The sequence below is a fragment of the Gavia stellata genome, chromosome 6, assembly GCF_030936135.1.
Source record: "Gavia stellata isolate bGavSte3 chromosome 6, bGavSte3.hap2, whole genome shotgun sequence".
Lineage (NCBI taxonomy): Eukaryota > Metazoa > Chordata > Aves > Gaviiformes > Gaviidae > Gavia > Gavia stellata.
The window spans coordinates 39,170,512-39,314,690 of NC_082599.1; the positions used below are offsets into that span (position 1 = coordinate 39,170,512).

A 144,179-nucleotide genomic window follows, 5' to 3' on the forward strand; every position below is an offset into this window, starting at 1 on the left:
GGAACAAAGATCTTCACAATACACAAGTGGGCATAAGCTTATTTAAGCAGATATTCACAGGTGAAATGAACAGGACTGAAGTGACTGAGCTTCAAGAGCCTCCTGCAATCAACACGGAAGTAAGGAAGCCATCGTCATGAGGTACAGCATGGTCTTGCCCAGGATGCGACCTGTCTTGCAGCATCAGTTATTTAACAACACCCCAGCATCACAGAAAGCTAAAGAGGACCAACACAAAAAACTGACTCCCCTCTTTGGCTGCTTCAGACATACCCTCTAAAGTGAATAAAAGACCCAACGGCAGAAAATTAAATTTGCAGAACCGTTAGAGGACCCAATGAATGCCTAAACAACACTACTGACACACACATAGATTCGGTGGCTAGAGAGAACTACCCCCTCCTCCTCTGTTTACGTAGGTTAAAAAAAACCCCCAAAATGGTGACAAATGCCATTCCTGAACCCCCCAAATATTCACAGGTTGAAGTGAGAGTTATCGCTCAATCAAGTTTTTAATGGTCAACGGCAATGGAAGTACTTCAGAGATTCATTGTGCTCTCCTTCCTCCACTGGAAGAGCAGGCGTAGGCAACGCAAGTCAGAACTCAAAGACGATAGTTAGTGGTACCCACAGCAGATCAAACAAACTCTTGGTAGAAGAGATCAGAAAGGTTCAATTCAGCAAGATCTTACTAGATTCTAAGAAAGATTTTTAACATTTTAAGAAAACTATATAGACAGCTTAACTAACACAATTTGGCAAGGGATAGGAAATAATATGACAGAATAGGACATAAATCCTTAGATTTTGCTTTAAAGCTATTTAAAGCATCTAATATATTCTTTTAACATAAAAGAACACCTGAGACCTCAGTGTCTTAAGCTTTGTGAACTAAGTCAACTCCCAGGTACAATGAGAAGAAAACCTGCACATCTGTCATTTGACAAGGCTCGGAAGTGGGCATTTGTTGTGTTCTGTTGTGAGTCTGAATAGCAAAATTTCTGGTTGCTTCTATTGCAATTTTAATGGAAAAAAAAGAGAATGTAAGGTATTTTTCTCCTCTTTAAGTATTTAGTGACACTAACAATATTAAGGCAGCTTGAAAGGCTCTTTAGGTTCCATATTATTCAACTATGTTTACAGTTACATGGTGAAATACTGCAAGATTCCTTTCCCAACCTTGGCTTGAAAATTGCTAAAACATATCATGGAATGGAGGGAGCTCAATTTATCCTAATGTAAAAATAACACACAGCACCAGGGAAGCATGGATAATTTATATGCTGCTTTATTTGAAGACAAATAACAGTGCTAAAGAGACTGGGATACTGGGTTGGAAAGAGTTGCAAGAAGTCTTCAAGTCCTGCAAGTAGGGACATTTGTCTTCTTCCCCTGTCAGGAATGTTCAGTTCCGAGGTGAGTTGTAGAGACAGGAAAAAGCCCACAACTTGAAAATTTTAGTCACATCTGTAGCTATTTTTCTCCCATGGAAAGGAAACTAAAACACTCTTGCAATTTTCCTGGGCTCTACATGACTGAACAACTGAAAGAAACACCCTTTCTGAGGCTGCCATTTCAGAGAGTTTTTCTCTCAGTAGGTATGTGAGGATACATGGATTAGTCTAGAGACCCGGGTGACAGTTTTCAACATCCAGCCAGGCGCTTCCTTCTCCTGTTTAGCAATAAAACAAAGGGATTTTTGTGATAAAGCTTATAGTTCATTATAAATAGAATAATAGGATTTTTTTTTAAGAATGACCAGTTGTTTTGCCATTTCAAATTAATGCACGGTGGTTCCTTTGCACTTAACATTCTTCAAAACATATGGATATTATAGTGAAAAAGGACTCCAGAAAAATAAAAAAGCCAGTGCTATCAGCTTAACAAAGAGCGAGACCTATGTTCCATCTCTTCACATTTAACATCTCAGGTTTCAGTCTGTAAAGGAGACCCATGTTTTGTAAATGACTATCTTGTCCAATTCAATACAGATTTATTTAAAAAGTGGTTTATCCTAATCTGAAAGAATTCTTCTCCAGCTGTCCCATCAGCTTCTGCAGCATATAAAAGGATTATAAGGAAGCCATCACAAATCATTGAGATATTACTACAAGAGGCAAAAATTACCAGTCAGTCTTGTATTTAAGGATTTATATGAATTTGCTGGACTAACTTCAAGAACTAAAATACATGATATTAAAATGGATTTTGCCAAGTTTACATCCAAACCTACGGAAGTGGTGTTAAAAGTTTAAACTACTTAATAAGAGATTATGAAGGTCCTTCCCTCCAAGTCTGATCCAACCAGGACTGGATTATCAGGAATTACTGTTATCAGAAATCAATACTTTTTAACCAAAAGCACGATGACATTTCTTTTGAGAAGTGGGTATGTACCATGAGCAGAGCCGCAGAGCAGGCAAAGTGGTGGAAGATGAGGAGGGTACTCCTGCCAGCTTCTCCTGCTGCTCCTACAGCTACCGCTGGGGAAGCCCACAGACCTCCCTCACCCGCCCTGTGGTGCACTGAGCCAAAGAGCATGTCCCCCAGTTCTCCAGAACATAAACACATACCCTTTTTATGTAGGTTTCAGTTTTTAAGATGAGAACCTCACTGAGCCAAACATGGAATTAAGTAGTATGGGCTCTCCGGACACATCTAGCACTGTTAAAAATGTTCCATGATTATGCACATGAAAAAAATTCTAACAAATACATGCTAGACAACAGTCTTTTGTACAGTATTCACTGTTGCTTACAATCTTTCTACAGGCTTATCCTTTCACCCAGTTACTGCATGATTAACAGAAAGGTCAGCATAAACTTTTTTTTTTCCAATAAAGAAGTGAGCTGTCAGAACAACACTTGTATTATCTCAAACCAACTGGATTTAATGAACATTCTCTCTCTTTTTTTTGTGAACTAGAATATAAATAGAGTATGTTATTCTGGATTACTACAATAGTTGTTGCCTTTAAATGGATGTAATCTCTGGGCAAGACAGGAAGGTTAATTCCTCTCAAAATCAGAATTATTGGGTTGAAGAATCTGTAAACATTATCTCATGCTCCTTTTTAGTGATCTTCCATACAGCTTACGTTAACAGTTTTGGGATCTTTAGTGCCCTTTGTGTAGATGTTAAAAGGAGCAAAACTTTGAATTTTTAAATATTAAGTTTTTTAACCAAACATTTATTAATTCTTTAGCTTGGTAGAGAATTCAGAATTTTAAACCAGAAAATAGCCTACCAGAAAAAAATGCCACCACAACCAAGATCCAAATTTAAAAAGTGCATATTGCTAGCTCTTATTATTCCAAATATATTTATATGCTTATTTTGTACTTATCTAGGGGTGGGAAGCAATAAAGAGTAATAGGATGAAATACAAAGCAGGAGACACAGAGAGGTCAAAATTTTGTATGAAATTACAAGAAAAATCTTTTTGATTACAGTGGGGTCACTCGGGGCATGGGGGGAAGACAGACTGATTCTTCATTTTAACAACATCAAGCATTTATGCTACCACACTACACTCTAAAAGTAACAGCTTAGCCTAGGAGGTTGATACTAACGTGGCATTTTCTCCTGCAGAACATTTATCCTGAGAACTGAAAAACCCATAAAACATCCCAGAAGTCAGAGTACACAGGAAGCTGAGCAGAGCTGGTTGTTCTCATTCCTGAAGTCCATTCAATTTTTTTTTTTCAAGATAAAAAGGGTTTGTTTTATTCTAATATACTGCTTCAGGGGTCCAGCCAAGGCTCACTGCTCTCTCTTGCTGAAAATCCAAGAGATTGTTTGGATGAAGGTTGTAACAATAACTGTGCCCTATTCATCTGTACAAAAAGAGGAGGATTTGTTTTAGAAAGATGGAAGTTCCAATATAATTTTCTGGAAATGAACAGGCCTCCACTGAGGTATAAACACCTTTTTTTTTTTTTTTTTTTTTTTTTTTTTTAATACCACCTCCCCCAGCCACAGACAGCATTATTTGTTCTACAGAAACAAGGAACCTTCTGTTCCTTGACCTCTCATTAAGAACGTAGCCTCTGACCACAGTAGCATGTTCTTTAAACAAATCATGTTCCATTTTTGGAATAAGACCATATTCTAGTAATAGTCCCAATTATCACTTACAAGGCACAATTACTGTCCTACCCATACTGCCAGGTAGTAATGGAGAGGTTTTTTGGTTTTGTTTTGTTTTTTAAATAGGAACAATCAAATACACGCAAATTACAATCTACAGGCTCACTGAATAATTTCTAATTATGAGATACACAAATCACGTAACTCTGAATTCCTAAATGGAATTAACAATTTATAATAAAAAAGAGACAGATCTTTAGCTCTAAGAAGTTCACAAAACTAAACTGAAAAATAACGCCATTTTATGCGGCAAAAATTTTTCTTCTTCAATAGGTGAGCAGTAATGAAAAAGAAGCACAATTTCTGATTGATATAAGGAAACAAAGGTGTTCAACAGCCCTGTTGTCTTCATTTGCTTGTATTCCATAGCCAACTTCCATAAGTTTTAAACCAATGCCTTCTGAGCTTTTTCTCCTCTGTCAGCCAGGCACACAGTGGATATGAGTAGCTCTCAGTCTCTACTGCCCTGCTAATTTTTCAAAGAAGATGGGAGCGTCCCCTCCTGTAAACTGCCCTATGGCTACAGACACCACATTCTGAGGTAAAATGCCATCTTGAAATCAAGCAGAAATTAGCACAGATAATAAAGGCCTATTAATATAATCTTCTCACAGTTCCTTTGAAGCAACAAAACCAGGACAGTTTCATTAAAAGAAATATGCAATTGTTACCTTTTAAATAACAGGTATGCTACTTGGCATTCTGATTCAGATTTTCCAAAAGCCTATGAGGAAAAATGGGTCTGTGCTCCTTCAACCTTTGTATTTAAATAGATGCAGTGAATCTCAAGACAAGCCACTATGGATCTTTTAAGCGCTGCCTGCGTGCTCAGCTGAGGCACATACGTCACTCCCACAGAGCCCTACAGTTCGGAAGATTCAGAGGGAAGAAAACACAGAAATCACAGTCTCCCTGAAGTCATCTAATTCTGCTCACAGACAAATATACTGCATGTATAAACAATGAACACAGACACAAATGGTTAAGAAAGTAATACTTAAAAGGAAACCTGAAGGAATAATGAAGTAATTTAACATTTAAAATTATTTAAATAGCTCACCTTCACTTTAGAATTAAAATGCTGGCAAAGCCTTTGTGAAGTAAATTTTAGAAATTCTAACAGTTCAACAAAAGAGACTTTGTCATTAATGCTTAGTAGATACAAATAAATTATTCATTAGTAGAACTCACATTTGGGTTTTATTATACTCCATAAAATATACAGGAATCTTGAAGTACTGAAAGAGTGCAGGTAAATACAGTATTCAAGCAGTCACTATTTCTATGTACATGCTCATTAATTCTTCAAAAACCCCACAAAATTATCAAATAGATCAAAATATTGTCCCGTGTTTCCATACTATGTTCAGAAAACCAGCTGATAATTTACAGTATCATAAAGATTTCCAGTTTCACAATACAAAAAGGATAAAAAGGAAATTGGAATCAGTTTGTAGTAATTTATTTGTACTTTACCAGGACATGCAAGGATTCCTTGCATGTACATAAACAAATTCACTTGAAAAGTAACAGTTATAGTTAAAGCAGAGCCAAATAAAGTAAATATTCATATTTAACAGACAAAACTTTAGCTTACTAATGTCAGTTTTTCATTCTTCAGGCAATGAAAACCCCCACAGCAGTTTGTTATAAATTAAAAAAAAAAATCTTCGGGCAAGTCTGAACTACATTACAGGGACCTGTTTCTGCTGTTTATTTTCTAAATGGAGCACAACAAAGATACACAGCTTTTCCCACAGACCAGACACAGTACTTTTTTTTTCTAATAGGGAAATATACTTTTAAATTCACCTCCCCCCCTTGTAACTCCAGGGTTTAAAAAAACCATGATAGGGATATACAATTTTAATCTTACATACAAATTTATGATGTAAGGAAGTGGACAAATTGTCAAAAAGAACTCTCAGTCACAACAGGGTTATCAATACATTTCATTTTTTATGCAGTTTCATAGTTTCCAAGTTACTTGTGTATTTTTTAAATTAAAAAAATCTCAATTCAAAACCCAAAAGTTAAAAAATCTAAAACTGTGCAACAATTACTGTTTCCCTCCCACATCTCCCACCCCTTCCCTTGTTTATTACACTGTACATTTTTCACCCTGACTTCACCTTGTTAGCTGGTTTAATTTTAGTATTATAAAAGTATGACAAGCTCATTTTCATTTCTCCTAAAAGAAAAAGAAAACAAAACTTAAAAGTACATCTGCTTTCTTTCATGGTACATTTAATAGTGTCGGAAGGCTTTCAGATGATTAAAAAAAAAAATAAATCAACATTTAAAACCAAATCTAAGCTTCTTTTCCAGAAGTAATTAAGGTTTGGTTAGAACAACTTCTCAAACAACCTATTCCAGTTTTCACAAAAAGGTATTTCATTAAAAAAATCTTTTAAGTTATTTGGTCCTTTGGCAATTTGCAGCACAAACAATGCCTACTGTACCAAACTCATTTATTGCCTTCAAAATGGTTTTAGTTTTATTGATATTTAAATCTAGCATCCTTTGTGTTGTACAATAGCGTTGTTCATTTACATCAAGTAGGGTGCCCAGTCTACAGAAATTACTCCCGGCACCAGAAACAGAATGGTAGAATACAGTTAAACAAAACAGTTTTAACATTCTTTTTTTTTTTTTTGCCATGGATTCCAAGTACTTATTCAAGAATTTATGCTTCTTCTGCAAAATATGCTCTTAAAAATCCTCCTAGAGTCTCAGATTTTTTTATATGCAACCACAATAAAAAACATCTTCTCAAATGTCTGTCCTCTTTTTGTATTCAAACACTGACAGCTTTTTTTCAAAAGCACATGTCTGACCTTCCAGCGTGAGGGTTCACTCTTCAGACCTACAAAATGTAGCTGCTAATAGGTCTCAGAATCTGAGTCATTGAGTTCATCTTCTTCTGTATATGGGTAGCCATCTTCCCGGCCAATGTTGTTGAAAGTACAGTATGAGCTATGGTCACTCCTCACGATTGGCAAGGAATCGAAGGTGACAGTTTTTGAGGTGTTGGTGTAATGATTAATGGCATTGAATGTAAGGGAAGGTAATGTGCTGCTCGATGAAACAGGCATCATTGTGGCCAGAATGAGAGCTAGGCAATCAGCCACATCCTTATTGGGTGCACAGGCCAAAGCTGGTGTGTAACCTGGAAAGTCAAAAAACCCAAAACCTTAATTTAAAATAAAAGACAGTGTAAAAATTTCTCCAAGATCATGTCATCTTTCAGCTGCAAAGCTTGTTAATAATGCTTAGTTCTGCACTGTTTAAAAAACCCCCAAACCACAAACATAGAATTAAATGCATTATCAATTAGTATTTTTTAACTTTCAGTTACAAAAACAACCCAGAAGTTCGTGGGCTTTGGAACAGAGATGTAATTGTTTTGTTAAGCACAGTCGACACTCTAGGCCAGCGAGAAAAGCCTGGATTTGAAAATGGTGAGGAAGTCACCTGGCTGAGGAGAAACAACTAATGGCAGCCAACAGTGATGGGTGAAGGCATTCACTAGAGAGCTACTGCAGAAACTACAGCCCAACATGCTAAATATCCAGAAGCTTCCATATAGATGTTCACCACAGACAGTTATTTTAATAAGACTGTCCTGTCTCAATAATAAGCTAGCTAAAGCATTAGGGCCAGTTAATTGAAAAGTCAGAGCATACAATTTCAATCAACCTGTACTTTATTACAATATACAGTAATATAAACTATACAGCCTATGTTTAACTTTTACTTGAGGGATATCAATTAGGAAATCCACAGAAGTCTGAGGGAATGCCAGCTGGATTAGTAGGCTAGGGCTTGCAGAGAGAAACTACACCTCTTGGTTGCCCAACTGGTCTGGCCAAACTCCTCCTGCTAGGCAGCGCTACTGCGACAACCCCCAAATGCAGGAGGTCTCCGGCTGTGGAATGATTTGCAGTCAGGTCATGTAGCTGTGAAATCTCTTCTGGGTAACTGTGGCTCTAATAATCCTCCAACACTTCAGCTTTTGCAGCTTCCCCCTTCCCTATGTACTTGCCTCTAACTCACTGAATGTCAAGAAAAACGCTTCAAATTCTCCTCAGTGGAGATCCACATATTGCTCCCGTCTCAGGCTTTAGGCTTAATCATTCAGCAAGGCACCTGGTCTCAAGGTGTATCTACAACACCGAGGCACTGTAACTGGTGTTGACAATAGCAGCTCTAGAAGCATGGCAGTCACATACATGCAACCACAGATAACAGCTAATTCTGCCGCCAAGACCAAAGTAAGTTCCCTCTACCTGGGTCCACACAGAAGTGGGTGGCCAGATCACCTTGTAGCACCCTTGCAGTATCTCTCACTGCATGCGATAGATATGCCCACAATGAGCTGAACAGGAAGACTCATGTTCAGGTACATTTGGCAGTCTGAAGTCCTGCACTACCCCCAGTCTACAACTTAAATGTGTACAACACCAGGTAAAAAGCACACAAGTAATTTTAAATAATAGATGCCTTTAAAGCAAACCACATGATGGATTTCTATCCAGACCTTAGGAAGGCAGGGAAAATGAGGTGATGCCCATTCTACCAGCAAGTGCTTCAGCTACTAAGGAATCATCTTTATTGTATACAAGTAGATCCAGGTCAAGCATTAGGATAGAGCTCAGGAGTAGTTACCATGTTGTACAATTGCACAGAAGTTTTAAAGAAGTAGGCACATTATGGAAAATAATTTTATCTAGAAATTAAGAAAACAGCAAGCAGGGGACAGACAATCTTGCAGTTGAGCTATTACTTGATCAGGACAGACCTTGTGCTTGATGTTTGGAACAGAGTAAGACAACAGTCCCTGCCCAAAGGAGCAGACAGTCCAAGGAAACACACAGATAATTCAGGCACAAAACACACCAGCTGACCATGCGATAGGGCCATACAGAAGTGCAGCGCAGCAGATGTTTTCATTGTTAGTAAGGTATCACAGCACTTAAACAGCTCAGAGTTAACAGTGACAGTCTGCAGAAGATACATTTTGAGTGGACTCAGAAGCAAGGGCCAGAGCTTGCGACACTCGGATTGAGACTGCACTTCAGGCACGTCAGGCAGAACAGAAGGCTCAGCATTGATACTCAAATGCACACAATTTAGTATGTACAGTTGCTGGAGATTGTATGAAGGTAAGATGACACACGACACACAAAGTAAGTTTATTCAAGCTGGCCATGCTCAACACCATTTCTTTTGCTAACATGATTTGATAAAAGCTCAAAGAAGAAAAACGAGTAGTCTCCAGCTACCTTTGAGCATCCCAGTTCATCATAAAAACATTAAAGGCCAACGTAAAGATTAAACAGATTACTAGCTTCTTTTAAGAGCTCTCTAAAAACAATATTTATATGAATATTCGATTGTAGATCTTAAGCTTCTGGCTTTTATAAGTAGGAATGAAATATCGCAGTTTTATTCTTGCCTTAGCAAAATGAAGTAACTGCTTGCACCATGGAAGACTGACATCTGCGTCCTCCACCAAATATTTATGTCTATATAATTTTAAAATTATAAGAACAAGTTATATTTTTATGTTCCTTAAACAACTGCAAACTGATCATTCATATGTGAGGGCAACAATAGGTATAAATACTTTAAATGTTCTTTTAATAAGATGTTGGTAAAGGTACCAACTCCACTGAAATACTTTTACTCAGTTCTCATCTAATGTTCCCCAGAATCTGTACTTGTATTTGCATAAGCTTTCACAGGACAATAAAAAAAAAAAAAATCACTATCTTCATTTATAGACAGGGCAACAGAAGCAGAGTGAGGTGAAGCAGCTTCCTCGCACAACAGAAAACAGAGCCTAAGGGGTGGACATGGACTTGAAGACCAGGGCTCCCCCTGCCCAAACACAGAGCTGCTCCCTTCCCTGGGATTTGAAAGTTTCCATGAAGGTGCCCACAGAAAAATCAGAGGGTTATTAACGTGGTCAGTGCAAAGACAGTCTCAAGATAAACTGAATGAAGTCTTGCACTTGGGAAAAAGAATAAAGGAATCTGAGGCATGAGTCATCTTGTAAGCATTTACAAAAAAATTCCTTCCAGAAAACTGGAGGTCTCCAGTATAAACTAGAATACAAGTAAAGGAAGGCTTGGAAAAGAACTAGACAAAAAAAATATCCCATCCCCCCCTCCTTTTTATTTTTTTAAAGGCTTGAAAGGCCAATGATCACTGTAATGATGAATCTAGAAAACAAGAGACACCTCCATGCTATGTCAGTCTCCCGAGTTAGAGAATGCCTACTCTCACTGCTCTGGTGCACATTAATAAAACCAAGACAAGACAGACCGTACCAGGAAATTTAGCTAGCCTAGTTAAATAGCAGGGGAAAAACCCAAAACAAAAAAAACTTGAAAAGTTGGTTGAGTGACCAAAAATAAAACTTCAGCTGGCGTCAAATGAAAGAAAAAGCTAGTAATTTCTGTTAGGACAGGTAAACTTGCAAAAACAATGTAAAATTCAACAGAATTTTTGTAGATGCCGGTGATGGCAAAGTTTCCTCAAGACAGGTGTGGAAATACGGGAAAAGAACTGAAAGATTTGAGTGAGAACTGATACATAACTGAGCATGAACCCTCAACATGATTACTTTTGGGAAGTATGCCGGACAGTTAATTTGCTGTTTCAGTTGCATTTAATCTTTTGAGAACCAGGAGGATTAAATTTTTTTCCAAAGTCATTAGCTCTTAAACACCTCAAAAAGTGATCTCACCACATTAGGAGATGCTCTATAACAAAAGCAGTATGACTTCAAATCTAGAGCTTTAAATATCTTCTAGATTATTTATAAACTGAAATGCAGAGAATTGGAGTGATGTTAAGTTTTTTCAAAGCTCATGTGTTTCAATAATTTTCTGTAGCCCAGATATAGCAGCAGAGGACCATTAAGGAGTTTTATACAGATACAAGTAGAGACTGCTTGTAAAAAAGGGTCAATGCAGCCTTTACAGAAAGCGACAACTTCAGAGACAAAAAGGGGGATCACCGCTCCATACCAGCTGAGGTTCTCCTGATTACATGTTCCATATATGAAGACACACTTCCATGTAGAACACTAAAACTTACTTCCAATTTAATCTAATTCTATCTGAAATGCCAAGCTTGCATGGCAGATCAGTGAAATTATCTAAGCTATGCTAAAGTAAGAGAATGTCAGTGTTAGGTGCTGGAATATTTTGCATCACATTTCTTCAGTCCGCTTTGCTAAACAGATAGCTTTCACCCCCCAAAATTCATGAATCGTACTCTTGTAAGACTTTCTAATTAAAAAAATAAAAAAAAGAAAAGTTTCTCCTATATTTTTACTTTATTAGAATTAAATAAATGTATGTAATTTTTTTTTCTTTAGAAACACTTACACTCTAGCAGTAGATGCTAAAATCAAAGACAAATAGACCTAAAGCAGAACCTGGCTATCACTACTGCCACCTTTTCCATTTAATATAAAAGGTACACTATGGAAATAAAGAAAACTTTTGCAACCGGTTTAGCAAGCCTGCTAACATACTAATACTTCTAAGAATTAAGAAAAAATTACAGTGACAGGTGAAATAGATCGATAAATCCCACAAAAAATTCCCTTGCTCTCTCACAACTCGAAGTACTCATCACTTCACACATACTGTACTTTAAGCTGGCACATTCATCCAACAGAAAAAGAATTCATTATGAATATTCTCAAGGCTGCTTAAAATTTTATAAACAAAGCAATTGCTATTAGAAAGAAAGTTAAGAACCACAGTGAGGAACTAGATTAGGTAGCACTCAGAGTTACTTTAAAATTTAAAATATGAGCAGAATTAAAAAGAAGTTTAACATGTTTCAGTTAGATCCCCAGGCTGCCCAGAGAACTGTGACTTCTATACACACAACTGTTTCCTCTGTTACGTCAAAGATCCACCCTAACAAGGGACTGGCTGGCTGCACATGAAAAGCCCACAAAAATATGAGTAACATCTCCAGTTAGCATACTTGTGATGAGAAACAAAAATCAAAAAGGTATGTTTTCCAATCTTTTCATTTTAGGGAGTTTCATTTAGCAGTGACCCTGTACCCTATTTTAGGCAAGGAATGATCTTTAAATCACAGATGTCACTTTAAGCAGTGTAATTTGAGAAACACACAGAGAAAGTCACAGAAAACATTAAGAGACAAAAACCATTCCAAACTGAAAATATAATTAGAACTGTTAATTAGGCACATTGCTTCTGGGGAAAAAAAAAAAAAGGACAAACCACCAAAAGAAACTCAAAAAAACAAGAAGCAAAAAACCAAAAACCCAAAAGAACTCACCCCCTCCCCACCCCAAACTCCAGCTACTGCTTTCATTTAAGACACATTGGGTATGGCACAAGAGCAAGAGCTCTTAGGCTATTAAAAGCACAGCTGTGGAGGACCACAGATGTCTTACATGAAAATATGCAAATAAAAAGTCAGTAGATCTAATTTTCTTTTGTCCTTACAAGGTATAGGATTTATTCTCTGTGATAAAGCAGTTACTTTTTCTTACTTCTATGTGCTAAAAAACTCTGAAGAGCCACAAGCTTGAGACCAGTAACTGAGATCTGTAATTCATACTTGCTTTTAAAAACTAACACCAATATACCTACCATGACAAAATAGATGGCAATTCAATCCAGCTTCTTAACAGCTGACAGTTATATTTTACTTTGAGCATTAGATTTTTTTTTTTTTTACTGTCTCCAGTATGCCAGAGCTAGTGTATTCATTATAAAACTACAAATGCAAACCAAACATTTCTCTGCCGTGACCTGCATCGTTCTGAAAGTTTTCACTTCCCTTACATTGGTGCTGCTTTGCTAAAATGATCCATCACCAACACAACACATTTTTTTCCATGGGGGAACCTACTGTGAGGCTTATATGAAACTCCCAAAGGGTTATTGCTTTTCAGTGAGCTGAGTTTATAACCACAGTTCCTTATGGGGAAACAAAGTTAAATTTATTCTTACCATTTTCATCTACAGCAAGTACACTTGCTCCCTTCCCTAAAAGCTCTTGAACTACAACCGTTAGTCCGTTCCGAGCAGCAACATGCAGAGGTCTGTGAAGACAAGCAAACTGGTATATAAACCTTAGAACAAGATATTAAGTAAGATAGGTAGCTTGCATCTAGGTAAAAGATTATTGAAGTATTTATACTGGTATGTTATGTACACATTATATAAACATTGTAGATGTAATAAGATGGGAAAACCAGCAAATCTCTTTTCTTATTGCAAAGAAACCGTACAATAACAATTGTGCGCTTTCTTTCTTCTTTTTATGGCACCACACAGTGAGGAAGTAGCTGCTAGAAGAGACCTGGCTGCTTATGAACTTTATCACATTAAAAATTTAGAAACATCTGGTACGTTACTGATAAATCCTTCACTGAACTGCTGTAACAGATATCATCCCATCTGAGAGTTACTCCATGTCACTGGCAGTAATCATTAGAATAGTAACAGCAGAATGGTAGTCATTTTATTGCATGTAAATGCTTATAAGAGATGCAGAAGCATTTCATCAATCTGCCTCTTAGAAACCACTATATTCCACTGTGACTAGAAATGAAAAAATTTTACAGTATAATGCATGAAGCAGGAAAAACAGATTAGTTTTCAAAACCTCAAACTATTAACCATAACCTTGTTTTGCGGTGACTTGATCTATCAAGGGAAGTGTAGCTTTACCTCAAATATTTTAATTATATCTTTTTCAAATACAACAGTTTTTCAAAATTGCTTCCCACTGGCTTAAATAAAACCCTACCACCACTCAGCAAGAAACAGAATAATCAGCTTACTTCCCTTCTGCTTTATATTGCTCTTAATTAGTTCTGAGATTCTTAAAATTGTTTGAATTAACTGTGAACTATATTTTGATTTGGAAACAAGTGCCTTACTTAGAGACCAGAAATACAAAAGATACAATCAGGAGAAGCTATATCTATGGTGCTTATATTAAAGTATTAAAATTCAAGAACTACTGCACACCATAGATATACTGAAAAATGTACTGTAATTAAAATAATGGCCAACAATTGTAATGCTTATCTTGGCACAAAGTAGGACATTGTTTATTATGAAAGCTGTTTAAAAAGTCAGTTTAGTTATTAGAAAACATTTGCTAAACCAGTAATATTTGAAACAACTGTTAAAATCTTGAAATTTATAAAAACATTTCATGGAAGTGAGAATATGTACCTATTTTTCCCCATGACATGTCTTGATCAGACTATATGAGCCAAGGCATGTGGGTGGAATTAGATGAGCCTGTGGTAGCATACTTTTCCACTGCTGTTCCCATCTCATTTTTGCTTTTCCTCCTCCCAAGATATCACCCCCTTCAAGCCAGAAATGGGGCAATGAATCCCTTTCCCGCTTTCTGGTTATTTCATGCTGTCTGAGGTGCACCATGGTGAGCAGCAAGAGCAGAGGAAGAAGTCTTACTATCTTAACTCCTTAGTTCCAGTAGATCTCTGAGAATAGTTGGAAGAACTGTAAGGAGTTTGAACATGACAGATTCCAGAAGGGACGTAAGGCCAAAGAAATACATAAGCTGCTTACAAGTTCCAGTGTTTTTTTTTCCTAACTGGTCTGTGATAGCATTATTCAAGCAGTCTAACAATTCACGTACGTAACTCAGCTACATACCAGGTGTCAAATATTGCCTATAACACAAATACATTCTTTAAAAGGAAATAAATGCAGAAGAGTAATTTTAATAGCCCATCCTGACATATATTCCCCAATATGACATACCACTACATTTTTAAGTTTTCCTTATGATTGGGCTAACAAAATAGGCTTAATTCTACTTGAAAGAAGACCTTCAGGAAGCATTAGGCATACTATATTCTCCATAATATTTAACAGAAAATAGTCTTTCATCCTAGTAGCAATAGGTATCTTTTCCTAACAAAGCATGCTGAAGAACAAAAGCATACTTCAGCTAGATTTTTTATTAGCTAGCTTTGAAGACCATGTCTTAGTTTACCCCCAATGAGTTAACTGAAGTGAATGTTAATTGAAAAATTAGATAACTTATAAAACAGAAAAATATTGTTTACAGGTAATCTCAGTGGATTGCAGTAATTCCACACAAGATTCCTTGAATCACAATACTGTAAGATTTATTTATCATCTCTTTCACTCAGCTAAAACTAGAACTTTAAGTATGAAGAAAATACGATTTCACTTCAAGTCGGTTAAACTCCTGGTACCTGTTAAGCAATTAAATAAAAATTCAACCAATTTGGAAAAAAATTCTGAAAAATATTCCTCTTTATGAGCAAGATACTGGTTTTAGCAGAAACACACCAAAAACTCATCTGTAAAACACACTCACTGCCGATACGTACGTTTGCAAGGCTGCATTCGTGGCATTGATGAGGTTTCTATCCGTAATCTTCTCCAGTATTAACAAGGCACTAGTTTCATGACCCTTAATACAGAACAAACATCTGTCACATAAAAAATACTCTTCAAAAATTGTTTAAAATGCCTTTTCAAAGTAACAAGTTAAAATTTGCAAACAGTGCTTGATAACACAAAGCTCAGCACCAGTAAGTCAGACTATGCACACACCTTGCTGCAAGCCAAATGGAGTGCTGTGTTCTTAGAACTGTCTTGCAAAGTCAGATCAGCCTTAGCACTGCTAACCAGCACCTCTGGGGAAATAAAGGTTTGTATTAACTAAAAGTGTATTCCTTAAAAGTCTTAATGGCTTACATTTGTGCAAAATGAAAACATAATTTTGACAAAATATATCCACCTTAATGTTAACTATAAGGCAACTTTACCCATAGTAAGATTAACAAACTTAACAGCAGAAATATATAAAGCTTGCTCTTTACCAACTGTATTTGTCTGTCCATTTTCTGCAGCCATCATTAAAGGTGTTTTCCCAGAAGAATCTACAGCATTTACTTGAGCATTGTGACTGAGCAGAAGCTGTAGACACTCAACGTGATCTGTAAAAGCTGCTGCATGAAGAGGAGTTCTACAACAGATCAAAAGACAATGGCCATGTTCAGCCGTGCTTTCTACTTTATTCAAAGGGACATGCTGAGTGTGATCCTGTGGATATGAAAGGCTGGGCAGTCCCTCCCACTGATCCTTTGAAATCAGTATTGCTGGAGTTATGAATGCTGCCTTTAGAAAGTCACCTTCAAGTTTCAAATAATTCCCTCTATGTAAGTTATAATAAAGATACAATTTGATGCCGAAAAAATAAAATACGCATAAAATACTATCCATGAAGTGACACAATTTAAAACATGCTTAAACTTCTCTATATAATAAAAAGTCAATTCAAGTTTCCCAGATTATAACAGGATTTTTAAAAAATCTAGAATTTATTTCTAGCACAGAATAATAAAAAAGCGATTTTTCAAAGAATAAAAACAGGGGAAGGGGGAATTAATGTAAGTAGCAAATACAAAACCCCAAATGATTGTAGAATTTAGCAGAGCCACTCTAACTCCTACATTACAAACATTCTTCCACTGTGCATTTACATTCTTACCTTCCTTTTGAATCTGTTGAATTTACAATACCAGCACCTAGTGTATCAATTAACATTTCTGCAGCACCTTCATTGTCATTTATCCTACAAGGAATTAAACAGGCTGTTATTTACAGAATGATAAATCTTTTGTTAAATACAGCAATGAAATCTATGAAGAATAATTTTGCATTTCCTTACACAGCACAATGCAACGGACTGAAAGAATTTCCTTCCATTTTCTGGAAAACTTCCTGTTCCAGGAGGAGCTCTACACAACTGTCATGACCTAAATCAAATGTAAAAGTTAGGTATTAAAAAAGGGAAATGGTCTATTTATGGATTACAACAAAAAATATGTATCCAAATTACATTAAGCAATATTTCACTTGAAAGTTTCAATGACACACTAGTTCTATTTGATACGGCTATGTTTAGGAACTAAGACATTTTTAGAATCCTGAAAATCAAACCAACATTTTACACTGTAAACTTTGTGAAATTTAGAAGGGATCTCATGCTGTGTGAAGAACTTCCAGAACACTTATTTGGTTCTTTACGCCTCCATGTTTCAAACTTTTCTGTACATTCACCACTCAGTCTACATGAAAAAGTCTCTACCATTTGAGGGTTATTTTTGTTCCACTGTCTTGCTAAACCCAAAGAGAAACAAAGTCGATAGTCATAACAGAAGTTTAACAAGAACATGTTCAACCTATCATACTATTATTTTCAAAATTTTATAGGCTGCTGCTGTACAGGTAGCTAACAACTGTAACTACCTGTTTTATCTTTGATGCATTTATGCAGAGAACCTTAGTTCAACATTCGCTGTTGTCTGAAGATTTGTATTTTCACAAGTCCTGTCAAATTTTCATTCTACAAATCAAGCATATTTCAGTTCTGTTTTATTCAGACACTGCGGTCACTCTGAAAATGGACCAAGCTTTAAGAGTTTGATTTTATGAATGTGATAAAGAAATGTTATTCTAGTTCAAATTACCAGTGTATTACGTAGTTGCTTCAGCTGTGAAGACAGTCTAGTTAGTTATTCACTTAAAAATAATTGGTAAAGTGAAGCTCTAAACCCTAACTTCTTGATCATTCTCTATCACATGACACAGAGGTGAAATAAATGAGAACCTCTACTATGTTGGAAAGGAACACACAGAACAAAATCTTTAGCAAAGGGGCTGAATGAGTTTCCTATCTTTTAAGGCCTCCCTCACCCCCAAATCCAAGAAAGTATCAGTCAAGAAAAAAAAATTCTTATTGAATCACTTTTATATACTTTAGCTTCTTGTGCCTATCAAGGTGGATTTGAAGGAATTTAAAAAAGATTTAATCTGAAACCATTCCTCTCAAGACTCCCTGTGAAGGTTATTTTTTTGGGATGTGTGGCACATTTGTATTCACAGGTACTATGCTGAATTTCTTGAAAGACTCCTTGAGGCATAAAACTAAGAAGGCAGTTTATAACAAAAATGTAGTACAAAAATAAACACCAGATATTACGTATTGGATGTTAATGCATTCCCCCCTCAAGATATCATGTTCATCATATTGTCACATTGACTAATACAAACTGAAAGAGGACAGACTTTATATTGTGCTTTTATAAGTAGTAATAACTTCTATCTCAATATCAACAAATACATTTAGACACGTATTTTAACCTTAATGTATTTTACCGTTATAGCAGGCCCAATGCAGTGATGTATAGCCATGATTGTCTGCTATTGCAGGTACTGCATCCACAGATGTAGCTGACTGCAGGAGAGCTCCTAGAACACCTATATGTCCACAAGCAGCTGACAAGTGTATAGGGGTTCGCCCCCTACAGTCTCGTAATAAGGACTTTGCACCATGTTGAAGCAATGCTTCCACACATTCCTCATGCCCAGTAACTGCCTGTGAGAGAGACACAAGAAATAGCAAGTTTGCAAATACATACCTTGGCTTATATAGATGAATAACTAAAGCAAGCAAACTTCAGGCAATTTCATACATTTTTAAGTAATAACAAAATAAGCACAGCTGTTATTTTTATTCCTGGAAACAGCCACTGTGTTGGAAAAATAGCAATGTATTATCATATTGATGACAGAATAATTTCTTGGAATAACACTGAATGAACTGCTAATCTCTAGGGCTCATTCAATTGTCTTATCTGGCAGAGATTATAAAATAAAATTTGGCATATGGCACGCATCACACTTTTCCTCCCATTAACACTACCCCCATCCCATAAAAAGCTGTACTCTGGGACCTCTCCAGTCAACACTTCACAGCAAGATTAAGAGACTCTGGAAGCCCAGAAGAATTCTAAGGGTACGGAGCAAACAGGCAAAAGTGTGCCTTTTGAAAGCAACTCAAAACACAATTAAAAACTAAGAATGGCAAGATGACAATAGTGAGAAATTCATTAACACTACATATTAAGTCCGTATTTGAAATCAGTATGTATAAAACTGGAAAGGACAGAAAAGGAATATTCTCTTACCCCTCTATGTAATGCTGTCCTTCCCCACTTATCTTTGGCATCTACATTTGCTCCTTTGTTAAGGAGTGAATAAACGCAGTCGGTGTGCCCATTGAGAACTGACAACATCAGAGGAGTCCTAAGCAGAGTGAAATAAAGTGTAATCTACATGGAAATTTAACAGACTAGCACTCAGCTGAAATACAACTACTACTACCCTTCTGGACAACACTTAAAATTTACATCATCAATGATATTCTCTAGCACTACCTTCACTCTGAGAATGCCATTCATATTTCCTTTTTAGATACAAGAAAACAAATTAATATCCCCTAATTCAGAAGTCCTGATTAAGTTACTGAAATCCATTTTTTCAGCATCTGGGCAATAAGACACATTTTCGTTTCCTCCCAACTGAACAAGAACGCTTTTCACCGCCAACATTATCTTTATTGCAAAATACACAGTCTCATGTGTCCTAGTTCAAACATTATCTCCCTTTAAAGTAACAAATTAAAAACGACCAATGTAAAATACTTAGTTTTTCCTTTTATAAAATACAGCAGCTTGTGAAGAACAGAATGTACATCATTTAAACTCACTGTCCATTTCCATCTTGAATGTCCACTGCATTCTGTGGTTCTGCATTTCCTATCAATAGCCGCAAACATTCTGAGTGACCATTTGTAGCTGTAAAACATCATAAAAATATGAGTTTTGCATCAATTGCCTTTGAGTATACAGCTCAAACAGAACGGTAACCTGCTCAGACTAAATCCTATTAGCTTGAGAACCCACTGTACAGCTTTATTATTGTTACAACTTAAATTAAAAACAAAAATTATGAACAGTAGCAAATTATTTCAGGAATTAGGTATTCTCAACTGTATAGTATTAAAAGTAATAGATTCCAACTGTCAGTTGCCAACAGGTATTTGTTTTTTTACATATAAATGAGGTTGCACACATTAACTATAGTTTGAATATATGCTTATACAACATCCACAAGAAGGAATAATTAAATGTAGCGATTACCATAACTTTTGCTTGTTTTAAGGCACAGGTAAAGACATACCTAGCCAATCATATACAGACTTTCTTAGCAAGTGTAGCATGTGCACAGTTATGAAACAACAATTGAAATCACATTTAGAAAGAGGGGAAGGAAATGTAATGCATAGAAGTAATTAACCAAGCAGTTTAAAATAAGGAAAAAAGAAAAGAAACAAAAAATAGAGAAATCACATTTAAATGCATCTCATGAAAGAGAAATGATTGCTTGTTGGAGCGGAAATTATTTCTGACATGCAGCTGCTGTATTCAGTCCACATAAGAACAGTGACAATTCATGCTTCCCTAGCAGGCAGAAATGCTAACAGAAATTAGGAGAAGCTAAATCAAATAGAAGAATACCGTTTGTGCTCATGGACAACAAATTAAGTGGTAGGAATGATGATGTTTTGTACATAATGCTCTTTTTACCACAACATTTCTGTAACAGCATAACCATAAATGTCAATTTAAATAAGCCTATTTTCAAAGGGAGGAAAAAACCAAGAATCTAGTATCAATGCTAGACTTTGAGAAAGGTAGGTTTATAGAAGTTTTCTAGGAAAGGCAGCGAGAAAATATTGCAAAGGATTGTTGTGATTTTGAAAACACTCAGGAGTCATTTAAATCCTTGGAAAAAACCCAAAGTACAGTTTTCATGTCTCTTATCAAACTGACGAAATTCTCCAAGACTCCAGTCATTTTTAGAATTATTTTACTGCCAAGACAGGCAACACAACTCATGCATCTAAATTTGGGCCTACGCTTTGGGCTGCGTGAAAGACAAGGAGAGAAACAGGAACATGGCATTGACACTTGTCAGCACAGCTAGCCTAGCTAGTTGAATGGACAAGGACCCTTCCAGAGAGCAGCGTGAAACAGCACTCCTCGAGCCAAAATTATTTATTGGGTTGATACCGGTTTCTACTCGCAACTGCTTTGTTACACCTTTCTCTGCATAGCATATACCTTAAAAGTCATCATCTATTCCTAAACGCTGTTTCTTAGAACATTAATAATAGAGACTTCTAAACATGAAGATGATCCCCTTCAAAAGCCAAAATTTTAGAGGTTAGCAGTTAGCACATACCTGCAGCATGTATTGGGGTCCTCTTTACAACATAATCTTTCACCAAGATTGATGCTCCCTGATTAATGAGCACATCTACACATTCCACGTGTCCCTTAAAGGCAGCAAGATCCAATGGTGTCCTTCCATTATTATTCCTCACATCAAGGTCCAGCAGCGACTGTACCAGCACTTCCAGAGCTTGATGGTGGCCATGATAGGCCTACAAGAATAAGAAAAGTGTTTAGTCTACCCGTGCTTCACATTTTTCCCTTTCTTACCAGGATTACATAAATGAAACTGTGAAGATAGTATTTTTGTTTTAACATGTGGACAAGCTACTGATGCAGCATGTAAGTAGTTACAATTATTATGATCAATTTAAAAAACCCACAATTTCAAACAAAAAGGTTGGTGGGTTTTTTCCATTTTATCCTTTCAACTCAGCAACTGAAACTACTTTCAGAAAATCGTCTGTCTCCAATTTGTATAATTACCAGTATTTTGAAAACAGCATGTTTCCTTGCTTCATGTTATAGTTATATCACCCTCAGATTCGTTCAATTGAGGAACATATGCAAACTCAACTAATTCCTATTAGTTTTTTTAATACAATATTTAAAAAAGAAGAAGCCAGTAAAATTTGTAAGTAAAAAGAATACAGTACAAATAGCTACAGTTAACATGACTGGTAAAACAGAAGGGACTTAGGGGATGAAACAGTTAAGAGATCAGAATGGATATATGTGGATAAAAAAATAGCACAGAGAATACTCTGTAGGTGTGTGTCAAGACAAAGTGTCAAGTTAGCAATAAAGTAAGTTTCAAGTGAAATGCAAAAATTACCCTGTATAGCCCATTCAGGAATATTACGTACGTATTTTTGCATTTCATTTATTGTTATTGACCTTTTTAAAAAAAAATCCCAAATGAATAACCCTATGTCAACAACCGTTTGCAATTAGATGAGCTATCATCGCTAAGAATGAAATACTTACAGCTAGATGCAGTGGACTTATAGGTGCTCTGTTGTCTGAATCATTCAGCATGTCAGTACCTGATGTTTCCATTAGCTTAGCAGAGAGAGAAAGTCAGAGTGAGTGCAAAAACCCCTCACCATAACAAACATTCAGCAATAATTGCTAGTTTCCAGTGTACACAGATTGAAAAATAAAGGAAGAAAAATCAGAAGAGTAACATAGGATTACAGTTTCCTTAGGAATTCTAGATCTCCTTCAACCTTTAAAAGAGTTTGAATTGCAATGACTGCAACACCTCCTCCATATTCATCTCCCAAGCACAGTTGTTTACTTTTGCATAACAATGCAATAATGACATCAGAAACGAATCTAAAATTATTCTTTTTCCTGAAGCAGCCATATGAAATAATATAGATGAAATGCATTCAAAGGGAAGACAAGGACAGACCCAAACAAACAAGGTAAGCATTCAGAGTAGGTGAAAAGTCAGCAGGAAAACAATACAAGCCAGAAGGCAGGACTGATTTCTCAGAACAGAACAAAATTTCCCGAAGAAATTGACCCAAAAAATGCACAAGCATTACAAAATAGGAATAAAATATCTACGTGTGTACATTTCTATTTGTTACTTTCACATGTGTTTTAAAGTTTTAATTCTGGGTCTTTTTCAAGACCATATTTAATGTAGTACACTAGAAGAATTAAAACATTCGAAGTGTTTGAAGAACACCAAATACATTCAGATCACTAAGTTTTCATTATCACACTTTTATAACATGGTCATATGACTCTTAAGTAAAAAAAAGGCTTAAAATTAATTTTCTATTTTAAAATTCTGAATTGCGATTAAATCTGAATTGCAATTGAAATTAAATAATACATCTATGCATTGAAGAAATGGTTGAATAAGTCTAAAAATAAGCAGTATTTTTAAAATTACGTGTTCCCTTTTGCTGTACAGTAGTACTTTAACAGTGAGAAATAATACACTTACAACATCTAGAGGTGTTTCGCTTGCAATCTGCAATTAAAAAATTCAGAATTCATGTTTGAATACATTTGAATATAAAAGTATAATTTGTATAAAAATACTAGGTTGTATAACACAGAGAAAATAAAATTAGCATAACAAATAACATACACATTTTTGCAAAGGGATTAATGAAAAACTACCCGAGGCTTTAATATCTAAAATTCTATTATACGGGCATTAGTAACTGTAACTACAGGAACTATTTTAAAAGGCACCCTTACTTCACAGGTTTTTCCTACATTTTAGTTTGCTCCTTCAGATGATATTTTTGAAATTTCTTAACACTTCTCAGTGGGATAACTTGTGGTTATTTTATTTCAGCCATCAGGAAAAAGCTTAGCAGTGTAAGTTAAGAAACAAAAACAAAACTAATATCCCACATCCTCAACCAGTTAACTCTTCATCTCCGAATGTGTTATCTTTTTATGCCAGTATCTACCATCTTAGCTCCTCACCTTGCCCCTATTTTAAGAGTACCAAGGGCTTAAATATTTTTCCTCACAGGGGCTGAAAAACACTATCAACCTAGCTTACAGATGAAGAACCAAGGTGGAGGAATCCCCTAGCCTCTGCATCATACTCTGTAAGAGCAGCTGTTACAGCTTTCATCTATGATGTATTTTCTTACCAATTCAAGACATAAGCGATGACCATAAGCAGCTGAATAATGAACTGCATTGTATCCTTGTTTGTCTCGGATCCCCGGATTGGCATCATTTCTTAGCAAGTATTCCAGGCACCTATTTAAATTGACATATGCAACCATATATCTAAATGTTGAATTTCAACTTCACACTAAGTGATAAATTGTTCCAATTCAATTGGAAAATAGAATACAACACACAGGAACACTGATTTAACGTACAATATCGGCTAGGACTAGAGGACACCTAATTCATTACACCAAGTGTTAGGGTCAATCACAAAGCTTCCAAAATTTGAAAGACTCCTTCTCTGCAGATATCCTGCATCCTCCGAATTATCTGACTTGGTTAAAACTAGTATTTCATGGCTATTTTTCTCCTAGCTAATACAACTGCAGTTACCTTTGTTAATACAAATGATTACTATTTTTGTATGTTTTTTCTGTATCAGTACATTCTTCTGTATTTAATACAGAAGGAAGAGAACCAATAGCTGAGTTCTTCATGGTCTGTATCCAAGAGTCTCAGACACACGCTTCCACTACCAGACACTAATTTATTGATTTTTTTAATACAGTAAACACACTTAGTTATTGGCATACTTGTATCCTATCACTCCTTACACAAAGTTATAAGGCAGAACATGATCAGTACAGTTTCAACCAGACACTCAGCCAAGAGGATGAAAAATAGGGTATTAAAGTCAGCGCCCTCTCCCTGTTTTTCTAAGAGACTCCATGCGTGCACGCACACTAAAAGATTCCAACCATACAATTATGAATCAGTAGGGTTAATGTGGTCTACCATTTCAGCAATATTTTGCAAAGCCTACAAATAATGACAATGAGAACTCTGAAGCAGTAACCACCAGAGAACAAAGAGGTAAATTGATCTAGACTGAACTACGTGACACATAACAATCTCAGTTTCAAGAGCTTCAGGACAACAGGATAAAGACTGGTAAGAAACGAAAAGCCCCAGAGTAACATCAGGTTATTTTGCAAATGTATTCATGAGACTATAATAAGAGCCCCCAAACGTCCATATAGACACTGAGCAAGATCAAGGTTGTCCAGAGCCTCTAAAATTCTGAATTAATAAAATAGGAAAGGAGGAGAGATTTTAGATTTCTTATTGACAGCTTAAGATGATTCTGGACTTAGTTTGTCTCAGTTTGCTTGAACAGTTACGATTATGAAGGTCTCCTCATGTTCTACCTTAAGCAGAACCTTCAGGATCTGAGAAAGTGCACATACCATTTTGCCTGATAACAGAACCAAGACTGCGTCTAATTCATAAGACTACTTGCCTTGAGAACAAAACATCTGGTACTTCACAAAAGGCAGATGGACTTCAGATCCTTGAATCTGATCTCCCAGTCTGGGTTCACCAAAGTTGAATTGATTCAAAACCATCTGCTAGTATATTGAATGACTGGATCATTTGCTTCCAGCAGGGGAAAAAAAAGACTTCATGACATCCCACTTGTCAACATTGCACATTGTGATTAGATTGTCTGTTGAGACCTGGGCACAATATTTTTGAAGGGAAGACCAGAAAGCTCTGCATGTGTCCTACACAGCTGTGTAGAATGATACGAAACAGTTTGTCGTTTTTCCCCGAGATAGCCACGATTTTCACAAGTGCGCTCTGCCTATAAAGGATCATCTGTTATGATAAAGCAAAATGAAGAATGGAATGGGTAGATCTTCTCACCACTGAAGGACCATTCTGTAGGTGAAGAAGCACAAAGACATGCCCTTGGAATGCAGAGATAGCTAGTCACCATCATGATCTTGAACTTGCTGCTGAAGCCATGTGGTTTTCTGAAGTATACAACAGGTCACCATCCCTTCTCTTTGGGATTATGAAATACTTCTGCTTTATCAGTTAAATAAAATGTATGTGAAGCTACAATACATTATCTTGGCAATTCCAGCTTGGAATCTTTCTTCCTTAGCACAGTTTATCTAAAGGTCTCACAGACTACCATTATCAGTAGTGACAAATGGGACAGTTGGGTACACTGAAAATATGAGGGTTTTAGTTCCCAGTTATCTCATGGGAAATTGTCTGGTAGAAAGTTAAAGGAAATGTCAACATTTGTAGTTGTAGGATATGGCTGTGCTGTGAAGTCATGTGAAAAACTCGCAGTGGGATATGGCAGGTTTAGATTTGAGAGGCAGGAATCCTAACATGACCTCTGATCAATGCCATTAAGAGTAGAAACTTCATCATTCAAAACCCAGGAGAACATTCAAACCTTGGAGAAATACAGGCAGAAATTCTACAAAAGCAGCCATTTCCCGAGGGAAGACAGCATGACCCTGCAACACCAGAACCCTTCGTAAGTTCTTTCAAGGACAGGCACTGTTCCATCTGCTGACTCCAGGCAAGTTCATCTGAATGAGATCCAGTATCAGTTGTGATGAAATAGAAACACATTTCAACGTGAGTAAGACAGCTGTACTGGGTGTCAAGGGCCCAACAACCTCATGTGCAACAACAGCGATTTGCTGAAGAGAAGACCTGAGATTTGCTTTTCCATCCCAGACAGAGGTTGAAAGTAACAAACGAGGTAGACAGAGATGAAAGGGGCAAAAAGCTGCAAGAAAAACTGTGAACAAGGAAGCGTCTAACTACAAAGTACTCTGTCTTATTACAAGGTTGAGAAGAACAGGGGTAACACCAAGATGCATTCTCATCATTTTGTGTCCAGCATAAAGGACAAAAGGACTTAGGTAGGTAGTGAAAAAGGTAAAAATTCTCCACTTTTAAAGAATAACATATGTAACACAAGATGTAAGTAACTCTACACCAAGTTCAACGTATCTAATAAAGAGCAACCTGTAAAGCATATCTATGTTTTTAACCAACTAATTTGTGTTTTATTTGCCCAGTAAACAAATGCCTGGATTTCATTAATGGCAATTGTGCTTGTATGTTTTTATTTGAATTGAAATGGAATGAGATTTCTGAGAATCCAGAGACAAGTCAATTTGTCCCATCGAGTGAGAATTACTGTTCCTACATTTTATTTGTCCAATTGCTTAACTTTCTTTGCTAATTTTAATCAATGATTTTGTGTTAACATTCATGGCTCATTAGTAAAAGTTAAATATCACTGGCCATGGCTATCTAAATTTCTATACTTGTGTACTTTCTGTATTTATGTGCTCACAAAAAAACCAATATACATTACACTGCAGGAAGCAAAGTCTACTAAAAAGTCTTGAGTGCCCATTCTTTCCAATGCAAAATAGATTATTATTTTGCTGTTTCTTCTCATCCAGGAAAGAGATTAACTTAGCATCTTTTGCACACTTAACTGTCCTCAACAGGCCTTTTCAGAAGGAGATTAATCAAACTTTCTGAAAGCCCAGATAAGTTAAATTTATTTCCCATTTACTTATTGGTGTACTGTCTGTTAAATAATTCTAACACAGAAAGAGCGTGTTTTTTCTCCCATAAGATGCTGCTTAGTTTATCTCATTCTGTGATCATGTTTCTCTGTTTAGTCTTGTCAAAATGAGGCTTACTCGTGTTTGTTCCAGATCAGAAGCATTTGTTAAAGATACAAAAGAAACATTTCCAAACAGGCACAAACAGGAAAACAATTTTCAACAAAAACATCCTTTCCCCTAAAATCTGTCTTTAAAGATGTCTGAACAAAGACTATAAAAATGCACATAAATATCTTTGGAATGTCTATATAGATAATTTCCTGACAATTTTTTTTCCAGGCTTTATATTTCAACTCAGTAATCATTTTTAGCTTCATTCCTATTTTGAATATGAGCTGAGCAGTACTGGTTTTCCAGCTGTTACTAATTATCTTGTTGCATCAATATAAAAAGCTTCTCCTCAGGCCATTCCGCTTTGCAGCCTGCCTTCCAGAAAGCCAGCTTAATCAGAAGGGCAATATCATGTGGGTTCCAGAGACGATTCTTTGAGTTATCTCCCAAAGCTCTGCAGTATTGCCATCATCATTCTTGCTCGTGCCTTTTATAAGACAGATGGCAAAACGATGTCATCTGAAAAACCATTATAGTTTGGAGGTTTTCAGAGCAACTGTGAAGCTAAAATTAATCCTAGCTCAACTTGTAAGAGGGCAATTAAAGTAAAATTATCTCAGCAAACTCCAGCAGGAACTGAAAATACATCTAAAAAGCAGCACACAATTTTGTTTTGAAATTTGGCTTTATATGAAAAAGGCATGCCTTTAAATATTAGTTAAATAGCCATGAAAGTATTCTTTATTTATTCTTCAAAACCCAATCTGTAAGTTATATGCCACCTTGTTCCTATTGCTACCTCACCTTTTAAAAGGTGACAAGATGACATGGCACTAAGCAGCACTCTTTTCCAGTGAAGGTGTCACTGTATGCATTTGAAATGCAGTGCTGCACACCAGCTTGTTTTGACCTGTGTACATGAGTGTGTGCACATGCAAGTGGTACTCTTCTCAAGTCTCAATATATACAATGTCTAGAGCTTAGGTAACCTCATCAATTTTTTCTAGCTATATATAAGCTTTGCATGTAAGCATTTAAGTCATTAATGACTATGTTGAATACAACCAAATATACACACGCAAGAGACATTTGTGGATTTATGAAAGTTTCTGGACGCATTTCATTAATAAAAGTATAACTACTTCACAAAAATTTACACTAACAAGAAATAGAGTTGTAATGCCAAACAGGAACAGTTTAATCAAGCACCAAATGGATAAAGTGTCTTATATTGAAGTGTCGAGTTAATTTTATCCTGATGTAGGCCTACTGTAACTCACAGTCTAGTTTTACAGTGTATTTCTGACTAACTAAACAGGTTTTTGGGCAACATTAAGAACCCTCCATAAAACACACCATCCTTCATCAGAGTTTGATTTTAAAGCAGAATGACCCTGCTGCTCACAACTGTCACAATAATGCCCACAAATGATATTTACTCAACCACTACGCAGCAGGTGGGATTAAAAACTCTATTCCCAGTGAATTCCTGAATTACGACATCTGCATGATAGGACATAACCAAAAAATTATAATACATTTTACTATTAGTAATTTTTTCTCAGAAATATTTGTTACGTAAAATATTTTCTATACAATGAACAATTCACTGTCAAGTTTAATCTTTAAAAATATAAAAAATGCATTTGCAAATCTGAAGTCAGAACGTACATGAAATTCGCGGCTCATGTTTCTATGGAGAAAGGCTTTAGTACAAAGCATGCCACTTACTTTCCATCTGTGTCTGATGCAGCTGCATAGTGCAGAGGTGTACAACCCCTCTCATCAAGGTCATTCACACTAGCTCCAGATCCCACAAGGGCAAACAGGCACTGATAATTACAATTGGCAGCAGCATAATGGAGTGGAGTTCTTTAGTACACATTTAAATAAAAAGTACAATGGTAAATAACAGCAAAATAATGTTACAGAGACAGAAAAAGCAAAATAAAATGAAACTTAAATCCTCCTTACATTTTTAACAAGTATTTGTGGTGAAGAATGCATCATTACAATATTAAAAAATGGGGCTATTTTCTCGGGGCCATTTAATAATGCAGAACAATAGGGGATGTATTTGCCAGCCAAAATATGCACAAACTTTGTAGTAAGGGAAGCTTTAAGAATTTTCTTGTGTAAGCATATAGAGGAAAATCAAGTTGACATTAGAAATACTATTTTTAGTTAAGCAATTTCAAGCCACATGGAAAAATATGGACAAATCTAAGAACTGCATAGCAATTAAACAAGGTCAAAATAAAACACAACAATTAACAAACAGATGTTTTCGACAAACACATCAGAATTTTGTTTAAGAGAGGCAAGCATTATTTATTTAACTATACTGACATAGCAGAGGTATTGCTAAAGAAAACTTTTAAAAATATACCTTGTCTTCTTATAACAAAACCATGAAATACTAGTACTGATGTATAATCTTAAAGGAAACTTATTCCAGCTTCAAACACAAACAATTCTCTAAATAAACCACTTCAGGTAAAATTTCAAAAGCACCAAGACGACTCAGAATTCCATTTTCTATTTTTAAAAAAAGAGATTGCTACTATAAACATCTCAATTTTGAGGAGACATTCAAACACTTTGAAGTGTCCTACCTCTTCCCTCTCCCTTAAAATTACTTTTCCCCATTTCTCTCCATTTTTAACTATTTTAATCTTTTCCCTCTCCTGAAATAATTGCTCTATATAACATGCACGTCAAACCAAAAACCAAACCGACAAAAAGAACAACTTTCAGTGACAAAAAATTGTGACAGATAGTTGTTCCTTTTTCAGGAAAGAATGGAAGTGGAATTGAAAACAAAATACAACTTTGGAACTATAACATTCTCGTCAAGTCCTACTCCTTCCATTCACATCCTGGAAAATCATATTTTCCATGATATGATGTGAGATTTTACACAAGTACTGATCATGCCATCTAAGCTTAAATAATCCTATAATAAAAATAGAAATTAATGTCATTCCAAAAGACTTCAGAGCATGAATAAGGAAACAGAAAGCGATGGATATAATGAAAGGGAAAAAGGTGAAGCAGTTATAATAAAATAATGGATTTTTTTAAAAAAAAGCTTAGAAATAGCAACAGATTTATAGGTTTGACTAATACATTATTTGGAAAACATCACTAATGTCCTTGGATGAGAGCAATTTAAACTCGTTAGATCCATGTTATAAGCAAAAAAGGCTCAAAAATTACAGCTGAATATGGAATGCCATCTTTAAAAACAAGACTAAACACCTACTTAACAAAACACAATAAACAAAATGTGTTTGTAACTTTTGATAACATATGCTGAAGCACAGTTTATTAGAGATATCGTATCTTAAAAAACATTTAAACTGGAACACACAGACTTGCCCACACAGCAATATGCTACTATAATACTTTTAACAGCCCTTTGCAATACAGAAATCTAGAATGTCTTACCTCCCAAATCTGTCCTTTTTGTTGAAGTCTGCACCAGTATTTAGCAGAAGATTTAGGCACTCCAAATTCCTATTAAATTAATGCAATATTGCTTGTGATTGCAAATTTTATTTCCTTAATAATGGCCTCTGCAAAATCAGAACTGCTACGCATACACATCTCATATTTTTAACTGAGCTGAACTATCATACGGTAATTTTGATAAATATATTTTTATATGTAAAATATATTTCATAATTGCAGGACCAAACCAGGAAATAATACAAATTATTTCACGTCCATATATAGAAATCGTATTGATATCAAATGGCATGCAGAAAAGCACATGAACTTTAACCTAATTTAACAGAAATTTCAATTCTTTAAAGCAAACAAACAATAACACCTGCATGTCACATGCTTTTTGCTACCAGGATTCCAGCAGAGGCAAGTTTTTAATGTATATTTTTTAAGGCCAAATGCAAGTTGCAACATAAATATTTTACTTTGTAGTGTAATTAATTTTCAATACAATATGATCATTATAATAGATGTACAATACTGCTTATAGTTTAAACACTATCTTAGTAACTTTCCTAAACTGGAGATGAATGAGGGAATGTGTCACAAATTATGTGTTTTTATATGAAAAGATAGGATTTTAACCTTAATCATTTGCAACAAGGATGTATCTATCAAGTATCTTTTGACTTAGAATGATTACTTAACAGTATTACTTAAACAACATTGAAACAGGAAAATGAAAATATCAATATCATGGAGTTCTTGTGTCCCACAAAGTGTATCATGAAATTTATTACCCAATTCTTCCAGGCAATTTTGAGTAGCTGCTATAGAAAACCTACAATACAATAACAATAATCAATATGGATCACAACTCAAGTGATGAGCAAGTAGTTCTGACTACTTCATCCACCTAAACTCTGGAATTTAATTATGGCTTTTAATTTAGTTAGATTGATCTTTTGTTTATGGATATGGCAAAAACATATTTCCAAAAGTTCCTGTTCTCGACCTCATGTCCTACAGTGATCTTAGCTGGGCATGCCATCTTTGAATGCTGTAAATTCTAAAAATTGTATCATCATCTAGGAGATTTTAAAATAAAATTCAGTTCATCCCCAAGCATAAACCTAAGGTAAGGCTGTTGATACTTGGACACTGTACTCCAATAATTACTTATTGAGCTGAATATTTAATTTATTTTTATTGTTTGTAGACAGAATCCATCTTGAAATTATTTCCATGTTTACATAAATTCCAAGGGGAGAGGGCAGGAAAAGCACAGAGAGGAAATAATAAAAAAAGAAAAGGAATGATCAGCAATTGAAAAAGGAATACTAAATATGAAAGCATGAATGCTTTTTTACATACCCTCCAGCTGCAGCTGCGTGAAGACAAGTCCTGCCAAAGTCATCTGGTGTGTCGATGTCAAAACCTACAAATCAAGTATTTTACAAAATCATTATGTAACACCACCTTTCACAAAACTGCTCTCATCTACTCTTAAGAGAAATACTTGCTAAGCAAACTTAACAGCTATTTGCAAAAAAGCACTTAAGCACTGAAAATTTGCTTCATTTGAAACACATCCTTGCTATTTGAACATCTGTTTTTCAAAATATTACAAGTAAAACTGAACAGGATAACATAGAAAACAATTAGCTGCACTGAGGCAAGAGGCTATATACTTTCCTACCCTATCTGCCTGCTAGTATTTCTGTGTAATTTAGTACTGAATATAAAATATATGAAGTAAAAGTAATATCCTTAAATTTTCCTATATCAGTGGTATGCAGAGATTTTTTATTTTTTATTTTTAATAAAGAGGGGGATGCCAGCATTACTAAATCCAGAAACTACTTAAATTTCATCCTTGAGTTTAGCTCTTTAGTCCCAGAGAAAGAACTTTGTTAAGCTGGAGTGAAGGCTGTAAATAGCAATTACTTACAGAGGAGTTCTTTAGAGACCATTATAGTTTTCTCTTCCAAAAAATGTGTGAACTGTGGAACTTCAAATTTGAGATCACAACCATATACTTTGACATGAAGATTACTATTTAAATCAAGTTTCAAAGCTACATTTTTGGTTTGAGAAAACTACTATAGTCTCCTAAGAGTCTTGCTCTTGTGTAACAAAACTTTTTTTCCTTTTTAAAAATTGTTCAACAACGATAAATAACGAACAACACAGGATGTGTTATTCAAGAATACTGCTAGTCAAGACTTCCTACTCCATATCCCCCAAAACATAGGTTTTATATGCGCCACTATGTTCTCCTCCTATTTCAACAGGCAGTGATATACAGCAAACAATTTAAGATAGCTTACCAATCTGATTTGAAAAGTAGTCTTTGATGCCTTTCCACATCCCTAGGTTGCTTGTCTAACATCACTAACTACTTAAATTTCATTCCATTCTGGGACAAGGCAGATTGATGAATTTTTTTTTTTTTTTAAGGTCCGGACATAAATATTAATGAGTTTTAAAACCAGAAATTCTTAATTTACATAAATGACTCTTCCTCCCAAAACTAAAAGGGCACATAGTCTGCTGATACCAATCCCCACACCAAAAGCACGTACTAATAAGCTGTTAGCAGCATCTAGTCTTTCCAGTTTGAAGGCTGAATATACTCTTCAGGTCCTTATCTGCTCCAGGCTAGATTTACATCCAAGTTTGCTCAACTCATGTAAAAGTCACAGAAACCACTTGCAAGTCTTCCGCAGGGATTCCTTTGCTATACTGAATCTCCAGTAAGGGTACAGCCACCACAGCACCATATGCAGAAAGGAGAAAGAGCCAAAGTATTCCTCATTTTGAATGCATCCAATTGAAACTTAGTTAACTATAGGACAGTTCTTTCCTGGAACGAATCCTTGCAAGCTTGTCCATGACGGGGCACTGAATTAAAAAGCCTTCGTGGCGGTAGTTTTAGTTATACTCCTTTAGTTCTTTTCCCAGGCTTCCCTAGCAGACAATATAAAGCTGGAGAAGCAACTTCTTACTGTTCCTTTTCCCCAACCCTCTGCCTCCCCCTCCTTTCTTTTTTCAAAAAACATGAAGTGCCTTCAGATTGCTGTAGAACCATTTAGTTTATTCTTCTGTTCCTGAAGCTTCAACAATCCTTCAGACAAATGTACTTTCTCAGAATTGCAATGGTTCAAAGAGCTCAGAGTTTACAGCAGAGCAGACTCTGGACAACAAGGGAAGTAATAACCTTACAACCTTTCACAGCTTCAGGGAGGAATCAAACAATGAAAGCAAAGAGCAGTTTGGGTTGCATTTAGTTAACAGTAAACCACCAATGCCACAGTTTCTTAATGTAGAGCCTTCAGAGCTATTAGGTGCCCACTACAGGAACAGAACAATCAGTATTAAGCTAAAGACATCATGGAAGGGAAATGGAGGATGTTCCATGAAGTCATTTAAGAGAACTTTATTCTTTTTCCTTGAAGTTTTACTATGGTCTGAACCAGTAATCCCACCTCTACGGCCAACTTAAAATGCACAAACACAACATCGAAAAAGTTATAGTCGCATTATTTCAATATGCATGGTTTTTTTTTGACAAAATGACTTCTGTAAAAGTTCTCATTCAATTTAACTATGGACTATCCATTAAAAAAACAAGCACTGGCACCAGGCTACTAGTAAACTATAAAGATTTTTATGTATTACTAAATTAAGACTTAATTAAAAGCTATTCCATGGAATAAAAAACAAAGTACAAAGCAGCCATAAGATTTTTAAAGAGTATCCTACCTGATGAGAGGAGCTTTCTGCAGCAGTCTGAAAATCCACTTAATGCTGCCAAATGGAGAGGAAACATCCCATGTATACCCCGCCTAAGATACACCATAATCAGGTATCACAGTTTCATTACAATTAAAATAAAACAAACATGATTGTGTGCCAAAGTGCACATGCACGGTGGGTTCAGCAAACCACCTAATTAGAATACTGAGCCTTAGGAAAACTTCATATATTAAATGCTTTCTTACAAGCTAGCAGGATGCATTAAGTCAGTGCAACAGCCTACTAAAACTTTCAGAGCTTTTACTTCAAATACATTAGAGGAAAATATATTTCTCTTTCTTTTTGTACAAATTGCAATGTACTGAGTAGCTACTTAAAAGTACAGTACAGGATAATACACAAAGTATTTCATATTTCAAGTTGAAGACAATATTAAAAAAGTCATACTAGTCTTGTTAATCTAACAAATACATTTCTAAATTCTCTCAGCTTGCATTCATGTTACCTACTTTGCAGTGTCAGCACCACTCGTAATCAGAGTGTTGATTAATAGCTCATGGCCATATCTAGCTGCTATGTGCAAAGGAGTATTTCCATTCTTATCTTCACAGTCTATTTCAGCTCCTATAATAAAAAGTAATTACTAAGTAAGAATATATGTAGGCATACCGATACTTTTGTTAGAAAAACAGCACTGATGATAATTTAAGCAACATTAATAATTGTCCATGAATGACTACTTTGGATTTAAAAATCTATACAGCTTTCAGTGGTATTTAGTATTAATAATAAGCAAAATAGAGAGAAGCATTTTATTACGTAACGATATGGGACAAACTTTGCGCAACCTGGGTTATGGAAGAGAAATTAATATATTTTCCTGCATTCTGAAAAATAAACAGTTCTTCAGTGTAACTTATCAAACTTTATAAGCAGATATGCCAGACTCCACCATTAACTGAACTACTACTGGACACTGGATATGAAAAAAATTCAGTACGTTGTTATCAATACAAGAGGAGGAAAACATTTGTAATACTGGAAAGCTGATGACAAAAATATTCCCTCCCACTTTTTACCATTTTGAATGATGGTTTGAGATCTTGAAAATCTACCATGGATCGCTGTCATGTGCAAAGGTGTTTTCCCATCTTTACTCTGGAAAAGAAATAAAAACTCCAGTGTTTACTTATGGCCAGTAATAGTAATCCACCAGAACTGACAAAAAAAAAAAGAAAAAGGACATTCTTTTACTTTCTTCTCTCCCTCTCTCTCTTCCACTCCCGCCTTTAAATTGTTTCTATGCACTTCTGCAAGACGGATGCTGGCAGTGACAAGTCCGCATGACATGGCAAGCTTTTCAAAAGAGCTGCTCTTAATCACTCTTTCAGCTGTGACTGACAACTCAGTGATGCCCACTCACTCACAGTTATGCCTTTAGGATAATCACTCTCAAGAGGATGATAACAGTGCACAACATTAGCAATAAGCCTATGTCCAACTCTTCCCCCACCCAAGACTAAAACAAAACAATGCTTCTTTAAATTAACTTTGTATCTTGAAAGAAAATAGCTGTATTTACTGTAGAGGTTTACACATTATATTAGAAGACAACACATTAAAAAGCTCATGGTTTCATGGACATTTCTGTAAAGTGATATTTGTAAGCAATTTATCATAAACCACAGGTAATCCTAGGGTAGAACTACTCAACCATAATTGGTACTATACATCTGACACACATATCAAATGTGCGGTTAGTCATTCACCCAGTAAAGATGTCCTTCAAGTAGGCCAACAGTAATGCATAAGAAAATTTCAATTTTTAACAGTACAATCTCAATGCACTTACAAAACCAGTTTTTTCTGTTATTATTACTTTAGGATGATTTTTTTTCTTCCCTGTACTTTATGATAGGTAACAGGAAAGCTTTACTGCAGAAAAAAGTTCCTACAAATGCAAACAAAAAAAATTGCAAACGTGACACAGAAAATAAAAGCACTCCTGGATGCACACGCATAGCACATCTTTAAATTTTAAACATTGGCTTTGAAGAGTACGAAATGTTCACAAAATACAAAGTTAAAGACAAAGATGGTAGGGGGAACATATGATATGAACATATGTATTGAAATATCACAAATTGCTGTCATGTGCAAAAGTGTTTTCTCATCTTTAGTCTTCCTTTGGAACCAAATGGGAAAGCTTCTATGGATGTGTTACTGAAAGTCTGCTGGAGACCCTTTTAGACAGAGTTGGATTTGGAATTTTTAGTTGTGTCACTGCACAGAGCAGCATACACCACCTAGAACAATGCAGTTATGGGAAACATTGTCTAGATTGAAAGAGATAAAAAGCTTGATAATGACAGCCAAGTTATCTCCAGATGTTTCAGCTAGCAGATTTCTTTGACTGTAAATAATCCAAAAGACACATCCACGTATCCATAGCAGACACAAAGAAACACAGAAAACGGGGTTGAAATCCACTTGAGGAACTGGACAATTTCACTTCTGTCACTGGAGGTCTTAAGAAAAGGCCAAATAAACACATCATAAGTGACAACTTCCCCAAGCAATCTCTATGCTCTGATTGTCTTACAAAGAGAATTTTCTTCTAATGTCTACCTTTCATCTTTCTCCCCACAGTTTAGTTCTACTCTCTTTATCCAACCATTAACATTCTCTGTGTCCAATTATTTTCCTCCTTTAAAACAATTGTTACACTTCTGATGTCTCTTTCCCTCACTTTTCTCCTTCTTTAAGCTGAAGAATCAATTAATTTAAAGAAAAATTATCATATAAAATAAGCTTAGTTCGAGTGAGTGACCAAAAGCTGCTTTGGTAACTAACATTCTTAACTTTAAAAGGGGAAACTTTGAGAAAGTAAGGAAATAAATTAGTGAAGTAACAGACAGAAGAATTTAAGGGCTCAGATAAAGAAGCCTGGAACCTCACTGGCTCAGAAATGCTAAATTTGTATCTCAGTGGAAGACTACAGAAGAGTAAGAAGATGGAGCAGAAAAAAGTAGATCCAAGTCTTTCTGAGCACATTAATAAAGTACCTTACAAGGACACAAGAATAACTTAAGGTGACAGTATTAGAAACTAAGGAGCATGGTGGTCAAGTGAGAACCCTCACAAGACAACTTGAGTAAGATCTTGCAAAGGACAGCAAAATAATCTACAAAATCATTTTCCAGTTGTAAATGGAAAGCCACAGTACAATCAGTAATGAGTAGAGTAAAACTGAAAATCCAAATTTCTTAAAAATGCACTTCATGTAGATTTCCAAGATAATGGATCTGATTATGCACAGTGCCTCTCTCCAGTCTAACAGTCTCAGGTTCCTCTGCAACCTGGGAATAACATAACATGCAATTGTCTATCAACATATAAACAGAGAACAGGTATAAAATTAAATGAATGTGATAATTTCCATGTTGAAGCTGAACTGCTAGGTATAGGACTGCATTCAGAATTCCCTTCTTAGACATTGTCACTAGGGAAGGATATACAGAATCAGAACCAGTAGCCAAAGTGTTCTTTAAGTGATGAAAGAGCAAGGCTCTATTTATTGAGCAAAGTACTGTTTCCTGAGATGCCAGGAGGTTGGACCTGCATAAGCAAGGAGGTATTGTCAAAATTGTGCTTCAGTTTCCTTTTTTTATGCCTTTAAGGTCATCTATCTAAATATTAAGTTAACTACAGCTGTCTTATTTTACATGATCAGATAGGAGCAGAGCACATGATAGAATAGCTATGGGCTAATGGTAACTTCTGTTGTCTTCACTGAAACTCAATTAACTGTGGTAATAGGGAAGAAATCACCCAAATCTCCTCTATCACTAGAGAAAAAACATATCCACAAAATACTTAAGATCATAAGAAATTTGCTAAGAACAGTAATTGCTATTAGACAGGAAGAATTAACACACAGCGCTAGGTGGTCTATCAAGTGATTACTCAGATATTAACTGTACTCAGACTACTGAGCTTTACTGGGGATCAGGGGAAATGTGGGTCTATCATGCCACAGCATTCCTCCAGGTGAAATCTCCCTCTAGCAACGATTCTTACATTCTAGTATCAACAATGGAAGAAAAATACTTTTTCTATTTAGGTCATTGAATTTTCAAGCAGCAGGGGGCCCATAAAACAATTAATACTGTCCCGTTATGTACTCATTTCAACGTGTTATTCCATGCATGGAAATCCTGAATAGTGAGGAGAGGGTGCTGCAGTAATGAGCAATACTTAACAGGATTCACTGTTCTACAGTACTATTTGGACACTGACAAGGCTACAACAACAAGCATGAAATGATGTCCTCTGCCTACAGAGGTGATAAAAAGCATGTAACATTTCTGCTGTTCCATTATCTTCTACTACATATTCCCTTCTTGAGATGAGGCCAGCATCCACAGATATGCACAAGCACTTACCCTCCATCTTCCATCCATAAGAGTGTCTCCCTTTTGCTCTCCCCACCAGGTCATCCACAGCAGAAAGTGCACTTACAGTACTGTCTAGTCTGCACCTATACTACCATCCATACCCACTCTCTTACCTCTAAAAAGACAGAAACAGTTGCACATGGGAGGGAACTATTGAATCAGATTACACAAGCAACATAATTATTATGAAAAATAAATCTATAACAATCGTAAGAACTACTTTGAACTTCAGCCTCAGTATTTGGAAACTGAACAGGCTTATTTCAATAAATACTTTGTACGAATGCTCTAAAAGCATCCCGTTCTAACTCTACAGATTATTCTTAGCTACACAACATATTCTAATTCAAATTCCCTTTGCTATTTTTTAGGGATTGTTCTTCTGATTAAATCCAAGATTTATCCTTATAGGCCTTTCCAGGGAATCACAGAATGATAGGGGTTGGAAGGGACCTCTGGAGATCATCTAGTCCAACCCCCCAACCAGAGCAGGTTCACCTAGAGCAGATTGCACAGGAATGTGTCCAGGTGAGTTTTGAATATCTCCAGAGAAGGAGACTCCACAACCTCTCTGGGCAGCTTGTTCCAGTGCTCTGCCACCCTCAAAGTAAAGAAGTTCCTCCTCATGCTTAGATGGAACTTCCTATGATCAAGTTTGTGCCCGTTTCCTCTCGTCCTGTCACTGGGCACCACTGAAAAAAGACTGGCCCCATCCTCCTGGCACCCACCCCTTAAGAATTTAGAAGCATTAACAAGATTCCCCCTCAGTCTTCTCTTCTCCAGCCTAAAAAGACACAAGTCCCTCAGCCTTTCCTCATAAGAAAGGTGTTCCAGTCCCCTAATCATCTTCGTAGCCCTTTGCTGTACCCTCTCCAGCAGTTCCCTGTCCTTCTTGAACCGGGAAGCCCAGAACTGGACACACTACTCCAGATACGGCCTCACCAGGGCAGAGTGGAGGGGGAGGATAACCTCCCTTGACCTGCTTGCCACACTCTTCTTGATGCACCCCAGGATGCCATTGGCCTTCTTGGCCACAAGGACACATTGCTGGCTCGTGGTCATCCTGTTGTCCACCAGGACCCCCAGGTCCCTTTCCACAGAGCTGCCTGCCAGCAGGTCAGCCCCTGACCTGAAGTTGACTTGCAAGCAGAAGTTGACTTGGAAACGATCTTCTTTTGCCTCAGTTCTTGCACTTTTCAACAGTGCAAGTGGTAAGTTTTCAAATACAAAGCAAGGCTGTTCACATCTTCAGGCGCAACTTCACAGGCCAAATTCAGTCATACTGCTATAAATCCACAGAAATGCTATTAACGGAATTACAACGGAGATACAAGTTGATGTGGAAATGGGATAAATGCTATTTGCAAGCTGTAATTGCTTAAAATCCCTACACAACCCTACTTGCTTAATTTTGCACTTAACAGTTTTGATACTTACTAAATCAACACATTTTAATCACAGCCAACCTATAGCTAAAGCTACTAACCCGTTCCACTGTAAAAACATTTTCTTCTGAAGCAGGCTAACTTCAGTAGCCAAATCTTTACTAAGCTCTTAGACTTCAGCTGAAATTCTCAGCTCTCTGATATGCTTCAGGCTGCATTTCCCAGCCCTATCACTATCGTGTTTCAGAAAAAAATGATTCTGTCATCTCAGACTAAGCTTAAGAGAAAACCTTGGTTTACCGATACTAAATCTTCTAAGGATTTTTTTTTTTTTTTAAGTTACAGAAACCAACAAATCTATACTTGGATCCCATAACTTAAAATTGAGTGGGAAGGCAGGCAACAATACACCTCTCTGATGTTAAAACATCTTTTGTCACCTCCCAACAAAAGTTCACCCACCTTATGAACTTCAAAGAGTTCAGGAACTTTGCCAGTCACTTTGAAGATATTAGCCATTCTTTGCACAGTTTCTTAGGTTACTTAGTGTTATGACTGACTAAATGTAGTCAATGTCTACAGTGCGTAACATATGTAAAGCAAAGATTCTTATCTTATGTTCAAACATAAAGATTACAGCAATCTTTAACAGTGTTTAATTATCCTAACAGAATGTTGGAAGTTTTTCATTTTCATGCCTAACCTATAATTAAGGTGTATTTGAAAACGAATAGCCAAAAAAACCACCATTACTTGCTGCAGATCTGTCTGAAATTAAGCCCTCCCACTTTTCTTCTACATCAGAAATATGCACATCATGAACCCTTGCAAGCCAGCGTATAGGAAAATAATAATTCTTTGCTTGGTAGTATTTATGTTTCTCTTTTGTTCTTATTTGTGTAAGTAACATATGTACATAATCATTAGTATATTTAATGTTGTGAGATTATTTTCATGAGAGAACATATGTTACTGCAGAAATGATGTTTTAAGAATGTAGGACAGAAGTCAGCCCTGTAAGGCTAAACCCTCTGTCATTTCCAGTATGGCACATTATGCAGTGCAGAAAGCTGCCAACAAAAGCAAATGGACTATGACCTGTGTATGTTAGGACAAGCTGTCAATAAACCCTGTAGCACAGTTCCTTACTTCTCCAAGCATGTTGGTGACGAGTTTTTCCACAACTGAGTTTAAGTACATTTTCATTAAATGAGCTGCATGTTTAAATATATGTAAAAGTGAGCAGTAGCATACATCTAAGATTTTTCCACATCAAATGCTTATTTTAAATTACTCACAAATTTTCAGTGGGCTACAGATTTTGTACTAACAATAGATACTAAATCATATTTTAGAATTAATTAGCTGAAAATCAGTGTGAATATCTTACATGAAGGGAGCCACAAACCCCATGATTTTTAACAGAAATGTTAGCTATTCTAATATTCACCTCTTATCCAGACTGTGCTGAAATTCAGGCATCACTTCATTAAACAGATTTATTTATTTATTTTAAGAAACAAAAGGATAGATAATTCTCTTCCTACTGCATGTCGGCAACAGTACAGGCAATTAGATATTTTGTAAGAGGAGCACTTGGACTCTTAATTCCACATACCCATTTCCTACTTCCCCCAGGCCTGAAACCTGTCAAGACACCAGATACTGCCACTGAATATTTCTGAACACAGTTAAGTTTTCATTACTACAGTAAAAACCAGCTTAATGCAAAACAGGTCTCACATATCTCTCACATCTCAAGACCTTACCCTACACACTTAAGATAATAAAAAAATATAGATTATAGTTCACTTTTATGCTTGCGTGGATTAGAAATTCTACCTACACTAAGACTGAATTCTAAGGAATGTTCTGCAGCCAAAGACTTGTGACCAAGTAGAAATGTAAAACGTATACTGACTCCGCTCAAAGTTTTGCTGGAGTAATTAAAAACCCAGCTGTTTAAGACTTTCCATTGGTCTAATCTACTTACCTTTGTATTTTTGATACACCCTTCACAACTCTACCTTATTATTTAGATTTTAGGATCTTACATTATCAGCTCTTCAACTGCTCCAGCAATTAGCCTGTTCATACACGTTTCTCTGAAATGTCCTTGATTTCGTTAATGCTGCTTATTTATAAGAAAACCATGTTCTTTTGCATTTTTCCATATGATTAGCTCTTACTCATATGGATAGACTAGGCAAGACAAATTATGTGGAATTCTGACATTTAAATATAATCAAGATTGACCAGACAGTATTGTCATCTTTCTTCTTTATCCTTTTGGGCTATTTACTACATCCCACTGAGGTTTTCAGATTCAGATCAAGTTCCTTGAAGCAACATACTGGCTCATTTTTTCTATAGTACTTTTCACAGAAGCACTCCATCAATCAGTGGGAACTTCTAAAAGTTATTGTAACAATGATTTTGAAAAATTACCTCTGATAAAGACATACTGCAGCTTTAAGAATGAATGGACAGCTTTGGATTCACCTACCTTCATATTTACATCTGCTCCGTTACAGACCAAAAGTTCTAAGCACAACGCTCCATGTGTTGACGCAGCAGCAAAGTGCAAAGGTGTAAAACCCTTCTCATTCATTTGATTTACATTAGCACCGCAGTCTATGAGTTCATTCACTACAACATCTTGCCCGTTGTAGCAAGCTACATGGAGAGGAGTATTTCCATAGGCATTTGGTTCGTTCATCTATCAGAGAAAAACCCACAAGATTAGTTAATAGGCAAAAAACATGTATTACTGCAACATTTAATTATGACAAAGAAAAATCTCATGTCATGAGACAACTTCTTCATTATGTTTTGGAGCTCTTCAAAACCAGAAATTAAAAGCAAGTTCTGGATGCAGTATTTTGATTGACAAGTGTGTACCAGGGAAGAGTACGATTGCTTTACAAGAGAGCCAACCTCCTCCAATTGTCTCCACACCAGTTTCCTGTATGCAGTATGCAACTTGACAGAACACACATATGGAAAAAATGCCAACAGTGGCAGTTTGCACAGACACTACAGACTAAGCACAGTACAGACCTCTATCATTTTTCAACAGCATTTGTGTGTTTCCGTTAAAAACAGAGGTCAAAGGGACTTTTTTTTTTTTGGGTGGGGCACTACAAAATTAGAATTTGTTGTTGTGCACAACATGATACTGAATTCTCATCTGCTTCTCAAGATAGAATTTTGGCAGCATTCTCCAGCCTTGTAAGACTACAATGTGATGCGCATGTAGATTTCTTACACAGTTTCACAGTTTGTTGTTAACACATTTTCTACATGCAGGTACTGTACAGCCTTTTAATTTATTTTGCATTTCCATATTAATATGGCCTTCCTTACTGTACTATTAAAGTTTCTCACAATTTTTAGTATTTCCCAAAACTCATGTGGTGTAAGAAAGTCCGTAACATCTATATTTTACAAATAACTGAAGCAAAAGAGTTTAATTTCCTGCAGTTCAAAAAGGATTGTGTGGCAAAGCTAGGAACGGAATTCCTATTTCCTGAGTTCCAGTCTAATGAACTAAGAGTATGAAATACCAAATGAACAAAAAATCCTACCAAATACAAATTTATTTCCAAATAATTGTGCAAAATCTTCAAGGCTTTTAAGTTACTGGGGGGAATAAGGTTTTATAACAAAAGAAACATGTGAATGAAGATCTTTGGAAATACTATTTTCACTATATCATAACCCACCCCTAAATAAAGTGTGCTACAATACTAACAAGAGCATTTCAAACAACAAAAAAATATGTATCACGTTGTTTTATTCTTCCTTACATCAACTCCAAGATCTAAAAGATATTTGACTACACTGATCATCCCACTAGATGCTGCAGCATGTAAGGGTGTATATGATTTCTTGTCTTTGCATGTCACTTCAGCTCCATGGGCCACGAGTAATTTCACAACTTCAATATGACCTAAAAGAATACAGACAAAAAGAATGAAGCTGCATTTTGTAATAACCAGCACAAGTTTACAAACTTAGTAATTGTACAATTGTTATAGCATGAACAAGACATTATTCATTTGGACCTAATCTGGAAAATACAGAATTGTTCTTGTATTCTAATTGTATCATGAACTATAAAAGCAACATAAAATACTCATCTCCAGAAGAGAGTATTTCCACATACCCCCTCCAATAATCATAGTATTTATACTGCAAAAATAATCTTGTATATTAAAAAATAAATCTTGTTTTCTGCTTACACAGAAAGATTTTTTGGGAAGATTTGAGAACTAGAGAGGTGAAATAACTTTGTAATTATTAAACATTTACTGTAAATTTCTGCTAACAAATTGAGAGAGAATGTGACTGTCAGTCTTCCACCCTCACCTCAACTGCAAACATACCTGTTAAGGTTTTTAAGGCCTTCAGCATAAACTTCGAAAAAAATTTACCCAAGCAAGGAAAGAAAATACTCTATTTTTAAGTAAAAATATATACCCCCAAAATCCAACTTCCTTTACTTGCAAAGCCTTTAAAATGTTGACCCAAATCACACAGGATTTAGCAAAGCTCTATTTTCAAAACTGACTCAGGCCTCTGAAGAACCGTAGCCTTTTGAAAGCATCAACTCTTCTCCTAAGTCACTGGGAGGAGAGTAGGAGTAGACTAAGAGTCAAGCACACTTGAATTAAATAGACCACCTTACATTTAGTGCTTTACCTTTGTAACTGACCCATACAGACGGACGTGGGATTCTTTGTTTTACCTTTCAAGTGACACCCTTAGCTTAGTTAAAAAAGTGGTGAGGGGCACACTGAGTACTTATGCTTATCCAGTCAGACACGTAAGTAAAAAGTATCAAATCCAGCCTTCAGTTTAAGTGCTTCATCAAAAGTGACAGTCTTTGCTTTTTCAATGATTAAGAGAATTTGCAAAAGTTTGAATGGGAAGCGTCTACCCAAAGGAATACAGACAAAGCTATTTTGCTAAACATTCAGTCACCATGATACTTATTTTATGCTGCATGCCCAAGAACATACAAAACGACATTTCACGTAGCTGTACTGATCAGAAACATAGAGTTGACCAGTGCAATGTGAAGTGCTGCAATATTTCACTTCTGAATTACTTCAGTATTGTAGGAAAGAAGAGAAAGTAATGTAAACATGATACTCATCTTCTGACCCAAATACAATGCAGACAAGAATGAAAACAAGCCCTATATGAGAGATAAAGTACAGACAATACTGAAAGCAGTGACAGGAAGTGAGACACTGAACAGAAGAGTGGCAGAAAAACTTTAAAGATACGAAAAAAACCAAAAAATCCCTGACCTGCATTGAAAACGCAAGCAGCAATCAGTGGAAGACACTCAAACAGAAGAGCAAGGTACTTGAAGTGGGAAGTGCTGAGGAGATATCCCGATACACTAATGAGGGTGACGCTAGCACGCAAGAATGAAAGTCCATTTTAGTCACAGCATTGCAGCTGGACAGCAATGGAGCCGGGTGAAAAGCAGGAAGCAAGGGAAACAATGGATATAACCGTAGAAAGTTATTTATAGTAGAGTGACGAAAAGCATAACTTCTCTTTTATTCTAAGGTCAGTTTTATATGGTAGAAAAGCTTTAAGGCTTTCTTCAAACAATTGGAGCAGTGTAAAATGGCTCTAAATTGTGAGACAGAATGTCACAGTTTTTATTTTCTTGTTTGAAGACCTTCAAAAGCTTTTTCTACTCTATTGTCTGCAAGGGTATTTAGGTTGATCGACATCAGATAAATTACATTTACCCCACCCAAACACTGTTCATTAACAGAGTTTCTTGGTTAATAGCCGATGAAATAGCACTGACTAAAATTGGAATAAATGTAGCTTCCCAAAATTGATACTGAAACTTCATTGTTCACTGCTCATATACGACACACGTTGCACGTGTTCAAGGGCATTTTTAGACGTTTTCTGGAAGTTAAAAGAGGCATTATGTTTTCTGGCTTCTGAACAGGTACCACATAACCTGCAATGACAAATACAATCTGCAGTTGTGTGTAAATTACTTAGAAACAAAGGATTAGCCAAAGCTAAGAAGTCTTTGTCAGTGTCAGCCTAGAACTCTTAATCTGCATTTTCTATGATTCACCTTCCAATGGTTTATATTGCTCGTATTTTAAATGCAGCTTGAGATACAAAGCTCTAGTATTTATTATAGCTATGCTGAAGAAAATTCCTACCACTTAATAAAACGCAAGTCTGATAAAAGGCAATGAAGTACGTTACTCTGACAGTACTGCCAGTGCATTGATCAATACCATGAGAACAATAATTATCCACTCCTGGAATTAGAAAGGCAAGGCAAGAATTTGGAATTTTAGAGATGAAATATTCTTCTTGTAAAATACAATCCCCAAGGTTGGTGTAACGATCCTCTGTTTCAAGTGCCCTCTATATTAATTGCTTACGTTCTATTTAGGGTTATTGCAAAAGTTTTCACCTGTGATTAAGACTCCTGCTTGATTGAGTTCCTTCTTTTTAAAGAACAAAATTACTTACCTTACTTTTCTTTTTCCAACAAATCGATTTTTCTCATAACAAAAACACATTTACAAGGCAATTTGAAATATATTAATGGTTTTCTGGCAGACACACAGATAACCTCAATGCTTACAATGTAAATATTTTTCCTAGAAATATATAAAACCACTAAACATAAGGTTTGGGGTTTTTTTACTACCACAGTAGTAATCAACTGAAATATGTACATACCCATATATGCTGCCCAATGTATAGCTCGCCTGTCTTTCTTGTCAAATGCATTAATATTGGCCCCTCTAGACAACAGTAAGCTGACCATCTGAGATAAACAGAAAGAAAAGAATTCCTCTATTCATAATGGAAAACTCCGCTTAAAGTCAGACAAAAGAAAATCATAGGGGAAACCAAAAATATATGCATTTTCAAAACACTTAAATGTGTTGTTTTTTGAATTTTCCATAAGCTTGAAAAAACTGGCTGCCCACCTTGGCAGCAATAACGAAGTGACTGTACGGAACACAAAACTCGATGTCAACAAAAACATTTCCCAGTTAAATATGGCAAAGCTGTGGAATCTTTGAAATCTTCAGGCTATTACTAAGGGATTCACTAAAGTTAATCACTAAAAGCAAGTGTATTGCCAATTAGTCTCCAATTACCTATACAGAATTACAATGGGGATTTCTCAGTAGTCATTTTTCAGGGCTTGAAAACTAGCAAGTTAGAGCTTATTACATGTATTTCCTCCACATTTCAGTGACAACACATTCCATGTGTTCACTATCTACTGAACAGAAAAATACCTTTTTTTCCATTTTTAAATTTATGTATTACTAGTTTAACTCCACTTAACTCAGGCAAATTTGCTTCTGTTTTAAGAAGGGTGAACGCTGTAATAACCTTCCAACTAAATGAGGTAACATGTATTTTCCACAACCATTTTGTACACAGAGGCATACAAAAGACAAATTCAAATACAAAATAGGGGTTGGGGGTTTTTGAGGGGATGGGGGAAACATGATTTTAAACTGAGAAACTAAACATCAGAAATGCGAGGGACAGAACAATGACTGGGAAATAAGCTAAGAAAAATAACTCTTACCTCAACGTGTCCACTGAAGGCTGCATGATGCAGTGCAGTTCTGCCTGCTCGATCAGACACGTTTACGTTGCTTAGGAGAGGCACCAAAGCTTCAGCACATTTCACAGCTTTGTTTGCAGCTGCTATATGTAGGGGTGTCTGCCAGTTTTTATCACGAGCATTGACATCCGCTGAATGCTTTAACAACACCTGAACAGCATCCTGAAAGCATTTACAAAAAAACCATTTGATTTGAAATGCCAGCCTTAAATCCAAGGACAGTATAATGGAACAGAACTATTTACAATTTGTTCCTTTGTAAACATTATCTTATGCTTTGGGATTTGTACTTTGTCATAAATCCAGATTTGGTGATTTTCTCAAAAACATGAGCAATAGTCTTTTGTCCAGTTCCTCAAGCCAGCTGGCAAACTGTTTTGTCATAACAACTGATTTCCAAAGCTCAATAAACCTCCTTAGGATTTCTTCCATTGCTAGGCATTAGTGAAGTACTATGAACTTACAGCACTGCAGTACTAGCATAAACATTACTTCTTACGTATTTCTGCGCATATGCATTAATGAATTTAAAGGATTAGTGAATCTGCTTAGGGTTTGTGTTTTGGTTTGGTTTGGTTTTTTTTTGCAAAGTACACCAGGCAGACAAATATAAAGGTCTGGAGCCTGACAGTTGACAGCTAAAACTGTAATTCCAGCTATTTTGCATGTTTCAGTGTCCTTGCTTAATTGCAGCTGTCCTTGCTTCAAGAGTAAGTCCAAATGTTTTACTGAATTCATTATCAAGATTTTTTTTTTTTTTTTTATTACAGCTTTTTTCATCTAATGCCTAAAAAACCATGTAAGTCTGTCAGCTGGAAAACAGTGCCTACACGTACCAACCATCTCTCCATCTACATATCTGGGCTCGTATGACTTATCGTGTTTATAAATAGAGCATTCTTACAGACACCTACCATTGCTTTTAGGGTAGACTGATTGGTTTACATGTTTAATTTGCCTTTGGTTAGTATTTTGTTTAAATACTCCACATTTTAAAAAATGACCATGGTTGCATTTCTTTAAGTTATCATTTAGATCCAGTTTGTCTGCAGCACTCCTCTATACAAGCATTACTGATATAAGGAGCTTTTATTGTTCCTCAGCTCTGAAGAATGCAGTATTTGGTTCTTCAGTCAGCTCCCAAAGGAGCAGCCTAAAAATACCTCAGGAAGAACAAATAGGATTCAGGAATAAGGCACCCTTGGAGATTCATTTTCAAATACTGTTTTGAATAACACAATCTCCACATAACTTAGCTATTAATGCTAGTGACTAAATAATGCAATTTATCCAGGGAATTCAAAAGCAAAAACTGAAACAAGGCTTGTTTAGATAGTTCGCAGATAAAATACTTGAAGCTCAATGCTTGCCAAAACCAAAATATTCAATTCATTCTTCTCAAACAAAAATTTACACAGAATCTTTAAAAACCCTTTATTTTTGAGGCATACTGAAATGAGCATCGATTTGACTCAGGATCTCAAAGGAGATAGTTTTACATAAACTCTTCCACATAACAAGCTCAGCTTTTTTCTGTTTGTTTTGATCTTATACAGGCATTCAAAATTTTTATTAGGACATCAACAATAAAGGAATAATAACAAATTTATTTCTTGCATTGCTATATTCTCACAATTGTGTCAGACTTCAAAAAACTTTCTACATATTTTATTTATAACTTTTAAAGTGATTTTCAATACTATCATTACTCATTAATCACCTTTTTTTTTTAAAAAAAAGATGTTTGCAGGCCTTATACAACCTTTCTTTCTTCAATGCCTGAACAGACAAGCATGTAAAAAAAATGAAGAAATGCAAAGATTTAGTACAGCTTTTACACCATAATCTTATTTCATCTCTACTTTCCTCACGCTTAATCATTCTGGTTACCTTAAGAGAAGTAACCTGGATTTGAGAACACTGCATGCAGAATCCTCTCTGCTAGGGTAATGGCATTTGAGCAGGGAATAAACCTGAGAACTGGAAGTTTATTGTTTTCTCCTTTCTTCCTACTCAGGCAAATGATATATATACTCTCCACACGTTAAACTGTTGCAAATGTTCTGCAATTCCAAACATTTGGAGTAGTTTCACTTTATAGAAACTGAACAAAACCAGACGGTAATTTGAGGTGTCTTATTTTAACACAAAGCAGTCAAAAAAATAAAAAGCATACCTCACTACAAGATGCCACAGCTCTGTGTAAAGGAGTCAACCATTTGCTGTCTTTGGCATTAACTCTAGCTCCTGTAACAAAAAGTAAGAAAACCAGAAATTTACAATATATTTACAGAAAGACTGAAATATTTTCCAGTACAGAAATAGAACTATTGGAAGATACTTATTCTAGGCTCATTAACACAGCATGATGCCAAAAATGGAACAGGAGTCTTTTCTCCAGCTGAAGTCCACCCTTTGAAAAAATTCTTTTAACACTGCACCCATAATACTCTTCCATCAAAGTGTACTCATCTTTTTACACTAGGCAGTCCTCTATAATCTTTTGCATTTCTCAAAGGTACATATAAGACTGCTGGGTATGAAAGACTGACTCCTTGCCTTCATTCAGTAACAAAAATCTCATACTTTCCTGCTACAGTTGAAATTCTCCATTAAAATAGAGGAAGAGGCTACATTTATTCCTCATTCCTCCAGTTTACTTGTGGTTGGTGAGCCTGATGCCTAGGAATATACAGAATGATGCTGCTTCTACTGGGAATTTGGGAATGAATCTTCTCTTCTCCACCAGGTCACCCAGCCCACTTCAGGACCTCCTGGACCTCCCTTCATCATCTAGACTGTAACAACCACTCCTCTCTGCTTCTAAAAGTATACCCAAGAAACAGCTGTCCCCACCCCCAGGAAAAAATGTTGCACAAACATCTATAAGGGATACAAGCCTGGGTTTGGATTTTAATTTTTCTTCTTAATAATAAAAGGAAAGAAGGATTTAGGGATCTTTTTCCTGAAGGAAGCGACTGAACTACTTTTAACTTCCAGTGAACTTCAACAAACAAGAAAACTTAATGATTAAGCGTAATGATTTAATTTCTTACTGATATATATATATACACATAAATATATACGTGTATGTGTATGTATATATACACACATATATAACCTTATAGGTCTTTTATACCTTGAGTGGAAATTTAGCCATTTTTATTTGAAAACTGCTGAGATTTTACAGAGATGTGGTAACTTAGACAAAATGCTATGTTTTTGAAAAAACAGTCTGGAAATACTGTTGGAAAGAGTTTATAGAGCAATATATGATATCACAGGATAACATTAATGCTACATGGTCAGAGCTTATTAAGTTCTCAGGCTAAACATATTACTATGTCAGAATCAACTTTAATTTTTTCTAGGCAAAGAATAGAAAAGGTTGGAAGGCCAGTAAGACACAAAATGTCAAACAGGCTGCTGGTCAGGATACCCACCTGAGAGACAGGGTATTTTGATCCAAGTCTCCCAGACCTGGACCAGCAAAGAAGTCTCTCCCAGTCCAGCTGAACAATCTGAGCAAGAAACTTAACAGTCTATACAAAATCATGGTTGTATATACTAAGCAAACCAAAGGTTTGAAGTCAATTCTCTGAGTTGATCAGTTTCTAGTCAATCCATCCCTTTCAGGCTTAAGAACACAACATGGAAGCTGATGCTGGATCCAAACTCTCACTTTGACCGTAGGTCTTCCAAGTGCCAGACAAAGCCTGAGGTCTAATGGCTGGCTATCATTTCAGGGATTTCCCTCTTTCCTTATCCAAATTTCAGAAGCTTTGCGTGTCATCCTATTTTCCAAGTTCAAAACTTTTTGAAAAATAAGTTTGAAGGAATGGGAAGAAAGTCCCAGTCCATTTGAAGAAACCCCCCACAATGTAACAGAAGTTCAAGAAACTTAATCTTACCATAAATATCTGCTTCTGTCAACCATTATAAGGACCTAGAGTACTGTACTGTATCATGTACCACAACATAATGTACTGTATCAAATTCTGCATAGAACTCGACCAAAAAAATAATTTTGGGATTCTAAACGTCACCAGAAATGTCTTAGGATTTTTGGTAATCTTTCCCAAAAGACAACAACCTGAATGATCAGTAAGTGAGAATGTAATCAATATGTTTCAAACTTATCTGTAATTCTTGATTGTCCTCCAGGTTATTGTTAGCCACACCTTGTTTTTAGCAGACAAGACAAAAATAAGAGCCAAAATTGTACTCCCAGCTCCACCTGACTTCACATCTACAGCCAACAACCAAGGAATGAGGACTTTCATAGTCTAACTGATTTCTATTTCTGATTTTAAGATACAAATGTCTTTGAAGTGTTTTAAAGGAATTAAGGGAGTTACTAGGTCACTAATCACCATCCTGATTTTCTTCAGGAAAATGCATTTGCAAGATTTGAGGTCAAGTCAGATCCACCCAGGTGATGAAGCCTGAGATAGGAGGAGCACCATGCCCAACAGAAGGGGATAAACGCACGTTTCCATTCCAAGGAGGCTGCAGTTACCTAAGCTCTAGTGAAAACGTGCTTAGAGTCTAAGTCATGTTCATGGGTTCAGCTAAGTCGTTCACTGACATTTCTGATACTTGTAACACACAGCCTAAAAATCACATCAGAAGAGAACAGGAATAAATACAAAAGGTTTTCCCAGTGGTAAGGTAATCAAACTTGCTAGGACTAAAGGAAAAGAATATCTGAAAGTGTTTGTTTTTTCTGGTAAGAAAGAAAAATCAGCATTAGCCAAAGAAACGCCTACGGAAATTTGAAGCGATATCGAAAAGTAACAGGGTCCTCTCAAAAGAACAAAACCAACATGACAATATCTGGCCCCAGCCCGTAAATGATCTTCCACCCAAAGAAGCAAGAAAGCCTAGGTCTAGTACATTCCATAGTTTAATTAGTGTAATATGTAGACACTAAAATAAGTTAACTTTTCAAACACAAAAAACCCCCCTGTAGATTCTCTGACAAAGGAAAAAAAACTAAGTTGACTTTTGACAAAAGATCTAAATCTCTGAGATTAAGAAAGAACCACCAAGCTTGTTTTTTCCCCCCCACAACAAAAAACTCTTAAAGGAGTTCCAAAAGTGTTAGAATGAAAAGACAAAGTTATTAAGTAATAATCAGAATAAGCATACTACCAAAAAATGCATATGTACTATCAATGTGGCAATCGGGAGAGCTATAGCTCTAGATCCATTAAACAAAATATTTTAAATTAACATAGAGATACTTCCCCCTTAAATTTCTCTAAGATGACATGCTGCCAAGACTGAGTTATGTTTCATAAAACAGCTTCTCCAAACAGCCTTGTATCTGAGGACATAACCCCTCCCTAGGCTGTTCTTTACTCCCTAGCACATGATTTGGGGAAAATGTTACCGTTCCTCTCTCCCTCTTCAGATGCTCTCCATGAGACTAACGCTCCCTCAAACCTCTCATACTCCTACCATGCAACAGTGAGGAAGTTTACAGCCTTCATCCTCCAGGGTAAAGCTCTACTCCCGATCATTGCAAATAAATGTTAGAAAATATATTACACCTTTACTGAATATCTTTTGTTTAAAGATGATTTGCTTCACGGTTTGCTTAAAGACAGTTTGAAGACATGTATGTATATAATTCAGTGTACAACACTGCTGATGCAGTATTATCTCCGTGAAGCTCAACCTGCTGACGTGTTAACCAGGGCATTTCTCACATTTCAAATGCCTTCAAATGCCAGTTATGCAGCAGTTTGCTCTTTCAAACACAGTGCAGTGTACCCCAATTTGTAAAAGCAAACAAAAAATCCCCCTACCACACTGGATCTTCCAGACTTCAGGGGCCTGGTCTTCACATGTCCATTGAAACTGCTCAATATTTCATTTGTTTAATGTAAAATTTCTTATATTTCAATTCTTTCAATGCCATAAAGCTTGCAGGAAAAGGATTTGGGGGCTTGCCAGACATATCAAATACAATACTGCAACACAAATACCCATCATCTTTGCTTGAACTTAAGAACTCATTATGTAAATAACACTCCCCTAAAACTGCACCTTCCAAACAAACGAACTTATTCTTCCATGTTGGTGCACTAAACTGAAATATTAAACAGGATCTTCCCTTTCATCACCAACTTTGCTAGCACAGCCTAGTCAGTTTACACATCTAGGCAAATATGAAAGCAGAATTTTGCCGTGCAAAAAGCTGGGGGGGGGGGAGAAGAAACAGGTATTACGTATTTTTCTTCCCTTCTCCTTGAATCTTACATTTCATTTTGCAAAGTTTTATTCATAAGACTGACAATTAGAAAGACATGTTTTATTTAATAAACCTAGTACAGAAGTACTGAAAAACTCAGTGATGCTTACTTTTAGCAAATTTATGTTCCAAGAGACACATTTTTCCAGCTCAATACATGCACTGATTTACAGAATGGTCCTGGAAGCTTTTATGTATCAGTCAGTATCTGGCAACTGCACATTTAAACGTGCTATTAGCCACCAATACCTGGACACACGTTTCTGCAATCCAGTTGCTACTTCGTTGGTGTCAATATCCTGACATTCGAATCTATTCGATTTATATGGTTAAGAGCTAGCATCTCAACCATCTCTTGAAGACATAGGCAATGAACGACTGGGCAGGGAATGCTGCAAGGAACAGCCACACACCTCCTCCTTCATCCACAAAGTGCCATACAGTACATCACCTCTGTGTTCCTCTCGTAAGAACTTCAGCTGTGACTCTCTTCCCAAGCTACTCTGCACCAGAACTCTTCCTATTTGTAAATGTCCTCAGAAGGCTAATGAATGCAGTGGCTACATTACTTATGCATCACTAGTTGGAAATAGATTCAGAAAAGAAATACAACAGAACTGACAAGCCATTTTCATCTTCGCTCACAGTACTGACTTAAGTACTGAATTGCCTTTCACTGTTCTGTTTGTAGTCTGTATTTTTAGACTGTCAAGGACATTATTTTCCTTTGTTATTGTATAAGATGTGCTAGTGATTGAACAATATCGTAACATAATCAAATAAAGCAAAAGTGTTTTCATTCACATATGCAATACAGACACCTGATGTTCAGTATTTGAAGCTCTGAAATGTTTATTTAGGAGTAAAAATGTAAGATCTTTAGATTGCCTTGCAAAAAGCTAACAAACTTAACAACTAGGATACTGAAATAATTTTAGGAATGTTCTTTGCAGAAATTAGGAAGATCCCAGGTATAAATCACTGAGAATAACCAGCAGTCCTACTGTAATCAGATTCTATTTAATTGTTTCCCTAAGGGCTAGTATTAGCTTCAGAAGTTTTTCCTTTTTAAATGATCCACTTTTTATCTAGAGAAGATGACCATAGAAGTACTTAAAGTGGCAAGCAGAAATTCTAAGACTACACTGGGGAATGAACATATGGAGAAGAAAACTCCCTTAGAGAGAAAAATATGTGAACATTCAGGAGGAGATACAGAAGAAGTTTTCAAAATGAAAGAAGATTTGAGATAGGAACTGGAGCAACCAGTAATAGAAATCTAGGGTAATTTCCTATTGAAAACTTGGATACTTGGAAAATTATTGCTGCAAAAATAATGAGTAAGACCTTACTGAGAGAAAGCTTCTTCCTATATATAAGCTAAATGCACAGCAGGGGATCTATAGAATAGTAAAAAAATCTGAGAGGGATAGGACTGGAATATCTTTTGAGCAGCCACAATGATGCTTCAACAACAGTTTTTATTTTTATGGTTTAAAAAAACACAAAGAAAAACCACTGGCCACAAAAGGGATGAACACCACAGTCAAGTCAAAGCAATCCTCCAGAACTTTGCTGCCTTGTCAGTGTAAGAAGTCCATTTCCTTTCAGCACTTCATAGTTTCTGCCGCATCTTAGCCACCACCTCCTTGAGCTTCAGAGAGCAACACAAAGTTCTCAGACTCCTCGTGCTACCGAATGCTTGTACCTTTTCACAAGTCAGCTTCATTTTCTCTCTCAAAGAGTGTCAGAGCTACTTTCTTTACAGCAGCTGACTGTTACTGCTGTCAGAGGAAAGTTAAGACAACTCGAAAAAGAAAATGCCAGCCAACATCATTGTCAAACGAAGAGGAAGTGGCCAAAAGATACCGCCAGTGTGTAAAAGGAGCCCCTGTGAAACACCTTCAGTGTGGGGCTACATCTGCAATCCAAACAAAGTGAGCTTCATGCGGCTGATATTTTTGCAGCGATAGCCTTTCAACAACTGAGCTGTGTGACTGTCATTGCACGGACTTTTAATACTCATATAGCTTCAGAATTCGATGAAAAAAATGCAAGTAGAGTGGAGTAACGTTGGAGGGTCTTTGCTATCCTCCAAAATCTGTTATTACTGTAACAACAGTTTTCCAGCATCAGCACGATTCTTAGAGTTTCCAGCTGACCCAGAGAAAAGCACAACAAAACCCTGTGGGCTGCCAAACCTTAATGAGATTGAGTTTGACCACACACTCATGTACGCTGAGCTCCATGCAGTGAAAATTTTGTGTTAAACAAACAGAAATGTGTTGTGTTACTGTTTAAGTATCAATGCAATATAGCAACTAAACCTATCCAAAAGAAAACAACAGATAATTCAGATGCTTATTTTAATAAGTTACATTGATTTCAGTGAAAGCAATAATAGTCTACATGGTATTTAAAGAAAACACATGAGAAAAGTTACTAATCAAAAGAACATGTTCTCGGATCGCAGTGATCTGTCCTGCTCCTCACACGTCACTTGCCTGCAGAACAGACTCTGATGGCATTAAAAAAAAAAACATAGGACAAACAGAAAGAATGATTTTTTATAAAGCAAGAAGCCTTCCCAGAACAGTTCACATGCAGGACTTAAATGAAAGAAGGGTTTGATTTTTTTAATCAGGACTTCTTGGAAAGAACAAAAAGTTGGACATTCAGTTAATTAAGACTTAATTATTTACTTTTCTACTTCTCAGTCGTTTGCCATCAAGTATTCACACAGTTAAAGTCAGTGCAATTATGCAAAGTACACAGATGTATTTGCACACCAGGATGCGGAGTTGTACATACATCATAAAAATACAACTGCGATGGGTGTTACAACTCTTCAGAGTAATACAAAAAAGAAAATGCTTCTAAAATTATGATTCTCAAGTGGCTAAAATATAAACTTTCATTCCATCATTCTGTATACTATAAACAACCATCTTTATGCCTCTTTTTTATTTACTGTTCACCTCCTTACCTAACAAATTTAGGAATGCTAATTGCTTATCTAGCTACAATCTAACAGGGGGATATTATTTGAATATTTAGACTTCCACAGATCATAGCGGTATGACAATTTGCTGGCAAGACATGCATATCCTCAGGCGACAAGTTTATTAGTATTCAGTGAAGCACTGTCTCAAGATAAAAAAAAGGCAATCTAAATGTCCAGCCCCAAACTGGAGTCACTAAAGCAATTTTCTTTGCTGTTCAGAGTCTGTATTCAAACCGTCACCTCCAGGTCCCTTGCCCAGGTGAAAGACTGCAATAGGAGAGGTCATAGAGCAACCTTGAAGTTTGGTGGGAAAATATCTCAAGAATTCAAAAACTAAGTAAGTATGCTTGTAAGACTGAAAACTTGTTACACAAAAGGTCTGCAAATAGGCTGAATCGCTTATATCTTCAGAATGTGCAATATGGGTTGCTTAAGTCTATAGCAAAGTAATATAAAGATATTGTAACAGCAACGTATGATCCAAAATACATACCTAAAAGGAACGTGGATCCCCTGGAGGGGGATGCAAAAGGCGTTCCAATGAAATTAAAAAAACCCCTAAAACTTATGTCTAGGTAATACACGCTTTAACTAAGAATTGAGAATAATGAGAAAGAATCAGGTAAGAGCCACTGCTGAGTAGTGGAAAGATTAAGACAGACTTCAGTAATTTTGAGGGCCAGTTTGAAAAAAGAATAAAAAAGTCAAAGCAAACAGTCTTCATAGGATAGCTTGCACAGCAGGGAAACTGTAAAGTGGTTTCTGATGACGTTCCAGCAAAACTACATTAGAGGACATTACAATTTGCAAAGCCAAGCTCTCACAAGGCGAGAAATGCTAGGATAAAAGTAGTCTACACTACTTAATTCAATCCCTTGTGCAAATATATTACAATAGGTCAATTAAAGCCATATACAAAATTTTTACATGCAAATTTACTGCACAGAGATTGTTGAATAAATCACATTTCTGAACAAACTATTTTCTCATTGTTCAAAAAGAGGTCTTGCAACACAGCAAGCGTTCTTCAAACCTTGCTTTGGTAACAGATGTTCTTTATTTGCTCCGTAATGCTCATCTATTATGACAAAATGTAGCATTATACATCTGTCTCAAAAGGAGGTATTTGATTTCCAGCTGAAACACAATAGATGAATTTTCCATATCTATGAAATGGAGAGAATAAATACACTTAACCTCGGTTCCCCATCTTCCAACTAAGAGAGTGAAAAGAAAAATCTTAGCTTGTGCATTCTGAGACACCTAGACCTGATTTCTCAGAGTAGCTAGTGCAGCGCTTCAGATACAGCTGTGAACGCTCACGCTTCACAAGCCACAAAGATTTAAAATCCAGCATTCAGAAATGAGGAAGACTAAACTGGTGAGTACTGTTTAAGAGAGTCTGGTTTAAGCTGCTTGCCTAAAACCACAGCTTGCAAGCAGGTAATATACAGATTAGTGCCCGAGTACAGCACAGCCTTTCAAACTGAACAGCCTTAACATGAAGACATCACTTTCGCATCCTACAGTGAATGCCCCTCTTCATTCACTTACAAATGCATCAACAACTGGCATCTGTGCCTCTTTCACTGTACCACCCCGTTTCATTCCCAGCGCAGCCCCTCCCTGTGAAACTCGAGGCTGCGCTTCTACAGCAAGGCACAAACATGTAATGGAAGACCACAGCATAGCACATGAGCACAGCAAGGTTAGACTGATACTGCCTACCCATTCCACAGCTTTCGAAGCTTTTGATTTTGCAACTATTTAATGCATTGTTTTGTGTAAGTAAATCTTGATTTTCATTAAATAAATGTTATCTGAGACACATCAATGCCTCCCAATCTTCCTGAACGATCCGCAGACACAGCAGCACCCTACAACCTCTCCTCCACACAACAGCTCAACTTTGGACTATTCGTACAGCCCTAAACCTTAGTTCTTAAATTCCCTCCTTTGTTCTCCAATTTTTCTTACACTTATCCCCAGGCTATGTGCCCAAATAGTATGACCAACCTTTCTTCCCCTACTGCCATCCCCTAATCAGGATCCTGTTTCATTAATATCTGAACTAGACTCTTGCTTCTTCTATAAGCCCTCTGCCCAAGAGAGAAATTTTCTTCAACCACAGTTCTCTGGCAGCTGAACTCAGTTCACCCAAAACATTCAGAAGCTTCACACCCAGAAGTAGCTGACTAAAACTTTGCAAAGTTTATAACACAGTTAGTTGTTTTGGGTTTCTGTTTGGTTTTGTTTTAATCATTGTGAAAACCCAAAGAAAAAGAAATATCCCTGCGAAATCCAAGATCCCTTTTCAGAAGAAAGGTGTCATTATATATTTTCAAGCATCCCCATAACTCGTTTTTTTTCTTGATAGGGAAAAACAGCACCTTCTCAGAAACACAGGTGAACTTTTCTGGACAAATTATCACTATAGAATATTTCCATGAGAAATATATATAAAAAAATATACATAATGTGATATTAATTATATATACAAAATTATATAGATAGACTACATATAATATATATAATGAGAAGATTATATATTGCTAAATTATAACAAATTAAATTGTGCCTGGCACATTCAATTGAAAGTCTAGAAGTGACTCCTATAATCTTAAAAGTGACATTTCCATAAAGCAAAATTTGTTATTAAAGGTTGGTGGGGAGGATGGGTGGTGGTGGTGGGGGGGTGGAAACAGCCAACTTCGCACAGTTAAGGTGTGCCATTAAGCAGACTGAAGATTAAAGTAGTTCTATGGGACTGTTACAAGTTTTAATCTTTCTATTTAACCTTAAAGCTCCATATCATGAATTCAGCCTCAAGCTACCTGATGGGTAGATTTGTCCACAATCAAAAGACAATCAATTCAGTATTTCAGTCATGAAGTTTTGCTTTCAGGTTTTTGGTTTAGTTTCTTGAGTTTCTACCTTTTTTTTTCTTTTTTAAAAAGATGGAACTATACCCTTTTTCAGAACTTGCACTTTGTCTTAGTACAAATAAATAGAAAAAAGACAAGACATTTTAAAATTTTCAGCTGATCCTAATTATATTCTGTGCATTTAAGCCAACAGCAAAGGATACTTAAAAATAATATAACCAACTCTGGATGCTATCTTCTGTGTTCAACTTCAATTGTTTTTCTGAAGGCCATTTCAGAACCAAAAGCAATGCTGCTAACATCTACCTGTAACATATACACTATTACTACTTTAAACTAAACTACCTAAAGCTGATCAAGCTACAAATAAAAATAGCTATAACTGAGAAAGCTTTCTACAAAGAAATATTTTAGAGCAGAATTACACAGTATTATAACACTGATAAGTCTGGAAACCAAAATTTCAGTACAAACATCTTTAATTTCTAGTATATTAAATATCTCAATAAAGCTAAACAGACTAAGATGTACATAAATATTTCTTTGGATGTGCATAGAGCTTTTTTTTTTTTCCATTAACAGGAACAGAACATACCAGATAAAATAAGTAGTTCAATAATTTCTGCATCTCCCAGATAGGCAGCAGCATGTAAAGGGGTCCTTTTCTCATTATCCTGTGGTAAGAGGGGGGAAAAAAGGTTTTATTTAAAATAAAAAAGTATGTTTTAGCATTCTGTATGAGTTATGAAAAAACACTGTATAAAAGTGCATCTTCCAAATATTGTACATTTTATATTTTAGAAAACATAATTACTCTAAAGACATTAGTCACATTTACTAAGACAAGCATGCTTTCCCTAAGGAACTCTTAATACCTACATAGTCAAGTAGTGTTTTCCTGACATACACAGAATGACAGATGCTCATCACACCTTTAGATTAACCCATCAGTTAGAAATCACCATTCACTTGTCTCTAGAGACAGGAATTTGAGGCTATCCTACACAGTTAAAAACGGTGTGTCACCTTCACATGCAACAATTAGTGAGAAACATTTTCTTTGGAAAGTTTAAAGTTAGTTTCAGCAGTTATTTTTCATATAGAAAATAGAAAAGAAGCTGGAGTGAGTAGGGGCAAAAATAGTGAAATCTGATTTCAACTGTTTTGTTTACGGTAAATAAGTAAAGAGAAGGTCGAGATGCAGTTTATTTTGCAGAAAACACTCTGGAGGATGCAAGTGAGACCCAGCGCTTTTTATTAGTTCAGGTTGATCTAAGGTCCTTTTGAAGGTACAACAAGAAGAGAACTCACTTAGCCATTCACAGTATATACTGATGAAAACTGACTTTTGAAAGACTAGCACAAAATATTTCTCAGCTCTTTCAGGATCAGTGCCAATTTCCCTGCACCAGTTTATAGCTTAATTAGAAAAATAAGATCACTTTCACATCACAGTGAGTGATAAAAATGAACAAGAAACAACCAGCTTGCTCTCTGAGGGAAGGCCACTGAGAAATCACAAAAGAGACTGATTATCAGTCAGCATCCTGGTTCTGGCCTAAGCTCCGCTTAGACATCTAGATCTTTTTAGCAGAGTTTCAAATACGCCGGGGTTGAGGGATCAAGATTATAAGCAGCAAGAAATTTTAAGTTGCAAGACATTTCTACTAATTCAACTGTTGTGACACAACTATGTTAAAATCAACGTACATTTTAATTGACATTTTATTGTGAAAAGCATTCCTCTCTCTTGCAAAAATAACCTTATTCAGTGCATCCCTACTTGAAAGCTAGCAGCATACAAGAAGAAAATTGAAGTTCATGGCAGGAGAGATCTGATCGCAAAACTAGAGCTGAGACCCAAGAAGTCACTTCTAAACCATAAAAGACAATTTCAGAACTTAGAACGCTCAACCCCCCTCAAGACAACACCACCACCACCACACACACAACCCCGCCGCCCCAAACAACCTACTCCCTGTTTAGTCCCTGCTCAGAAAAAGTCGAAGTTACAGTCACCATCTTACCAATGTTTCCTAACATCATTTTTTGAATTACACACAAGTAATTCCAAATAGAGCGGTGCAATCCTGACACTGATGCACCCTGAATGAGGAATCAATGCTACTTATCACTAACACCACGTAATGCCTCACAGTACCAGTTACTTGCCAGTACGTCTCAATTGCAAATTACACATTTATGAGAAAAAAGACAGTCCCTGGCACCGAGGACTTGCCATTGGGGAGGTGGGAGGGGCGGGAAGGGGAGGGGGAACAGAAACAGGAAGCACAAGGGAAAAAGTAATACACATATTAAACTTGCTTCCCCAGCCCAAAGGCAGTAAAGACCAGCCAGCAGTGACAATCAGTTTTCATTCCTCCAGTCTGGAGGAGCGAAGCTACTATAGCTGGCTAGTATTTTGCAACCCCATTTAAGCCTTTTTGATAATGCTAGAGCCTATAACCTACAGATTTAGGAACACAGAAAAATGAATATGATATTATACTGTCCGCAATTTCATTGTAGAATTACAGAAGGTAAGATGGGCCATGAGTACGTTCTTCTGTAGAGACAGTATTCACTCAGGAACACAAGCAAAAACAGCATTCCCCAATTAAAGGGCAAAACTCATTATTATAAAAGTGTTCATCACATTTGTTGTGGTGTTGGTTGTTTGGTTTTTTTTTTTTTTTAATATCTCAGTGACAGAAGTCATGCAAGTAACCAATCTGATATAACCAATCAGAAATCTTCCAATAAAATGGTGGCAAGAAGGGAGCTGTTTGTCTAGAAAAATGCTAATCACCAAACCCCAAATATATTTCTGATAAAATCCCAAATTTCTGATGAATTCAAGCCATGCTTCTCCAAAAATCCAGCCTCCAAAAATTCCATTCCGCTACTGATGGAAACTGTTGAGCATCCTGAAACCACCAAGATACAAACATGAAAGCAGCTCGAACACAAGCAACATTTCCACTCCAGCACTCCTATGTTTCCAAGCTGTGTGTTTCCAGTCATGCAGATATTTCAGTTTTGCTGCTCTTAAGCTGACAGCTTGAAAATACTCAAAGCCCAGCTCCCAGTTCTACAGCAAGTAGTACAAACTGGGAGGGTACATATGCAGGAGGCTGGTGGAGACCTCCCTGGTCTACAGCACCAGGGCAGCCCTGCTGGGATGCTCATGGCTTGTCATCTTCTGGGTCAACTCAGCAGCTTGGTATTTCAACAATCCTAAGCCCCAGGGTCTCTACCGACCACAAGTATTCTGCATGCTGAGGGTGCTTTGGCAGAAGCCCTGACTTTTTTCCCCCCTTAGTTTCACAGATGGCACTTTCTGATGCTTCCAAAGATTTTTTTTTTTTTTAATTTAACTTCTCTGTGAGAAAGTTTTTGGTGTAGTATTTAAAAACCTGTTTTTCAGAACTTCTTACAAAAGCAGAAATGCTGCATTCAGCAAGGTCTCATCAGTATGCAGAATTAGAATTTTCTTTTAATGGAAGCAAAGACTTCTGCATCAGTATGCAGAAGTCTTTGCTTCCATTAAAAGAAAATCCTAATTCTGTTCCATCTGAAGTCTTACATTTTATTGATGAATTTTAATAAATGAAATCTGAGTAAAATTAAAGAAAATTCTGTATTTAAATGCTATTAAAGTACTGCTATACAGATCAACTACTTTTTATTAAAAACCAGTAATCATTTGATGAACAAATTTCATCTGCAAATACAAACTACTGCATATAAAGCCTTACAGTAAATAACACTAATCAAGTTTTCAGTTTTAACAAGCAACTTCGGAAGCAAACGTCTTGCAGCACTGCTATATCATACTAATATAAATACTGCCTCTAGTGTTGTTCCTTTCATTTCATAAACTTGAATGACACTAAAAGAAACATTTCAAGAGAGAAGGGGTTTTGTACATAAAAGTTACTGCTACACAGAATGTGAAATCTAGCACTGTTGGTACTATTTAATCCCAGATATCGCAGTACTACTGCAGTATTTGACAACACAGAAAAGCAAGTGTTCTGCCATCTTCATTTTCCAATTCAAAAATCTAAGGGTAATGGGACTATTGCAACTCTAAATCAGCTGCAATGTTAGTAAGGAAACACATCACACTAATTGCATTAGGCAGGTTTTACATAGTTGAAAAAAAATGTTGGTATTGCAGTAGAAACAACAGAAGAATTTATATTCCTAATAAGAAACGCCGAAGTTTAATTACAGGTATTGATCAACACTGTTAAACTAAAAAGCAATAAAAGGGCTTGGTCCTTAAGGAATCAGTTTTCAGAATGACAGTTCTGTGTCACAAAACCCCCAACATCGTATTTATATGTGCCTTTGGATTGCATTACGTGAAAAACATATAACCCTTCATTCGCTATACTTCCATTTCTCAAGTTTCCCAAACATTTCATCTACACAGGAGTTTCTATAAAGGTTACAACATGAGAAATGCATAGGAGAAGGCCTTATGACACCGTTGAAAGCGAATCTGGAATAAAGCGACAGGGATAGTGGTGCTATGAGCTGTCTCATAACTCCCCTAAGCTAGAACAGGGGTAATGCCACCGCTGGTTATTTCATGAATCAAAACTTCTACTATGAACAAATCTGTGGCTAATTTAAATATGGAGCATTCAAATCTACTTCTTTTTAAAGCAGTTAGTATCTTTTGAATGCAAACCAGGGACAAATGATTATATCTCAGCAATTGATTTAGAATAACTACACACAACTACAGAGAGTTTTAAGGAGCTAGATACCTTAAAGACAGATCTCTTATCTCGTACGTATGGGGTAAGACTGCCGTAACCTGACTATGGCTTCCCCAAGAGTATGTTAGAATATACCTTCAATTTGCCCTTCAAATAGTTCAACATCTACTGATCCAAAAAATCTTTAATTTAAAGTATTTTTTGGAAAAGCATGAATGCAACTTCCCTCTTCATAAAAACTCCTCTTTATCCTATCTGCTTTTCAAAACCAAATTTTGCAGTAACACTTTAAAATACTCATTATTTCATGATCACACTTAGAAAGTATCATTTAGTAGGTGTTTTCTGCTGTATCACATGTCAGCTGTCTGCTTCAATACCATCTGTTCCTGGCAGAAATCAACCCCACGTACACAATCATAAATCTTGAAAGAGTTTCAATTCCAACATACCCTGTAATAGCTTTAATAAACATTCCTTATAAGTGAAACTATTTTTAAATATAACACTTCTCAGTGTATTTTTCAGTTAGGTTAGAGACATAGGACTATTCAAGCCAGCATGATTTGTAACTCCTGGGTTCACAGATAATGTAGAAGAACATGATTACAAAATATTTCCAATTCTTTGATGGTGTCCAATACCACAGAGGTCTCTCCCAGTGCAAAGTCTCAGTGCTACACTTGAGAGTCACTAGAACACTGAATTTTAATTGCAGATTTTGCTACAGTTTTTAGAATTATCATTTTGTAAGGTAGAATAACTGTCTAAATTTTTTTGTTCCTTCACACAAAACCCACATTTTAATATTTGGCTTTTACGTTCCAACTTTAAACGTCACAAAAGTTTAGTTTACGTACATAATTCTATAACTGAGGCCATTAACTCTTTGGAAGCATGTCCAACCACAGAGTGGTATCTTAAACACGTACAACTAGAACTTGAAAAACAGTTGTATTATTGTCAACTGAAAGTAGAAGGAAAAGATCAAGTATTAGGCTTTCAAAACTTGTAAATCTGTGACAAATTAATTTTGTATCCTTACCTTAAGTGTAATTAATCTGCCATTTCTTTGGATGTTTTTCCCCAGTATTTCTTAACTCAATTCTCAGAACTGCACATTGTCAAAAAATTAACAAATTTCTAACTAATTTTGGCTAACAATTTTTAGAAGCAGACCTCTATTATCTCACCATATTTCAAATATACTGAGCAAGCCTAACAAGCTACAATAATGGTCTTTCGCATGCTTAAAAACAGGAGGAAAGCATGCCATTAACCACAAGAATAATACATATTACATAGCTAACCACTAAGCATCATTTGAAGCCAGAAGATAGATACATCATAGTTGAAATTACTAGATCTGTCATGCTGACTCCATTAATTTCTTGAACTAATGCTCATGCTACTATTTGCATAAAGACTTGTACTGCATTTGAAAGAAATTTTTCTTGAAAGCCCAGTATTAAACTTTCACTAATAAGACTTTATCACTACACATTACATTTCAGGACGTATCATCCTCATGCCATCTATCAGGACAGAGCAAATCTAGACTTCCAAGCAATCACAAAAAACTGAGGAGGAATCTTTGCCCTCTTGCTCATTACAACAGCAGTAACCAATGGCTCTAGAGCCCTTGTCTTATAGAAAAGTGTCTTCAGCAACGAGGGTCACTTCAGCCATAATCTGCCAAACCCCAGCATTTTTTCTAAAGATCTTCAGTACCAGTTTAATAATGCATGCTCTTTGACTTGATTCTAGATAATAATAATAAAACTGTCACACTGTGGATTAAACCACTAAATCATTTACTTGTGAGTGCTACTGTAGCTTGTGGTGTCCTTAAAATAATTAGATGGCAGTGGTAGGTATACAGTAGAAAATAAAAGGTACGTCAGAAGAGAACTACAAAGCAACCTGGAAAAAGGTCACAAGAGCACCATTTTAGGAAAGACCAAGAGTTTACGCAAACATATAAATCTCACTAAGCATGCACATTCCTTGAGAGCACAAGCTCACAATTTTCTGAATTGCCACCAAAAAAAATCTTAAAAATCCCTTAACAAGGTAATTTTTAGTAGATCTACATTGACACACAAAGCAACCCGCAAGCACAGTACTTTTAGGATGTCAAAAGAAAAGACTACTAGCTGCATAATTGCAAAGGAGACACTAACTCTTCTCTCCAAAATTTGATTTTCCAAATCAAAATCAAATGCTCAGCAACTGCAAATGGACAAACCATAGAGCTATTCGGGTTTTGCGTATGGGTATATTTCAGAAACAGGACAGAAGTTTAACTTGGGTCTGGGTGAAGAGGCAAAAGAGGGAGGAACCCATGCTAACTGAGTGGCATTAAAAACTATAGAAATGGACAATCTGATCTATTCTGATTTCATCACTAACGGCAGTGATAAAAGGCTAACATCATTGGCTATAAAAACTCCTGAGCTATATCCACATTTCCACCATGAGAAATGAATGAACAACAGAATGAACATGGGTCAGGAAACCGCCTTCCCTAGGACAATAAGGTATCTGCCATGGTGAGAGTTTTAGGGGGAAAAAAAAAAAGTATCACAGACACATCCCAAACTGGAGTTTTAGAATCTGTAACAACGGTGAACAACTGTAATGCACTGCATAACAGAACAGCTGTCCCTTCCTTTTCTGGCCATTGGAACATCCCAGGCAATCATGCTCTTCCCTAACATGAAACCTGGAGCGTATTTGAAGTCTTACAGAAAGACAGCAGGTCAAACATTTGAGTTTTACCTTTACCTAGAGGAGAACAGAACAACACTGCCTGTTGCATACCATTCCACATTACAGGGACACAAAGATAAATGGAAATCCCCACCAAGGAGGAGGCAGGGAAGAATTCATGCTGCATGGCTTTGCTGTCTGGACACACTTTGCAATCCCCAAAGCATCTTCGTTTAACCTGATGCCTCCAGGCATTTTTAAAATGGAATTTCTGCAACTGAATTTGAAGTTCAAGTTCACAGAACAGCACTAGAATCCATGGAAAATAATTGACTTCCCATTCAGCTAATGATTATTTGATTCTACTCAAATAACAAAACTAAAACTGATAAAAAACCTCTATCCTCACTGAGCCATTACACACAATTCATACACAAAATAAAATCTTACAAATAAAAAGCACATTGAAAGTTTGGTTTCTTTCTAAAATGCCTGAACAGTAAGAGGAATCTGGTGGGAATCATTAAAACTAAGTTTGCACAGAAAAAACATCAAGCATTCATACATATTATAGTGACATATTGTATTGGAATATTCACTTACATTCAACCACCTCTTATTAAAAATTCCTTTTTAAAAACAAGATGCTCAGTTTTATCTTTTTAGTATTTTTAAGTAACACCTAGAAATACCTTTAATAAAAATAGCACAAATAATATCGAGAGTTCAAGTTATATGAGCAAACATAAGATGCCAAAGTGCTCTTGTCCAAAAGACAATCTGGTCTTTAATGTTGGCACTCAGTAGAACAACTTGACAGGAAGGGGATGGGAGAAAGTCTGCTGTTAACTTTTATTGAATCCCAAACTTTAATGTCCATAGCAATTTAGGGAACCGTAATTTTCAATGCAAGTTGGTACTACACTACAAAAAAGACTGGCGAAAAAGGAAACTGAAGTTCAGAATAATTCATATTAAATAACACTATTCAGGACATCTTTTTATAAAATTAACTCTTCAAATGCTATCTGTCTTGCATCACAAGCATTAGGCACAAAAACCCCCATTCAGGTGTAACTCTTTGAAGCCCTGTCCACTTAAAACAGTGGCACCAAAAGAAAGACACACAAAAATAAAAAGAAGTGAGTCACATTTAGCGCAAGGAACAGCTATTGAGCTTCAACTCCATCTAGGAATACGATTGCTGGACCCCTCAGCCAGCTAAACTCCCCATCAGAGAACAAGAGTAAAAATTTCTCATTTTAAGACGTACACTCAAAAAAATACAAGTTATTTTGACGTGGTTAAGATGTTTAAACAGTGAGATTCAGTTCATGAGCATGCTTTGTTTTCAAGAAGGCCTTTTTGAAGTATTAAATCTTAAAAAATATGCTGTTTCACTAAGAAAACAGAAAATGTTGTAGAACACAATGTTTCTGTTTTCATTTGGTTTCTGGAACACTATTTTTTTTGTCTGCCAATGACAAGAGAGAATGAAGTTAAATTTCCCACTTTTGTTAGAAGTTATGTTACTCCTAAAGGTAAAAAATTATCAATAGCAACACATACGAGGACAAGAGGGCTTGAGGTATTCTGGTAGGCATTGCATCCTAATTTCTCACAACTAAAGAGGTACACAGCAAGAAGACTTTTTGACTTGTAGTAAAGAATTTCAAGAGACATTTTGAAACAAACAAACATCTGTGTATTTTTCCACTTCCAAGTAATTCACCTCAAACACACCTTCCTTCAATTTTTGCTTTTTGAAAGTACTAAGTCAGGGTGCTTTTTGGAATTATGTACCTTCTCATACCCTTTAACCTTTATGTTCCATGCAGGTCTTGTAATGTTGCTGTCACTGTTATAATTCTTGCTGGTCAGGTTTTCGAACTCATGTACAGAACAAGCACAGCTTGTAAGAAAAGCTGAACCTAGGTCTCCAGTCTATAAAAATGTCTACATAACTTCTTTTGCCCAAATTATAATGGCTAGGATTCCTTGTGAGTCAACTCAAGCATCCATTTGGGTATTGGATAAGGACCTGAATAACTGAGCAGGTTTTGTGAGCTTCTCCCTTTCACTGGAAGTTCCAGCATCAAGAATTTGGTCCTGTTTATCACTTACAAAGGCTACTGAATTCTTGCCCAATACATGGAACGAGTAAAGAGCTATTCTCTACCCTTTGATAAGAGCAACTTCATCTCACAGTACAGCTGAGACATTTTGGATGTATTTTCCTTCCTTTAACTCAGGAATTAAAATCAGAGCAACTTTTAGGGCCAAGACTATTCATTAATATACTAGATCACTGGGGTGGGGGTAGACAGCAAAAAACCCCATCGTTAAAATTAAAAATTACCCACCCACAAACCTCTATAGCATTCAAAACTATGCCATATTTAAAAAAGCAGGTACAATAATATCTCATTAAAAAATACTTTCCCTTAGCTTTACCCTTCCCAAATGCCAAGTATATGATTTGTAAACATTCACCTGGTACGTATGGCAGAAAAAAAACCAGCTTTTAGTCAGAATGCAGTTGATGAGAAAAATAATAACAAACTATTTTTGAAAAAAATAAAAGCAGTATGTGAAAAGGATGGACTTTCCATAATGAGAGTACAGTGATGTGGAGCACGTTATGTAACCCAGCCTGTGCTCGTAGAGCAGGCTGAACGAGGGACAGTGACTGCTCATCTTACTCTGTCATCTATCTGTTTATGCTCCAGTGAAAGATCACACCACACTAGGTAAGGTATGCACATCTCCATCCCAGTTTAAATCCACCACATTACATTCAGGCCAATGACACTTCTCTTCAGGAAAGCTGGAGTTTCTGCCTTTTTCATTGCAAAGACTAGCACTAGAATGACAACCCTATACGTGTCTGATGTAAATCAGGTATTCATCTCACTAACTACATTGTCTTGGTGACAGGAAAAGATGCGGTTTTCAGGTTGTGTGTTTAATGTTAGCGCTTCTTCTTGAAGGAAGTTAAAACATTTTGCTTGTGTGTGTTAAGTTAAATAGCTTCATAAAGTAAGGTCATCTAGTTGCAATACGCAAAGTCCTTCTGTTTAAGAGACCTTTGCACTATTCTGAACATCTGACTCAAAGTAGCATATAACACAACCTATGCTAAAACAAAGACAAATTGTTAGGCAAGAAAAATCCCGCAGAATATATCTATTCTGAAGAATGAAAATGAGAGTCAAAAAACCCTCCACCCAACAATAAATGTCTGCAACAGAAAATGGGAAGTCCCTACATTGTTCACAAAAGAAACCGTCTGCTAGCGAGGATCAAAACTCATATTCCTTAGCCTAAGTGGATAGGGGATAAGCTTAGAAGGTAACTGTGATTACAGGAAGAGCTAGCAATGACTAAAGCACTCCTTTGAGACAATAAGTCAGCATCATGTTATTTATTTGTAAGTTACCGTAATTACATATATACATATGTATATAACTAGTATTCCATGCAGATAACACCTGAAATTAAATTAATGATCAGGAAGGATAATAATAAAGTAGGACTTTATTAAAGACTGAAAAGATAACAGAATTCTACTTGTTTTGGAGACAGAAAGGTACAGGCCGATATCATAGGCCTGAGAAAATTCCCCTCAAACTTCATATTCCAGATAGACATTGTACCTGAACTTTTGGGGCACACTCTTCAGCAAGGATTTAGAGATCCCTCATTGCAATGAGCTTCCAGTTCATTTGTGCTCAGACCTGACAGCAGCCACTTACTGACAGCTGAGGAAAGCCCTCCTCCTTGGGCATTTATGGGATATCCCTCTCTACAACATGTAGCAAACAAATGAGAAACACTTTCTTTTCTCAGTTTTTGATATAAATCTACTCTAATAAAGGATGGATGTAAGGAACTTAAAAGGTGTATCTACCTTGCGAAGAGCCTGTGTATGAGGGTCAAACTGTACGAAGAAAATGGTGTTTACTGATAGTGAATTAGATATTCCACAGTAGATATGTAAGATAGCTTTAACCACTTGCAAAGTGGAGAAAATGGTCTTGTTCAAAGGTATGTTGGATATGCATAAAGAGTTTTCACCCAGAAAGTTACTGCAAATAATCAGTAAATTCAAATCCTATCTTGCTATTACCAGCAATGCATTCTTTAAGGACTGTGTCGATGTTGGAAATTAATGCACATTAAGTCTACTGAGCTTTTTTCTTCTCTCTGCTCTTTCAGTGGGGATGTTCTGTTCTCAAATACCAATCCTTTGCATGACAGGCACAGGACGACCAGGAGTAACCCCAGTAAGCTCTAACTATTCATGACCTTGCCTCTAGATTGTTCTGTAAAAGCAGCAGGAAATGCAGAACGTCAATTATGCTTTGAATGTTACAATCTTAAGTAATAATCACTAAAAGTAATATGGCAAATCAGACATGACCTACAAAATCATTATTACTAAGAATCACACTGGAGACTCAAACACAAAATTCTTGAAACACATTTAAATTTGATCTAATTATTCATGGTTCTCTACATCAATGCTAATTTTTCAATGTTAAAGAAATAACAATGACCGAAACAAAACTTGTCTGTCAAACCCTCAATTACTGTAAAACAAATTCAGTGTACAGCCAATACGGTAAAAAAACTGCCATGCAGACATCCAAGCTTGTTTGCCCAGTTTAGCAAACAGTATAACCATTTTAGCACAGTGCTAGACAAGCTTACTAGACCTGATGAGAAGGAGAATATATTAGCCCGAGTAGCACATCACACTAATATTAATTCATACTAAGTCTCTAAAGAATATTTCTCATTAACTGCACAAGGCAGCACCATGCCATCCAAGCACATTCTTCTTTTCAGAGAGTCCTACCCTTTGCAATGGTAACTTTTTGAGAGCTACTGTCCACAGATTCCACTGTGCCAAGTAGCAATTTGCTGATGTTAGTTAGATTATCCCATAACTCGGTTAAAGGTTTGTTTGTATCACTCCAAATAACAGTGATAACTCAATACATCTGAAAATCTTATTTGCACAGGCTAAATACAGTGTTATCAACATGAAGCAAGGAATTATTCCTCTACAGACTGGCAAGGTTCTCTCATTAAGAGTTTCGATTCTGAAGAAAAATACCTAATTATACCGATTTGTATTTAAAACATTCTGAATCTGTTTCTACACCAGAAGAGGAACTTAACACCATTTGGACACACTTTATATTGAAGCTGAAAACATGATTCACTCTCTAAACCACTAAAAAGGAAATAAGATATCTGGTTATTCATTACAGATGACATGCTTGAAAAACATTCCACACTAATGAACAGGAAATCCACAACTTTAATAAAAAGTTAAGTAACAATTTAATTCTTCTTTGAGTAGCTGGCAGATACTCTTTACAATATACAACTTGCAGGAAGTTTGCACAACACTTGGAAGAATTAGGTCTCCAAAGTTCTCCATTTCTGAAATCAGTCAAGGTTCAGATCCATGGAGCAAACTGTCTCATACAGATCCTTTAGAAGTGGAAAAAGCTTCCCTATAGGAAAAGCTTCCCTACATTCCCTGCAGCAACGTTTCTTCTTATCCCTTCAGATACATAACATGAATATTCATGTTATGTAAGAAATTACTTAATTCTTTACCAAAATAACCCCTGGACATTCCTATATGGTACTGCTGAACTCTATCTACTCCCTTAAAAACACAGTAAAACTTCAGCATGTTTAGTGGCAAGATGTTTTACAAGCTAACTTTGTATCTTGTTAATAAAACCCCACACACATTTACCTATGCTATTCACATAATGCCCTTCTAAAAACCAACTCCTGGATCTTCTTGCATACAAGATACTTCAGCACCACGTTAAAACTGATGCGTGGCTGTAAATTCTCAGCAGACAGAATGTGCTCCCGTCTGCACAGGACCACAAACACTCTTCTTCACAGAATTTTCCTGCTGTTCTTTAGATGTAAAGAGATTTCAATGAAGTGAACACTTTATCAAGCAGGAGAGTCTCATGACTCATCACTTCATCAGGCTGGTCACACAGGAAACGGGGGTTCCTGTTTGCGGTGGAAACGTTAAGAAAGTTTAGTACAGAGACTATCTAGAAGCAGAACGCAATAGAGTATATTGACATGCCTATTGGACAAAAGTCCAAGCAAAAGTTTAAGGAGAAAGAAACATCTTGCTCTCGTTCTACGCATCTATTTTATTAGAAGTCTGTGGCCAAACAGGATAGAGAAGATGAGTGCTACCATTAGTCTCTGAGATTATATACTATTTTCTTCTCTCCCATACATATGAAAAATATTTACATATACAGCATGCAAAATGAAAACATACCAAATTACATAAAGCCATTAACTATTTTAAATGCCTCTATCTAATTAGAAAAGTTTTCTCAATTCTTACTCAGAACAGATCTCTAATAAGAGATAGGTAGAGTTACTGTGATTTAGCTAGGTAACAAAAATCCTGCAATTAAGAGCAGTGGAAGCATCTGAAGGCACACTCAGCTTGTTTTATGATTTATGCCCATCCTGACTTCACCTGCTCTCTGCAAGGTCTCACTGCCCACCATTTGCTCAACACAAGATCTCTCAGACTCTCTGCTCCAGCACCTGAAGCTGGGCTCCAGGCAGAGGCTGCCTGGCAGGAGCTGCTGCACTGAGTCAAGGACTATGTTTCTCCACAGTGTTTTTCTGCTGGAGGGATTCTCATCGTTAGTATTTGTATATACAGGAACACTTTCTTTTCTCTCTGACCTCCTACAGTTATTTCAAAGGACTGTTCTCACTGTCAATTCATTACATGCTTACTGTCATTAGCATTAGATAAGCTACTGTTTTTAAATATATATATACACACACTCACATTTTACATATAACTTGTATGCATATATATAGGCACACACACTTACATGTGTCTTTTCAATATACAGCTATTATTTGCAGGAAAACTCACAGCAAGTCGCTGTGCTTAATAATCCAAAGGATAAAACTGAATTAAAATAACTAGTACCAAACTTTAAGTTATAACTCATCCTATGTTCTCATCATATTGAAAAGCCCTTCAAACTCACAAATACCTGTAATTTTATCCCCCAAACCTGCTACACTGAAATAAAAACAGATTACAAATAATGATCAAGCAAGTACAAACCTTTCCAGTGAAAAGAAAACCAACAATGCAAAGTTGAACAGAATTTTAAACAGATAAATAATTTGGAAAATTAGCAAGAAGTTTTAGAAGCTATAAATATTAAGAATCACACTAGCTATAAACAGCACATTATAAAAGATGGGAACCTAAAAATTTGTCCTCATTCTAAATCTCTCTGAGGAAAAGTGTTCTCAATAGCAGAAAACAGGCAAATATTTCTATGTACTTTATTAATACCTCAAAAGTCACCATTTTTCACTAAATACTTATTTGCTATGATTAGAGACTCAAGATATTACAACATTTTTGGAGAGGTCTTAAATTTAAGAATTTTAAAATATTTTTAAATTGTGCACTCCTCCAAGATATTATTACAGCTACACATCCACATTGTCAGTCTAGATAGTTCAAGTAATTACAGTGTCTCTTTATTAAATGCTTGTCTGCAATTGGAAATTAGCAAAAAAACCAATTAAAAAAGTGACTGACACTTTTTTAAAAAAAGATAAATGCACACCAGATTGAAACTCTCTAGCAAAGACCACAACTAAGAAAGGAAAAGTTCATACCCTGACCTGTTGAGATAGGAATAAATAATAGCGCTCTTCAGAATACTTTACTATTTTCTGGATGCCTTTTTAATTCCTCCCTCACATTCAAATCAGCAAACCAGAAGTTAAGAGCACTGCCTGCACAGTCTGTCCTGCCAGGGAATACAGTAAGAAGCTTCTCCACAGTACCAAATACGTTAGTGCAAGTTTTTGTTGCCAACTCCAGCTGCCAACAAAAAAAGTCCTTCATGCAAATAGTCTACGTTGCCTGCAGGAACCTGACAAAACAGTTACCAGCACTGGGTCCGATGCATGCCTGGGACAAACAGACTAGTTAGCAAATCCATAATCTCTCACATCTTCAGAAACACAGCTTGAAGAGTTAAAAACTGTGCACAATTCCTGCTTAGCCTTTGCTACATTATGCTAGCTTTTAACTACTATTTATTCTCACCAGGTTAGAATCAAAAATCACATAGCTTTGCTCTGATTGCCAGAAGCTTTATCTAGTAACAAGAGGTGTTACAGATGAATTGGCCTGGAAAATGATTTCCCTGCAAGTGTACTCCGGGTGGACCAAATCACAAACCATTATGAAACATCACAACCCTTTTGTCTGATCAACGGTCACAGTATTCCTGAAGTGGAAAGGAGTATGATTGGGACACACCTGCCTTCCCATTGCTTTTATCTGGCCCATGCAAATCTCGGTGCAAAACTGTCCAAGTTTTCCCCCCTGTTTTCAAAATTATTTCCAGCCCCTGTTAAAAACAGCCTTCCTAAACCCTACCCCCCAAAAGCACAGAAACATGGTATTGCAGATGAACCACTACTATTTAAAAGCATCACATGTTAACCTGCTCCGAGAGACTTCTTCCATTTGTCCCAACCAGCAAATACTTAAGCTAACGTCACTCTTAAGTTACAAAACTCAAACACTTTATGCATAGCAATTAATGCAGAAAGAGGGTTTTAGAGGCATAGATATGTTAAACTAAAGTGAATTTACATTTGTAGTTGCATGCATGCACACTTTATCAAAAACAACAACAAAAAAATCCACATTAGTCATTGGTAAAATAGTTGGCTACAGAAAGACAATGAACAAAAATAATCTTTAAGAATTTTTTTACCTTTATCTCATTACACATTATGGCTTTTTATTTGTTTTTAAGCAAGTCCATGATATTTACTTATGTAAGGTTCTTTACATTGAGAGATATTTCAATGTAATTGCTGAATTGGACAGTAATTACAGTTTTCCACATAAAAACATATATAAAAATTCTTTTAATATATGAAATAGGTACAGAATTTATTTGTATAATCAGAACGTTGAACTCTTAAATTTTGTAGAATGTTCCATATTTCAGCCAAGTAATTCAGGCTTTCCTGTTCTACACTGCACTCTCAAGTCTGCATAAAAAAACCAGTTACCCCACAGTTCAACCCACAAGATTAAATATAAAGATAAAAGCCAGGAGACCATACATTCATTACCTGTTTTTTTCTATTTAACCTCTTTTAGGACTCTGCTGACCAATACCAGCATCACAAAGAATCTTTCTTGGTTTTTAAACTGTGCTTTAATTTTCATTATTAATTCCTAAATTACTAGGATATTTCAGACCCTTGATAATCTAATTCTCCTGCTACCCGGACCCAATGCTGTATGAGAAGTCCTAGACTTGTCACTAGACTAACAAACCAATTTTCCTCCTCTTTCAGTACATGCAATGACCTGCAGAGTAAGATAAATTAAAAAAATCAACAGGAAATCAAATAAGATGTCATATCTTACCCTAGAACAACAGTCAACAACATTCTCCTAGTACGCAAATAACACAAGTTATGCAAACCCACATTTGGCAGAACTGGGAATGGAGCCCACATCTCTACTGCAACAGTCATCCACGCAGCAACCCTATTGCTCAAAATAACTAAGTCAGATACATACACTTAGCCCTCCTATTCATACCTAGCACTTTGGTGCTACCGGATCATACCCCTTGTGAGTCCCAGGAACAAAACTTGGGATTTATGGGCAAGACTTCATTGCTGTCTAATACAGATGGGGGTAGGGAGGGCAGCCAAGATTGTTTGGTTCTAGGGTTTTGTTTCGTTTTCCCTTCTTCCCAAAATAGTAGCACAGGTGAACTTACATTTTATTTTTTGGTTACTTACTATAGAAAAGACCCATTAAATTAAGAGCTGTGCTGGATGGTCAATAGTCCAGAATAGAAATCAAACAGATAACCCTCATTGCTACAGTCCTCGGTACAGTATGTAGAATTCCATTTTCCCATCTTGCATTTTATGTTGGAAAAAACCCCACCAACTGACACATAAAGCAGCTTTAAAATACACTTCATAATTTAAATCTGGCTTAATCTCACAAAGCACAATGAGCAGTAAGATACAGGTGTTTCATGTTTAAGTCACTTGTCACAAATGTCAATATCACTATTTTAAACAGGAGCAGTGAGCACTTTTGAACATCAGGAGAGATCTGTGTGATTTTGGGATTCCTCCAAAAAGAGTGCTTGTTTGGCTGTAGCATGAGAAGAGCAAGGGGCACACTGACACCAGTTCCACAGAGGATCAGATGTTTATTCCCTCGGCTAAGAGCAAGTGCAATCAGGTTTTAAAAACTGCATATTGGGTTACCTGAAGTATTACTTTTCATGGCAAGAAATATTATCCCAATAGGTCTAGGAGGAAGAAAAATTGTTCTGATTTTGAACAATCATTTCAATAGTCAGACCTGCAACCTTTAAATTAGTTTTGACTGATTCCCTCCACAGAATTACATTCTTGACAAATAGCTGAGATGAAATACTCCATTTTCATGATCTTTTGAACTGAACAAACATCACAGAAGTTTTGGTTGCAAACAGAAATGGCAGTTTGCAACAGTAATAGGCCTCCAAATCTTAAAAAACACCAAACAAAATCCTGGTTTATAGAAGGCAATGCTGAAATAATTGTTAGCTAAAACTAACTGCTGAGAGGTATATAAAATTAAAACCAGCCATACTAATCTAATCAGCAAGAGCAGAAAATGTTAAGGATCCCCATTAACTAATAAAGATATACTAAATGTGTCAGTTATCACGCAAGATTTTCCTTACTGCTAAATCTCAAAAGCTCAGGATGGTACCAAGAAATAATAATTTTTTTAACATATATATGCATATACACACACAGAGCATAGCAAGAGCCATGTGTATAACGGAAACTGTATAAGGCTTGACATAACTGATGTGGGCAATTTAAGCCTAATTCATGAAAAAAAGCAGCTACAGTTTCTCAAACTTTCTTGGGGAAGGGGAGGGAGAAGCAACTCCTTTCCATTTTTTCCAGTAATTGGAGCCTCAAGAGAGTTCACCTTCCAAACAATACATTTAAACAAAAGTTCCTATAAATCAGTTTTGCCTATAAAAAAGCCGCACAATTCCAACTTGCAAAGAAGGTAAACCTTTTTGAACCACAGTTTAAGCAGCTAGGGATACACTCAATTTGCTCTTTCTTCACAAAAGACTACAACTGCAGAGTGGAATACAAACACACTTTCTAAATCTAGACTGAGCCCGTGACTCAAGAAGGCTGGTGTGGCATGAACAGAGAGAGAACAATCTTCTTCCTGAAAAAGCCCATTAGCTGTCAGTACATCGTCTTACAGTGACACACAGCAACTCATGTTATGAAAGGCCACCCATCTCAGGATCTTTCTAAATATAGCGGTATGGTAGAAGACATCATCTGTTTTAGGAATAATGCTCTAACACAGCCCAAGCTGGGTACAATCTTTAGTTATTACCATAATATCAAACAGTTACCACAGCCTAGCTTCAGAAGCCAAATACAGACTCAACTCACTTAGCTTTAAATTAGTATTAAGCCAATTGTGATTAATGTTAAAGATAACATACCCCTAAAGTAAAAAGGTAAATGAAGCCAGATGATAACAGAAGGAAAAAACCACCACCATGTCATCAAGACATTAACAACTTTCCTAGATTAATGTCACTGTCAAAACAAAGACCTACAACAGCTCTATCTTCAGTTCACTCCTGGGCAAAATTAATTTGCAGAATCCTGCTAGGTCTCCAGTTACAGAGTCCAACCCATGCTCAAGGGACAGGAGGAAGAAAGGAATCTCAACTATTAGAATACAAACTGCAAAATAATTAGTTGCTTGAGAGGGGGAAAAGACTCTGCAGAGGCATTGGAGGGAATGACTCTGGAATTCAAACAACTGTACTGAAGCACTTGGATTTTTTTCCACTTCGCTATCCAACATATACACTGGTCTAACACAATCCACAACGGTCAAAACAGTTTACCACGATCCTTCTCTTTAATAGGAAATATACATAACCACTTCATTTTCTTCACTTTTTCCCTCCTTCTGTCCACACCAATTTATAACATATAACTAAGGGGACAACATTGTACCTAGACTATGTAGGAATATATTATCTCCAGCCAAGCAGATACAGCAAACAAAAGACCCATGGAAAAGAACAGAACACACACACAGACAGACACAAAGAAAAATACACTAGACAGTTTACTTCATTTCTACCGAACAATGGCAGAATTTATACACTCGTTTAGTCCCCACAAACAGTGTTTTAAGGTGTATATGTGAATGTAGTATTAAATACTGTAGTAGGACTAGTACTGCCATGGTAGGAAAGAGTCGTCATGTGTGATGAGCATCTGCCTATGCTGAAGAAGGTGGCTGTGAAAAAAATAGCATATTTGTTCTGGATGGATTCTAAATACACCTTGGGTGTTACTAGCCAAAGATGCACATGTGTTCTGTTAAAGGGAGATGTATCCACAGAAAAGAAAAAAATTTACTATGTAAAATGTAAAAAAACCCAGGTTTTGAATATTCTATGTACAGTATTTTCTTCACTGTAACTACCTGACAGTCTAAAGTAACCCTCTTCAAAAGACATCAAACAATTACATGCTTTCCTGTTTAAACACATCTGCTGACATACTTATGGGCAACTGTTTGACAAGACTTGAGATAGAACAAAAAACAAAATCAAACCACTACCACTCACATACTGAAATCTAGCAGAGGATTTTGTAACAGATAATCAAAAAAGCAGAAAGATACTAACCTAACTTTGTTTACAGGCACTATAGCTATGAATGCTAAACCTGACTTACACATGGAGGAATATAAATGAAACAATACAGACTAATCAGCTTTTAAAAACAGCAATGTGCCCAGAGTGTACATATGAAGAGACTGGAAGGATACACAGCTAACACTCTCACAACTAAACAGAAGATTAAGTCTTTTGATACTATATAATCCATCATATAATCTTAATTAACAACATGCAAAACTGCTGAAAAAGGGGAGGAAAAAAGTCCAACCTTTCAAACAAAACTTTAGATTTGGCAGCAAGTTTACTTATACAGGGTCCTACTCAAGCTCTTCAAGACAATGGGAGGGCTCCCTGATACTTCAGCTGGCACTGGTCAGATATAAATTCTGCAGAATGCTTTTAAACATCAAAATACACATACCTAACTAAATATTTGCTTTTGGTTTACATCTCAAGAAGAAAATGTAAACAATTATCATGGTCTTACGCTGACCACTATGTAGCATCCAGATGTTAGCCTTTGCTTTTTTAGCATCACACTAGTTCTGATGCATTTGGAGGAGAAACAGCTACACACATTCCCATAGTGTTAAGCCCCAAATGGTTTATGTCAGTCTGCTTTAATAATCAAAACAATTTTAATTAATGTAAAGAGTTTATGCTTTATTATCTTGCCTAATCTTAATCGTGCATATTAGAATTCTAATAGAAAGTAAATACAGTAACTGGATGCTGTTCAAATCTTGAATTTCACCCAACAGAACAAACTTAAAAATGGTACTGAAATGAAATTAAGTCTGTAGCAGCTGGGTTTGCAGCACCGCAAATAGGACATATAAACACAACACCTCATTTTTACATATTAATATAATCATTAGGATTCCCTTTTTAAAATCCACTATTAAAGCTACCTATTGAAACTCCAGACTACTTTCTTATAATTGTCTAATGTATACTATATGCTGTATTTAATTTAAAAAGAATCAAAGTCTACGTAGCACCACACTTAACCAGTCTAACTTTCTAAAAAGTCTGATGCAACTGTATAAACAAACTTTTCAGTTACCCAAGCACTGCAGAACTAACATTTGAAAGGAATATAGAAGTAGTTCTTTACTATCAACACAAATCTACAAAGCTACACTCCTCCTTCCCAGTATTAAAGGCATGTATAGGCTTTACTTTGCCTATTACATAAAAGCAATAAAACTTAACAGCTCATGAATTAGCAAAGTTTTAAAGTGATTAGTACAGCAGAAAGCTATCAAAACAAAATTAAAATGTATTCAAAGCTAATGATGTTTGGTTTACCTGAAAATTAACATCTTCTTTCTTAAATATCAGTGCTCGAACTTCATCAGGATCTCCATTAAATATAGCTTGAACCAATGGTGGCTGAAATGAAGAAAAAACATCTTAGAATATAACCTCATTTTAGTTTTTAGTGATACAGATATGTTTTTTGACACGTAACATAAACACAAGATAACAAAATAAAACATCCCAGGCAGTGAAATAACGAAACCAGCAACGGTATTTAGAATTGAAGAAATTCCAAGTTTTAAAAACCTCAAACACACGAACATACTCTAAGTCAATGAAATGTTTAAAAAAAAAAAAACAAAGGGCCCAGAAGACTAGCTTGTAACAGCTCAAAAGAGAACGCCTCATAATAAAATCAGGGCTGTTGTTACATGCTGCAAATTCTAAACAATATAAGCAAACAAACCCCTTTTACATTAGCAAGTGACTAAAGTTACTAGAAGTTTTTCACCTGTTTAGATACAAGTGGGAAAGCAAACTGCATCAGATAAGTATGGTAACAAATTCACACTCACACACATCAATTACTAAATATAGCAGAATTTCTTAGTAAGAAAAGCTGCTGAGGTATGCTAGCAAGATTTAAGTCAGTCACTTGACAAAATAAAGTAATTTAAAGCAATAAAAGCAGAGTCCCCAGTGTCGATAATTTCCAGGAAGTAGTAACTTGAATCTAATACTTACATAGAGATTATGACTTACGCTATTTTTTATTTTAGCTTAGAATTGCTCTTGCTTGTTGTACACTATATACTCTATCAGTTCTCAAAATAAACACAGCATATTATTGCAATACAATGATTACATCAGTTTCTAAAGTAGTACTGCATAGATGTACCATTGAGGAATGAGAAGTGGAGCAGGGAAAAAACATTTACTTCACACGCAGTTTACCAAGCCTTCCAGAAGTCCTCTGCTATTATACAAGAGTTGAGATCTGTTATTGCTGCACCATAAAGAAGTTACATGAAAAAGAATGAGCCCTTGCAAATATTAATTCTACAACCAAGTTTCAGCTTTTTCCCTCTTTAGTATAGGCAGTTTTTACTACCTTGTCTTGTTTCAAGATCATGCATATTCATGTTAACCTTAGGAAAATTACTATCGGTATTTGTGAACAGTCTTGTAAGCAGGAAATATGCCAAGAAACCACATGCCTTACCAGCACGTTTCCAGAGGGCGATGGACGTAAAGATACATTTTCCTGAGGTAATTTGGAAATAAATGTGGGAGAATCATCTTCCACCTCCTCCAAAACAACAATACAGACTCGACTCATTCGATCCGTTTGAGGAAGCAAAAGCACACAAAAAAATGCCAGCAACAGTGTTTTTGGAACCAGGCCGCAGGTATTGCAACGGGGACCATAGAGGAAATACTTTCACCTATTCCACATGCCCTCACAAACTTGTGAGTGCTACGGCTGGTGTATTAGCATTTAAAAAAGGACATTCCAATCCCCCCTTACACTTCATTTTTCAGATTTAAACACCCTGAGATGTTCAAGACAATGCTGAAAAAAGTTGTCCTTTAAGATAAAATTTCCCTAGGCATCAAAACCACAATAATGAAACTGTGGAAGAGCTGATAAAAATATCCCAAGATCCAATTCCATTCGAACAGCACTCACTGTCGCACACAGCTGTCCTTTCACAAGCAAATTTGTCTTTGTTAATGTCACAACTTCCACCGCGTCCTTCTACCCCCACAGTGAAATCATTGTTGCAGAAGACAGGACACCGTCAACACCATCCTATCGAGGACGGAATAAGGAACAATTGCCCTGAGAGAGATGGCCGCAGCTATACCCACTCCTGCAAGGTCAGTTTTAAATCCACCGTCGCAGGCTTTCTGGTGACTGAAAAGAAACGTGCCTTCTGATCATCCTGTCATTCTACAGCTTCCTTTCTCAATGTCAAAAACAGTCCAGCCACAAAAATGCATCTCGTTTCCAGCAGTTATTCAGGACCTGCTTAGAGGAAAATAATTCTTTCCCATGCAAGAAAAATATCTGCAACGTACAGCACGGCTGCAGTACATTTACATGCGATGAGTCAGACCACAGGGACAATGAACTCCTTGAATAATATTGCTGGTTGAATCCTGCCTCCCCAAACGACAGCAACGCAGATGGTGTTACTCTGTCAGGGACACAAGCAATGCGGAGCGTTCATTTTTCCTTCACCGGGCAGTAGCTGTGGCTTCTCCATCAGGGACCGCGTTAGGCAGAAACGCTGTTGAGGAAGAATGCTTCAGCAAAACAAGCTAGCTACCGCACACAAAAGCTCAAATTACTGACATACACTTCTTCTGCAAAAGCAGTTCATCACTCAAACGTTTCTTTTGATCTCCATGTGAATGCAGTTCCCATGATAGTCTTCATTTGGATTGAGGGGGAGAGGAAAAAAAATTAAAAAAAAAAATCAGACTCTCTACATCTTCTCTGAGCCAACTTCTTTATCCGAATATCTTGTCACTGTGCCAACCTGATTCTCCTCTTTAGTTAGAGCTTCTGCTTATCAGGTTTTTTTTCCTTTACAAATTAAATTATACAAACAGCAGATAGCCTTGCAAAGCTTAAAAAAAAAAAAGCCTAGCTGTCCGAGCCCGTCGTTAAAAGCCCACAGGAGCAGAGCACAAACCACTGCCACGGCAGCATTCCCACTGAGCAGCAGCCTGGCGAGCAGCGACTGCAGCCTGGCAGGATGAAATGCCTAGTAATGCTCACATGTCACACTTACCAGAGAACCCAGCCACTGCTCCCAATGCAATTTCCTCTGGCATTAAAAAAAAAAGCACCTTTTTTCTTTTTTTTTGGGGGGGCAGTCTTTGCAGTTACATCTGTGCCAGTTCTGTGACTAACGCAGCTGAAAACGTAAAAATCCTCTAACTGAAGAAAAGAGCGGCTGTTTAATATTTTCCACTAAAAGCCGCAAAGAAATCTGGTATACTGGCTCTGCTGACTAACAACAATTTAGGCAGTAAACAATGCCAGCATTTTAACTGCTTTCATATGGCACTGGTCAGAGCAACAAAACAGTCCTTGCTTAACTTGTTGAAGACAAGAAATTCCCCACATAAATACTCTGAAAATTAAATAAAAGTAAAATCTCTCCTAAAGTAATTGGTTGACTATTAAAAAGCTAGTTATTAATGACCAAACCCATGGGGTTTTTTGCAGCTAGTATAGACAAACATACCCTCAGCTTGAAAAAAATTACACTGAGTATAATTTAAATAATATTAATATAATAATATTATAATATAGTAATATAATAGTATATTATATTTATATTGTTTTGTTATAAAGCTCTACAACTTGCTGAATAAATATTTCAGCTTGAATCTGCCTAAATGGTGCTGGTTTGTGGGTGTATTATGTAAATAGCTTATGTCAAAGTTGCTGGATAAGCATCAGTGTTACAGGAACAGAGGGAGGGTTTTTGTTCCTGCTATGCAGTATGAAAGGCACTTCTAATGTCCTCCAGTGGCCGGCAAGATCAAAATATGTCAATAGTGAACAGTTTTCTAGCTCTTCGATAAAGCATTTGCATTCAGGTTTCACATATGACTCCTGGCAGAGAGAAAGACAGGTGTAAGTGGTATACTAAATGCTTTGGGAATTAATAGACATGAATTCCCACCTTTACGGGCTACAGGCAGGAAAAGCTAACACCACCACCCTTTTGCAATGATGTCTACAGTAGCTTCACTACAACATAATAAATTGTTTAACAAACTTACTGACACTTCATGCAGGCGAAAGTTTTTGTAAGGTCAAAAGAGTACCTTAGCCTAGGGTTCCTCAAGCTCAGGACTGCTGGCTTGGCAGAACATAGCAACAGTTTCTGATTCACCATGAAATTTCAGATATGATTAAGATTTCCCAAATGTTCTCATTTACAGCATGTGACTAACAAACATCTTTATAAATATATTCTGTTCATTATATAGAGTGCAGTTGTTTTAGAATGTCATACTTTTGGTCTTAATTATGAAAAAGCAATGGCTTATACACTACACTGCTTTGTTCTAGCATTTCTACCATTTATTAAAAAGAAACAAAACAGATTCACGTGAATACATATGAAAACTCATGTTCTTCTCGGCCACAGCAAAATCAGTTTAAATAAAAAGGGCATCCTCAAGGCTCATCTACTGCAACACCCTACTGTCTGCCAAGGAAGACAGCAACCACAACCTCAAAATTATTTTGCTTTTTATTTGTGAAAAATACCCTAAGGTATAGACACTGTAGTCCACTTGCATAACTAAACATTCACTTAGGAAAAAAAAAAATCAAATTAAGTCTACAAGCAAAGTACACTGACAAATGCATACTTAGGTTTTGTACTATGCACACACACACTTGGTATTCTAGCTAAGCCCATATGTTCAGTGTAAATGAACACTTTGAGAGCCAGTAAGTTTATATAGCAAGCAAATGCTAAGAGTTCCATAAGTTTTCTCTGGAATTACCAACTGGACATGTTGCTAGACTGAACTAAACTGGGCATTATCTCTAATTAGCTGAAAGTGGTCCATTCTTGACCTTTGCAATTAATGCTCCAAAGTACACTTAATAAATTCAGCTAGAAATTCAACAGTTACCGTAAAAAGTATAGGACTTCACACCCAATTAATTGCGAAAATTCAGAAAAGTTGGGAATATTTGAATCTACTCTGATATTTATTCTAGAAATCTTACCTATAATGAAAATAAAATTAATATAAACTATTTCCAAAAGCAAGTTAACATATCTTTCATAACATTATATATTTTTGAATGGTGACATTACTATGGTCAAAAAGTTCGAAACTAATACATCACAGTTTGCATTAGAAAGAGACCAATATAACTAAGTCAATACTATACTAATCTTGATAGCAATCTAAACCTCTTAAGTAAGCACACAAAAAACCCTACTCATGCTAGGAATATGTGTGTACAATTTCTTCCATAACCTAAGGACAACCCAGTTCTAGAAACATTTAGCTTTTGCTTACAATGAACTAGGACTTGGAGATCCCTTAAAAGAACAATCTTTCCCCCCCCAACCCCCTGCAATTGAAAGTACTGCCTTCAACTCAATGGAAACACCATCTCTAATCATCTCTTCTTTCAACTTCAAAAATCATCCAAGGTATCCTGTAGTTTGCAAAATACAAGTTTCTAATGCTACCTAACAACTATTCTGAAAGCCAAAAGCTAAAATTCACAACTCTACTGAAAGAAACCAAACTGAGGTTTCAGTTTTTCAGTAGATTATCTAGACTACTAACTTTCAGTGAGGAAGAAGAGATAATCCTTAGGAATCACAATGGATCTTTACAAAGGTATGAAGAAAGAATATTGCATCTCTCAAAAAAAAAATTTCAGTTTATCTTAACAAAACTTAAAATAAATGAAGATAGCAGGTCATCACCATCCATCTTCCCCAAAGCTCTCAAAAGTTTCCAGATTAAATGTCACATACTTCCCATAAGAAAGTTTATTAAACAAGTAGTAGGAAAGAAGAGTTGCAAATGGCCTAACTTAAAGAAAAAAAGTATGTCATGTCTCCTGGGGCTCAAGGGGTGATCTATCCGATAGTCTACTCACTAACTGTTAGCAAAATAATATCTCCATACTTAACTTTAAAATTTTAAAGAGTGCAATGGAGAGAGAACAAAAAGAATTTTCAAATGGACAATAGTGAGGATATGCATTTTTGCAAAAAAAGCTTTTGTGTTGACATGAATGCTTTCTGCAAATAGAAAGTGTTGTCATTTTCAAACAACACTTGTTTTTAAGTAAACCAAGTTCCAAGAGTTTTTCATGGGTGCATATAAAGAGAATATATTGCAAGAATGCAGCCTGCAGGTTAAAACATGGATGACAGCAGCCATGTCTGTACCAGACAGAAAAAGCATGAACTCTGAAGCAGCTAAAAATAGTAACCTTTTGTATAGATCTGCCCTTTTTTCTGGGAATTGATGAGCAGACGACTGTAGCAGCACTGCTGATGACACCAAAAACCTCACTGAAGCACATTCAATGTCAACAAACGTACTCAGATAAAGATTTCTCTCTTGCCAATCAGCATTTACCAAGTCTTTTCTAGGCTGAGATTAATCTATCTGGTGTAATTTAATATTTCGTATAATTTTAAGGATCTAGGAAAGGAAGGAAATTGTTCTGTCAGGTTCCAGTAAAAATGAGAAAATGTAAAGCCAAGTTAAGGCTTATGAACTGTTTTTTTTAAACAACCTATATCAGCTCTGCAAGACAAAGACCTAAACTATGAATTTTTTCAGAAGACAAAGATTGCTTATAATAGCCACAGCTGTCAAGTGCATAGGCATGTCCCAGCATAAGCAGATTTTTATGTAATTTACCTAGAATATTTACTGAAGTGTTGCCCAGATACAGAGAAAGATGAGCGTTCAGCATCACCATGAATATAAGCTACAATACTTCTAGAAGCCTTCTGAGTCACTCATCTGAACTCCTCTGCTGCTTCTGTCCCACTCCTGAGGGAATGAGGTGGAGTCAGGAAAGAAAACGGTCTAAGGCAACAAGAAATTACTACCTTTCTTCCCAGTTTTGCTGTTTATTCCAGAGCACATGCACAGCTGGGATGAAGACAAAGGAGACTAGTTTTAACCTCCAGACTCCAGATTTCTGTTTCCAAGGAAAAGCAAAATAGCTTCCCTTGTACCTCCCGCACACCATAGGCAGTTCTCACTTCTTTTTCTCATGAAAGTATATAGTCTTAATAAATTGGCAGAACTATATTAATTCAAAGAAAATACATGACTACATAAAACTTTGAAATTAATATAAATAGTCATCTCAGCAAAAATTGAGACACAAATATGACAAAGAAGAAAAATAATCCAGCATTCATTCTAACTTTTCTCTATTGGAGTAGCATAAGAAAAATTAATAACGCAAAATCCATGTTCGTGATTGAGATATAAACTTAATTTGTATTCTTAAATTGTAACCTTTTAAAAATACTTCAGAAATATAATCTGATCAGAGAGCAATAAAATATTAGAAGCATTAAAAATCTATTTAGCAATTTTCTGTTTAAGACTTCTTGCATATTTTACACACCTGAACAATATATTGGTAGAGAAACTCTTGACTGAAGCATCTTACCACCTCTAGAGTACAAGATAAATCAGTACCTTTTAAAAAAGAAGATGTAGCTCTGATATCCAAAATACGTCGTGTAGCAAGCTGAAGAACTGACATTCCTAAAAAACCACAAAAGCAGATACAAAAGTCCTATTTCTCTTTAAAGAAAGTGGAAATATGAGGGAACAGCATCTTTCCTCATGACTTTCTAGCTAGGATGTCACCCACAACACCTCCCTTTTTATTAAGGCCAGATTTAGCTTTACTGGCAGGGGTTTTCCTTTTGTGCTCTTGTAGCGTACAACACTGCAATCAAAATCAACAATCTATTCTTACATTGACAGACAGTACATAATGGAAGTCCTCCCATCTGTCTGACTTCGGATTCTCAAGGCACTTCATAAAAAGTGTACACGCTTTGGCTAGTGGCTGCTACTGATTCACCAAATGCATCCAACAGCAGCCACCTCCCTGTCTTTTGACCGAAACGGCAGGCAGCTATTACACCCAACAGCTTTCCACAATAACAACCCACAGAAGTCCAACAGTGGAATTGTCAGTCTTAGATAATCAGCTAGGAGTCAAAACAACTCCTGTTTCAGAGGAGACCGCAAAAAGATGCATCTATCCACGTATTTTGTTATGAATAGTTAAGATAAGTCTGCATCCATAAAGACAGACAAACAGATGTAGCCAAACTCCTTTAGGTAGTGTGGTGCAGGTTTTGGACAGGAGATGAGTTGGTTTTAAAGCAACTTTTCTTTTTGGGAGAAGGTAAGTGACAGAAGACAACTTCTGTTTTGGAAAATGGAGAAGATCTTTCAAAATACCAGCTCACATCACAGAGAAGCAGGCAAAACACTTTAGCATTTGTTAAACCCATGCAAACCCACAATTATTAGCTGTACACTTAAGTTTTTTCTGCAAGTATAACACCTTTTAACAAATATTTTCATAATACAAAAAGCAAGTTTCACAGATCAGTTACAAGTATTTTCACTTGTTGGCAGAGCAAAGGCAGGAAGCCACCGATAGCAGGAATACTTCTGGCCTCCTTAGCTCCTTCCAGCTCAGACCACGTCCACAGCCAATTTTGTTTTCTGGCAGTGAAAATGGCATCAGCTACAATAATAACCACAGTATCCTTCCAGGAATAATTACTGAAAGTGACAATTTCAGCTGTGTACACCAGCTCTAAAAGCAGAGTTGAAGGAAGGAAACAAAACAAAAATCAAAGGCTCAGCCTCAGCAGCCCCTGTTTGCTCTTTCACATGTCAACTGTCCTCCCTCAGCACTACCCAGCCAGTTGCTGGGCGGTGAGTCTGGACAGGAACGCAACAAAAGCACAGCAAAAAACCAATCCAGAGACATTGGAAGACATCAACCTACTGTCACAGCTGGCACTGACAGACAGATGCTTCAGGAAGCAATGCTATTACATCTTCCCAAGGAGAAGAAACAGATAAAGGTAGCTTGGCTGGAGCAAATGAATGACTGCAGAATTCCTAATCTTAGTTTTAAATCATCTATCACAGTGCCTGGAAAGTGTTTATACCACACTAGTGCACACACTCTTATAAATTAACTAAAACATGATCCTACTAAATTGTATTAGGGCAGCTGGTAAAATAACTAAGAGAATTCCCTTTGGGCACATGGGCACACGCATACACCGAGAAGAATTAGTACACCTCCTTTGATCTACTTTTCTACTGATCTATAGTCATGCTCTAAAGACGAGCACAGGAAGTGTTGATTTTATGTATTTCCCCTTTGAAAATTTTGTCCTGCAATATTGCTTCTGCAGAGAAAACAGAATCAAGCTCATCATTTATTACAAAAAAACCCCCAACAACCCACATCACAAAAGGTCAACATAACATTGTCTTACTTTCACCATACAATAGGCTTGCTTTTCCCTTTTCAGTAGTTATTCTGGGGCTTGCAAATACAGTGCATGGTCTGGGCTTCAAGGACAGATGCTGCAATGCACAAGATCACCACAGGCCTCTCGGAGGCTGCATCCTTGAATATCAGATCTCCTTGGGGTTTTCTAGAGTATGGCATAGCAGGCTTAATAGCTGCTTCTTGCTCTGATGCACTGAAACCTACCAGCTGCTTAAAGAAAAGAACCCTGAGTGTGATCTTTCACTGTTACATGGGAAAAATACAAGTTCCAGCTTCCCTGGATTCAGACGCTGTTTTGGTTTGTTTTTTAATCCTGCATGTTTCTCTCCAGCAGATGATTAGGAAGGCATTACATTTGGTCTGTAGGGCCAGTCAGCTTCCCCCCTGAGGCTCATTTAGCTGTATGGGCTAGAACACGATAACCTTTATCCTCAGTTTGTTTTTATCTTAACTTTGGTTCTTTTGCTGAAGGCTGGAAGCCTCCTTAAAGGAAAAGCAGCACAATGCAACGTGCCGAGATTCAGCACTGGACAGTGCTGGTGTTGAGATTGAAAATTAGGAAATTCTAGCTGGAGCCAAGAAACCTGGAATAAAGTTCATAATTTCCTCATTAAAACTCCACTGGATTGCTGTACTGCTGAGCTTCTGAAGAAGCAAATGTTAGTCAGTTAGACTTCTAGGAATGAGAGTTGCTCTGCTGTCTATGACAAGTGACCAATCCGATTCTATCACTAGCTCTGCTCTAAATGATGACATATAAAAGCTGTCACTGCAGCACATTTGATGAGCTTTGGATGACAGGCAAATCAGATGCTCCTTTCCAAGTCACATCAAGGTTATTCCTCCCAATACTGTTCTTTGATGTGCCATTCTCCTCGTTTTCCCTTTCTGTTCCCCCCGATAAAATTCATTAGCTAATTAATTTGTTTCAGTTACACTGGAATATATGTTGCTTTTGAGTTGCGCTCCAAGTTATGTAGAAAGAACAGAGAGACCTCAGTTTGACTAAGAGCATATGAAACTACGGAAGAGATTCGGGTTCATAAAAGACGTTTTCACTGTAGCAGATAAGAACAATAGCAGGTAGCCATATAAAAATATAATACAAATCCTTGCATTCTACAAGACCTTCTAGAAATTTGAAAAGTGATTCTCATGACTGAATTTTTATCCTGTACCACTTAGAGAATTTAGGCAGAAAAGTCAAGTCAGTTATGCCAGTCAGTAGAGGGCTTTCACAGTTTTATGTCACCAACCACATGAATCCTCATGGGTAAGTTGCCGCGGTTACAAAATGTTTGCTTTTATACATTTGTCTGAAATTCCTATGGAATTCCCACAAGGCCAAAAGCAGCAGTGGTTGGGAGTGCTCCACCAACATTTAAGAACTTGAGTCAGAAATGCATACCGCTTCCGCTCAGACTATTATCTGGGAAACACTAAAAAAATGATTCATACCATTTTGAGCCATGGAAGGGAGGAAACAAATATCACATTAATCTATTTAGAACCTTCAGGGATGACTCACATCAGCTTAGGACATTTCCAGAATCGGGTGCTTTTCTCAAGTAACAAATTGCTGTAGATTATTGAAGAAAATAATCTGTTGTTTATTTTCTTGAATAGTCAAGACTGATTCGCTTTCAATATAACCATTCAACTATCAAAGAATAAAAGGGGAAGGGTTGTTGTTGTTCCCCACCGCCCACCCCCCCCTCCCCAAACAAAACACAAAACCCAAGAAGCTCAGTGGATCATATGTCTGTGGGCCAAGGTCAGAAAGCCCACTGACTCCCAACTGATAATTATGCCTATTTAAGTTTGATTTTAGCTGTATTTGCAAAAATCAGCTTGGAAATTTTGCTACAGCAAGTCCACTACCTGTCTTGTTTCAGGCGTATTAGTGGGATTTTATCTTAGCCTATGTTTTGCTTGGACTCATACAGTTACGTGATTTCAGCAGCCTGTACTACAAAACATTAATCCAGTCACAGGGGCAATAGGATATAACCAATTAAGAGTGAGGAATAACAAACAGCCTGTGAAAAGCTAGGAACAGAGCACAGCAATGCATCCAAAGAAGTGTTATACAGCACTCATTGGCCTCCAGTAACTAAATGACCATGAGGGGAAGAAAAGAGGGTTGGAGTGAGGAAGGAAAAAAAACTTAAGCATGAGCAACTATACACTATAGACTGCTTTTTCCCCTACCAGAAAGGCACTGGGAAGAGGACACTTTGCATGGAAACAATTCCTGTCTAACACTTCCCAAGTCTGACCATCCTAAGGAAGGAAAGTTAAATTAGCTTTGAATGTCTGTCTGCTCTTCCCTCATAAGCATAACATTCTGATAAATAAAAAAGAACTAAGAAGCATTATCAAGAGGAAACACTGTATTTAGAATCACAGAGCAATAGCAGCAAATACTTTCTCAGAAGACCACACAATTTCTACCATTCAAAACACAGCTCTGATTTTGTCAATGAGAAAAGGACAACAAAACCTACTCCCTCAAAGCACCTATTACCCATTTTTGTCGTTACTGAAACTCTCCTCAGCTAAAGTTCTGGAAGTCAGTAATACTGGGGGGAAGAAGGTGAAATACTAAATAGCTCCAAAATTCTCAACCTTAAGAAAAAAAGAATAATTGTTGCATTTAAAAGTTTCTGTTCAGACTGTACCACCACATGACTAATGAGTAGAAAAATCTGCCTACAGCCCAGGCTCCCCCTCCCTGTCCCACCCAGGGAAGTGTTGTTGCAGGGTGGAGTGGGAGGAGAGTTTGGTGGTGAGGATTTTTTTTCCAGGATGGGGTTTGGGAGGGGAGGGTCCTGAATATATTGATAAATTTTCTTAAAAAAAAAAAAAAGGATTTAAACATGAGTTTTCTTTTAAAAGATTTTTGAAATCAGATTCTCTCTTGCAGAAGAGTTATAAGAGTTGAAACAAAATTATAAACATTTAACTAGTATAATACTAGAAATGCATGTAATATTCCTACCAGTGCAATACTTTTAATAAAGTTTTTGGTAGATATGAATAGACTGTGACCACAGAAGCCACAGTTCAGCTGGCTGGCTCACACATGGGATTTTGTTTCCATACATACCAGGAACTCAAAATACTATATGCAAGTGAGCAAAATGAATTCTAGTTGCTATGGATACCACCACATTGATGTATTTTATCTCTCCAGTATGTAAACACTCAGCATCGCAGTATACAAATTATTCTGCTTCTCTTTAAAATACTGTGGATCAATAGCTGCCTCATGTTTCAGTATTTGCTGTTTGGGGGGAAGTTAAATTTCCTAGAAGTTTTTAGGAATCCCTTACACCTCCCTCATGTCCAATAAAGAGCTCCTTTCTGGCAACTGGGAACACTCTGGAAAACAGTTGGATAAAATCCACATTCACACACACATACTCACACTACTACGGGATGAGAGACCTCATCTGCATCTTCTGCAGCTGCCAAAATGGATGGCTCTTCCCAAAGCTGAGCAAGGAGAAATACAGCAAGAGCCAAGAATCTTACCCAGCTGCGTCAAACCTCGCAAAGAGTCCTCCCCTTGATGCACACCAGGGAAGTAGCTCCTAGGAGGGCTCTTACCACATCCCTTCAGGATAAGAGCATGTAAGCAATATTTATTCTTAGAAGTTACTTTTGCTATAAATTTTTCAATTCTGTTATTTAGAAGATTAAAAAGCACTTTCCTTAAAAAGCGGAGCAGTACATTACAGAAATAAATTTCATAAATTGTAACAAAGTCTAGAAATTTGTTTGTTTGGTTTTTGTTTGGGAGCTTGTGTGTTTCGGTGCCTTTTTTTTTTTTTTAAAAAAAAGAAAAACATCTAAGGAAGCAAATGAATCTGATTTTAACTGGTGGCCACCAGAGAGACTCTTCAGTCCTTCCTTCCCCACATGATCCTTGCACATTCACATCCCCTTCCTGAGCCAGCACAGGCACTTGTGTGATCCAATTGCCTCTATTCATTTTTTTTTGCTGGTGAATTATTTGAGCCAACTCATCATGGGCTGACAGCTGACACAGAAGCAGTGGGAGCATTCAAACTGCTCACTGCGACAGAAAGTGATTCAATTGCTTTGCAAAACCACACCCATAAGCTGAGCTCCCTTCATCAACAACGTATCAGAACTACTTCATTCTTTATGTCTTCCTTAAAATATCTCAAAACAGCCTTCTTGACACCTAAACTTTTCCAAACTTGGACACTATTACAATCAAGTGTATCACTCATGAAATTCTTTCCAATTACACAAAAACTCACTTATGCGAATAACTCAAGCTCTTCTCCCATGATTCACTACATAAATCACTGCCAGTAAGTTTCTTTTAAAAAAAGGAAATATTTCACAAATAGAAATTTCACAGATTATGTTACTGAAACTGCCTCTATAGTACTAACAGTATTTATAAAGCATATGGCAATAAGAACAGGCTACAGAAATTTAGGGACCAGTTTTCAAAACTGCACACAAAACCAATTATGCATGCAGAATCCACATGTGAACAGTTTATGTATTACCATACAAGCACAAGGCAGCAGTTACAACTTTACACAATCATCCATACATGATTCAAAAGTTAAACTTCTGGTTTGTTTTTTTAAAAATCAGGATTATTTGGGGGTTCATTTCTTCCAAAATCTTCCTAACACTGGCTTCAATCAGTCATATATTCAATTAAGATGACACCTAGAGGAGAACTTGCAAAGTAGATGTTGGCATTCCTAAAAGCCAACAAAATGCTTTATAAAGGAGTACTTATAATATAGACTCAGAAAAATGGTATCAAAACAGAATACATAATACATGTGAGCAGTATGTTATTTAAAACATTAAGAAAATTAACTTCTATATACCCTTGCCTATAAAAAAAACCCCATAGGCTTAGGTATCTTAGAATCTACAAATAACCAAATCCCATTCAGCAAACATGCAGGTATGAAAAGGGAAAGTATCTGCTCAAGTTTTTGCAGAAATGAGGCCACAAAAATCTAGTAACCAATTGTTTTCTACCACTTTTTGGCAAGGTAACTTATTTTATAAAAGCATTATGAAAAACAAAAACCAGGTTTCTATAAAATACAAATATACCAAGTTTTATGAATATGTTAGGAACACTTTAACATTTAGTAACAAAAAGTCAAGAATATGGTTTAGAATATTCCTATTTGTTTGTATCTTATGTACCAAGCTGTGTAAAGTCTTCCCCAGAAAACTCTAATGCAACCAGCCTACTCAAAACATGTGACAATCAAGAGAGAACACCACTGAACTCAAATTGTTTTGTAAACTGAACCAAAATCTAAACCTATCAATAAACTTACACATTTTATTTAAAAAACACCACACACATTATTATGTAAATGCAACCTTCAAGTCACACAGACATAAATTTTTGGAGTCTTGACTCAGCTGTTGAAGCCTTCTCTCCTGCAAATTATTTCAGGCGTAGGAAATAAAGGCAACTGACTATTTTTTCAGAATGAACTGTTGATCTCCTAGGTTTCTTCTTGGATGTACACTGACACCTCATGGACATTTAAAAAAATTTCAGGGTCTGCTCTTCCTTAATTCTGTTTTTCTCTCTGTTTTTAAAACTCCAATCACTTTTCCTTTTTTTTTTTTTTAAATGCCATGTTGTATTCTTCAGAAATGTACAGGACATTATTTGGTCTATTGCTCATTTTCTCTTAATGAAGAGCTACTTAGCATTTGTTCTGGATGAGCAGCGGGGATGTGCCCCCCAAATACTGAACCACGGAACACAGAAAGACAAGGTACCTCTCCCCAGCTTCAGCCCCTCCAAAATGCAGAGAAACAACCACAGAGCCTGTAACTCCTTGCAGAAAAGAGAGACCAGGAAGAAAAATAGGACAAATGTCATATGAAGAATGAGACTGCAAGTGTTCTTCCCCACATGACAGAAACTAGCTCTCAACAATCTTCTGGGGTTACGCAGAAGCCCTTTACTCTTTGAAGTCTATGAAAGTCTTAGTAGATAATCATGTGTGTAACTCTGAATATTAACAAAATTCACCATTTCCAGTTCAATTTATGGCAAAGTAGCAATAAGCTTTATTTAGCACTGTGGTACCATAGAAAAAGTAAAAGGTGAGGTTCCTTCCAGATTCTCATTCTGGAGTAGAAATGTGGTACCTTTCTCTTTTCCCAAAAGGCTAATATGTATAACACACCCCACCTCTGCCATTTCTTCTTTCTTGATTGAGGCAGGAGAACAAAAAAAAAAAAACCACAAAAACAAAACCCACCAAAAAATCCAAACCCCACACACCAAGGAAAAGTCTGCAGCAACCAATGTAAATAGTCAAGTTGAACATTGTACATCTCAAGACTGATAAACTGACAAACTACTCCCTGCTAAATAAAATTATGAAGTCCTCAACAGTGAAAAATACAAGAGCAATATAAATGTAATAGGCCAATAAAGCTTATTTGCTAGGGGCATTACCAGACTCTTTAAAATACTGTAGAGCTAATTTAATTAACGATATCCACGAAATAGTAATATGCTGGGGGGGGGGGGGAAGACTCATTCTTTTGAAATATTTATCTTTACCTAAATATGAAAGACAAAGCCACTTAAAGGATACTGTTTGTTCTTAAAAACAAAAAGAAGCTCCATTATGTCATTTCTTTAGAGGTGCTACTTCAAATTTCTTGATCTTGTAAAAAAGAACACTTGAATTTTGTTTTCTTAAGTATTTATAGCATTCCTGAACACAATATTTAAATATTTTGGCAAAATCTGTGAGGTTTTATTTTTTTAAAAATAAAAATATTAAAAACAAATGTAAAAAAGCCTTTACCTCATGTCTTTCCCATGCCTAAGGGAAGAGGGAAAGATTCTCAAGTAGTTACTCTTTACTTAATACAAGCTTTGCTTTACATTTCTTTTGAAGTGGAATTCCTGTAGCATTAAAACCAAATCAAGAAGGACAAAAAGATTCACTCTCCATCTCAGAGAAACATCCCATCAACTCCTCGTCCCACAGGGCTCCTGGCTTTAACAGAGATGGAACAAGCAAACTTCCAGTCAGCATAGTCTCCCAACACATTCCCTCCCACCCAAGCCAAAAAGCAGCATCTGGTAAATTCCATTCATCATGGAAAAAAGTATATTTTTCAGTCATTACTATCACCATCTGGTCAACAACAAGGGAAATACCACATCTATTATCATTTATAAAAGATTAAAATTAGGTCATCTTGAAGTACTCGCTTGAGAAAGAATCCGATCTAATGCCCTTAAAACTAAAGCTTATTTTGCTCCACACATATATATTAAAAGAGATGCTAGCAACATCTGCAGAAATGGTAACCATATTAACTGCCACAAGCATCTGGCTTTGTAACTCAGCCAAACTTCAGACTCAGGTTTTCTGCATCAGGTGCCAGAATCAGTTAAAGACTACAGATACACTTGTAGCTAAAAAAATTAAAAAAAAAAAAAGCAGCTATTACCAAGATTAGATGAAAAATAAATTTTATCTTCATCAGTTCAACCCAGGCTTCCTTATAGCAATTCAAGTTATAGAACCACACTAGTTTGCAGCTGGTACATGAAATTTTGGAAGGTCAAAGAAACATGCATCATTCTGGTACCCATTACACAAAAGTAATGGATTTATGGAAGTTTTTTTATTATTATTGGGCTGTCAAAATGAGCCCAAATTTCCTTGAGTTAAAGTCTCTTATCTGTATACTACAAATGTTTTCAGCTAGCTTGTAGCTGTCTAGCAACCCAGTTTTCTGAATAATTTGCCCCAAAAGAACAATCACAGAATGACTAAGGTTGGAAAAGACCTGTAAGATCATCAAGTTCAACCATCAACTAACACCACCATGCCCATTAAACCACGTCCCACAATGCCACGTCCACACATTCCTTGAACACCTCCAGTGATGGTGACTCTACCACTTCCCTGGGCAGCTTATTCCAGTGTTTCACCACTCTCTCAGAAAAGAAATTTTTCCTAATACCCAGTCTAAACCTCCCCTGGCGCAACTTGAGGCCACTTCCTCTTGTTCTCTTTCACTAGTCCCCTGGGAGAAGAGACCAACACCCACCTCTCTGCAACCCCCTTTCAGGGAATTGCAGAGAGCGATGAGGTCTCCCCTCAGCCTCCTCTTCTCCAGACTAAACAACCCCAGTTCCCTCAGCCGCTCCTCATAAGACTTGTGCTCCAGACCCCTCACCAGCTTCGTTGCCCTTCTCTGGACACGCTCCAGCACCTCAATGTCCTTCTTGCAGTGAGGGGCCCAAAACTGAACACAAGATTCGAGGTGCGGCCTCACCAGCACCAGGTACAGGGGCACGATCACCTCCCTACTCCTGCTGGCCACACCATTTCTGATACAAGCCAGGATGCCGTTGGCCTTCTTGGCCACCTGGGCACACTGCTGGCTCATATTCAGCCGGCTGTCAACCAACACCCCCAGGTCCTTTTCTGCAGGGGAGCTTTCCAGCCACTCGTCCCAAAGCCTGTAGCGTTGCATGGGGTTGTTGTGGCCAAAGTGCAGGACCTGTCACTTGGCCTTGTTGAACCTCACACAATTGGCCTGGGCCCATCGATCCAGCCTGTCCAGATCCCTCTGCAGAGCCTTCCGACCCTTGAGCAGATCAACACTCCCTCCTAACTTGGTGTCATCTGCAAACTTGCTGAGGGAGCACTCGATCCCCTCATCCAGATCATCGATAAATATATCAAACAAGACCAGCCCCAAAACTGAGCCCTGGGGGACTCCACTTGTGACCGGCCGCCAACTGGATTTCACTCCATTCACCACAACTCTCTGGGCTCGGCCGTTCAGCCAGGTTTTCACCCAGCAAAGAGCGCACCGGTCTGAGCCACGATTTGCCAGCTTCTCCAGGAGAACACTGTGGGAGACAGTGTTGAAGGCTTCAGTAAAGTCCAGGTAGACAACATCCACAGCCTTTCCCTCACTCACTAGGTGGGTCACCTGGTCATAGAAGGAGATCAGGTTGGTCAAGCAGGACCTGCCTTTCGTGAACCCGTGCTGGCTGGGCCTGATCCCTTGGTTGTCCTGCACGTGCCCCGTGAGCACCCTCAGGATGAACCTCTCCATAATCTTCCCCGGCACTGAGGTCAGGCTGCAAATGCTACAAGCATATGGTCAGGAATGCCCACAAGCAACACTTACCAAAGACACTGTTAAGCTCTGTGATTAAAGGGTCTTGCTGAAGACCACTCCCAAGGGAGATGTCTTCCAACACACCCTAACCGGAGTGCCCCCAGTAGACTAAGCCAGGCCTTGTCCATGGTACTTCACCAGAGGCATCCCAGCTGCTGGGGGCATGGACTGAGGGGCTGCCCAAAGTCCAAACAGGGTGAGATCAGCTCTGGGTGGGCTGTGAAAGACAAATGACTACTGCTTGCTTCAATTTTATATACAGACTTGCCCACATGGAGCTCTGAGAGAAATCATAGCTTTGTTTTTTGATTTTGAAAGACACATGGTTAGGGGGTAGAAATGCATAGAGAAAGAAGGATTAGATTACAAGCAAGAAAGATCTTAATGAACCAAGGTTCATGCCCCACACCATTAAGGCAAAAACTTCCAGCAACTGAAGCTACTATTCATGACAATCTCCCCCCTTCCTCATCCAGTAAGAGAAAGTTGTTGACTGTGGAGAGAAGTATTAAAACTATTCTTCTTAACACGCAGCAACAGTTCCTCTGCTTAGAAATCTATCAGACTACATGAACTTTTAGAATGCAAAGTTCTACCAAAATTGACCTATATCATTGTTACTGCTCCCAGAACCAGGTGCTTTCAAACAGAAATAGTATAAGCAACGCATCTTTTTATTATTGGTAATAAGCATTACTGCTGTTGGTTTCTATGTCACAGTCTGAACTATGGAGGTACGAGGAACAGGGTAAGATGATGCTGAGTGAGAAGACTCCAATTTTCTAACCTGGTGGTAGCAACACAGAAAAAACATGCAGGTGCAGCTTCTTTCAGGGTAGAGGGCTCCTTCAATTTTACTTACATGCCAAAATAGCTAGTTATTGTAGTTACATTTTTCCAAACATGTAAAGGACTTCACACTGCATATGAAACACTAGCTCAAGTTACTGAGTGTACTGGTATTGGCTGGGATAAAGTTAGTTTTCTTCATGGTAGCTTGTATGGTGCTATGTTTTGGATTAGTGATGAAAACAGTCTTGATAATACAGGGATGTTTTAGTTTGTGATGAAAACAGTGTTGACAATACAGGGATGTTTTAGTTATTGCTGAACACTGTTTGCACAGCACCAAGGCCTTTTCTGCTTCTCACACGGCCCCACCAGCGAGTAGGCTGGTGATACAAAAGAAGTTGGAGGGGACAGAACTGGGACAGCTGACACCACTGACCAAAGGGATATCCCAGACCATATGGTATCATGGTCAGCGATAAAAGCTGGGGAAAGGAGGAGGAAGGGGGGGGATGTTCAGAGTGATAGCATTTGTCCTCCCAAGTAACTGTTACACATGATGGAGCCCTGCTTTCCTGGAGATGACTGAACACCTGCCTGCCGATGGGAAGTAGTGAATGCATTCCTTGCTTTGCTTTGCTTGTGCACGCAGCTTTTGCTTTACCTGTTAAACTGTCTATCTCAACCCATGAGTTTTCTCTTTTTTACCTTTCTGATTCTCTCCCCTATCCCACTGTGGGTGGAGTGAGTGAGCGGCTGTGTGATGCTGAGCTGCCTGCCGGGGTTAAACCAAGCTACAAAATGGCAGAATTAAGGTAACATGCAACCTTGACACATTTACCTTAAACAGAATAAAGACACTGCTTAATTACATGTCCCTACCTCTTTGTGAGTTAGGGACATAAGTATTTTTCAATGGAGAAGTCTATCCACGATTTCAGTTCCCTAAGATCTCTAAACAATTTGGATATTTCCTTTATAGATCAGTTCTATAAGGGAGACCCATGAAACTTAGGTCATACAACCCATGCTGGATTTCATTAAATTCGTTTCTTGTGTTATTTCAATAAATAACACAAGCACTTGAAGAACATGAGGAGAACAAGGAAACACAAAACAGAAACACCACACAGCATTTAATGACATTATACAGAAATTTCTTACCATGAAAAATGCCACGGGACTAGGTGCAGTAGCATTTACGCAGCATGAGAGAGATTAACAAGGGAGTTGAAATGGCCACAGGCAAAATTAATTCCTAATTTACAGGAAAAAAAAATTCAGAACTTAAATCCTCTTTCACTAGGATTAAATATAACCCAATAGATCACAAGATGGAAATATTTTACAGGAACGACTACTGTCACCTCAGAAGTAAAGGTTTTAAGTATGTTAAAACTGTTGCTGTTGTTTACTGAGGCAAACAAAACCATACCTTGGGTTATTATTCATTTTTTCATTTGCAAAATAAGAAGCACAATTGGTATATTGATACACCAATACTTCCTGGGACAAAACTGGCAGTGTAGTCAGCAACACATGAGATTTCCAGTGCCAGAGAGGAGATCTCTGGAAGTTTCACTGTATTTATATAAAAAGTTGTAGTCTTTACTGCTAGTGGGTTTTACCGATGGTTTTTTTTTTGTGGGCCAAAATGAAGAAATCAGTATTTTTCCCTCCTCCTCCTATCTGTGATGTTTACAAAGAAAGCCTAGCCTTCATGGATGCCTCATTTCCACCCGGGGGGGCAGGGGCTGAAGCAAACCTCAAAAGATTGGGCTTTCATAGTTAAAAGGGCAGACAGAATTAAGGCAAACGGAAAGGAAACAGCTGTGGTAAGCAGGCACGGAATCTTCCAAAATAACTGTATCATTACAACATTGTTTAGGTAAGTCTTAATGATAAATTAATTACTCAGGTCAAAAAACAATCCCCAGTCACCTTTCCAAACTGGGCAGAGTAGCACACGACGTATTCATATTCAGCCCTAATACAGCCAAGGACAAAGAGAGACTACCACTGTAGTTAGACGACACCAGCATTTTCTTTGTGCTGCCACTGCAGTTATCTTATTGTCCCATAAGCTGACCTAAAGAGCCCAACTGGCAGAAAGCTAAAACTGTTTTTTGCTAATTCAGCCCCCAAACTGGCCTACCGTAAGATCAGTGGAACACCAGCACAAGGGCGACAGCCAGGAACACCAGCACAAGGGAGGGGTATGCAGAGAGGCTACTTTTTCTGACATGGGCTTGAAGTTACTATCTTTTTAAACAGCACTTGAAGTAGCTTTGCTAATCTGTGCAGATGCGTCTTGGCTAGTGGTCTCACCTACAGTTCAGACCTTTAATCATATTCCCAAATAATTCTGTAACTGAAGTCTTTCTTTGCAAGAACAAAGAAAGTAAGTATAATTTCACTGCTCAGTAATTTTTACAGAGCTCAAGTGTATAAGGACCAGGTGATAAATAACATAATCAATGGTTCTTAACCAGGGGCAACATGTCATCTTTTCTGTAATTTCTGCACACAGACCTCCATCATTCCCGACCACACACAGTGCTCAGAAGGTAAAGCAGACAGGAGACCTCTGATGTGTGAGCTGCGCAGGTGAGAGTCACCCTGGGCATCCCACAACCACCCTCACTCCACCTGCAACACTCTCCCCTTACCCACATCAATAGCCTTATCAATAGCCTCAACTTACCAATCCATTTTTGGTTAGATGAGCACAAACAAGGCGAGACCCTAAAGCAGATGGTACTGGCACAGATTTAACAGCAACGCTGACCGAAAAAGATGGAGATCAGTACTTCTCTGTTAACTCACCTAAACAGATTTGCATGGAGATGCATACTTGTTGAACAGCCGACCAGGCAGTGTACGTGCCGACTGCTTGGCCTGCTCGTAGCTACAAGGCCATACTTCCAGCTGCTGAGATTCATTTGCAGCACCCCAGTGTTCAGGCTCACTGCAAATGCCTTTTCTCTTTGGTGCTGAAAACAGCTTCTGGCCTTAAGATAAGTATTTGCAGACAGGATGCAAAAGAATTTTTCTGTCTACTGCTGATGTGAATAATTATTTAAGACTGGTTCTTCTTTGAATAAATATGATGTTACTTTGAGTATTAGTCAGAGTATTAGTTCAATACACTGACTGGTTTTGTAAGATTGTTCATCAAAAGATATCCTGAAAAGAAATGCCTAACAGGATTCAAACTTTGTTTCGATAATACATTGCACATTTTCAGATCTGACAAATACTGTTTTCTGATCTGAGCGTTTTTATACTTGATCTTTATGTCTGGATTTGTGCTTACATTGTGAGAGAAAATTCCCTAGAACTTTCTCACATTATTAATTTCAGTAACTGACAGAAAACTAGAATCTCTAAACTGAACAGCAGATTGATGAAAAAAGCTTTGTTTTGATGATTCGTCTATCCTAGAAATTTCAGTCAGACTGTGCAAGCAGTCATGTTACTCCAAATAATTATTTGGAATATTATATGTGAATGTACAAAAAGTGCAAAGTAATATTCTAACTTTTTCAGTTTGAAAGAAAGAAAAGAAAGAGCAAGACTGGTGGAAATCACTCTAAAAAATGCAGCAATATCAAATTTTGTCACTTGGTGGCAGCACACCAAAGAAAACCAAAACGCTTGAGCAAGACCACATTTCTTATTAGCACATATACCTTTACATCTCTCACACAAGTGCCAAAATTCCTGGAAGGCTCTAGTTACTTCACAAATTTAAGGTAGGCACCTAAATTTTTTAAGACTACTGACTTCACGTTCAAGTAGACATTAAAGGCTCAAAATTAGAAGAGCTCTACTTCAGTCTTTCTGACTCATGTTTATAGGTTCACCTACCTCCACCAAAATTGCCAAATGCGTGCTAAATAGGATTCTCGAGCAGATGTAAGGATGGGCAAGCAAACAAAAGCAATACTTGAAAGCCTGACATCCCAACGGTGCTAACTGTTCATTCAAACAGAACTAAATAGGGGACTTGGATTGATGTGCACCATCAGTTTGGATTTTACCTTTTTGCCATGCTGTCAGAGAAGGCCTACCAACACACCAGAAAACTCATTACAGTAATGTAAACTTCTCCTACCAGCACCTCTTCCACCACCTGAAAGCATTGCCAGTATTACACATGAAAGGCAGCACCACATGCAGTAAATACCTAACAGTGCTATTATAGTCAGCGACAATGAACCAGAACTGACAGTCATTATCCATTTAAATAACTGACATTAAGCAAAGCTTAGGTATTAGATTAAATAATTTAACAAGTACATCCAAGAAGTGTTTGAAACTACTACTACTGAAGCGGGAAGGAGATATAAGGAGAACACAAAGGTCTGATGGTTTCCTTCTGCTCTCATTAATGTTGTAGCAAAGGCTCATTTACCACAGGATAGCTATCTTTTCTCTCAAACTGATCTTGTACACAGGCATGTACAAAGACATACAAACTATCATGTTTTATTTCTGTAACCACATGATAAACAGCTTTATTTTGCACTGTTTGCACTCTACATGCCAAACTTACCTATGGCTAACAAAATTACCATATGCTATCACATCATTAACACACAAGTTGCAATGACAGTTCCTTTAGATTTATTTTCTATATATTAAATCTTGATTAGTATAATTTCAAGATTTTAAACACAGTCATTTCTTAATAATGATCCCATGCAAAAGCAACTAATAAAGCCTTTATAGTGCTTTTTTTTTTTGGTACCATATGTAAGTTGGTATTATTTAAATACTTGACCTCCAGAACAAAGAATTTAAGTTTAAGAGAGCAAACTATTCTTATTCAAGCTTTAGGGAGATTGAGTCATCACTTTAAGCCAAACATTAGGAAATACACTCCACATGAATCACAGAAGAACGAATGTGATATTTAAAAATATAAAATAAATTCAAGTAGAGAAGATAAGCTTTCCTTCATTTCCCCCTTCCCAAACAAATATCTTATTGTTGTCTCGTATATATGCAGTCTGGTATGGCCCTTCAATTTGATCAACTTTATTAAAACTACACTTTCATTGGGACACGCACACACACACGGAATGACCTAGCCTAATCCAGCATAACAGCAAAAAGATAAAATGGAGACCCGGAGGGAGAGATGGAAGCAAACATAGAAAGCAAGAGAAGAAGGGCAGTCTGCCATCAGAGGGAGTACGAGCCTTAAACAAGAGTTGAGCTTCCAGGTGAGAGCAGACATGCAGCTCTGGGGCAATTATAAACACCTACACAAGTTTAAGGGAGGGCTGGTCCTCCAAATTTTTGTTGATAAACACCACATATGGGAAACTGCTGCAAGAAAACAAAGGAAGTTGTTGAAAAACCGAGCTACTATACAATTTTTATATAAAAGACAGATATGGCCATGGGACAATGAACATCAACTTCCAAGTTTTGCCCATTTAAATTAGTAATATTAAATAAAAGTTAGGAAAAAGGTGCTCCTGATCCTTTTTCTCAGCAAGATTACTGCATTCAAAAGGAAAAAAAAAGATACTGTATTGCAACACAGAGCTTGATTTTGGGTCTGACTGAAGTGAAAAGGGACAAGCTGAACAAATAAGGCACTTGACTATACACCAGCTTGTACTTTATCCCATGTTCTCACTTCCCCTTTGCTGCTGTTCAGTGCCAAGTGACTTCAACACACTGCATGCTTCTCAGCATTACCTGTAAAAGCAGATCCTCAACTGAGGCATGGATAAAAGAGGGGAGAGTGATCCTCTTAAAGAAAATAACTCTCCCCCCTCCCCAAACCAAATGCACAAGTTCATAAGTCTCCTTTTCCATCCCTGTGGCTAAAGAGGGAAGAGAAGCCATTTTTCAGCATATTCAAGACCTACCAGATAAGGTCTAGTCAACACTGAAGCTCTATTAGGCTCAGCCTATTTGAGAAGGGAAAATGTTTGCAGATTTACTCATGTCCCAAGTTGCAGAATACACTAGCTTCCTAATACACCAGGAAAAAATAACTATCTATGTTCCAGAGGTACCGAAGAAGTAGCAGAGTAGGGTTACAGTACCTCAGGGTATTTTCTAGATCCAAATGGTGGAGCTATTTTCTTAAGTAATCTTAATTTTTCCTATTTAAAAATGGCCTCAGCAAAATCAGCAGAAGTCTGGCATCTTTTAAAAATTAAGTCAATTGCATTTTCGTCGGGGATGGGGGTAGAAAAGACTGCATGCCCAATTTTAAAAGGAAAGTGAACTAAAATCTGATTAAATTATAGCAAAATAATTCTACTTGGGGTGGGGGGAGGAAAACACTATCTTTTTCACAAGAATCAAAAGCTGGAGGAACATACTTGGTGTTAAGTACCTCGCCTGCTTAGGACAAGTGTAAATGAGCGATACCATCTGTACTCACATTCAAAGGATAGTCTGGCAAGATAGCAAGGAGAACACAAAGCAATAGGATGCTCTGCTCTTAATGTCATGGAAGCAGTTAAGCTGGGGAGTAGAAGATGACTGATCAGTTAAAATAAGAACTACCTACAGTAACAGATACTCAACACCTTATTCTCTGAGTTTGTAATTATTTGTAGAATTCTACCCAGTAATCCACAGTACTACAGAGATACCTATAGACTCACGTATAAAGACACTGCAGAGTCTGATTAATGCTGTATTTCATATGAATATATTTATCTCACAGAATAATGCAAGAGACAATCAAAGTAGAAAGTAAATAGATTGGAGCAAGAAGTCATTCCATAACATCAATAATTCAGAGAGAATCTATTTAAGATAACCATTTGTTACAAAGACAAGACAAAATGCATTGACAAAGGAAAAAAACCCCAACCAACAGAATCAACACTGATAAGCAGCATTCTAAACCAAGTTATGCTGAGCAGAGTAAAAGCAATAACCACATCGGAAGAAACAACAAGGACCTTGCAAAGACGCAGTGTGAGACTAATCCCAGCAAAGGGGGCAGAAGTCTCATCCAAAAAGATGACTCGTGGCAGTATCTGAGCGAAGGCGGACAAAGCCATCGCCAGTGTCTGGAGCAACATACCACAGAGGTTGCTATTCCCAAGGCAGCTGTGTGGGTGGGGGACCTGAATTCATGGAAGTCACGACCAAGGTGTAAAGCCTTATCATGAAACAAATTACTAAAACTGGAAAAAACGTGCAAAGTTTGGGTTTCTTTCTTTTTTTTTTTTTTTAAAAAAAAAGTCCTGGAAACTTAAAGTACGTGGAAGGCTGAAGCTACCAGCGTTATTTTTGTTGTAATAAAAGCAATAAATTTTAAAACACACAACTAAGCCTTACTTTGGATCGCAGGATATGTTAGTCAACACATTTGGTGCCTCATTCTCCATCTTTTACACCAGATAAGAGTTTGTAGTACTAAAGGATGCTAAAGACTGTTTCAACATAGCACAAACATATAGCTTATTTATGATGGTCACATTTAAACTAGAGTACTTACAGGAAGGACATCACGTTCTGCCAAAAGATATTCCTGGTTATCTCAGGGGCTGGAAAGGGGAGAATAGACATCCATCTGCTGTTCCAAAATCCTTGTGATAATTTGTTTATATTTATGTCAAGCTTTGAGAAGCATTAAACATACAATTAATTTAAAATGCTATCTCACTTCCTCTTTCTAGTTTTCATGCCTTCATACAACTAAAAGATGAGAAAGTTGTTCACTATCTTAAAAAAATCTGATCCACTTATGTTGGTTTATTTACTTGATCCTCTAACTTTTTTGTTGGTTAAAATCAGATATGTTATTTCAGAGCATTCTGTAGGTCATATTAACAGCATTTACAATTCCCAGCAGATTTAGCAGCAGCAGATATTTGCAAGGATGTCTGCCTCCAGTAATCACAGTTCACAAGTAGGTACATTAACATAAAACTAATATCATTAATATATATGTCCAGCTGTGAGCTGAGTTGATATGGTGGGAAGGAGAGGGCATGAGGGGATAGGAGCATGCTATGCCATACCATTTCCTCAGTGACTACCTATTTACCAAGGACTACTGCTCAAAGGAGCTTCACAGGCAAATGAAGCAGTAACTCAAGCTGCTTCATTATGAATCAGCAGAACTGTCAGAGATCATAGCAAAAGTATTACACCTTTTTAAAATAAAAGTAGATTAAAAAATAGATTTAAGAGCACTCCTGCTGTAGAATCCTACTTAATGATTTGCTATTCAGAAAAAGGCTTTGAGCTTGAACAGTTCCCTAGCATAAAGCAAGAGGTAAAATAATGAATCTGCAAGCCTGGAGAGTCGTGAATCTATGAAACATCCCAAACGACATAAGTGAAAACCCATGTTGATCCTCTGATGTTCACGCCACTATAAAAAATGAAAAATGATCAAGGCAGAAGAGGAGTAAGATCATCTAGGGATTCCAGAAACCTTTACCTACATGTTATTTCAGTGTGCACATGTATCTCTTCAAACAATAACTGCATACACAAAAAGCTGTATCAACTTTAAAATTTCTTATGATATACCTGGGACTGACACAGCTTTAAAAAACCAAAACAAACTACGGGAGCTCAGATACCATTTTTAACACCCCCAACTTCGCTTTTACAATTCTTTTTGTTAAGTACTTCAGAAAGAATTTCAATTTAAAAATTTGGCAAAAAAGCAAAGCAAGCAGAAGATGAATTCTGATCTGACATTAAGAGGACAGATAAAAAGGTAGACAATAGCATTGCTCCTTAAACTGAGGGAACAAATCTTTAAATACTATTTCGCACATCTTTTAGCAAGGTAATTATCTGGATAAAAATATGCATGCTATGAGTCACAGCAGTTCATATATAAATCAACCCATCAAGAAAATTCACAACCAGGACAGATTTTTTAGAACCTACACCTACTTTTCAGAAACACTGTACTTTAATAAGACCAGAAGAGAGTAATGCTTTCCAATCTGAACAGATGCTTGTCACATTCAAAGAAAAGATTACAATTCAAGAAGTGAAGAAGAAAACACAGGTTCAGAACTATGTGAGTCCACTTTTGTCCATAGTAGGTTACCTCTCAAAGGTTACAATTGGCTTCCGAGAAACCTCAGTGCCTGAAACACAACAGGACTGAAGAGTTAAAACCCCTCAGATTATTACTATGTAACAGTGACTTTCTGGTACATAGCTGTCACATATTTTAGAACGTCTGGAGAAAACAACAGTTAAAAATGGGTATTGGGTAGAGTATTGGGTAGAGGGAAGAAAGCATCGCGTATTTTAGGTAACTGCCAAGAGGCAAAGATTAGACTTGATCAATAGTATTTACAGAGTAGCAGGGTGGCAGTCGCTGAGGGAATCTTGTACCAGCACATCACCTTTAAGAATTTCCTTTTTAATTCAGAGGTTTTAATCATCACAATTTAATCTCCACGTGTTTGATTTTAACATTTCCAGTCAACCTAATATGAGGGTGGGAAAAACAGGAAGAAGGGTTAGGAGCGTTTTAGAAAACACTGCAAACCTACACACCCATCAGAAAGAATGATAAAATATAAATCCTATTTCAAACAAAAAATTATGCATTTGCAAAGTGAAATTAAGTAATAGGCATAAAAAGAACGCCTACTGGAACCATTCAGCTCATGCGCTAACAGGAATAAATCATCATAGGTAAAAACTTCCTTGGAGTTGTTTCCCCCCCTTCAAAAGGAAAGCAATACATTTTAAAAGAATATTTTTAGAGTAATTTTTGAAAGCAAAAATAGAAGTGCATGCAAATGGCCTCACTGGATCTTTAATGAGGAAGTGCCATAACACATATGGAATAACAGTGCATGCGGTCATTTCTCTACTACCAGGGCCAGCAACCCAAGCAGCAGTTGTCTTCTTAATCCTATTGACTGTATCTTCCAAAGGCCATTTAAAAACAGGCAGAGAAACGTAGCAAAACAGATGGAATAAGCAACTCTCTGAATAGACTTAAGAGTCTGCAATTTCACATAAACATTTCCCACCCCTGCAAATGCACATGCTTTTTTGTTGTCTTATCAGCCTTGAGGCTATTGTTACAGGACAGAAACATGGCTTTAAGGTGGGACAAGAGAAGACTCAGAAACAACTATTTCACTTGGAACAGAGGTGTTAACTGTATCCGTAGAAGCTTTTGACACAGCTCAATGATCTACAGCTTTTATTTCCCCAAAATGCAAGCTCTAGAAGAGAATCAGCTGGCAGACTCAGAGGCACATTTTCAGCATATGGATGCAGCAGCACCTTACTTTACAAGAGGCCCAAATCAGTCAATGACAAGTCAAGTATCCGAGCAAAACACATAATTTGCATTTTCCAGTTCAGTATGGTTCCATGGGAAATGCAGAGGATACTTCCACACACTTCAGGACTTTCTTCCTCCAGGGAAGAACACAGTTGCTTGGACGGAATGCACAGCCCAACAGCCAAACATCTCCTTCACCTGCACCCTGCCAATTGCTTAAAAAGTCACGACTGTCACTTCTGCATGAACGCAAGAGGAAAATTGGCACTGTTACCTGCCACGCACAAGTGCCATAGCTGATTCCACTACATCAATACAGCCTGCAGAGGGAGAAAAGTCAGGTGCCTCTGACTGCCAGAAGCTGGTCATCTTCTCTCTCTGGTTAGAGGACTGCTGTGCATAAGAGCACAATTTTTAAGTTCAGCAGAATGTGGTCATTACAGGAGAAAAAGGATTTTTGCAAGGCAAATTAAGGAGTAAAAAATTATTTTAAAAAATATTATTACATTTTACAGACAATGGAATACTGAAAGGGGAGTGAAAAAGACAGGATAACTGTTACAGCTAAGCCCACCTACACGGTAGACACAGCCATTCCCAGGAAAATTAATCCCAACTAAGTAATGCCATCAATCTAAACCAGATCACTTAAACCAAACCATTTGCTCATTCATAGTTAAAGCGGCCTTACACTGACTAAACAGAATTCACTTCTAAAGTGCATTTGGTTACCTCCAAATACCAAGGTGCAGTGCTTTAAAAATAAAGTAAAACAAGTCAGATTTTTCCTTGACAGGCAGGAACCCAAGGTGAATTGTGCCACATGAAAATTTCATGTTTTTCACTTCTTCAGGGGTGAGGAGGATAGTTGGATGGGAAAAGGTTGGGAGAAGACGACCTGAACATGGAACCAAAAAGCAATGTGCACTAAACAGGGTGTGATCAAAACCAACCAAAATCACAGACAAAAGAACGACCCTATAAAATGAATATTCCAGCAAACGTACCACTCCTCTCCATGGCGGCAAAGCAGCACTGCAGCAATTTCTCTGCCCTCATCCTAGACTGTTTAAATCGCCCACAGGGAGGAGACAAGCAAGCTACCACTAAATATTTGTGAAGAATAGATGGCCTCACCAGGCGTACCCCTCTTCAGAACAGACAGCTAATTGCTTTACTAACACTTTTTCAACTAATTTCTACCTGTGTTTAGATGAAGGGCAGACCCAGTCAAATCAAACCGAATTATCTTCGTTTGTATTTTTGCTTTTTGGATGCATTTAAATAGCACACGATAACCTTTATGATGAGTTAATTACTTCAATTTTATTACTTATGCTATACTTTTTATTTTATCAGGGCATTTAATAAAAACAGAAACTAAAAAATATTTTAAGTTGTTTTAATTACATGTGCCACTAATCAAAAAGCTTCCAAAAATGTTTTGAGTTAAGCAGTCGTTGTATGAAGGAAATACTACGGACAGTTAGTGAGCCGAATCAATCACTTTGGGGTGATCACAAAGTCTGTCAAAATTTTAGCATTAGTACAATTCTGTCAGACTTCACTTCATAGGAGAAGCTTTTATGTTCCCCATCTTCTGGTTTTCAACACTGAACAAATTGAGTAAGAGGATTAATTGTAAAGAAAATACCATTTGTTCCAGAAGAGGCTACTGTTGTCTAACGCCGCTTTCAAACAGTGAACTTTCACAAACTCGTTCCAAGTGCTTAGCTCATGACTTCCATACGTGAAGCAGTTTGAATTCAATCCTTTGGCAGCAAATATATACTACTTAAGCTTTTTTTTTAATTATTTCATTGCGAGTAGATGCTACACTTAGACCTTAACAAGTTATATTATTTCCCTAATGTAATTTTTAAATAAAAGATTTCCCTGTCCTGTTCTCTACATCCTCAAGCTGAACATTCCCTCAAAGTTCCCACACTCCACGCCAATAAACCACACTGAAAATAGATTAACCTTTTGTCTAGTCTTATCACTCAGAACCTTTGTACAACATAATACAAGAAGCACAACAGAAAGTACTCCACATCTCCTATGAGACAGGGAACATTAAGTACAGAATAGCAAAAAAATTACCATAAATGTCATTTAATTCACAACGCTGAATCTGATTTTTAAACACTTATAGCCACATAATACAGGTGTTCTCAAAACTTTGCATACTTTTAATAACTTTCATTTATTTCAACATAGCAAGTAAGATTCTGCTATCGTCTCATAATATTTAAGAAAGTTTAACCAAGTATCAAACTACTCTTATTAACACTTTGCAAAATATTTATTAAATGTCCATCTGTGTGGTTGTCCGCACCGCCCCCCCCCCGCATCCCAGTGTTCTTTTGTTTATGATTTACACTTTTATGTCACCCATGTGGGTTTTGATACCTACTAGGAGCAGCAATGACACTATCTTCCAGTCACCTGCTCTAGAGCACAGCAGAGACAGCTAACCTCCTCATGAAGCAGCCCCTGAATAACTACCTAAGATTTTTAGGCAAATACAAAAAAAAATTTAAATGGTGCTGATGAGCAGTTTCAAGAGTGAAACAGAAGCTGCAACCTGACCCTCACTGAGTCTTCCCTGCTTGCTTCAAAAAAAAAAAAGGGCTAAGGGCCCTGACTTAAATATTCCATATTCTTTGCTTTTTAGCTCAAAATACTTATACCAAAGATATCTCGTAACATACATACAGGTGATGTGTAGACAACTATTTGTATGGAGACTGTTAAGTGTAATTTTATTATACCCTTATTTTCCAAGGTAATTACTCCCAGTGCATTATTACAGTCAAGAGACATGCCCCCCCTTTTTTTTTTTTTTAAATCAAGCTTTGTAGTTTTATCAGTTTATTCCAGAAAATTAAACCTGAGTCAAGTGCATGAATAGCTTAATCCATAACCCACTGAATTAAACAGCTTTGCAGCAGGATCAAACCAGGAAACAGAATGAAGTGAGAAATAGTCCATCTTGATACAGTTTCCATTAATGGCGATTCAAAATGCTATCTTTTCTAGCGGCTGATAAAAAAATATTTGCACAACCAATGCACATATGTTGTGGTATCCATACAACCATACTAGGGGATATGTGGAATATAAACCAAGTCTAACTACTATTTTATATTTCAATTTCCTATAGAGCTGAGATGAAAAAATTTCTTCCACTACAGAAGACTTAAATTTATTCTTAGTAATTAATGAAGCATGTCAGTCTATTTGTAGAAAAGTGACCAATTAATATTTTGGTTTATTTCAACTTCGTCATTTTTCTACAAGTGTATTTTCTTATTAGATATTTCCCTACCCCAAGCATATATCTCTGTGCAGGGAGATAGAGGGATCACTAGTCACAACAGGCATGACTCCAAGCAGTCACTGGATGGTGTCCAAGAATTAGAGCTGCACACACAGGAGCATACAAGGGAGTTAAGAAATTGAAGGGCTTTCTGTCCATACATGTTTCTATAAGGGAAAAGGCTGCAGCAAGTTCAGACTACTTTTGGCATACAGTTTTCAGGTAACTGGACTACCTGAACATGATCTTATACTTTCATTGTAACCTCCTGAGAAGAGACTGAAGTCTTTCAACAAGAGAAAGTCTTTGATGTCATTTCCAGAGCTTCAGTTGTAAAACCGTAAGTAGCAGTGCATGTGATCAGCCTAAGGGGGGGGGGGAACCCTAAGAAATGCGGCAAGAAAACTGGCTTGCAGTTGTCATATGGAAGATGGGAAAAAGCTGAGGGTCCTGAAAGGCAGTGCATGTGGTAAACAAGTAAGTTACAGAAGTACTTTCCTTGTTTCAATGTTTTCACAGTCCGTGTAAGTCAACACGACATATTATAAATAGAAGCAGACAACCTTAAGACCCTCAGCTCTCTCACAATTAAAGAGGAATTCACAACCACACTCAAACCCAAAACCAGTCAGGAACCAGACAAGAAAATTGAGCATCTTGCTGAATTTCAAAACACATTCTAAGAAGTTTCAGGCCAACAACTTTAAAGCTACTTTCCCAGAGAGAGAGGTCCAAGGCAGACCACACTCAATTTCCTCCACTCACCTCCCAGCCCCCAAACCAAAGGACACTCACAGAAGACACATATTCTGTCATTACAGGACTTCTGTCACAAAGGAAGACATCAGAGTAAGTTTACCCAAGCCAAAACACTCCTTTCTACTTCCCACTTAAGAAAATTTTCAAGGAACAACTTTGCAGTCATATGCTAACCTAAATAATTTGTCTCTCCCCACCCTTTTCACCACCTTGCAGAAGAAAAGAATGAGCAACTGCTTAGGCTCAGCTGCAACCAAATATCAAACCATGGCCTTAGGCAGGAGATTAAAAGCCAGTGAGTTTCAATCATTATTGTTAGAAACTTTACAAATGAAAAAAACAACCAAAGAAGCAGCATGTCATTAAACTCCATCCCAAAATTATGAAACTCCTATCCTTTCATGACAATTTACTTACTCCACATGACTTTAAAGATTGGGGTTCATTCAGGCAATGTACTTAATTTCTTCCCCCCCCCCGGCCCAGAGTCCTACGCTACACCAGAAATACATTAGCAATCAGTAGTTCTTGTATCTGTATTTCTTCTCCTATCCGTCAGCTGAAAACACTGGCCTTCACTGTGGTCGATAATTTCCAAGTCACATAATTAGCACAGTTTTGGCTGTTAATTAACCTCTTAAAAGAGTAACAGGATAACAAGAAAAACATACCCTAATGTTTCTGCCTGTTCAGAACCTTGCTTGTTACGGGTCATTTTCATTGTTTCTTACCTAGTGAAAAAACAAGACAGTGCAAATATACACCAAAGCAGTTGCCACCTCTCTTCTGCAGCCACACCATTCACTATGCAAAGTAAAAACCTGGCATTCTGAACAGGCATCCAGGGATGATGCATTGCTTCACAGCCACGCTATACGTCACTGCGCTCCATACAACAGTAGGTCATGAAATCTTGAGATCAACTTACATCATTCCAACAATTCCTCCCTTTTTCTTCAATTATCTGTCCTACTTTTACAAGTCACCTTTCCCCAAAATAAATGGTGTCAGGCAACATCAGGGAAGCACTAGTGGGCACTGTAGTCACGATATATTAAAAAAAAAGGGGGGGGTTTTGTGTACACATCTAATGCACATGTATTTCAGAAGAGGCACTAAGGGCTCCCACAGCGTAGAAGGCTGAACTCCAGCAGACATTTCTGAGATCTTTTCTGTAGGCACATTCATTCTGTCTTTGGGTTCAGTTACCTGTGGCTGACTGCTGCCACAAGACCGAGCTTCAGGCCTAGAAGATTTATTTCTGTTTGTGGTCATTCAGGAGGCAAAGAGCCAATTCTCTGAAGAACTTACTCCAAAACAACAGTTCCAAAATGACTTTGCAACACCTCCGACCAGCATGGAGGAGAGCACTGCTAATACCAGCATGGCAAGCTTCCACGGAAGGGGAGCTGAACTTCTCCTCTGACAGTCTCCACAGACACCGCTGGCATTGCTATTCCTCCCGTCATTTGAACAGATACTATTTCTTTGGCTTATGTAAGTTCCAGTGAAGGACTTTATAAAAGGAAACGTATCTCACTGCTCCCCCATGTAAGGGGTTGGATGTTGAGACAGGAAACCAGTGTGATACCCTAAATGCTTGCAGTATTTTCTACAGCCATTGCAACAGCAATAGAGAGCCCTCCAGATGAAGCTTAGGGTGAAATGCAAAGATGTAAACAACAGCTTTTTAACAGTTATGCTAATTTTTCTACAAAATTCTTCTACTACTTGTGGCCACAGAGTCACGAACCACAGTACTTCTACTTTGATGCTAGTAGGTACTCTTTAATTATGTATGCAATAAGACTAATACTTTAATATTAGATTACTAAAGCAGTTTTAACACATACGCAGAGCATTGCATGAATTTTATCAACCTTCAGGTGAGGAAACCTCACAACTAATCTGTTCAAATGCAAACTATTAAAAATATCACTTTTTTAAGCAATTATGGCTTTTTAAATGTTGTGAGTCTTAAAAAAAAGCCAATGCACAATGTGCAAAGTCGAAGCCCCTTCAAAAATAAAAGATGTGACTGCATGCAGCTATATTTGCCCTTCCAAGATGACAAATTTGATATACTTGACTCAAACCCATTTTTTGCATCTCTGCGTGTAGAAAAACAGTAGAAAGCACTCTTCCCTATATTATTCACAGTGTTAGTTCGAGACTACAGATGCTGGGAGTGTCTTCTTCCTGTGCTGTGGAAAGGTGCAGCAGGTAGAAGAAGGAACCAATGTCTTTAAGTCATTGCAAACAGAGCTCCATTGGGTAGCTGGATACCTGTTGGGTTTTGGATGATCCTTGACTATGAAGCTCTGAAGTTCATCAGAAGGGCTTTGCTGATCACTTATACTGACAATCTGTGATAGCCTAACCATTTTTGTCCTTCTTGTTCTCACTTTAGTGCTTTACAAATCCCTTCTTCACCTTTCTTTTACTCCCATTATGAAGACCTTCTCCTCTCTTGAGCTCCATTTCTTACGGAGTAGATTAAATTGAGTATTCAGACCCCTGACTGAAGTAATTATTATTTGTTAAACTTATGGTAAAAAGAATAGAAAAATGTCTATGGACAAGTCATAAAATGCTACTTATTCTTTAACTGAAAAGTTCTATTTTAATAGACAGAATTCTCAGTCTGTGATCTAAGTAGTCTTAGATAATAATCTTTAAATGGCTGTGTGCTTGTGGATGGGAAGAAACAGAAAACATAACATCATGGGGTAGGAGTGGAAGAAATAAATTGATGAGCGGGGTGATTACTATAGGATCGGGAATGATGCAGGACAGTAATGGCATTTGCAACCTTGCAGGTGACAGAGAAGTGAGAAGAGAAAGTGTTCTTCTACAAGTCCTCCTTAATACTGAAAATTATCCCCCAGAATGAAACACTATTAAAAAAGCAACAGATACAGCAGAGCTGCAAAACAAAATACAGCTCCTGGAACTGAGACACGAGCAAAGGAAATGAAAGCTATCAGGCAGTAGCAATAGAGGGTTCTAATTTGGCAAAGAGACTGCACAGCAACACAATATTAAGCATAAGACCTCTTTCTATTGATCCTCATGTTTTAGCAAACATAGCAAGAACTGAACAGAACTCTGCAGTTACAAAGGAACGGAGGCGAGGGCTAGGGAATTCCATTAACGTGCTATTTCTGAAGTGTCCTTGTACCGTGACTCGAGACATTTCTCTTATTCACAACAATGAGTAATAATGTAACCAGAAAAAAAAAATGTTGGCATATTGTTTTTCTTCATCTGCTTATTTTGTGTGCTCTTCCTTCATTTTAACCTACCAACAATACTTTGTGGGGTGATGCTGGTGAGAGAATGAAGTATTAGCAGAGGTAGAGAAAAAGCAGACACCACACAGAGATCTGAGGCAGGAAAGAGCCATCAAGTGCTCAGAATGAAAAGACTTCGCGTAGACTGCCTGCCCACTATCATGAGCAATGGACAGAAGAAGCAGATGACCTGAAGATGGGACAGGTAAGGAGGGAATACAAATTAACCCTAACATTGTACAAAGCTGAGTCTACATTATGCATTAGTTACAGATTATGTTCGTATATAACTAACTACAGAACTTCCTGAAAGTAGTTCCCCCCACCCCAGCTCAGCTCTCTATGACTCAAGTAGGTCCTTCAGCTATGAGCTACATAGATCCTTGGTCTCTTGTGCTGCCTGCTGCTCGATCACCAGGTTCCTGAATGGAAGGTTCAACCTCCTCCCTGTTAGAGGGACCAGTATAGATGGAGCTATCAAAATGTAGATGACAAACAGCAAAATCTTGAAACAAAACATTGAGTTCTTCACAATTGCTAGAAATTCTGTAAGCTCTAAAAAGGCTCATTTTGGCCTCAATGCTTCAACTACTGCAATTTCATTCTCATTTTGTCATGCCGACTAGAATCTTTGCTTGCATCCCCTTCTCTTCCTTCATTAAGATACTATTCTATTTTCACTTTACCAAAGCAAGAAAAAAAAATATCCAGATGTACCCATGCTTTCTTCTCTGCACTAGATGGAAGCGAAGTACAGGGTTTCAGCACAAAGTGAGCGTGAACCTCAAGTATGATTGCATGATTGCAGAATGACTAAGAATAACTTATAAGCAAATGCTCATCAGCTGCAATTAGGAAGGCCATTAAGTGACAGTTCATTGTTTGAAAGTATGGAAACATCAAACATTTAGGATGGCTTCAGAAATAGTGTGAAATATACTGACCCATGCAAACAGGCAGAATTATGTACAAAACCTGAACATTCCGAAAGTTCTCCTAATATGAGTTAGTTTATGATTAAGAGGCATTCATTCCTACACTGGGGCAGGAAAGCTTCCCCATCCCTGTAAACATAGTTCTGAAGTTTAACAACATAAGCAAAGTCGTCTGGTTTTTTTTCCTTGTTTTACTCAAAACCCCAGTTTTAGAATAGGCAGACTTTTGCTTTACACGTCTCAAATTCAAATATAGTTTCAGTAATATAGTGAGAAAAATATTTAAGTGTTCAGGCTGCCCTAAATAGGTAGGCTTTAGTAGTGTAAAAAACAATCTGCTTGCATGGTATTGTTCAGTCAATTCACATACATACGTTAGTGTAGAAAAAAATAATCAATGAAAATCTAAGATTATATTCAATTCACAGGGAAGAGCATCTCATTATTACAGGAGAGATGTCATCAGGTGCTTCAGCTAACAAGTAGTTCCTCAATCTACAAGGATGCTACAGACCAACTATTTTGCCCCTCTTTCATTTGCGTATCACTGCTAGTGCTTCTTCGTTAACTCATGGCACTCACCCAGCTGACTACAAGTCTCATCCTCCTTTCTCTCCCAACTACTCAGTCCAACCATTCTTGCATTAGCTCTAGTTTTTGTGCTGAAATGGGTCAGTGCTGTATAATTCATTAACACCTGAGCAATCACAACTGAATTAACATGGTTAAACTGGTATATTCCCACTCCTTGGGAAGAGTGCTAGTGTCATTACGAAGGAGAGGGAGAATAACGTTCCCTGGTATTTCGGAGCTTAATATTAAGATTCTACCCTCATTTGCACAAAGGATAGCACCAAGACACCTTATTTCAGATTCATCTTCAAATGCCAGATGAGAACTTGCCCTCCACCCCCAACAACGAAGGAGAACAAACCCCCCAAGAAACAGCACTGTAAGCAAGCTCCCAGGACTTAGCTATGGACTGCTTTGTTTACCTTTTTATTGATGTGAAATGTTTTGCGATTCATATTATGATACAGGTTAAACACAAACATTATAAATAACTTCGAAATGGTTAGTCACTGTAACTAAGGCAACAAGTCTCCCACTCAATTTCCAGAAATAGGAACAGAGGAATAGAGGTAAGAACAAAATAAGAAGTTGGCAGGAACAAGAAAACAAATGATCAAATATTAGTTTGACCTCAGGAAGGCCCAGCTGACTAGAGAAAATAAGAAGTACAGCAGCTGAGAAACAAACGAGCTGCTAAAAGATGACGTGGAGGATACGGAATGTATAGTACCGAAGATGCTTAATTTCAGTCATCTTATTCCACAACCCATTTCAGTGAAGGGAAACAAGGACAGAAATTTGGGAATGTAACAATCCACATCAGACAGCAGATTGATAGCTCAGAGTCTCAACAGCTAGTAGTTTCTGAGAGGAATCATCAACTTTTTTGTGGGTGCTATGGAAGTCACTTCTTCATAGTCAAGCGCACATTTGCCTCATTTTTCTCCCCCTGATATTTGCCTCCAAGTAATGGTCACAAACCTCCGATGCTATCTATATGAATAGACCTTTATACCCTCACAGAAGGCCACTGAGTTAACAAGATCTGTCATAAGGATCTGACTGCAGAATCAAGGCTTGCTTTGTTTCTCCCACACCTTTTTTTTTTTCCTTCTTTTTTAAAAAAAAGTTTATTTTCTTGACTGAGAAAAACTGCCTGTTCACAAGTCAGAAGTTCCCAAGTTATCTTCAGGGAATCTGATCCCCCAAAACGAACACACACCGTACAACCAGGTTCTCTCAACACATTCTAATGGAAGGGCGGGTAATTACTTCGTATAACAAGATAAACGGAGTTCAAGTTACTCAAAGTTTTCCATCAGTTGAAGAAACTTATCTTTTCAGTGCATGTGAGTTCTTAGCCTGGAAACATGAGAATTAACATCAAGACACCCTAAGTCTTACTAAGTATGACAACTAAATTAGGAAGTTACCTTGTATACAGTTAAAACAGATTAGATGCAAATTTTAGGAAGAACGTGTGATGGAGAATAGAGCACAAAGAGTGATTCTCAACTTCAACAAGATTCCCGAAAGTAATGTTTTTTTTTTAAAGAACAGTAACTTTAAAGTAACTTCTACCAAAAAAAGAGAAACACATACCTCATTAGTCTATGTCCAAACAGAATTTGTAGAGAACTACCATGTAATTCCATTCCCACCATATCCCTCCCTCATTGAACAGCAGCAGCTCCTTTTCATCACCACAGGAGACCATTCCTCCTCTTAGTGTAACAAGGAACTAGTTGGGGCATTTCTTCTTGGCATGAATTATAAAAGAATGAAGCCTAACGCTGGCAGTAATGAAAATAGCAACCATAGAGGCATTCAGAGCGTTCACTATGACACTGCAAACATTTGTTTAACTGCCAATTGAACAAGATCCATTTTAGCTAAGAGAAAGATATAAATGGGCAATAAAGAAGTCAGTGCTCTCCCTGTTCAAGGACTTCCAAGATAAGTGGTCACTCTAATATCCTCATGCAGTTGTTCATACTCCAATCCTTTCCACTCACATCTGACTTCTGGGAATAAATGCATTTTGCCTCAAGCACAGTCTAGTAGCCACACAGAAAAATCCCATACAAATTCCTTTCAAATGCCCATCATTGTGAGCCCTAAGATTTCTTCCTATTACATATTTAAGATTCAGAGAAAACAGGAAATGCATAATTAAAACTATTATGTACTGAAAGAAAAAAATAAAGCTTTACCAACTATAATGACGCTGCATCCAAAGAGCTTTGCCACAAATAGTTATATAGCTGCAAAATTAAAGAAAAAATTCAGCCGGTTTTGATCAGAGCTTCATGCATTTCAACAAAACTATACCGAAATGTAGGCTTATGCTAGCCTAAAAGATAACCTGTAGGCACATACACAGGTAAGGCTTGTAACAGAAAAGTAACAAATCCCTCGGTTGTTAGGCAATCCGAATTTCACCTACCCACTAAGAAAAAACTAGGCTGTCAATTACTCCTTAGGTGTAAGAGGCTGACTAACATGCAGCCCTTTAAAGCAAGGATTTACCTGTTCTGGGAAACAGTTAATGCACCTAGAAACTATGACTGAATAGCAAAAAACGAGAAGACACTTAGCCTTTCACTGGTAGCTACGCAGAGTTGAGCAGGCTTTTATACAGGAGACCAAGGCATACCATTATGGAGACTCACAAGCAAGTTACTCCTTTTTCTTCCCCCACCCCAAACCTCCCCCCTCCCCTTAAAAGGGTCTGATAAAACATCAGTGAACCTTGACCTAAATTTTGCTTTCAATGCAGTTTCTTACAGGAGAGTACCACAGTGTTTCAGGAAGAAACAAACTTTTATAGCCTCCCTCTCACTTGGCATTTTAGCAGTTAAAGCAGCTTCTCACCTAGAAGAACCTGGTATACAAGCACCAATCTATGAAGACAGTACGAAGGCAAACAAACTGAAGAGCAAATACCTTAATCATAAGGTACACTTATTATATTCTTCATCTCTACCTTGAATGGCTTAACCTTCAGTGACAGAATTTGCAGATTTGCTTCCTCTGTTTCTAAACATGTTCATCTAACATTGCACGACAAACTAGGAGCAATGAGAACAATCTACAGCTTCTAACCTGACGCATGAACGATTGCTCTTTCTATCCCAGAGTTACAGTTGGCTATTGAGCATTACAGGTATCATCTTTGCTCAATGTAGGTCAAATGCAATTTTTGCAAACATGGCTTATGGGGTTTTTTGATACCTAATATACATTTAAAGCAAACGAAAGTCACTTCTGAAAGTGCAATGTGCACCCTGAATTATTTCAAAACTTTGAAAAAGATATTCCTACCCCGTGGGATTGCAAAGCAATAAAGCTCAAGCAGTGTTAACACAAATTTGTAGAGAATGTACCTGCTGGCTGCTTGTTGAACCCAAGGAAAGGCCTACTCTTCTCAGTGCATGGAAAACCTTTATTCTGAAAGTTAAACATATCAAATCAGCCTCCAAAGACAACCAAATATTTGCGCTTCACAAACACATTAAGCATCTGTAGGATCAAAATTTCGTTTATCAATGTACTCAGTAAATTAAAACAACTGCAAGCAGAACTGGGATTTCACCCTCTGAGCTCAACTAAGAGCCTCAGAGCAGAATTTCTCACCTCATTGTAAGTTCTCAAGCACTGCTTTTACGCTAGCTTGCAGTAACTTGAAAAACTAAACTAAACCAAGTGTAAGAAAATATCAAGCTGCTTGTATGGCCTAAGTCTGCCTCTCCCCAGCATAACTGACATTTAAATAAGTAATGCAGAGCCCTTCTTCATTATCAAAGAACAAAATCAACAGGTTTATGTTGATTTTGTAAAAAAAAAAATAATCTTGAGAGTTACGTCAAAGTAATATTTTATTTAATAGAATTTTTGTTCCAGAAAGTTACTAATCTGTCTGTTGTAGAAGGAAATTAGCAAATCACTTCCCTCCTTCATACTAGCCGAACAGTGCAAACAGCAGAGCAGCCTTCACGCTCCCCCATGAAACACTGCCACCACTGAAGAAAGACAGACTTAGGATAGGGACTACAAACGCACGTGACAATTTACTTTATTCTAAATGAACGCATCACTAGGAAGCAAAGTATATGGTTCAAGCAAACAAGAAGCACGTTTCATGAAATACTGAAGATAAACACCTCTGCTTCCATATAGTACCACAGGTTGGTTTTTATAACGAGCAGGTGGTGTTATAATCTTAGCACAGCATCTAGTCCTGAAGTCAAGACATCTTGCAGCATACTGCACAAGAACACTGACCTGGAGGGAGTCTCTGTAATTAGCAAAACAGAGATATTTCATGTTAACATGATTCCTCATGATTTCTGGCATTCTTAAAGAAAGCAATTTTAAACAGAATTTAGTCTGCAGTAACTGATTTATCAAGCAACTGACACCCAGCAGAAATACAGCTGCTGCTAAAAATCACTCCCTCTACAAAAGCTTCTTCAAAACCAGCACTCCCCTCCCTCCCTTCCTCTGCCTCCACCGACCCCTCTTTAAGTGAAAGAATACTCAAATTCCCAGTGTATCAGTGCACCTTTACAGATCCATGAAGCCTCTAAAAAAATCCACCTCATACTTCTGGATTAAAACTTGCATTACAATAGACGCTGAAAGCCTCACATGCATTACTCTGTCAGACCAGTGGTCCCACATAGTCCAGTATTCCACCTCAGCGTCAGTCAATAGCAGAATCCTTCCCAGAAGAAAAGTTCTGAAATAGAGTACTTTCATGTTAACATAATCATGACGGGGTTTTTGAGTTATTTCACAATGATTACTGCAGAAGAGTTGTATTTCTTGGTTTAAACAAAGGGCTTATTTAACAGAAGAGGTGAACAAGTGTTCATTTCTGTGGAGAGCCTCCCATAGAAGAACAGTAATGAAGCCTAAAAAGAAACCTAACTCGAAGACGCTAAGTGTATTTCGGATCCACCATCATTGCTCATTCACAGATGAAGTTCTAAAAAAATACAAGACTTCACTAAGTTTACATACAATACAGTGAGACATAAAGATCCCAGCCCCATATTGCTCAACATTTTTTAGAATAAAATCCCAAGGGACCATGCAACTTAAGTGTAAAAAGACAGAGGTATATGCAGACTGATGAAAGGACTAGCAGGTAACGATGAGCTGATACTGATCAGCATAATGAACAGACACAGGATACCAGCTGTCTAACCACTGCCAAGTTTCTAGGTGGTTTTTTCTGTGGGACTTTATTTTTTTGGGGGGTGGGGTCTCCAAGCATTACAGTCAGTTATCTTAAGGATGAGTATCGAGGAGAGGAACAGCAGGGCGTACGAGTTTTTACAGAGAATTTGGTGTAATGCACATGAAAACAGGAGAAAAATACATTTTCTCGCAAGCATCTTTTTCACGCGGCAAACTGGCAGAGCAGACCCTCCCACCTTTGTATCTTGATACTGCACAGGAGACAATAGGTAGGACAGGGGAGTCACCAGAAAAGGACAGAGCAGCAGAAACAAGTATTTTTCATAAGCCGGGATGGAAAGCGAAGAGTCTAGCAAACAAAGAAGGGTGTGATGTGATGAAAGCAACAAGCCACTGAAGGCACGAGAAACCTTCCTGCTCTCAGAAGGGGAGCACGGACTCGGGGCAGGTTTGTCACGACCACGGAGGAGAAAGATACAGCAGCCAAACAAAAGATTTTAAAGGCCTGAAAGGGAAAGGTGGTGCGCGAAGGGACGAGCAGGCAGCTCTCGGGCACGTGAGACAGCGAGCGGCAGCACCGCCTCGGTCCGGGAGGAGAGGAGCCAGCCCCGCTCCCGGGCAGCCGCCTTCCGCCGCGGCTGCCCGGCCGCCGCAGCCGGGTGTCTCCAGATGGATCCCCTCACACCGGGCAGCCCCTCGGGCCCAGGCTCCCTCGCGCTGCCCCAGCGGCGCCCGGAGACCTTTCCCTTCCCAAAACACCGGCGCGGGGCAGGGCTGGCCCGGGTGAGCCCGCACACCCCCCTCGTCACCCTCCCGGGCCTCTCCTCCGCTCCCGAGGCGGGAGGCACGGCAGGGACCCGCGGCCGGGCAGCCCCGCGCGGGCAGGCGCCGTCCTTCCCTCCGCCCCGGAGCCGGCCCGCCGCCGCGGCGAACAGGGCAGGGCAGGGGGCGGGCGGGCTCCCGCGGCCACCTGTTAGGCCCGATACCTGCGCGGGGGGGGGGGGGGGGTGCGGCCCCCGCCCGCCCAGCGGAGCCACCGAGGGAGTACCGCCGCCCGCACCGGGAGCACATGGCGCCTTCCGCCGCCGGGCGGGAGCCACCCAGCCCCGTCCCCGCCGGGCCGCGGCAGCAGCCATGCTGCCTCCCCCTGCCCGCCGCCTGTCACACAGACGCACACCACAGCGGGGAAGGGCGTGCAGCCGCCGCGCCCGGCGGTACGGGGGGGGGGGCGGGGGGCGGGGGGAAGAGGCGGGCGACAGCAGCCGTCCCCGCGCACCCACCTGCTCGCGGAGTTTGAGGAACACCATGGCGAGGCCGCCGCACCGACCGGCCGCCGCCTCCGGCCACCAGCGACTCGGCTCCGCTCACCGCCCCGCCCCCCCGCCTCCCGCGCGCCGGCCACACCCCCCTCCTCGCCCGCCGCGGCCGCCGGCGCCACCCCGCGCCGGGGCCTCGCGCTGAGCTCGCAGGCGGCGGCGCGCAGTGGGCGCGCCAGGGGCGGGGCCTTACCCCACCCCGCCCCCCGGCCCCGCCCCCCACCCGGCGCCCCGCCCCGGCGCTCCCCTCGCGCTCCCAAGGAGCTTCCTGAATTAACCGCCCGCCGGCATCAAAGGCGCCCGCCCGCGCCGCCGGCCGCGGCCCCGGCCCGCACCACCAAGGGCGGTGCTGATTGGCCCGCAAGAGGCGGGGCGGAGTAAGGGCGGCGCTGATTGGCGGGGAGGGCGAGGCGGGCTGGCAGGGGCAGATAACGTGAGCTGGGAACGGGGAGGGTGGAGGGTCTGGCCTGGTGAGGGGCTGGGGAGCAGCAGTTCCTTTAGGAATCGCCGTGGTTCCCCCAGGCCTCGCCTCGCCTCGCCTCGGCGACCTGCCGAGAAAAGCACCGGGACAGGGGTTATCGGCACAGCGGGGCGCGGGGCTTCGCCCCAGGCGGGAGTCTTCCGGCATCCCTTGGCCAAAGGCAGCGCTCAGCCCCTGGCCCCCCCGGGGGAAGGGACCGGCACCTGCCCGCGGCCCTCCGGGGGTGCAGATCACCTGCCACCCCAGAGCTGGTGTGAGCCCCTTCGCTCCCGAGGGGAGAAAGCGGCACCCCACCTATTTATGTCGGAAACGTGTCACAGAATTGCGGTCTCCTCTGATTGCGGCTCTGCTAACGAGGGGGATGCGTTACACCCCGGGGGTCATCCAGACCCAACGCGGGTGCTGGTGTAGGTGTGGAGTTGCACTGTATTCCCCTCGTGTCTCCCGGTGGAGGTGCCCGTCGCAGACCCGGGCGTCAAGCGTTCATTGGCATGGGAGGAAGGAGGGGCAGCAGGAGAACTGACATCATGCTTGGTAGCGTGAACAGGACGAATAAAGGCCCAAAGAGGCACACTGGGAAATTACAAAATGGTGAGATGGAACAGCCATATACAAATAGAATACAGAAGATAGTCAACGCTGAAAAGAGAAAGATTATTTCACTATGTATTAAATGACCATCTTTTTTTGGCAGAGGATGGGTAGAGATGTCACCTGCGTAATTCTCATACTGTATTTTCAGAAGTAATTTACAGGCTTCATGATAGGCCTCTGTCCATCAAATACAACATCTTCATAGATAGGACTTTAAAAAATTCTTGTGGAAGAAACAAAAAGTAGTGTACAGAACACTGAAATTAGATGACGTTGCTCTTCTGTAAAATAACACTGCAGCCAGGCAGCCTGGTGTGATAGCTATGACTTGGAAGGGTTATTTTCTCCTGAAATGTGATTTCCCTTCCCAAAAAATAACAGGCTGGAGAGACTGGGTTTTTTGGAATTGCATACTGTTACAGACAATGCTGATACGAATGTTTCAAGTGTCCAGACTTTACTATAGCTTCAAAATAGACTGTGACTTCTCCTTAACACTCCACATGTAGTTAAGTCTACTTAGTCTTTAGTATTACCTTAAGAAGAAAGAAAGTTTAATAAAGCAACTAAGTGTTCTCTGTGAACACCTGTTTGTGTGTTCTTGCCCCTGCTCATGCGTTTGTTGATTCCAGTAGGAGCCTGGCACGTGAACATACTCTCTTGATGACTGGCAACATGAGAACAGAAGGGTTTTCTATAGGTGCTAGCTGAGGCAGATCTCTCATTATCTTTGACTTCTAGTGGCCTGATAGGGTGTGCTTGTTTATGTTATTTCATTTTAACTGGTTAAGATTGCAACCCTATTTTACCAGGCAAAGGAAAAAAAAAATCAACATTTTCATACTTCCTAAATTTTGTTGACATCTATATATGTCTAGAAATGCTGATTATGGTAAGTAAATGTTTTAGTTAAAGTCAGATAGCCCCCTATTTTAGTACTTGTGCATTCTACCTACTTTTTTTTTGTTTGTTTGTGAATAAAAGCATATTGTATGCAAATGTGAAACAGGTAGATTTTGACACTATGCAAAATGGTTGAGGACTGGGATAGCGTGGTAAAGAGACTGATGGTTGTGGAAATTAAAGATAATTTTATCAATGCAGTCAGTGAAGGAGAAAATGACATCAGGAAACGTTGGCTTTGTCTGTCACCAAATTAGACTGCTCCTTTTCAAAGTGAAAAGAATGTCTGGGGGCTGATAAAGTTCTGCTTCCTCCTGTGAAGCTTACCAGTTTGCAGAGTTATTCAGAAAAACATCTACTTTCAGTTCACCCTCTATTTAGAGTAATTTCTGTATGTAGACAAGTCTTCATACATAAAAATGTTGCACCTGGAATCACTAGCACCTCTTGCAGCTTGGAGACAGGCACTGTTTCAGTAGGGGAAGTTGCATCTTTATTTTATTTGTTCCCTGGCCCCGTACTCCAATGCCCAGGCTATAGCTAGGGACCAGGCCTGTTGGTTTCACCATATGTGCTTAAATATGTCATCAACCAACTGCACTCTGACCCCAGATCATTGTTTCTTTTCTGTGAGTTATAAGATAACATAGCATGAAAAATTTAAGTGGTAAAACATGGAAGTTGCAATACCTATCCTGGAGATACCCGTCTGTTTCAGTTTAAGCACGAGTGGTTATTGAGATGGTATATGTACATGAATATGGATAACGCAGGATAACGCAGAAGTGGGGGATTTTCTGAGCATTGTTTCCCTGATACCAATCAGTTGCTTTTTCTCAAGTCACAATATAAATTATTTTCCTATTCTTATTCTGTGTAAAACAGTCCAAATGGTTATTACAACTGAAACAAAAATATGATAACACCAACAATATTATCTGATCTGCTAGTGCCCCGCAAAATACAGTATTTGACTGCAGAGCAATAGAAATAGCAGAAATGAAACCTCAAAAGTTAAGTGTAACAGCGCCGTAAGGAAATGAGTGCTTCTTGTTCATTTATTACCATGTATTTCAGGGTAACTTCACCTATGTTATTTTAAAATGCTGTGTTACAAGGTAGGTAACTGCCCAGCTGTCCCTTAGGAACATTAACAGAATGTTTCACAGAAGTCTGTGAGTATTGACATCATACAAACATACTGAAAGCCACCACATTTCTGATAATGTTCAGCATATACATCCGCAGAAGTTAGAAATTTCCACACGACCTTTTAAATCAGACAGTTTGTAAATTATTAGCAACACAGCTCTCCTGAGGGCATGCTTTCGGCAGAGCACTATAGACTTTAACTGCACGACTTCCATTAACGTTAATGTTAAATCTTCACGCTGTAACTTATCCCACAGTGTGTAACACTACCCAGTGTTTTAAAGATAGGACCATATGTGCTGCATTGGAATACATAATAGGACTGAATTGAAGAGACTGTAGAAACCTCATACTGGAGATGTTTTGTGAACTCATCTGAAACATGCTCATGTTTTATTTAGTTTGCCAGGAATGCCTGTATACTTAGCTCTTTTTAACCGAGGGTTTCAACCCCAGCAAAGTAGGTATTTATTCTTTTTTCATTCTTCTACATGAGTAAACAGGCACAGAGGTCAACAGACTTACACAAGGTCATGGTGTGAGTCACTGCCATGGCTAGGAATAGAATCTAGGAGACCTGATTGCCACTGCCCTCCTCCAAACACTGTCCCGTTCTCCTAAATCAAAGCAGGGCTAATATTATTTTTGCACAAAATACAAGGTGTCTGAAATCAATTTAATGTTATAATTTCCTACGGAGGGATGCATTTAGCTTTATGGCCCTGAATCAGCACTACTCGTGAGCTAGTCTTCCGATGGAAACCACACTCATTTTATAATGGTATGCTGGGAGCATCATCATAAAGCGTTTTACACATGTTGTGACACATTTTATCCATGAAAATCTAAAACAGTCAAGGTTTTGTAATTCTGTCCCAGACATTATATTTTGAATCATTGGCTGTTCATAGTTACTGATTGTAATGGAAACATATTGAATAGCATAATGGCGTCATCAATCAAATATCATCGATTGGCATTTCTAAAGCACCATTATGCTTATGGATGCTCATTTGACCAATTTTGTCCCTGTTTGGTGCAGACAGGAGGAAAGAGAACTCATTTGCCCTCCTTATTCAAAGAAAAAATGTAATATCTGGAGGAGGGTAGGGCAAATATGAGTGCCCTTTGTACAGTGAGCAAGCGGCAGGGGCCTGCCAAACAGCTATAAGTTCCTATCAGTCATGTATTCTAAGGAAAATTCAAGTAAAGTGAGAGAAAACAGAAAATTAAGAATATATAGAGTGAGGCAACAATGGTAAGAAATTTTATCACTTGCATTTTGATGGGAAATATGTTGTGGGGTGTTTGCAAGATGTTTGGTGTGTCCTTATGCTGTCTATTTGCCAGTATTACTGGTAAAGAACATATTAAGTGGATACAAAGGTGGCTTGTACAAAGGCAGCAATTTTGGCTTGAACTTGCATAGTAGAATCTTGTTCACTTCACATTTCTTCTAGTTTAAATAACATGCAACTTTTTTCCCCCACAAAATGAAGTTTATCTTCTTCAGCAGGATAAAATAGAGTCTAAAAAAGGCATAAGAAAGGTATAAAGGACTCTGGGCTCTGGGCTGACTTTTATACAGCGAAGAATTTTATCCCAAATCTTCTTATGATTTCTTTTTTTAGTAAGTAAGTCTCAAAATTGTCCAAACATTAATGAAAAGAAGTTGTACACCTTTGGGAATGTGATCATAAAAGGCTATTAATTCCGAGTAGCTGTAAAGCCAAAATGAATCTAATAAAAATTTAAAGAAATAAATTGTACTTTTAAACTTAACTGAGATAAGGAAAGAGAAAGAAAAGACATAATTAATACATTTTCTAATATTTGCATGTCCCAAGATGACTCCTTCTTAAAACACTGTGAATATTGGCACCCTTATATATTCTCACATCAACTTGAATTAGTGTTCATAGACTAGAATAGAATAAAATATTTTGTTATGTATTTCTTTATATAAACAAAACAGAATATTACTATTTTATTTATTTAACAAAACATTCTGGTTTGCTTATAAAAATAAACAAATGCCTCAAAATGTCCTTTTGCCATGCTCATTGTGCCTTAGAATGGCTGGTATTGACTAACTGGAAACTCTAGTGGGATGTCAGCTTGCAAATTATTTTTTCAGGCTTGGCCAGTTCCTCAAAGAGTAACACCCAAAGTAAAGCACAAAATGGAATGAGTTTTGGTCAGTCATCTTGGCTAGCCGAAAGCTTAATGCACCGTAAGAGTCTTATTGGGAGGTTTTATGTGACCTGCTACACAGGGATATTTTGTTAGAGATGCATTTCACTGGTGCTCTAGCAAAGCATTAAATGGAACAAAAAGTGGAAGTAGTGGAAGTATTAAAATGGAAATGCTGATTTTCATGTGAGAAGTAAAATAAAGTTTCTAACTTCTGAACAAGAAGCTTCTGAACATCTCAACCTGTTACTTTCTGATGATGGATGATGTAATTCTAATATCCCAGCCAGCTGCTCATTTAGAGAAGAGGATTTCTGCATACATAAATTTCCTCTCCTGATGAGCTAGAGATGCCTTATTGACTACATCCTCTGGTTTTGCTTTCAGAGTGGTTTGGTTTCAATTGTGGGCAAAGTGATTCCAGTGTATAGTTTACACATTTGGTTATAAAGCACTTATGTGGTCACCGGGGCTAGGCTAGGGGAGTAAAGGAAAAGGCATCTTTTCAAATAGCCCGATTCCAGTTGAAATGAGACCTCTGAAAATCAGCTACATGAAACACAATATGAGCTCAGAAGGGAGGACAATTTGGGATTCTGCTTTCACATATTCCCCTTTCACATTCAATACTGCAGGAGTAGGTGCCATGAAAATGGGGACAGCGTGTCCTGTAAAGAAGGGTGGAGATGATGAAGCTTGTTTTACCAATACTGTAGTTGCTGCAGTAATGGTCAACTTTCTCACCTCTTGTTCCCCTCAAGACTGCAATATAAACCAAAATGCAGCAACTAGACACATGTATTCTCACCTAGTAATAACTGCCTGCTGCCATTTTATGTAAATGGCTATTACACATATGAATGTATAATGCAGCTGCATTACCACATGTTGAGAACTTCAGCTAAAACTTTTAAGTTCATAAAATACACTTACAGGCTCCTTAATTGCTACAGCAGAGAGCATTTAATTGTCCAAACATAGCGGAAGGATGATCACTGTACATCCATAGTGGAATAAAGATTCTGCCATAAAGAATATCCATCATTTAAAGCTGTTTTTTTTCTTGAAGTATGATTTTTTTGAATACTTTGATGGTGTACGTGATCCTACAGCCACACAGCTATGTATGAAAACTCTTCTCAGATAAATACTTTTATCATGCAAAGGAATAAAGTGCTTGAGGCAGAAGACAGGAATCTCTGGGAAATACACTACTGTGATGAATATATTTGTCAACCGAGTGCCATAGTGATGAATTTCAGGGAAGATGAAAAGGTTTTTCATGACAGCAAGAAATTTGTAACTCAAAGAAGAGAAAATGAAGCAAACAGTTTGCATTTATCTTTGCATCTTAATAGACAACCATATTCTTGTTTTCGTGATGTTGTCTTCATTCTCATGTTAAAGGATTTCCAGTTGTATAAAATATTAAAAAGAAATGGAGTCGTACAGGTACGACATACTGTCAGTCACAGCAGTTAGAGAACCTAATATATGGTTATTTTAGTCTGAGGTTTTTCATTAGTACTGATTCCAAAGCTGCTTTGGACCTGACAGTTGAGATACGCAGAGAGAATGCATTAAAACACCTACAACTTTATTATTAATTACAATTTCATAACTTGCTCCCCCCGCCCTCCCTTAGAACATATGCTGTGACAAATGAAATCAGAAAGGCGTTTCAGCTCTTTGATAGCTGGGTCTGCCACTACAGCGCTGAATTCGTTCTTTCAGTAGGTGCAAAGATTGAGCCTTGAACGCGAGCAAGCTGCAGGCAGTGTGTTTTCTGTTCAGGAGCCATACAGATGAACATGCTCTCCCTCCTCACCTGCCAGAGCCTGAGTTTCTTAGCTAGAAGGGCATGCTGCGTAGCCTGTATTTTCTCTTTTTTAAATAGCCAGGTATGATACTTTCCTTGGAAAAGTGGAGAGAATAAGCTCCAGATCAGCCAGCACTGGGATGAATGTAATTAAAGCTCTTTTACTGAAGACATTAACACCAAATATTCCCTAAAGTACTTACTGTAGAGTTCTACATTGCCATGAGGTGAATTTGCTAAATTTAAATTTATATACACAGAAATAGCATAATTAAATTGAAATACTGGAGAAGTTCCATGTAACATATTTGGCAATGGTTCTGTACAGGCTACTGGTCTGTGCAATACAGTGTTGATTTAGGGAAAGCCTTTGCGTTTGCACATATGCCCATTAGTAAGTGAAGCAGAATGAGAACATGTATGGAAAACGCTGCACACACAGTGGATTTTTGTTTCTAAACTGCAGGTTCTCCAATTATATAAAATACTCTAAAATGAATTTAGTAGGTTTTCAAGAATTATGTCATGCAATCATACTGTGGAATTTAAAACACTTTGTGTTGTCAGAGTAGGTTTTAAGTTGAACGTCCTCCAAAATGCGAACCTTGGAAGAGAATCACCATTAGACCTGCCATAGGTACAGTGCTAGATAGCAACCTTCTCGCATTTGAAATATGGCTCAGAGAAACCCATACACACATAACTATACGTTATACCCATATAAATAAATATATATTTCCTTACTGCTGTCATTTAGAGCGGGCATTTGGCTATATGTGGAAGTTTTCATTTTATTGTTATTATTTGCATTAGTCTTATAGCTAAGATCTCCTGTCATGAGTTTCTTTTGCAAGAAACTATTTTTATTTTTCTACTTTTAAAAATTATTTTACTTTTATTAATATCAAAGCAGCACACTTCCAGCTGAAGAGAATCCATTTCAGTAGTAGCCACCGTATGAGCACAGAACGAAAAGGCAGCTTCTCTCCCAAAGATCATGCCCTGCAAGCCTAAGGCAAGCGGCAGCAGTGCAGGACATGGAGCCGAGGCAGCAGTGGTGGCTGGTGTCAGCTAACGGGTAACCTGACCGGCGTTGGGTGCTCACAGGCGTGATGACTGGTCAGGGCCATGGTTGAATTAGCTTTCGGTGGGCTCCCTGCCATGGGCAGGGCTGCACGACTGCCAACGCCTGTGGCAAAGGGGCAGAAATGTCTGAGTGGTGGCAGACGAGACTTATGGGGTCCCACCTGCTGGAGGTTTGTACCGAGGAGGTTACAGCTATGGCACTGCCTAGCCAAAGGTCAGAGCTGATGACCTGCTTGGGGTCATTTCAAAGGTCTGAAATGTTCATGACAGGGATAAACCAGTGAGGTTGGGGTGAGTGAATCTGGCCGTGCTTTTAACACTTCCAGAAAAGAACTATGTCCATCGGAGCATCACAGGGCATAAAGAGCCCTGAATCCACAGCTCCCTGGCAGCTTCTTGGCAGAGGAAAGCAAGCTGGTTTGCTGCATGGTGCCTCAACCCATGGTACACCTTCCCCAGCTGCCCAGAACAGCCAGCCACTAACCTTGCACTGCGGCTGGTCAGAGCAATGGACCAGCTGTACTGCGTGATCGCATCTGGTGCTAGAGATTATTAATAACTTCACTTGCAGAGACCGGCTAGAATTGTGCCTCTCCTTGTGCCAAACAAATCAAAATAAAATCTAGCTCAAAAATCCTTTAACTGGCTAATACCTTTGCTCCTACCTCACAGAAAAACCCAACACAAACCCCTTCACCTGACATCTGGTACAGACATTTACTTCTTCAGGGCTGAGGACACTGTACCACTGCCCTCTCAGCATGCAAACCCAGCAAAGCCCTCTGTATTGACATGGCCAGATCCAGCATAAAAAGGGCCATGGCTGCTTAGCCCATTGTTAGCGGGTACATATAATTACCCAAAAGGCGAAGCAGAAGTACTATGCAAGGCAAAGTGATTTGGGCTGGGAATCATGTATTCATCCACCTGAAATCAGTTTGTTTTCTTTTAGTAGGCTTTTGGACAGGCTAGCATGAGGCTGAGCCGTGTGAGGACACACAGGAGAGGAGGGGAGGGAAGAAGAAAGTTGGCACTGCAGTGAGGGTAGTAAAAAGCTGCATATCTCAATCCAGGATATAGATCTGCGTGTATGTATTGGCAGGTCTGCGTGTGCTGAGGTGCAGATTTTCCCCTACGCAATCATTCTTGTGATTTCTCTTGGACCATAACCTATGCGGAGCTGGAACCGTCTCCTGATAGCTGATTTTCCAACTCTGTCAAAACGCTTCAACGGCATTGTAAATAATTTGTATGGGCATACTCTGATCAACCATAAAGCCAAGAGGAGATATCCATAATCTGAAACTTTTATTAGTTCACAGAAGGTTTTGATCTTCAGAGGGTTTGTGAAATTAAATCAGCAGGGGGGGGAAGCAGTATTTCCCAAGGATGACCAACTTGGCAGGCTGTAGAGCAGGACCCAAACTGGTATGTGTGGCACACCAGCAGATTGGTGGCCCGGGAGCTCACCCGCTGGCACTGGGTGCCTTGTGGGTGCCTGCAGCTTGGGGACCATGCAGCTTGCCTGGAGCTGGCAGCGAGGAATCATGGCCAGCCACAGGCAGCCTGGAAAGTGTTGATCAAGTTATCTTGCAGCTTCATTTTTCTGGTAAACAAGTGTCGGATGTGCTAGGTAGATGTGCTAGGTAGATGAACAGTCACGAAGATAAGACTGGGTATATTTTCCGAACATGAAAATCTTGGTTTATGGTTGTATCAAAGAACGAATCTAGTCCCTGTGTTTGAAAAGTCTAAGAATGTGTACATTCAATATCTCATGTATCCTAAAGTCTACGGCTGCAGCAAGGAAATAAAAAGAATACCACGTTTCTTATTTTTAAAGACCTCATGACTTCTGCATGCCTGACTCAGGATTTCTGAATGCTTGGGGTTGGCACTACCCTTATTTCCATTCTCACACAGCCCGTTTTTCCAGCTCCCCTGAGCCAGCACAGTGCTCTTCCATGTCAAGAAACGCCATGGTGGGAGAAGTGAGCTACCAGCTCTCCCCTCACTCTTTCCCATTCCTCAGCAGGGGAGTCTCGCAGTGAGGCTGTGGTTTCACGGGAGCTGGCGTAAGCAGCCCCACACTGCTGCCACCCCTCACTGCTGGGGATGTGAGCATCCCCAGATGCACTGCCAGGGACCCACTTTGGCTACCTGGTGAGCCAGGCTGAAAAATACCTTTCTTCTTTCTGCTTGTTTTTTTTTTTCTTTTTCTTGCCTGAGAGAAGATCTTTAACTCTGATCTGTCCGCTGAGCCAGCTCATTGCACAGCCAGCGAAATAATCCTACCAGCAACGGTCAAGGAGAGCATGGGGCTGGGAGAGAGGGGTGGGAGCTGTGGGACTGCTTTCACTGGTTGCTGCCAAAATGCACATGCGTGAAAACACATCCCGTTAGTGGGGCTGGGACGTCTCGGGGCGCTCACTGCTTGAACTAGAGCCCTTTGGTCCTTGTTAAATTTGCTTTTTTATAAGTATGGTAGGCAGAAACTTTGTGATTTTTCTTCCTACTGAAACAATGTAAAGAAGCTGTGACATAGCTGGTGATTGTTCGCGTCAAAACAAACACTTTTGTGCAGGACACAATACATTTCCTTTGAAGCATACAGGAAAGTGATATTAATTACCTCACCAATTCCATATGTATCTGGTTCCTTATTTTTGATCTGGAGCTATCCTGCTTCTGTTTGGCTCATTGATTCAAAACATCAGGCTTAAGAAAACTCAGGAGAGCAAACAAGGAAATCCTCGCTATCCCTTTTGTAATGTAAACGTAGATTTTCTTTCCTTTCTTCTAAAACAGTAAAGAAAAAGAAGAAATTTAAATCCCTTTTCTTACATCAGTGTAATATAGAAATAATAGAAGTATTCTATTTGCATTCACACTGACATATTTAGTGCTGTTTTTAAATACCCTTATTAAGTCTAATCATCCCCCCAAATATATTTGCATTTAACAGTGTTTTACAGTACCCCATAGCTTACTCTCTGTGATATATCAAAAGAAATATGGAACACTTTCTTTGCTGTCTCCCACAGCAGTCTAATAAAGAAAACAGAGAAACCAATTTTCTCCTCTGCTATGTGTCCCAAAGACAGTTTAAGGAGGCCTGTGGTCTTTTCTGAGATCATATTTTATATTTACACTCAGTGTTCTAGTCCCCTTTGGGTTAAAAAAAAAAAAAGCCCTTAATTTAAGAACATGGAATATATTCAAATCATTTAATTGCGTGGGCAAGATATGGGAAGGGATAAATTAACTTGGGGATGGCAAGGGACAAAGAACTAGCTGAAAAACTACTAGCTCCGCGTTACTATCATGTCTCTCTTAATTTGTAGCACGTGAGAAATCTGGATATAACACTGTAGCTGTTAAGCCCTGTGACTTAAGGACAGATCCCTACGATTCTGGATAACCTGAATGGCAGGGACCTCGTGTTGTAGACCTTTCTTCAGAAAGAAGTCATGACTGATGTCCATAAAATGCACCTGGGTTTCTACCTGCAGAAGCAAAAGCCAGCGCTGGATTAGCTTTTGCCCTCATAAATTGTCAGTACATAGTCAGGGTCCCCACCTGGACAGGAGAACTTGGCAGCCACCAGCTCTCACAGGTTGTACACAGCTGCATGTACACATACTGTAACGCTAGCAAAAATGCCATTTTTCATAATTTCACTATTCCTTATTGCGTAATACACAAACATTTATACGATGTTAAATCTGCATAGCACATACATAAATATATATATGTATGTATAGATATAAAGAAAATCTTTTTTATTTACCTAATAACTGAAATAGCTTCTAAAAAGAAAAAAAATACAGGTCAGGTTCTGCAGCCCTCTTCAGCACCCTTGTACTAGCCTTCCACTGCAAAATTACCCAAAGCAGTACACCCGCTTCTTGGTGCATCCAGGGAAAAAAAGAAAAAGAAAGAAGTGTGGAGTCCTGAGGGGTTTATGTTGCAGTGCAATGCTGGCTGGAGTAAGAGCGGGCAGTCTGGACATCCCTGAAACTCCAGCAATCTCCAAGTACAGGTTGGGGCTCTCAGAAGCTGTTGCCATTGTCAGAAACTATTTGGTCTAGTGTATATCCCCAGACTCGGGGACAACCAAGTGCATGACTTTGTAGCCTGCTTGCTGGTTTTGCCCTGCTGGCTGCTCAGCTGCATTTGGGCATTTGCTTCAAAAAGGAAAACAAAAAATCTAAGAAAGCTGCTGCTAACAGATCCATGTAGTTCAATGCGGTTAGAGTGCTGCTACGCCTTATTTCCGATCACATAGTAAGTGACTACATTTTGCATGCAAGTAACAGAAAACGCTGAAGTTCAGTTTCTAGGGAAAGAACAAACCTATTAGATGATTAAGGGAAGCTGTAAGAGAGAACTGATCAGGATAAATCTAAAAGAACAGTGTAAATCCATTAAGCTGGTAATTGTCTATGCATGATAACCTTATTTTAGATACTACACTTTTCTTGTAGTAATACTAACACAGTAAAAAAAATTTAGGGCTTCTTTTCATGTCTGCTCCATCCCAGTGGGATCTCCGCCTGAAATACTGCTCCAAGGGATACAGCATATAATCAGTCCCTTTGAAACAGTTTCAGTAATGCTGAATCCGTATAAGTGCGGATACCAATTATGCTAATGAAACTGCAGCGGGACCGTGTTCCTAGCCATCTTCTAACAGTGCTGTAAAACTATTGTCACACTCAGCAACTAAATTTGAGTAGCATACAACCACATAGAGTACTAAAACTTACTGTACGGTGGAGGTGATGCCAAATGTTCCCCAAACCTAAGCCTGCTAAAAAGACCAAGAAAGCAACAGGTAACTGTAGAAAATCTGGGGATTTTTTTCCTATATTCACTTTCCCACTTTTCCTGCAGTCACATTTCCAGAACGTGCAAGGCTAATGCAAACAATGTCTATACCGCTCTCCTTTCTTGCTCCTTGTTTCCCACCAAGGCAATGCTTCGTCCTGAGGAGAAGGCATTGGGAAACCATAGCAGGCTTGCAAAAGTTCAAGATGCCTCTGAGAAAAACAAAGGCACATCTTTAACATCTCTCCGTTTCCTCTTTTGGGCTGATAACGTCTCTTTCAGAAATACAGCATTCATGCCTTGGCTAGGCATTGCTTTAGGCTCATGCAGGACCAGTCACGTGGGGTTTCTCTTTTCCTCTCTTGTGTCCTCTCACACAGCGGTTCCTGTGGCAAGGATGACTCTTCTTCCCAGGCGAAAAGTGGGAGTTTCAAAGACTACGTATTAAAATACCTACATTCCCCCCCCCCCCTTAAAATGCCCTTTAACTGGAAGCTGTACTTACTTTCTGCAGGCATAGCTCCAAAATAAATGCCTCAATCAGGAGGCCAAGGAACTTAATCTTTTAAATTTCAACAGACTAGTAGCATGTGGCCTCAGCGCATCACCTCAGGCTGTAATTTCAATTCAGATTTGCATATTAGGTGGACAGTATACATTTTTGCATAAAGGACATACACATCTGTGCATGCTTAGAGTTTAGAGTTTCTCCATCAACCCTATAGAAATGTCTTTACAGTGTGGAAATGCTATAATCATCTCTGCAATACACCGTGGGCCAAGGTACAAATTAGCTTATGTGATCAACACTAGTAAGTCTACTATACAGTCCTGCTGAGGACACTTTTAGGGTGTGGTGGGAGTAAAGAATATAGATCATGAGAAGACACAGACAGGAATATGGATTCATCAGCAATAAAAGCTTTCACACATGATTAGTCAGGAAAAGAGAAAATGGCAATGCAAGATTGACCAGTCTTTACATTATTTGGCTATTATTTCTTGCATGGGTAGAAAGTCTTTCCTCACCGTTTTTTTTCCGCACTAAATCCAATCAGCATTAGTGTGGTTCCAGGACTGCAGTGTTTTCAGCAGCCTGTCATCCGCTCTTCACGCACACTTATTACAGGTACTATAGTCTCATGGAAACAGCTTTGAAATCACCATTGCTGCAAATGCATCTGCCTTCAATTCTGTCATCACTTTGTAGACCATGACAACTGCAGTCCACAATCTTTTTGTATAATCAATGAAAACACACAAATGTTAACCTTTTGTTTAGTTTATAAAACAATAATGTGTTGTCACATTTTCCCATCCTCTCAGCTGCCTTTGGAGGCACATCCTGCTAACCACACTGATTCCATGATGGGCAAGGGATGCTTGGAATTACCCCTGCAGTTAAAGGCTGGCAGCGTTTTAGGGATAGACTTCATTCTCTGTCACGCCTGCAAATCCTTGCTAGTCCCTTACTTCACAGGGCATTGGTTGAAGAGCAAAGGCAGCCTACAGTGGGGGGGGGTCCTTGAGCTCATGGTCCCAGAGTCACCCACTCTGTCCCCGCTCCACAGACTGCAGAGCTGCTCATGAAGCAGTTCCTAAACCCTTGCCATTTACAGCCCGTCATTTGAAAATGTATCTTCACAAGTTTCAAAATGAGGTAGAAATACTAATCTTGTCAGGTATCCTGACATTTACTATGCCTTTTTTGAGTCAGAGCCCAGAGATGTGCTATATTATTTGATCATTAAAACACTCAGATGCCCGAAACAAAAAGTAATTTCCAAAATTAAGTTTCCAGGCACTGACATTACCACATAGTGCTGACAATGTTCAGAAAACTAATATTTATTTTTCTAAAAAAACCCCTCATTTTGAAAATATTAAACATACTTATTATTTGCTTAAGTGGTTCTATATTATTATTTCTCTCTTACATACAGCTCTATTTTAACTTAATTACATTTGTCATCTGCTTAATACTCTAAAAAAGGATTTGCTCGGAAAAAAGAGCTGCCTTCTCTACCACAGGTAGCTTTGCCTTTGACTCCTGAGCAAAGGAGCAAACAGCTGTCAGTACCAGAGCGAGTGCTCAGAAGGAAACATCTCCATTTGAAGAAGAGGAGCCAGTAACAACATCCCATCTTAGCAAGGTAGGCCCTTCCCTCTGCATTTCACTGTGGGCTTCGGCTTCCCATCATCAGCCTTGGACTGGCACTAGACATTGTAAGAGAGATTGCTTGTGCAACCTAGGCTTGAGGAGTACACTAAACAGCAAACAGCCAAGAAGTGTTACATTGCTCACGTGTTTCTGAGGATCATGCTGTTTCTATGTATGATCTGAACTGCTCATTAGAAATGTTGGGATACACACAGTGGATAAAATGCCCTCAGAAAAACCTCATATGTCATACCTGGAGCTGCAAAGATATGTGTAAAGAATGCAGCAATATACAGATGGGAGGAGGGAATAAAGGTAAGTGGAAAACTCAACAATTTGATGGAATTTGCCCTTACCTTATGCTCTTTGAAGCTTGAGTATCCATTTCAACATTCCTTGCTTGCTACTCGCTGCTGCCACCACGTGTTACCACAATTTTTTTCTGAAATAATAATAATACCCCTTAAAATAGAAACGTGTATACTGCTGTGAGCGAGAAGGACCTGAAAACTGGTCAGGCACTGCCCAAGAGAAAAGATGTGAAATGGGCAAGCCATTCCTTGGAAGACTGGGCATTGCTGGAAACAGTGTACCGTACGTACTTCAGAAGAGCCCCATATAAGCAAAAGCATCGAATTCTGAATCGAGGATTCACGCTGTTTAATAACAGTAGAGTTTATGGATGTGTGTTAGGAAGTGCCAGGATACTGCAAGTACATACACTGACAGTCTCTCTCTCTCCCATGCCTTCCTCTTGCACTTGGATCTTTTGTCGTGTTTTTCGGGAATGACAAATGCATTAATAATGAACAGATGTGGACTGCGCTCAGGAAGGCAGTTTCTTCCTAATTCCCATGATCTGGCAGTGTGCCGGTTCCCTAAGGAATGAAAGCCAGTGTCCCAGTCTGGGCTTATTAAGAGTAATTGTGGATATTTTTACTGTCAGTACAAATGACTAATTAAAAGGTTTTTCACATTTGCTGTGGCTCTATGATATAAAATGTGGGTGAGTTTCACCAGTGCCATTACACACTGTATTAAAACTGAATGAAGCTCAGGACCCAGTAGGACAGCAAATTCCTACAAGCTAAACTTCCCCCAGTGTAGCTTGATTCTCTGCTGAATTTATTTCATTTTAAATAACTCTTTAAGGATGGCATTTAAGTGACAATCTGTTGATAGCTAATCACAAGCTTACCTCACATCATTTCGATGGAATATCTCGATATGCGAGTTAAGGTTTGTGTAACGATTTGCTGGTTTATGGTCCTCTTGAGGGAAACAGGGAGCATATGCACGGCTTAGCTGTTCTCTCTTCCTTCTGTCTTGCAAGGTCTGAAAGGACATGGCTAGGTATAGATGCACTGTTACCAGTTCTCATGTTGGTTAATGTCTTGCCAGCACATACTCCTGGGCCAAGGAATAATTTCAAAGTATCAGCTTTCATTTAAAACACAAAAGCAAGTTTAGTTTCCAGCGGTCATGACTGAGAATAATGGATGGATAATTCTGGCTTTAAGCCAAGAGCGATGCTGAACATGTGTATTAAATCGTATGATGTTTTAGTCACTCATGTTTCTGAGAGACTGCTTATGCATATGACACTGCTGAAAGCTTGTCTAAAGTCAGTGGTCCTCTACACACACGTGCCTGCAGCCGAACCTGTGCTTATATACCTTGCTGGATCAGCATGCTGGGAAATGATAGGGAGATAATGCTCAGACAGGACTTGATGAACAGGAGAGGAAATGGGAAAGACACAGATACAGAAGTCTGATCTTGCGTTGCATAAAATGTAGCCTATTTAGGAACTAATCCTACTTTTGCACAACATTTTTAATTCCAGTGTCTACAAGGAGGTTTTTGAGAAAACAGAAGCAGGGTTTTCACAGCGGTGCATAGCAAGGGCACATGAGAAAACAGATGTAGCTTGAAAGAGGAAATGCTCTGACTGGATATAAGGAAACGTCATAAGGGCAATCGAGCATGGGAAGACGCTGCCCAGAGAGGTTGTACAGTCTGTGTCCTTGGAGGGTTTCAAGACCTGACTGGATAAAGCCCTGAGCACTCCAGTCTGCTCTCATAGTTGACCCTGCTTTGTGAGAGGGTTGGACAGGAGCCCTCCTGAGGTCCCTTCCCACTTGGGTTACCCCATGATGCTGTGATGCCAGGGGCTTAAATGTCAGCAAGTGCAGACTTGAGCAGTGTTGAAAAGTAACCATCATGCACTAACATTAAAGCCTGTATTTTAATAAACAGGACAGATGGAAGTAGTTAGTCTGTGTTTTCAAGGGTCAGTTTTCAAAGAAACATTAAAAAATGTGGGACT

At 38.0% G+C, this 144,179-nt stretch overlaps 1 protein-coding gene across 2 annotated transcripts; it reads right to left on the reverse strand.

The window, feature by feature from the left end:
- Positions 1-6,797: 6,797 nt before the first annotated feature.
- On the reverse strand, positions 6,798-83,216 carry ANKRD28 (ankyrin repeat domain 28). Of its 2 annotated transcripts, none has more exons than XM_059819040.1 (28): positions 83,100-83,216; positions 81,926-82,009; positions 60,923-61,001; positions 50,356-50,426; positions 48,141-48,341; positions 47,270-47,357; positions 44,335-44,477; positions 43,032-43,244; positions 35,763-35,841; positions 35,193-35,307; positions 34,690-34,772; positions 32,299-32,362; positions 30,925-30,993; positions 29,206-29,346; positions 23,944-24,055; positions 23,277-23,303; positions 22,301-22,375; positions 21,324-21,525; positions 19,786-19,873; positions 19,205-19,322; positions 18,393-18,612; positions 16,903-16,990; positions 16,723-16,806; positions 16,052-16,197; positions 15,783-15,865; positions 15,557-15,639; positions 13,164-13,255; positions 6,798-7,318 (listed from the first exon to the last, which is right to left on the reverse strand). In XM_059819040.1, the coding sequence occupies exons 1-28, from the start codon at positions 83,214-83,216 to the stop codon at positions 7,032-7,034; spliced, it is 3,252 nt and encodes a 1,083-aa protein (XP_059675023.1). In that variant the 3' UTR covers positions 6,798-7,031. The 2 variants fall into 2 exon arrangements, with proteins under 2 accessions (XP_059675023.1, XP_059675022.1); XM_059819039.1 differs by having other exon boundaries at positions 83,091-83,216.
- Between the last annotated feature and the right edge of the window lie 60,963 nt (positions 83,217-144,179).

What these genes read in the sequence shown, in the direction of transcription:
- ANKRD28 (XM_059819039.1), bottom strand. Translation starts at nt 83,216, where the DNA reads ATGAGTCGAGTCTGTATTGTTGTTTTGGAGGAGGTGGAAGATGATTCT. An exon ending in TGAACTACTTATTTTATCTG is followed by an intron (nt 50,427 to 60,922) that starts GTATGTTCTGTT and finishes TTTTTGTTACAG; the next exon opens with GAGCTAGAGTTAATGCCAAA. An exon ending in GCATTGGGCCTGCTATAACG is followed by an intron (nt 16,991 to 18,392) that starts GTAAAATACATT and finishes CATTTGATTTAG; the next exon opens with GTCATGACAGTTGTGTAGAG.